Source organism: Folsomia candida, unplaced genomic scaffold (assembly GCF_002217175.1).
Source record: "Folsomia candida strain VU population unplaced genomic scaffold, ASM221717v1 Fcan01_Sc013, whole genome shotgun sequence".
Taxonomy (NCBI): Eukaryota; Metazoa; Arthropoda; class Collembola; order Entomobryomorpha; family Isotomidae; genus Folsomia; species Folsomia candida.
This window is the reverse complement of record NW_019091205.1, coordinates 2,532,721-2,649,430: the sequence shown is the minus strand read 5'-3', so window position 1 is coordinate 2,649,430 and position 116,710 is coordinate 2,532,721. Positions and strand designations below refer to the sequence as shown.

Here is a 116,710-nt window from a genome sequence, read left to right as displayed (position 1 = left end):
GCCATCAGCGATAGATTTTCTACTTACTTATCCAGGGGTTAAATTGCCAGCGAATTACGACGAAAAGCTTGTTGGTTGGAAAGATGTAAACTTACAAAGCTATGAAATTAGCGCGATACGCCAATTTTATGATGTCCCCACATTTGATACTGAAATTGGGGATGTCATGCAAAGATATATACACGACTATCTGAGGTCGTCAGTTTTGATCCTTGCAGATTATTTTTGGTATCTAGACAGGTTTATGATTACTAATTTTGGCATTAGCTGTCTATTTTATCCTTCTCTTGCTTCATATTCTTTCGACTGTGCAATGGCCAGTACGAGAGCATCATTCGAGTACCTTAGATGTCCAGAGATGATTAGTTTTGCAAAAAAAGGTTTACATGGTCCTCTTGAAATGTCAAATCTGAAATTTGCCAGAAGCAATAGCGAAAGGTTTGCCTCCAAAAACGTAACAGATAGGAATAGACGGTATCCGGTAATCGGATCCGTAATCGTATCCGGATCCGACTGCTCTTCTACGACGTCTCCAGTGTAATTGTCAAACCGACAAAAAATACAGATTGGGAAATCTATATCCTCCTGTATCCGGTTATAGATTTTTATTAGAATCAGAAATTCAGGACCTCTCTCTCGTAGATATACCGGATGGGGTTGGTAGGCTGTACGAGGTTTCACTTTTATACCCTGATCACACGCATGATGCACATAATAAATTTGTCCTGGCACCTTATCGTCGTAAAATCGACCAAGCGGAACTTTCAACTAACCAGAGCAATTATTACGACAGGTTAAAATCTGGTAGACTAGAACATGAGCGAATGTGCCTAGATTTTGGTGTCAGAGAAAAATACGTGTGTTCGCACAGGTATTTAATGCACCTCCTTGCAGAAGGGTTACAACTGACAAAGATACATAGATGCTTAGAATTCAAAGAGGAAGCCGTTCTTAAAAAACACGTGGATAAATTGGCACGCTTGAGATTAGAATTCGCAACAAAACAAAATATACCAATGGCTAGCGTAATAAAGAAGTTGGCAGTTTGTTTATATGGTCAAACCTTGAAAAGTAATGAATTTCATACAAATACAACTTTAGTAACAAATAAATTCGATTGCATCAAATTGGCGTCAAGACACAACTTTGTCGACGCAGAGATTATCAACGAAAACCTAACTAGTTTCAAAATTGGCAAGTCGTCTTATAGATTTTCCTCCCCAATTTTGTGGGGTTTAACGATTTTAGAGAACAGCAAGCTTCATGTTTCCATGGGTATCAAAATTTTAGAATCTGCATTTCCAAATTTCGAGTTAATCACAGTTCAAACTGACTCTATTACAGCACTAATTCAACAACAAGACTTGTCTGGTCATCTTTTTTTGTAAAGTCACACAGGAAAAAAAGGGTGTACTTGCAGGAATACCCATAAAAACTAAAAGTGAGCTATCGCATGAGTCCTATCGACAGTCTCTGTTTAGATTTCAAGAAGAAAGCACACAAGAAGACCAGCAAACAATTTTAGACGGGATAGACTTGGGTAGATATATTTGCAGGGATGGAATTCACACCTTGGCCTTTAACCATTATCGGCTAAGAAATGGATCTAGACCCTGATGTTTTTGACGCAACATTAAAGATACCCAATACATGTGTAGTTTTTGGTAGCTCCAATTGTGGAAAAACAGAATTAATAGTTCGAGAAATTTTGCTTAAACAAGAGGAAGTATTTGGGTTTCGGGTGGAAAAAATTTATTTCATTTACACAATCTACCAACCGATCTATGACGTTATAAAGGAAAAAATTCCCCGTGTTCAGTTTATTAAAAATTTTAAAGAAATACCTACAAACAATAAAGAACCAAAAATTGCAATATTTGACGACAAAATCTTAGATTTTCAAAACAATCCAGCAGAAAGAAAAAATATTTTTGATATTTTTTTTCGCCTATTCCATCATTTAAATATTTTTGCAATTATTGTTCTTCAAGTAATTCACGGACATAGTCTAAGGCAGCTCGTAGTTAATGCAGGCTATCGTATTATTTTCCCCCCTCGTAACGACTGTGGGGCTATGAACTACCTGAGTAGATCAATGTTTCCAGATTATAGTTCCAGTTTTCTTAGAGACGCGCTTCAAGACGCAGGCAAAGAAAAGTTTGGATATCTCTTGTTAGATTCCACTCCAACCCAACATCCTTTATTCCAAGTTCGAAATTTCATAACTCTAAAACCAAACGCAAAAATTTATCGCCCGAAAGATGGCTAACGTATCAAAAAACGAAGAGTTTCTCAAAAGACTTTTAAAGTCAACGAAAGTAAAGGCCAAAAAGATTTTAAAATCCAGTACCGAAGATGAGCTTAATACGATTGGTGAAATATTTTTTAATGCCAGGCTACACTTGACCACCGAAGAAATAAAAAAATGTAGAGGTAACAAATTTATTGATTTGATGGACCCTTGGGAGACCAAAAAGTTGGCAAAGATTACAAGGCGAAAACACATTATTACAAATATTCTGAAACACTTTAAATGTTTTGTTTCGTTAGTTACGTGTATATTAATTAAATTATATGAGGCTGGGCTAATTGATATATATATGGCATAATGGCTACGTTTCTGCGTGTGATATCAAACGATACTTGGGAGAGCCTGGTTGAAAAAGAGGCTCCAAAAGAGATTCAATCCAAAAACGAAAAGTTGTTATCCCAAATTCCCATAACACTTCATCCAGCCGTTGATAAACTTTTACCGTTCATTGAATGGAATGACAAACTTGAACTAATTTATTCCGAACAAACTATAAAAAACTCTAACGTTAGGAATTTAGCAACCAAATATGTGCTTAAAAGTAAAAGTTTCCCATATTTAAAAGGAAGTGACCAGTTTGTGAAAAGTGTCGAGCGAAAGCTCTCAAAGATAAACACTAAATTAGAACCAAAACGTGAACCCAAAACAAAAGTGGACGATAAACCTAAAGTGAAGTGGGTGAGCTATCAAGACTTTCAAAAGAGTGATGATGGATCCAAAATACATTAAAAAACGCTACCTTTCGACTAAAGTTGAGGGTGGGTTTGGCGGAGCTTCTGGTTTCATACGAAACAGCAAATATCGTGATGGCAAAAAAGTGTTGAAGACCCTCCAAGAATTGAAGACCTACATACTTCATCGCCCTGTAAGAAAACGGTTTCCCCGACGACCAGTTATTCTTGCTCATTCGGACCTTGTCTGGGCAATGGATATAATCATATACGAAAAATACAAGAGACAAAATAAAGGATTTAGCAATATCCTACTTGTAGTTGACGTGTTTTCAAAGTGGTTAATGACACACCCCTTACATGGACGCACGGCAGATGACGTCCACGACGCCTTATTGGACATTTTTAAACAATCAAAGAGGAAGCCAAAGAAACTATGGGCCGATCGGGACACGGCTTTTACCTCTAGAAAATTTACAGGGATGCTAAAGAAGCAAGGAATACAGCTATACCACAGCACCAGTTATTTAAAAAGTTCACCCTCAGAGAGGAAGATATTACATTTGAAGTTTTGGCAAGAATTATGACCCACAATAATAATCACAATTGGATAGGTGTATTGGCTGACGCAACAAAACAGATTAATCACTCATATAACAGATCTATAGGCATGGCGAGTTCCCAAGTTACAAAAAAGAACGAAAGTGAGGATTGGTTTAATCTTTATTCTAAATACATTAAGCGCAAGCCCAGGCGCCCAAAGTTTAAGATTAACGATTTAGTGAAAATCGCAAAACACAAGTTGTGGACTGACAAAAGTTATGACATTGGCTGGAGCTTAGAAACATTTAAAGTGAAAGGGATTCTCGGTCTAAATTTAGTGCCCTACTATCGCTTGTCTGATCTACACGGAGAAGAAATCGAAGGAACTTATACCGATTTTGATTTACAGCTTGTGCAAAGACCAGAAAATTCTGACGATTAGGATGGAATCAGTCGATCATCGCCAGACAGTTTTTCTGTCACAATCACCTCAGACGAACCGTGCTTCTGGTTCCCAGGCAACACCTCGACAGATTTTAGAAACTTAATAAACGGACTGATAGAATTTAGAACTGGGTTAATTCAATTTCGCCTATCCGAGATATTTTTCGATTGTCCAGCCTACAATCCTAAACCTGTCGAGGCAAAAAAGCCCAAACTTGCCCTCACTACCGGCTTTGGCACCCAGGACATAACAGTTTATCAAATTTTGTGGATCGAGACATTGAATTGTGAAAGTGACAAAATTTTAAATATTATAAAACTGATCGAATTGATAAACGAGCTAAACATACGGCTGGGAATCAAGTTCCTTCTAGAAATGGCATTTACTGATCAAGAAACTTTTCATATAAAAATCAAACAAAACATACCTGATAGACTCCCACAAGAATTCGCAAAATGCATTGGCTTTGATACGACAGATTTCCCAACTGGGACCTATACTGGCAAACCAGTTCGAATGGAGGGATGCTATGTAGACCCAGGGGTTCCTCTGAAGCTGATAATAACCGAAAATCGCTGGGAACAAAATGCTGTTGTAACTGCCCCGACAACAGACAAAGACTTTGACGAGTTGTTATCAGCAATTATAAATGCAATAACTCCCACCAAGGTCAAAATTGGATTTGTACATGAACAAGTGAACGACTCAATATTTCTGGACGTCACGTTCTACGAAGGCGACATAAAATTAAAGTTGTCCGAGGAAATCAATTTGTTATTTGGCCTGGAGAAAGATTTTGTTTTTGTAAAATCCACCAACATTGTAATTCCCATTCAAAACTTTTCACCGGGGACGCCTTCCGCAGATATTATTTGTCCAGATAGAGACGATAACAGTTTTGTATACATATTGTGCGATATTGTTGAACCTCAGCTTGTTGGAGGAAAATTGGTCCCCGCCATAGCCGTGCTCAATCGCGATCCAACAAGACAGCGTGTCTATAGAGTATTCGATCCAGTTACCTATCTGACTCCAAAGAGGCAACAAGTTGAATGGATCCACATACAAATTGTAGACAGAAATCTCGAACCACTCCCGCCTTCTCTAAGACCTTCAATGATTAAACTCCATTTCAAAATAACAATATGAGAAAAGTAAAGTGTACGCAGTCGGGCGACTGCTACTTGGAGAAATCTGCACAGACCGGCCGAGGAGGACTAAATTTTCAACCTGGAGACTATAACGTACCAATTCGAGCAAACACTAAACCCGGAAAACGAAGAAAGATTAGTGGAAGAGGAAAAAAGAAGCATAAATCCAAAAAAATTAAACGAATAGGCGGCAGACGTAAACCAACCTTTGGCAAGAGAAGACATAAGAAACACAAACGCAAAAATGGAAAACGCAAAATCGACAATGAGATCTAGTTTGGATCTCGGCGAAAATTATCCAACCGACATATCTTCTCTCCAATCTGAATATAGCTGCTACTACCCCATCAATCAAATTTCGGACGACACTACCCCAATTTCCTTCGTCGTCCCTAGTTCCTCGATTCACTATGTACAGTTTAACGACTCATTTGTTTATTTAAAGTTAAAAATAGTTAGTTCAACCGGCGCAACGTGGACCGCCACTGATGTTGTCGCCGGAAGCTTTGATTTACTCAGTTCAATTTTTTCTGGCATCGAAATTGACATGAACGGCTGCTTGGTGTCAAAAACCGCGACTCTACTGCCCTACCGTTCGCACATTCTTAAATTATTAACAAGAGACAAGGGCTACAAAGATACTATCGCAACTTCTGAGTTTTGGTATCCCGATACCAAAGCAAACACCTTTGACACTGACAACTCTGGGTTCACGACCAGGGCTGCATTCTCGACTGCGTCGGCTCCCTTTGAAATTCTTGGTCGACTTAGCGAAAGTATCTTTGAAACGCCAAAATATTTCCCACCCCAAATCAATACCAAGATATTACTTCGGAGAAGCGCGTCTGAATTTTGTCTCGACACCTCCGTGACGACCACAAAATATAAGTTGTCCATCTCTGAGTGTGTTCTATATGTCCGTAGACACGTTGTTTATCCCTCAGTGATTGCCTACCATCATAAACTCCTGTCAAGTAACCGTAAATTCCAGTATCCGCTAAAACAATTTGAAATTCGTACTTTCAATCTAGCTGTTGGCACTAGCTCCACACTGTCAGAAGTTCTCTATAGAAACCTACTCCCAGAATATCTACTTGTTTCTTTTGTGAGCACTCAGGCAGCGCTAGGAACTCAAAACAAATCGTGCTTCAATTTTGACCCATTCGGTATTTCTGAACTTCAAGTCAAAGTAGACGGAGACGCCCAAGTTTACCAGAGCTTGAATTTTGACTTTGATAAAAAACTCTACTTGATGGGATTTAATACTTTACAATCAGCTGTCGGAACACTCGGTGCCGACCACGGATTAAGCCGAACAGATTACGCTAATGGGAACTTTTTGGTATGCTTTAGTATTAATCCAAGCCCCACCGCATACGGCTTAGTACCAGAGCGACACGGCAGCGTTCAAATTTCCCTCAAATTTGCAAAAAGCCTCACGGAGGCCGTCACCTGTATAGTTGTTGCTCAATTTCAATCAACCCTTGAAATTGACTCCCATTACAACGTTTCACTTATATAATATGGACTCTGACCAAATTACATGCTGTCTAAGTTATTTACTTCGTTACTCAAAGTTTAAAAAAATTTATGTAATAGCAAGAGACGAGCTTAAATTTGTCAACCTATCTTTACTGCCAGTAGCAATAGTTATAAATACTGATATAAGTACGGGGCCAGGTATTCACTGGTGTGGTTTCAACGTATTCAGGCACAACGGCCAAATCGTGGCTAGATTTTTTGATTCTTATAATAATTTACCTGAAAAATATTTATTCAAACCGACATTTAAAATAATCGAAACCAGTTCTAAAACTTTGCAAAGCTCATCTACTAGGAACTGCGGAATTTGGGTGATAGCCTGGCTACATGCTCAATCCCGTGGCTTAACAACACGACAATTCCAATCGAAATATTCAAACAACCTTGTACAGAACGATATATCAATTCTAAAACACTACAAAAAAATAATTAAACCCAGTTCATTAAATTCTCTGAGCTGCTGTCCAAGATGTATAAACAATCTGTAAAAATGGCTCTTCTACTATTCATACTTTTTGCAACTGCCACTTGCTCAAATCGGTCTCTCGCCGATTATTGTATAGAATGTACAGGAAACTCTTCCATATTTCTAAAACTATTCTATACAAATCTATCAATCAACTATGCCTGCTCAAACTATGAACAAACCGGAATTGTCATCGACCACGCCTGTAAAGGAGAAGAATGTAGCGAACTTCTCAATCGTTCTCTCTTCTACGCGAGATCAGCTAGTGACAACAGTCCTTCATGGTAAGCTCGGCGCTCAACTCTTGTCAAATCAAATACGTACTAACAGCCCCACAGTTCTGTTGTTATAGATTGGTGGTCAATTCCTATCTTCGTCGTTGTTGTTATTCTATCGGCAATGATCTTCCATCTCGAACGCCGTCTCAAACCCAGGATTCGAGATATGACCCGACATCTCTAAGCTAAATGTAAGTTTATTGTTCAGCTTTCTCTCAAAAAAGCTGAGTTTTTTCTTCGAAAAAATTACTAATCTCTTGTTGCTTTACAGCTGAGATGGGCGGCGCGTAACTCCCGTCTGCTTTGCTCAGCCCTCGCCTCCTAGCCACCAACATCAAATCAAAGAGGGCATCTTCATCTTTCAAAGCAAAGCAGACTGTGGCTAGGGGGTCAGTGGAAGACGGCGGGTGGATCGTATAAATTTTTTATCGACCGTCCACCGTCTTCCATCGACCTCCGTTTAACCACAGAAGAATAAACTTCCCAACCCTGGACACGTAAGAACACTTTATGCGTATATCCACACTCAGCTGACCCGGGTTTTCATTCTCACTCGCTCTCACTCTCTCGCTTCCCTTCCACCGCCACCACCAACAACCGGTTTCCACACTCTCTCGCTCCTTCTCTCCCTTCCACCACCACCACCACCAACAACAACTCACGCATCCTCTCATCCCTCCGCTCCGCCACAACTTATCAAACCACTTATCAAACCACCCCCACAGTCGCTGTAACCTTTGACATGTCAAAGGAAAAGCGGCAAATAATTGCAGATAGATACCTACTCTTCTATTCCTGAAGGAATGGAAATTTTCCAAATTTGGGACTTGGAACGGTTCAATGTTGTCGTAGAATCGATGCAACATTCCTGCATGTTGATTTAACTACTGAAGACTGTGTCCTTCTTGAAAGGTATAATATGTAGACTCTAAATAATTTCGGTGTACATAAAGCGGTACTTGTTGGGGTACTATAATGCTATATTTTGGTAATAATTGCGGGTACGTTTTGCCTGCAAGTCGAAATAAGTCAAGAACACGTGTACCAAAGACACGTGGCGTCGTTATTTAAAAGAATTGATATTTTTATGTACAAAAAGTCTTATTCTTGAATAAAAATACTCAACCTTTTGTAAATAACGACGTCACGAGGGTGCGTTACGCGAATTTTGGGCTTATTTAATCTTTGTGACAAAACACCTACGTAATAATTAGCCAAAAATTGTACCTCCTTGGATTTTGATTTGTCACCTAATTCTTTAGCGTGTGATGACCGATAAAACCTCAAAATATGAATGAAAAATGACCGTAAAAATCCCCAAAATATGACCATAAGAATGACTTTATTTTTTAAATTTTTGGCTAAATTTTTTGATGTACATATTTTCCTGTAATGCTCAATTTTTATCAATTAAACAAGTTCTAGGGTGATTTAATTCATTCCCAATGAATTAAATCACTTTAGGCGAAAGTAAACGTAAATTTCTGAAAGTTTCTCACAATGATTCATTGTGAGAAAAAGGAATTTTTTATCGGTTTGGTTGCCAAATCTTAGAATTTAGCCAAAAATGATAAAATGAACGAAAAAAGCCCGAAATATGATCGGGAATATGAATATGTCCCAAAACCAGAAAATATGACAAATATGAGAAAATATGCTTTGACCTACGTGACCTGCTAGGGACCATAAACATTCTCAGAAAGTTTGGCCACTGTAGGTCAATAAATGGAAAAAGTCATTTTTCATTTATATCCGACGTAGGCAGATGACGTCAGCTACTTAGTAAAAAATATTTGCAATTCTACTTCTACTAATTGATTATCTGTATATTAATGAATGCTTTCAGGAGGTAATATTGTCCAGTTTCTCGACGCTGACTTTTCGATGTTAACTTTTCTCCGCTTATTGAAGACCTCATCTTGGAAAGTAGAGGATTTAAACGCGTCGAAATCTCGGGACGTGTGGTCAGTAAAATATCTAACTTTCGTGCATAAATGTGTCCTATTTTCAGTTTTCTAATAATTCAGGTGCCGGAAGTCGTGGAACAAATGCGATCCATTTTCGAAGCGAGTGGTGCACCAATTCATTTTATGGGAGGCGTTGTTGACAAGAAAATCAACTATCAACTTACTTAATAAATACATTTATGAGTGGTTTGGGTTTCAAAATGACAAGTGTTAGTTTTTTTAATTGCAATTTTTTGATCCCATCCTAAATAATTAGGGGACAAATCGTCACCCATGGTTAGATATATATCATATATCTAAGCGTGCACCTACATATTTCATTGTAAATAAGTTTCCAAATTTTCAGTAAAAATTTTCAGCGACATGTGTTTTCGTATACCTGTGCCCAGTGGAGTAGATGGTGTATATATATAGGAATCCTATATCTATCCTATAATAGGATATACCATGTCAAGAAGCATATTAGCGTTTTACAATGATAATACAAAACTCGGTGTAGCAGACGGAAAGGCACAGGCGCCCTTCATTAATTGTGTGACCCGAGAGGGAGGGGGGAGTGGGGTTTAAGGCTCCAATGATATCGTGGCCATGTTGTAGGGAGGTAGTCTAGAAAATGGAGGTTTGGGAGTGACATAATTTATGAACGCCCCCACAGCAAAAATATAAAGGTCAAGGTGTCATTATCACTTTGGCAGTCATACATATACTTATGCTTTTCGGTTATTTTTATTACTAGAGTATTTACAATGTGGTGAAAATTACAAGGCGAATTTCTTAGGGACGGTCCATAAATTATGTCATTCGAGAGTGGGGCCAAAAGCTTCAATGATATCGTGCCTATGTTACACATGTTAAAGGGGGGTCTAGAAAATCGCGATTTTCGCGTTACGGCCCCTTAACGTGAACCTATCTAATTATAGGATCGTTACCGAGCAGCTACCCGGTCACTTTTCCGAATACCCGGTGAGTACCGGGTAATTTTTAGTACCCGGTTTACCCGGCTGAGTACCTTGAAAAAATATTATTACTTATTATTCATTATTATCACAAATTATTTATTACGTCTTTTCAATTATTATTTTTACAAGGTTTATCAACATGCTAATTTTCAAGGTTGGTAACAAAACACGTGTTCAAACAGTACGAAATTATCACAGATCGAATTTTGTAAGAGCTAAATTCCGTTTTTTAACGCTTTCTAGTTAAACGGATGATCTTTTCAGATTGGATCCCCGGGACTTTATCAAGTGCATAAAGTGTATAAGCTGGGCTGGGAATGAGCAACTTTAGCATGGGCATCCTGTTCATCATGCTATCTTTGGAAATAAAGGTAATTTTCGTCCGATGGGGATCTAAATAAGCATGTAAAAATAGTAATTAGTCTTCAACTTCAACAGGGTACATACATAATCTTACAAGGGAAACTTCCAAGGTGCTCGTCGTGCCAGGGATATTTTTTATGTAAAATCAGCTAAGACCCTAGATGAAGGATTCTGTCATATTTTTATGCAAAACTCATATTTAACGCCGTAAATTTAAATTTTAGTGGTTTTAATTTTAAACCCGTCATAAGTCTTGAAATCCAGGCCGGAATTTCATGTCTTGATTATTACAAATTATAAAAAAATTCATCTTCGGTATATGCACTGAAATTTTTCATAAAATTGAGTTTTTTAATTTTTCACAATCGTCTTCGTAATTTTCTTACATTTTGGTTTGTATTTTTTTCTTAAAACTTTGTGATCATTTTAGGCACTAAATGGTGGAAATGCGACATATGTAAACTGCAAAAGTTATAGAGGCATGAAGTTGGTCGAAAATGAATATTTTTAAATTTGGCGCCACGCCACGACGCAAAGTATATGTTTTTCATGGAAATATGAATGTATCTTTCCTTGGGTGTAGTAGATTCTAAAAACACGGTGGGCGTACCGTGGACGCGACCGACACCTCAGAAACTCCCCTACTTACTAGGGAAACTTCTGAGGTGCCGGTTGAATCCAGGGTTCCCACATATACCAAAATGAGCACAATATGACGTAAAGTGAAAGAATTTACGTGCAAAAATTACTATTCGTCAAGTTGTGACGATATTTGTTACGAGCGGTACATGTGGGAACCTGGATTCGACCGGCACCTCAGAAGTTTCCCTCCTTAAGCATACTTTTACTGCGCGGATGATAGTGGTAGCTGGCGTCTTCAGGATTGCTACTAAATCCCAACGACATTCTCAGCTTGTCCAGATAAGATTTTGCCTGCAGGCTGAGGGAGACCACGCGAGGATGAATTTCAAATTGGGTAATGGAATTCATCGGTATGCAACACTTTACAGGCTTCCTTCGTGGATAAGATTAACAGTTTCGACCTGTTATCTTCTAGCATGCTGACATAAATGTGTATAATAAATCGCTATTGAGCATACTCACGTCAACCTTCGCATATCTCGCAAATTGAGCTTAGCAACATAACTTGTTAGAAATTTGCAAAACTTTTGCTGGAATACCTTGGGAGTTTTTTTTGCAAACCTCCGATACCCAATCTCAGATCGGGCTTGTTCTTACTTCACAAAACTCACCAGCAAAAGAAAATTAGTGAAATCGATGGAAACAAGATTAAAATACCTATTTCTAATTATAGATTGGCGATATTTGTCAAAGTCAAATATCGCGAATCATCTCACGACAAAAAGGATTTTTTTTATCTTCGAAAGTTTGCTAAAAAAAGTTGCGATGCGAAACAAGATATTGCCGTGAGTATGCACGTTCATTAAAAATTGTATAATCAAGTGCACTCTCAATAATTTTGTGACAAAATTGTTACCGCGGAGATACTGTACAACCCTACCGCGTGGTAACATCACAATATAGTAACAAATTGTCTTCTGAGTGTAAGAAATTGCCTCCGGAATCGGTAATATTTTTATTACCTGAGCGTTGATATTAGGGGCTGCGCAGGATTTAGCCTCTATATATATGCTACCCTTCGGTGATAAATTATTACCCGAGCTGTAGAATTGCATAGTACCTCCGCCGGTAACAATATTTTCAAAAAATTATTGAGAGTGTAAATAAATGAACCGAATTGAGTGTGCGGCATTGCGAATTTGACCCCCTCCTTGCAAATGGTCACAAGAAGAAATCCATTCAAACCGGCAGCCTGAATTTGATTAGTCCCCACGTTGACGGTGCGACACTGAAGGGTTATTTTTGTGTCAGGTGAAAAATTAGATGGTGGCGGTTTCGCAGGTGCTAATTTTTCGGATGAAAGCTGAATTTCGACTTCACCCGATTGACTCGACCCTGAAAATATTACAAATTGTACAGCTAATTATGAAATAATTACGTAATTATTTTTAATTGGGTTTTAGATGTCAGACATTTATGTGCATGAGCTCTGTCATGACATTTATCAACAAACGTCGGATATGGATGAAATATGAATTTTTTCCTATTGATTACCAGAAAATAACAAAAAATTCAGGTTTATCAAAATGATTCATTTAAAAAAATGTATACAAATTTACATTCACTTTCGTCTGGGATGATGTAATTCACTGGTAATGTGTTAAATCACCCAGAACTTATAGAATTCATAAAAATTTAGTATAATTCAGTCATTTTATAGGCATATTTTGTGGATTTTTATAGTTATTTTTCATTCATAAGGATATTGAGGTTTTATCCATCATTCATATCCGACGTTGGTTTATCAATTATGTCAGTGTCAGACATTTAAGACAAATAAATATGACACGACACATTGTACAATTCTAATAATTACTCTCAAATTTGCTTTGTTCATACCTAGATTTTGACCATCGTTACTGTCCTCGTTTCCACTTCCATCAAGTAACTCGCCCAGTTCAGCTCTTTCCACTTGTTTTCCAACCTGGAATTAATGTTTAAAAGTTAAAAAGTAAAGTCATACACTCTTAATAATCCGGTAAAGTCACGCAGGTAATGATTTCTCGATAATAAATTTAGTAATAATATTTTACGAGGTAGTAAAAATTCGTCACCATGATGGTAAATAATACTTAAGCCATTACCACACGGTACAACTTATCATTACCACTTTGGTAGAGTCATATACTTGTGCTTTTTGGTAATGTTTATTACCAGATTATTTACAGTGTAGTCACTGTAAATAAATGTTTTTAAATTACTACCGTTTATTTTGCAATTCTTTTACCTACCTTGATAATTTTTGTGGCATCCGAGAATCGAATTTTGCAGTACTCGCAGAAATGCAAATCCCTCGATCGCGTTCCACAGTTTGGGCAGACGGCTTCTGAACCTGGGATGAATGGTTTTCCCTAAAAAATGAAATGCATATGTACATTTTGTCCAATTCCGGGAACGTCCATATGTTACGGTATTATTTTAGTGGGTGGCTTAGGTTTTCCTATCTTTCCCGTGTTAAAATTCCCTATCTCTTCCCTATTAGTTTGGTGGGTGGTAAAATCGAGAATTTTTGATTACGTAATATATGGATGGCCCTTTTCTCACCGAAATAAATAAATGTACATGTGGGGTTGGTAGAGGTCGAATAATTGGTGTTAACTCGACCCCCGACGAGTAATCTGAAGGCAAAAAAGCTTCCGTGGTTTCAGCCTCGGTAATAAATTTATTACTGCCGTTATTGTTATCATTGCCGTCGGGAAGGATCATTTCTGCATCGTCACACTGTCGCCACGCAGCCTCATTGTCTGAAAATATGCATAAAGCCCATTTCTGGATATTTTCTTCTTCTTTCTTCCGTTCGATTTTTAAGAAGCTGTCCAAAAAAATTATAATTAGTTTGTAAACAACCTTAACATGTTTTTTTATTAATATTAATTAGAAAAACTTATTTCCACTACCTGGTCATATCTCTGTCCTTTATTTTACTATCATTTTCCTGTTTTCCCTTTCTTTACATTTTCTGGTACAATTTCGTCTCCTTTCCTCTTCCTTGTTTTTCTCCAGGGCCCAGGTTGTTTACGTTTGATTTCTAGGTATGCAAATTGTAATTACCAATTAGTTTAATTAAATACTCTGCGATTTATTCAACCTGGGCGTTCATCTGGTTGCAGTATTATTCCCTCTTCAATAAGTCTTCGCTCTTCATTCAAGCAACTATCAAGCTGGTCATCTTCATAATTCAGAATTACTGGTTTTACGTCGTCGTCACTGGCAAGATTTTCAGAAAGTGTGGACAATAAGCTCATCTTGTCATTCAAGTATGATGGATCTAGTTTTAAAAAACGAACATTTTCACCTTCCCATTTACAAGTTTTCTTAAGTTTAATAAATAAAAACCTGAATCGCTCTTTCTCCTCCTCGCCGTTTTGCGCCCGTCTTGATATTTCATCTTCAACCTGATTAATTTCACCATCTCGTCTATCGTCCCGCTCAATTTCTCCATTTCCTCCTTCAGTTTGCTTAATTGGTCCAAATGTTGCCGACAAGGGGGACAAATCTGCAGGCTTTTCCGAACCGGAGGATTCGTCACGACGAGCTAGCGAAAGGAGCGGTGTTGCGACTTAGTCATGTGGCAATGACCTCGTGACGAGCCACAAATTGAGCACTTTTTAATTTTTATTTCAAACAAGTCGTCAACAATTTCACTGCTTTCGACTTGTTTAAGCAGCACCAGTACCGTACCAACAGTGGTATATGGTGGCAGCAAATACCAGGCCCGGGGCCCGCAGGGGCCCGGGCTCGGTCGCTAGCTTTCCACTAGGTATAATGGACCTTTTGTCTATTGAAGATTAAAAAAAAGTTTTTGTTTATATGTACCTAACATTAAACTGCTAGATATTATTTGTATTTCATGGGTAATTATTTTTGTATGAATTTGAGCAGACATACTGGACAATTTTTAATTTTAATAGCCTGACTTTCGAATCTTAAATTAATATGCAAAATCGTCATCTTAGCTGAACCTTCATGTTTTTTGGCAACTTGAAATGTGCCTTGCTAGGGAGCAAATTTACCATAAGCCAGGGACAAACTTTGGTATAAACTTAGGCCCCTTAATCGGCAATGCGACGACGCCAGAGGTCTCGCTCCGATTTTGACGAAACCACGATAATTATGTAACCTTAGACAAATAATTGAACACGTGTTTCAGGATTTTTCATAATGCTCAGCTTAAATGAAATTATGACGGAATCCGTAAGCGAGAATTTCTATTTTTACCGTGATATTTTCATGCGAGGGAGAAAAATACAGATTCTCGCATACTAAATCCATGCATGATAATTCGTTTAAGGTTAAAATGGGTCGGCATGAAGTGGTTTCCTCAAATTTTGACCCGACCAATTTTAAATTGCTCACGCACCCAAATAACCCGAACGGTAATTTTCATGTTCCTGAATGTTCGTGTTTTCGGTTGTGGAAGAAGTTTTGAATACATTGTCAGCCAAAGCAGGATTTTTCAAAACGTTGTTAATTTTAAAATTTTAACTCTATTTCAACAAGCAAGTAACATGTTTGCTAAAAAATTACCTCAATAAAATTATAAAAACTGTTTTTGGAAAAACTTTTAATGTTTGAAATTTTGATGCTATTTCGAAATTTTGAAAAAATGTTACAGACCAGAAAATTCGAAATTTTTTTTGAATTGTGGAAGTTTCTTAAACTCAATGTAATTCTGTGCAATAAAGTGCTTTCATTTTTTGAAATGGGGTAAAAATTTATTACTCTGAAAAACCCTGATTTGGCTTAAAATGTATTAACAAATTCTGGCACAACCGAAAACACGAACATTCAGGAAAACGAAAATTATGGTTCGAGTTATTTCGGTGTCTGAGCAATTTAAAATTACAATTTAATTGTCACTATTTTCCCGTGGATCTGGGAAAATAGTGTGCTCTAAATAGGTAAAATATTACTTCGTTCCTAAATACTACTAGTATTCTGGAGCGAAAACGATTGCGTAATATCGAATATATTTAACATGAAGGGCCCGGCACTGAAGCTCATACCAGGCCTGAAAATTTCACGGTACGGCTCTGAGCAGCACGATGACGGGAGAGAGAGATTTATCCATCATCATAACGGATAATTGGCAATTATTAATTGGCAAAGTAGTTGTAATGCTTCAGCAATTTTTTGGGAAAAATAGTAAACTCATTTAATTAATTGGTGGAATGTTTATAAATATTTTACTCGAGCAGCAGGTGAGAGCAGACCCGCCGTGTAAACTCTGGGCAATTCTGGCCGGGCTCGGAATGAAATGGAAAAAGGGGCCGTGCATAAAGGACGTGGGGAGTTTCAGGGAGGCTATTTTCACCTGTCAAGTTTCATGAGTTCCTGATATACTGGTAATTTTCCAGTGGAAAACGTGGTTACATTTAAAAAATTAAGTTTTAGGGCAGTCATGCATGGTCCCCAACATATTCATGCAGTATTGTATGTATTTAATAATTGAAGGGACGGTTATTAATAAATATTCAAAAGTTTCTGAGAAAGTATTTGTAGCAACACGGGAAAGCCTGGTAGTATGATTCATCATTTAAAGTGCAAATTCAAAATTAAAAAGCTAAATGTCTTAAGTTCATGATTAAGAAGATATCATCTTAAAGATCATGAAATTTTACATGAAGAATATTCTCATTTAGAGCCATGTCTGCTTCCTGAAATGATGAATAAGTACGTACATTGTTAGAAATCTGGCATAGTCACGGTATTGAGTTCTCGGTATTAATGTTATTACCGTCTGGTATTAAAATTTTACCGGTCCGTAAAAATCTAATACCGATATGGTAAAACTTTAAAACCGAGCTATTACTTATTAATACCACCTTGGTAGAGTCATATATAAAGGATCAAATTTATACACTCAAAACAAAAATTTGTCAAATCAACACCGCCGGTGTCAATATATGGCTTCACCGCCTTGGTTACAATGTTGGTTCCGAGTTATAATGATTTTGATACCGTACATATTTATCTATGAACCTTTTTCTGATGGATACTCAGAATTCTATTCTTAGCCTCGAGTCCAAATTCCGACTTAACAATAAATATAATTTTACGGACCATGCATAAGAAACGTTATCATAAATAATGAGAACCATAATCTTATCTGATAGATGAGGTAATCGTAATCCGAAGAATATTAAATAATATTAAAATTTAGTAGTTAAGCTTTCGATAAGAGAAGAAATCAGACAAGCTGAACAACTCAGACTTAAAACACAGAATGCTTGGACATTGAATAAAAGTTGTTCAAGCTTATGGTTTGCTTAAGTGAATACAAAACTAAGTAACTTAAATAATTAATCAATAGGTTTCAGCATTTAATAATTTCATGCAAGCATTTTTATTAAGAGTGACATGATAATTTATCATTGATAAATAGTTTCATATTTTGTGCTCAGACATATGTACATAATTGGCAATTGGCAATTATTAATTACTAATTTTAGGCACGGGCGACCCACTCACTCCACAATAAATATACCGAACGAGGCGGATTTCAGTGATCAAAATCAGACCAACAATGAAATTGAGGCCAACTTCTTCAGGAGAAGCTAGGAACTTTCCAAATTTAAGTAAATGTTTTATATTTTCATCGAAAAAATTAAAATTTCCTTATTTCGAGAAATTTTAATATTTTCTATGTATATTCACTCCGTTTAATTCCAGACTCGGAAGAAGCTCGGGTCCAAGATAACGACGCAATGTCTAAAGTTTTCAGGAATCCCTTGGTCAGTTAACCTTTTCCAAGCACTTAATTAGGGGCCGTCCATGAATTATTTGACGTCAAAATTGCAATTTTCTGGACCCCCACCTTCCCTCTTTACGCTTTTTCACACACGCTCGATATCATCACAGCCTTAGACCTCTGTGGCGTTTTTATGAACATAATTTCTGAACGTCACCTTATACAAATGAATAGTAAATAATTTATGTAACCTGCTAAATTCTAATTTTCCATCTTGCCCCAGATTCTCGACGCCATCTTCGCCAATCTCAGTCTCCTCGATCTAAAAACTTTTCGTCTCGTCTGCCACGACTGGAACGACGTCGCCTCCACCGAACTAGGAAAACGGGAATATCTCCAGGTCAACCAGCTTTTTTCCTACAATGCCCCCAATTTCGACGAGGTTCCCCCCGTCAACGACGCACTGATCCGACGCCTCTTCATTTCTGGAGAATTCGACCCATCCTTTCCATCCAACAAAGAGAAGACTTTCATTATCACGAAGGCTCTCACCGAATTGCCGGAAGTGTCTCAATTAACTCGAGAAATTAAATTTGTCGCCGGCCAGAAGGAATTTATTCCCGCTTTTCTCGACGAAATAAGGATGTTGGGGTCTACAAAAATCCAGCGCATTAAAATCCGCGGCGCCTGGGGAGACGACAGTGACGGCTACACAATTCCCCCTGATGCGTACCAAAAACTCCCCCTGCAACATGCCTTGATCGCGCTCAAGTTAAGACTTCTTTCAGACTTTGGACCCTTCCAGACCACGAGTTATCTCGAAATTCATCCCCTTATCCAAATATGGATCGATGCTGCCCCAAATTTGACCACTTTGATCATCGCGGCGTCCCTCTGTCCAAATTTGGAGGGGTGCAGAAGTCTAAAACTGTTAAAATTTGAATTCTTAATGCGCGATGTGAAGTTTCCTATGCTCGATTTGGCCAAGGTGACCAAGATGCTGGGACAGGTGAAGGATTCCTTGGTCGAGTTGGAATTATCTCAGTATATGGGACGTGCTGGGTATAAGCAGGAGGTAAGGATTTAATTAATTAATCAGCGTAGTCAGGATAATGGACATATAGTTTTTAGCGTGACAACTCATCTCGTAGATAGTTTTTTAAGGTAAAAAAAATGGGGATATGATTTCTCAAAGCTATACAAACCGGTGTGGTATCATACTTTTAATTCTGGTTTTAATGGCAACGACAAGTTAACCCTGGTACTCTTGACCAGAGCTCTGCGGATATCGGGTGAAATCCTCGAGATATCAGTATATATTTATATCCATGCCAAAATCTCGCCCTCCAACCTTCAACCTCCAATATCTACACTGCAAGAAATATCCTCACCGGATTTACACCGCGCGGAGAGATTATGCGGCTACACCGTTTTGGTGTGAAATCCTCCCCGTTGGTGTAAATAAGATTTAGCACCAACACGGTGAGAATTCATCCCCATTCCATAATATCGTTAACACGGTGATGGTGATGACCATTGACACTGATAAATTATCGATTTTACACTGTTTGGTGAGATTTAGGAAGCAACTCTGGTGAGGCTTAAATAAAAATCGCATTAATTAAAATAATTTGTGCTGCATATTTTTTTTATTGAAAAAACTAAAAAAATATTATAATAAATATTACATATGAGGTTCAATACAAACTAGCTATAAGTGATGTCTACAAATAACATACATACCATCTAATTTACAATTATTTTGAATTTCCATAGCGTCATGAATTACTAAACTACTGATGTTAATTAATTTAAAGCGGTCCTGTACGGGAGATAATTTATAAGCAAACAAATTTCGATAAAAATATTTTACTTCTAGTTCCTTAAGCAGTATTAAACAACAATTATCTTCTAAAACAATAAATTCAGAAATTATGCCGAACTTTGGGAAAACTGGTCCTATCTCATAACATACAACAAAATTATATCTATAATTATACCCTCGAAACCAAACTTGATTGGTCGTAAATATTGAGGTCTTCTCATCAAATTTTTCGCAACCTTTAAATCCTCGAAGTAACTCAATTAAGTCAAAAGAATCCGAAATTTGTGACAACAGCACTGGGAAAATAATATCTATTTTCATATCGTCACTCAAATCGTGTCTAGATATAACGTGAGACATATGTTGTTGATGCCTGTTGGCCAGCGACAAGCAAATATTTTTGTAACTCTTTATTTGGCTAACTAACTGCACGAAATAATTATGCTTGCCCTCGAACCTCATTGCCCAAAGATTAATTAATGGACCAGATTTTCTAATAACATAAGAGTAATGTGTCATGAAATGATGTTTGGGAATTAGTTTACGTTCCGGAAACAATGTTTTAAACAGCTCATGGTGCCTAATAATTGATGAATGCATAGTCTCGATTGTTGACTCAGAAAATTTTCGACAAAAAATTAAGCTCATACATTCCAATAATTGTAAAATCAGCTCCCAATACTTTAACTGATCCTCAGTTACAATTAAGTCGCCTATAATAATTGGAAGAAATCTGACTAAACACCACGCTTGAGCGGCCTTCTGTCCTAATTTATTTCCGGATAAATCTAAACGAAGTGGCCATGGCTTATTCCTTGACTCTAAAAAACCGAAATCATGACACATTATTCTATTATTAATTTCTTCTAAAGTAAAGCTGCCCATACTGATTAGCTTCTGAATAACTAATTTGATCTCGTACGGCACGACTCCTTCCAGTAGGTCGTGCATTATGTCCACAGTTGGACTGTCTAGAAAATTAAAATAATATAAATTATTAAGCTCACACTCTCTAACGACACCAAAATTCGAGTCAATCAGATGTTGAGTATAATTAACCCTATCCCTAAGTACCATATTATTGTGGTCAAGAGTATCTTGGGCCTCATTGCGTGATGTACAGCAAATTCTGCAATAATAATTTGCGTTAAATGACTCCATAAAGCCTAGCAAAGTGTTTCCTCCTAAATTGTCGTGAACAAGACAACAAACTGTACCAAATACTCGTTCATTACGAACTAATAATCCAACAGTTTCTAAAATTTTTATGTCTGGAATTATATATTTTAAAATTGAACTTATTCCATATTTTTTTGCATCTTCTGTATGGAAGAGTGCCAATAAATGGATTTGGTTAAGTTGCGAATTGATATAATCAGGAAAATTTCTAATAATAAAATAAATACCCCCAATTTTATGTACACTACGAACTGGCCCAATTGGGTTAGCAGGTTCAAAATCGTCATAGAAAAGCTGAATTTGAATTGCATTTGGAAAATTTTTAAATAAAATATTGGACTTGAAACTTTGAGAATCACTAAATTTCTCATAGAAAGACACAATTTCTGGCGGATTTAATAGATATTAAGAGTATTGATTTTCGGAAAATATTCTTTCTAATGTCTCTAGAATAGGAACGTACATAAACGTTTCGGGAACTAACACTTGCTCTCTTTTTGTATCTTTAAGTTTTAAATCTACTCTAGTACCTAAAGTTATTTCTACTGGGTTAACAATTTTGTTTGTAGTTTCGTAAAGTTTCTGGCGACTATAACCTGTTTTTAACTTGTCCAATGCAGACAACAGTGATTCTAGTTCCAGAGAAAAATCTGCTAAATTATTAACAATATATTTACTAGCTAATTTAATTATTATTTTGGAAACTTGGGAGAAACAATAGTCTAATTCTTTAACTACATAATCAACTACTGAATTACTTACACCTCGAGACATTAAAGAGGAACAGAAATTTGTTAGTAAATAAATAATTAGCTTGTCTGGGTCGTAACAAACATTCGAGTCTTCGACAATATCTGATATGTCGTCTGGCCCTAAACCTAGCTCGTTATTGCTTTCTTCTTCGTAAATTTCTTCCTCACGCTGTACATTATTATTGTGAAACTTTAAATGTTTCAGTAAACCACACCAAGTAGAAAATTTTCTAGTGCAGCTTATTTCTGGACAAACATGGCCTGGAAAATTAGAGCGGCCATAGTTATGTTTAAATTTTAAGTGTAATTGAATATCCCTACTATTTAGGCAGCACTTTGAACAAACCGGGCAGGTGAACATTTTAGGGTTTAACTAATTAATTAACTATCTACAAATTATCTAATAAGTTAGTTATCTCATAGTTAATTAACTAATAACACTAAAAATTAAATGAGCTGCACAACTGGACGTAGACTTCTTTGGCTTTTGGAGGAATAGTCGTTGACTCTACATCAACCTTATAAACGTACACCTGAAGAAATTTCCATAGCCCGATCAGGCTCTTATCGTATTCCGTGGCGAAGACAAAATGTGACTTGAAGAGGGAGTCAACTGCTGCCAAGGAGGTGGTGGCGTCGAGTGGAACTAGGGTCCTGTCGAGAGTCAAAAAGAAAGACGAAATATTGGCACTGTTTTCGCCAAGGCAAATCAAGTTAGGCTGCGTCTTTTCTGCACTCCAGGTATCCAGAATAGATTGGACTGGCGTTGGTGTCTACCAAAATGCAGAAAAATAAGTTAAATAAATGGATAATAATGGAATAAAATAACTAAAGAGTATGTCAATCGATTTAATGGCTTACTCACCTTATGAAATGTCACAATCCTTTCCACAGCCTGAGAAATATTGCACCGGTTTGCTTTTCCTTTCCCGTGAGCAGTTGGTGGGATGAGATGAAGCAGGATAAATAGTGCTTTCAAAGTTAAGTCCCAATTTTCTAAATGATGGAAAAATTAGGTGATTGTTTTGAAACTACAACCTTATAAATTTTGCAAATTTACCAGCCTCTTCATTGATAAATTTATGTAATGAGGGTGACTTGGTCAAACTCGGCGCCTTCTCAACTATGCATGCAGAGAGCGCAGGCCATGTGTCAAGAAAATTTGTTTCAGCTTCAGGGTGTAGAAGATAAAACTCATAGTTCACCTAAATTCATAAATTAAATTGACATTAAAAATAGGTAATTCATGTAAATTAGACAAGCATGGATATGGGTAACATTTAAATATTCAACGATACCAAAAAATTGCACTCCTTGAATTTGTTATAGATTTTGAGAATGGACAATTCGTTCGTAGAGCGCAGTAAATTCCTATGAGGAAGAGTGGCAGTCATTAAGGCCTTGATCTCTTCAACCGCTGCCTTAGTGGAGATACCGTTAAATATCCCTACAAGTTCTTCATAGCTTTGTTGATCCTGGTCGAGCGACACGAGTTTTGTAGACCGTGGGCCTCCTATCATTGCCGTTGAAGGTCGTTTTCCTCTTGACTTGACCACATTATTTTTTTCCTTCAAATTACGATGCATCCAGCGGAGTCGTGCCTGGATCAGTCCCGAACGATTAACGTCGTCGAAAAGTAAATCCTGTAAGAAATAAAGTTCACCAATTTAAAATTTTCAACTCGTTGATATTATTATTAATGATATTATGATCTACTATAAGATATAATGAAATAAATAAGTTACAATTCCGTCGGTAGTTGTGGGGAATCTCCAACATGGCAATATTTCCACAATTGCTAGGGCAAGAAGTTTCTGGTCCCTCGTGGAAGGTGAATCCCTGGAATAAAAAAATAATAATTTAGACTAATTGGGTGACGTCACCGTCCATCAAAAATAAATAAAAATATTTACCCTTTAAGCTGTGTCAGTTTGGTGACAAATTCCTTAATGATGAAAGAGGATGAGGCTGCGTCCACGAAACCGTGTTTGTTGCAGTCTGCGACGACGCCCGCAAGGTGTTGGTTTGACTCTAGCAAGTTTTCCAGGACCTGACAAAAATACTTTGTTAAATAAAGTATTAAATACACTTAAATATGTAGCGTTTACTACCTGTTTAAATGAATCGCTGACCTGTCCTCTGGTTGGGAATGTACGTGGGGGTAACGCCACATCTTGACGAGGAAGATTAGTAACTTACAATTTATTAGAATTAATTGCGACCAATAATTACCTGGAAATATTTGTGACGAAGATTGAGGAGTCACGACGTTGTGGGATGCAGCGCAATATTCTTCGCCCTTCACAACAAAGATAAGATTGGGGATATCGGCCTTATCGAGAAGGAATGGCAGCACCTCCTCGTCTACTTCTGCTCCTTCTTCGTCTAGAAGTGATATTTCAGTCCCCTCTGGCAAGTTGAATTTTGTTCTCACTAAAAAATAAAAATGAGAAGTCGGAAAGATTTAGACAGAAATTACAAAATATATAAAAGTGGACAATAATTTTGACTTACCTAAATTGATGAAGTCTTCGTATTTTATTTTATCAAACCCCACCACAAATTTTTTACCTCTCGACACGTTAGAAATTCTAACTACCTTCGCCACGGTGGGACTGGACATGGTAGAGCTGGACATGCCTGACAAAATGGCGGAGTGGTGAAGAACAGACGAGAAAAAACGTGGCCAATTCTCACCGGAACAGGGATGAAATTACTCCAAAAGTGTAAATATCGACCCCGCTTGCTGGTGAGGAAAAAAAACAAATGCTGTGTGTGCCGCGAGATGTCGTGCGCGGGGGTGAAATGCCACCGGATTTGGTGAGAATTATTCTCACCAAGTTTTCGGTGTAAATTTATGGGCAGGATTTACACCAGACTTTTTGCAGTGTAGTATATCCGCCGAGGTCTGGACCGGACGGATTGTTCATACGAAAAAGGTTTAGCAAAACCTGGAGAAAGAAATTGATGCATCATTGCAATTAATTTGAATGGGTTAGGGACGAAATGTGGAGAGGACGGAATATCACCTCTGAAATATGGCTGAAAAATATGTGGATGACAGAAATATGGATAGCAATATAATGTGGATGAAAAAAATGTGGAAAATTTAATTCTTTAGACAAATTAAAAATATAGCTTTAGCTGGTGCTACAATTTTACATGGAGCTATCATTAGATTTCTGAGAGCTACCGACTTCAAATCGGACCCAAAATTTCCGATCTCCGTCCTAAAATTCGGTGTAAATGGTAGTCTATAAGTATAGTTTATATAAAAAGTTGCTTCATACTCCACAGCAGATTTTAAATAGGAATTATGGCTCATTCCATGGGTAGGTTACATTTGCAGATTTTATTCATTGATCATTCATTGATAGGAAAAATTTTTAAAAATTCACAAATTCGAAAAAATCAGAAATTTAAAATGTATTGAAAAACTCGATTATCGAGAAGACGGACAAGAATCGCTCATTGAGAGATAAGCCAATCGATGCCTTTGGGCCTGAGGAAACAAAAAAGTTTAAAACCCCACGCGATTTTTGTCCGTCTTGGAGTTTTGGCGATTTTTCGAAAAGGTAAAATTAACATGGGCTGCTTCTGTAGACAGTAGTAAATAATTCTGTGTTCCTACGTGGCCGGCAACATTGCCTATGAATAAGTTGTGTAGTGTTCTCTTGCAAAAGCGAGAAAAATACATGGTCAGGCAGCCACCACCAGCGAGCAGGGTTTAGTACCTGTATTTCCTGGTGCTCGATCAAACGTGTTGCTTACAAATGGAATGAGCCTTATGTAATCTTTATGCGTAATTTTTATACAGAAGACGAGGCTTATTTTTCGGTGTAACACCGAAACTTACAATGCGATGGTGTGAAGTGTAACCCTCCGATTTGGCTGAAATTTTGAAATTAGGTGGTCCATGTCAATACAACTAACGTTTCTTCAGCCAGTTTGTGCGATGGTTGGAGTTTCTCAAAATATTTGAGGTCGAAGTTGAAAAAACGGCCGACTTTTTTCAGGCGCAGTGAGAAAACTCCACTTCCATTCTCTTCCCCTCGCATTGATTTTATTCAGGTTTCTCACTCACACATACGCCTTCATACACAAGCATAAGTAGTGATGCAAAATAACAAAAATAAAACATTATTATTACCGCTTAAATAGGAATTAACAGGCCTTATACTCGCGAAATTTAATTCATAATTGAATAAGTGAGCTTTTTACTTCTTTGTATTAAAAATTCAGACAAACATTAATTTATAAATTCATCAACAGGAAATAAACATGGAAAAACTTACTTTCCATTTCGAAAGCGTTGGTTATTCTGATTTCCAATTCATTTGAAAACAAAGACCAAGAATGCAATGAATAATTAATGTTTTTCTATCATAAATTAAATTAACATTGATGAAATCTATAATTTTTCGGAGTTAAAATCAATGCGAGGGGAAGAGAATGGAAGTGGAGTTTTCTCACTCCGCCTGAAAAAAGTTAGCCGTTTTTTCAACTTTGACCTCAAATATTTTGAGTAACTCCAACCATCGCACAAACTGGCTGAAGAAACGTTAGTTGTATTGACATGGACCACCTAATTTCAAAATTTCAGCCAAATCGGAGGGTTACACTTCACACCATCGCATTGTTAGACATTTTGCGACATTTTTGGACAATGTGTGTCGGTTTGGGTCTCAAATTGTAATGAGAACTTCCAATGTTCTAGAACAGACATGAAACAGTATAGTATAATACCAGGGCACGTCCCAAAAGTCCACGGGGGGTGTAACCTTAACAGTATATGCATATTTATAATTAGGGGGACTCAACAAATACGTTAAAAATTTTTACCGACGACACCCCCTGATTGAGAAGTTAGCCGTCAGGGGGCGTGGTCCTGAAATATTTATAGTTTGCACTGTGCATAGGGACAAATTAAATTACGATTGGAAGGGCGAGTACAAGAATATCACATAATCCCCATAACCAGTCTTCCATATTCAAGGCATCCACGTTTTGCCCTTTCCATATTTATGGTCATCCACATTTTTCCACCCACATTTCGTCCTATCCACATTCATTTTATACTCATTTTGTCCGGATCCCATTTGAATACTCCCATTTTGTACACTTTGTAGTGACATTTAGGCAATTCCTGTGAAGGAGTAATTTAAAATAAAACAACAAACTTGCTGTTTCACGTGAAAAATCCGTCATGAGTACTACATAGTATAGGCTTTATATGTAGGCTGCATAGGCTTTACTAAATATTTTTTTGTTTAAAAAACGAGGACAAAATGATGTCTAAAGCGAAAATCATATTGAAACCTAGTTTTTCCAAGTTTCGCAAGTTATATTCCTCAATTTACTAGATATTAGTGAGTCGGCCAAATACTTGATATCGCTTATCAGTACCACAGCTCGCAATAAATTGGACCATGGACCAGTGCGAACTAACAATGCAGGTCGCCCAACGCATGCTCACAGATTTGGACCAAACTAGCGTCAATCGATCATCACAAATATAATTAGTATGAAATTTGCAAATGGAACTATCTCCCAATGCTCAAGTTTAGCAGAGATATTTGCATAACAAGAGGAGAAAACGCGCAGTAAATTTGAAAAATGTAAAATTTGTTGACCTTTGGGGCGCGTTTTATTAAGGGGTGAAAACCCCTTTATGGAAATGTCTTGTCTGTCTGTCCGTATCCACGATACCTTTAGAACGGGTTCGAATTTCGACATGCGGTTTTCGCCAACGTGTTTCTAATTTTTGAAGTATGGATGAGTTCGAAGATGGGCGCTGTAGGTCATTAGGTCACGGCGCCACGGTAATGACGCCAACGGTCAAAGGTGTCGAATTTTTCTTTTCCACCGTTTTAGACGTAGTTTTTGGCGGGGATTTCAGAAATCGCCATCATTTCGACGTGCGACGACTCCATGACCGTGTGGGAGGTGTCGAATGTCGAAAAAACGACTTTTGTCATGTGGGGTGTCTATTGAAAGGTATTGTCGTGTACGTTTGAAGTACGCGGGTGGGGGTGTCAAAACGGGGCAAAATGAGACGCGGGGTAATGTGAGACAATGACGGGATAGTGTAGAAAGACGTTGTGGGCGTCCCACAAAGACAATTCCCTGTGTTTTCACCCCTTTGCTACATTTCGTTTGCAACGGTTTATTCTCTTGCTATGCAAATATCTCCGCCAAACCTGCGCAATGACAGATAGTTCCATTTGCAAATTTCACACTAATTATATTTGTGATCGATTGACGCTAGTTTGGTCCAAATCTGTGAGTATACGTTGGGAGACCTCCAATGTATGTTTGCTCCGTACCAAGGTTTTTGTCTGCTCCGTAGGTCCACACTATTGCCGAGGTCCCCATCATGTCGAAACTTTCCACGCTCTCCATCCGTGCAACAAACGTGTACCGAATCCGTAACTTTTTTGATGAGGACCACTTCCCAAAGTTAAAAACTCTCTCTGTCCACCACGGGGCAGGGACGTGTTCCTTGGCATCCCATCTAAGTTTGTGGAGGCGACACAGAGGAGTTGAGTCTCTCGCGTTCACCATGAACTTCTGGGGTTCGGACGAGGTCGAATTTGCCGAAAAAATGGTCGAATTATTCCCTGCCGTGAAGAAATTCAATTTTACGTTGAGACACATAAATGCAACCAACATTCCCAAAATCAATCGCACTATACAGACCTTCGAAAAGTGGGGTTCGGAACGATGCACGTATTCATTTGGTGTGAGGCGTGGCATACGCGGAGGTCGACATCAGTAATTACTTTAGAATAACTTAAAAGGGTTTCAAACTATGGCTATTCGATACCCTGGAATGTGGAGAAACTTGTGTGAAAAAAGTGTGTGTATGTAATCTGCATAAATATATTGGACAGTTAATTATCTTACTTGTTATAATAAACTGACAACGGATGACGGAAAATTACTTATTAAAAAACCTACAGTGCAGACTCCATATAGCCCGAGTCAGGAACAGAGTCCTTGGCTCGATAAGTCCGCTTCTTGTCCGAATTGAAATACATACTAAAGCTTGATATAGTCCAGAAGTGGTTTTTAGCCTCCATGTCAAATTTCACCTCGATATGAAGATTTCGAAAAATCAGTATGGGTCACCCCCCAGGGTCAGTCTGGTTGCATTTTGCAAACTTTTAACTTCATATTACTTCATGAGAAGCCATTAAGTATCACCGTGCTGGATTTCATCTTTTTAAAGCAATTTCTAAAAATCGGTATGGGTCACCCCATAGGCTCGCTCCAGATAAAAATTTTACAAATGTCATTTCATATTCTTCCATTAAGACCCACACGTAACCTGTGTACCAAATTTCAGCTCGATATGACGATTTTGAAAAATCGGTATGGGTCACCCTCCAGGGTCCCTCAAGATGAAAATTTTTCCAACTTGAAGTCATTTTTATCTATTAGGAGGCATTAGCAACCTCTGTACCAAATTTCAGCTTTCTACGATAATTTTGAAATTTTGGTGCATAATACCCCACCCACTCCGATGACCCCCACGGGTCAACCACTTGGCCGATTTCGCCCATCTTCGAACTCGTTTCCTAACTTTGTCCAATATACCTTTGGTAAAAATTTCAAGTCGATCGGTTCAGCCGTTTTGGCTCTATCGTGCCGGACAGACAGACAGACAGACGGACGGACGGACATGACGGTTCCATAAGCCCTGACTCGGGCTAAAAATGTACAAAGGTATTTATTCGCAGTAAAAGGACATTTAACATGTACGAGGTTAACTCAAAAAGTTTTCAAAAATATGTTTCGAAGCTAACTCGTAGTGTATTTACATATTTATACTCTCATATTTTTTAAGTTATTAGTGCCGTTACATAAAAAAATTGTGCTGGAATAAATGAATAAAATAAATTTTACAGATATGAACTTGTACATATCTGTATCTTATACATATCCAAATTCCAGCTAAACAATTAGTAAAACGTACTGTTGTGGTAATGAAAATTTACCACTCAGGAACAAATTATTGCCAATCCGGTAGGAAGTTTATTACCAGGTCAATACCAGCACGAAGTATCTATTTGACACTACCAGATTTTTAACAATGTATGTACATGCACACTAACCTGTATGTAATTACCTGTATTTTAAGACCTAAGAAGAATACTATGCATGAACCCTTTCTTCATCGAAACTCAGAATTCTATTCATAACTCTAAAATCCAGTCCAAATTCCAGCGTAAAAATAAGCAAGATGCGGCGGAGCGTGCAAAGCACGCGTTACAGCGGTTTACCCATAAGAAAGGTAATCTTATCTGATTCCCCTTACTTTCCTGGGTAATAAATAATATGTAGTAAAGAAAATTAAAGAAGAAATTAAAGAAACTTATTGTTTAAAGAAAATTAAGGATACCGACAAACAGAAAAAGTGGGACATAAACCACAGAAAAGATGGATGCCCCTCTGGAAAGGGACGCTGACTTGTCCAGTCCTCCTTCCAAAAATATTTAGGTCGTTGCCAGACTCTCGTCATACAAAGACACGCGTTTTTATATATTCAAAATTTAAAAAAAGTCGACGAATATTTACATCATTTGTTTTAATTAGTGCAACCGGAGTATTAATAATTGCTAACTAAAGGTAAGTAAATACCATTTGGCAAGGGTAAGCTCAACAAATATTTATTACTTTATTATTAACTGAGCGATTTCGGTATTAGAATCAATTATAAACTTAAAGGTAAATATATTTATGTACCTAAATGTGTCGTCTTTAAATAACTGATTCGCAAATTAACTTATCTAACTATAACCAAATTTCTCACATCCTTTGATTACCAACCTACATACATATTTATCATCATGTAACATATTAAATTGGTACACGTTTACCATAAAAAATGTTGAACTTTGATCCCAAACTAATGCAATGAAGCTGCATGATTTTTTATCCATAATTTTTTTACGCATAAGAATTTGAGGTGAACCAAAACCTCGAGTAACAATAGATTTGCAAATAAATAATCAATATTTAATGCATATTTTATGTTTTACCTTGCAGCGTAAAATCGATCCAGGTTACTTAATAGGACGCAATCATCTTCAGAAGTGACAGTTTAGCTTACAAAGGTAAATAAATATGTAATTTACTTAGCTGATTAACAAAATACATACATACCTAGTTTACTATTTCATGCATGTACATACTATTGATTGTTAATTTTAGGTGAGTACTACGCATTCAATCAATAAAATGGATAACGTTGCGGATTTCAGTGATAAAAATGGAAACATCATGAACTCAAACAACGTATGTTTCAATGCTGAAAACGCCATGTCGAAAGCTGTCAGGAATCCAGTGGTGAGTTGCCCTTTTCTGTAATGCTTATTTGTCTTATATAACTTATCTCGGACGGGATGCTGATCTCATAAGTACAGATTGCACCTAGTCTACATATGTATGTGCAAATTTTCACGATTTCATTTAAAAGACGAACACATATTTATTTCGATTACATAGTTTCCAGTTTTCAAGTTTGTTGACGAAAAAGCCGAAATATTCACTTTTAACATTGGTCTCGGTTCAAAAATTCTTGACGAAAAAGTAGAAAAGATCAACTTTTTATCGGTAAAATATCAAAGAAATGTAAACCTTTTTTTGACAAGGTTTGGGGTCAGGACAGTATTTTTATATATACACGTACAAACATGTAAATATACGGGAAATCAAATATTTTACAAATTTGTACATTTAGACTTCCATATCAATCATTTACTAAAATCTCCAACAAATAATTGATTGGCTCGCCCATTTAATCAAACAATTCTAAATTCTGCGCCAGATCCTCGACGCCATCTTCGCCAAGCTTGACCTTCCCGATCTGAAGAAATCTCGTCTCGTCTGCCGTGACTGGAACGACGTGGCCTCTATCTTACTAGGAAAACGGGCTTATCTCCACGTCAACAAGGTTTCTATCTCCAGTGATGACGTGGTGCCGCCGCCCCCTGTCCACGACACACTGCTCCGAAGCCTCCTCATCTGCAGCCGGTTCGACCGCTTTTCTCAGTCAAACCAGGAGAAGGCCGACATTATTAGAAAATCTCTCACACAAGTTTCTCAACTTACTAGTGAAATCAAATTTATCGCCATCCAGAAGGAATTTGTCCCCGCTTTCCTTGAAGGGATAAGAAGCTTAGGGTCCACAAAAATCGAAAAGATTGACCTCTTAGGCGAATGGCTTCCCGACCCTGGGTACCCACTTCCGGTCGAAGCGTGCCAAAAACTCCCCCCACAACCCAGCTTGAAATCACTCAAGTTACAACTTTATTCAGAGTTTGGGCACGATGAAAAGACCGGATGTCATGAATTTCAACCTCTTCTCAAAATCTGGACCGATGCTGCCCCCAATTTGACCACGCTGGATGTCGCGGCGTCCCTCTGTCCGAATTTGGAGGGGTGTAAAAGCCTCAAAGTGCTGAAATTTGAATTTGTCACGCGTTATGAGCATTATCCCGAGTTTGATTTGGCCAAGGCGACCAAGATGCTGGGACAGGTGAAGGATTCGTTAATCGAGCTGGAATTGTGTCAGCCGATGGGGGACGATTCCATGAGTGAGGTAAGGTTTTAATTTAAGCATTTTACATAAGCTTTGAATAATAGTCGCGATAAAAAATGTTGAGAGGATGGCAAAGTAATTAGGTGAAATTTTAGCAATGGTAGGATAAATTTTTCACAATAGGTACATAGATTTCTGGCACATTGGTTGGACTAATTTTACGTTTACCGAATTGTTGTGTCATCTTCTCGTCTGCATCACATTGCGCAAATTTAGCCCAACTTTTATTTAGAGTGTGTATATGTAGGACTAAATAAAATAGTAATATGTAGCTCCTCATTTTGCAAAATTGAAAAATATATATATTGAAAACCATGTTGTACGAGTAGCTTTGCCATGTTTAGCAACTTATATACATAAATATGTTTCTATACTAAATTTGCGAAATCTGTATTTGCGACGGGTCTCGGGATTCGGTCAAGTACAAACTTAACGTTTCTAATCAGTTGTACCGTTATTTGTATCCATCGTAGATCCAAGCTATTAACGAGGGTCCCGTCATGTCGAAACTAACCACGCTCTCCATCCATGTCACGAATGTGTACCAAATTCGTAACTTTTTTGACGAAGACCACTTCCCCAAATTGAAAACCCTCTCTTTCAACAATGGATATTTGAAGTCGTCCGTTTTATCCCATCTAAAGCTATGGTGGCGACACAGAGGAGTTGCCTCTCTCTCGTTGACCATAAACTACTGGTCTTCGAAGGAGGAGAAAGAATTCTGGGACCACATGGTCCAAATATTTCCTGCCGTTAAGCAATTCGAATTGAAGATGTACGACGGACATTACATTCCCATGAAGAGGAGTATGGAGTCGTTCAAAACGTGGGATTTAGAAAGGGTCAAGGTTCTCATGGAATGCGTGTCAAAATCCTCCGTCTTGACTCAAGTCCTAAAAGCTGTGTCTACTTTGAAAGGTAAGATTCAAGTTAAATGAGCAGGGCTAGCAAAACCCCTGGTTTTTTTCTAGAAAACACAACCTTTTTCGGGGTTTTTCTGGTTTTTCTTAGTAAGGCAAATACCTAACAACTGAAAAAAATTACTAACAATGCGATGGTGTGAGCGACTAATCTCAGATTTTGATGCGACCACAACTATTTGATAGTATAACTCAATACAACCAATATTTGGATTTGCATTTTCTTGAATGCGCAATATTAAAAAAGATACGAAGGGTCAAAGTTGACAAAGACGCATGATTTTCACCATGCGGGAAGTCAGTAATTTTCACCCACACTCCTCCGCTCCGCTCGCTTTCATTCTGTTGGGGGTCAATTACACTCGCTTCATTTTTCGTTTCATCGGCTTCGCTTTCATTCATTCGAGATTTAAATTGTAGATAAATTCATGAGGCTGGACTAACATAACTTTCTAATAATTTAATTGGCTTAACTTCCGAATGGATTCCATAAATTTATTATCTGTAGCAAAGTCAATGCTCCATATAATACGTAATAAATATGATTATGAAGACAAAGCACCAAATGACGAAGAGGAAATAATTGCAGAGTTGCTTCTCGATAAACTTTGTGAGCTCATCCACGACTACGTTTTTGTTGAAGATGAAGTTCTTGATGAAGGTAACGTTTCCAAATATATAAAATTTATGTAATCAACATGTAACAGGGTTTATGAATTCTTAGATGAAAATGGGCTGCCTAGCAATGAATTATATGTCGACGATGATGGATCAAATATTGTTGATGACAAAGTAACACTAAATTACAAACAGAGAGCGATGGCTGAATTCGAACAACACCCGAAATGGAAATTTCGAACTTTTAAGAAACGGTTCTCAAAAGTAAAGTATCCATCCTACATTAAAAACTGGAAGAGGCAAATTGCAATGGGTAGGTCAAACGTAGTCGCATGTCAATAAAATTCATTTAGCCAAAGTACATTAATCAATTTTTCAGGAGGATCAAGATTCACAATTTTAAAGGAAATTGAAGAGTTTGTGATTTCCCAATTTCGTGATGCAAGAGATAAATTTTTATCCGTTCACACCATTGACATAAGGCGATGGGCTCTTATAAAAGCTAGGGAATATCCTGGCTTGAAGTTTAAAGCGTGTGATTCGTGGATCGGCGTATTAAAAAGAAGAAACCGGATATCATCTCGAAAGATTCAGAAGTTTGTGAAGCGCTCATCCGTAAAAGATATGGATAAAATCCTTGAAGATGCTGCAAAATTCCGACAGGAAGTAAATGCAATGATCCCACTTTATGAACCAGGCAATATCTGGAATACCGACCAGACGGGATTTAAGTATGAAATTGTCTCCAATCGAACTCTAACTTCTAAAGGTGAAAGAAAAACTCTTGGAACGTCGTATTCGCCGAAAAATAAAGCCACCCACTCTTATACCGTACAGTATGTTGTTTCGTACGATGGATCCATAATTCCTCAAGTCTATGTCTGTTTACAGGTACGTATGCAATGACCAGCTCATTAGAAGTTGAATGTGAAAATCAGAAAATTAATTAAAGTTTCATTCACGTAGGAAATTGGTGGAATTTTAGGTCCAGTTGTGGAAAAAAACCTCTTTACGGCACCGAACCTTATTGTCTCCGCAAGCAGGTCTGGTAAATTAAGTACAGTTTTGGTTGAGGATTTCCTAGATAAAATTGTTGTTCCTCATGCTCAATATAACCAAATCCTGTATCTACTCGACAACTGGACGGCCCAAACTAACGAAGACCTTTACGAGAGCCGATTTGGACGTAGTCCGACTTATGATTTTTGGGTAATGTTTGTTCCAGAAAGTTGCACTGACCTGTGTCAACCCCTTGACACATATTTTCATCGCCAACTTAAGTATATAGTTAAGCAGTTTTATTTTTACGAATCGTTACATGAACCTGGCGAATCCTCATACTTATGTACTCGCAACGGAGTTTTGAAATTGCATTCGCTTGTTCACTTCGTTTTAAGCGCTCCTGTTTTTGTCCCGATGATTCGTTATTGTTGGTATTCTAGTGGGTTATGGGCGGATGGAGGAAAGCCATTATTCAAAAATGTTAGTGAAGTATGTTTCAAACCACGTGCAACTGATTGCAGTTTAATGATATGCGACAATGACGCATTTATAAAATGCAGCTGGTGTGATTTGTCTTTCTGTTTTAATGACTTCTATCACAAAAATCATATGCTAACTTGTGTAAAAAATCCGTTTGAAAATTAAATGCAATAAATGTTTGTCCACTTATTCATAATACTTGACTATTTACTAAACACAAAGCGAAGTTATGTTAGTAATGAAAAGTGCAAGCGAGAAAGCGGCATTGTGACGAAACGAGTCAGCGTGGAAACGAGTGGAGCGGAGGAGTGACGGTGAAAATTTCTGACCAGCCGCACGGTGAAAATCATGCGTTTTTATCAACTTTGACCCTTCGTATATTTTTTAATATTGCGCATTCAAGAAAATGCAAAACCAAATGTTGGTTGTATTGACTAACACTATCAAATAGTGGTGGTCGGATTGAAATCTGAGATTAGTCGCTGACACCTTCGCATTGTAAGTACGCATTTACCCCACCCCAAAAAAGTGACCCCTTGCGATATCTCAGTCATGTCTCAACCGATTTTGATGAAATTTTGCACAGATCATTGTTACAGAATTTAGAAACGATCTGCGAATCGATTTGGTGAATTTGTAATTTTTACTCGACTTATGAGCAAAAATGTGCTCTTGAAACCACCTTTTGATTTTTAGTTAATTACCGGAGCATAATATGTCCAATATCAATTGCAAACATTTTAGATCTAGTTATTACGCAAATTTTGATATAAATATGACCAAAATTGGTTAGAAAACGACATAGTTAATCAAGTTTGAAATCTAAAAACTGGATAGAAATTGTGGTAAAAAATTAAATGCCGTTGACAACCATCCATGCTTAAAAATTAACAATTGGTAGGATAACAGTTATAGTTGCACCGAAGCCTCGCTAAGATTTCCCTTTTTAGGGACCTTTACTTGTTATAAATTATAGGGCAGGTTGAAACAAATCCCGAAAATTACATAGGTATGTAACTTGATTAAACTAATTTAATATTCGAATTCAGAATAAATTTTCTGTATTTCCATTGACTCTGATTTTAAAGTTAAAGTCCATGCATAACAAGTAAACCAGAAATAAAACCAGAAATGCATATTTATATATGCAATAATCAAGTCGCACACAAAATGCTTAAAATACGGTATCATATCTCCCACCTCTTGCGTGCCATAATTTATGGACGGCCCCATACGACTATTATGTATGAAGCTAGACCCCTTAATTTTTGTTTTTATTCTCGACCCATTTTGGGATAAGGGTACGGAGAAATAATGAATATCCTCAATATTAATAAACCCTTCTAATAATACTTTTAGGAGTTAAAAGTGTCATCTTCCTGGACGTTGAGGTCACGAAGAATAAATTTTCTCCCCACATTCAACACCTAATTTTGCACAGTAGAGGCTTTAAAAGCGTAGTAATCTCGGGGACTGAGGTAAGCCAAATAAAATAATTTTTCAAAGATGAATTTGTGCTCTATTCACATTTCAAATATTTCAGATACCCAAAGTTGTGAACCTAATTCGACCCATGTTTGAAGCCAGTGGTGCACCCATTCATTTCATGGGAGGCGTATTTCTAAGTAGGGAATAATCATTAATTACTTTAAAATTACTCAAAAAAGCTTCCTATCTCAAACTATGTCGATTGGACACCTTGGTTTGAGTGATGATGAGAACAAACTTATAAGTGTGTAATCAAATGCCTAATATAAATAAACTGGACTATTTATTTATTAGCGTACTAAAACTAAGTGGCAATGGGAAACAGGAAATTAATTACAATAATTTAACTTATTTACTGGAAATATATAAACTTTAAGAGATTTATTAGCAATCAACTGGCAATTTTTCTTAGAAACGTGTTACGATGCTAACCAGTAATTTTTGTCCTTCAAAAGTCACCCATCTCGATTTCTGACTGATGATTTTCATGCATATCCAGTCATTCTCTTTCAAATTCATTTCCATTAAATTCATGAAAATTCGTTAAGAAACTACACGCTAAGAAACCCGGTAACTAAGTTTATTACCAGGCGGAGTATCTACGTGACTCCAGCGCATGGTAATTAATTTATTATTGAGTGGTAGAAAATTAGTTACCAACAGATAATATTTTCAAATTTCGCGACCGGGGTTATTACCGGTTTGGTAACAAAATGTCTACCACCCAATAATCAATTAATTACCATGCGCTAGAATCACATAGATACTCCTCCTGGTAATAACTTACAATGGAACCTTTTTTCAAGCTACACGAGATAAGCTTAGTGACTTATGCTAAAAAATCAAGCTAAAAATTAGAAATGACGTGGTACTTATCTTTCCGTTGAATGGGCACTTGGAGGTCAAATATTTGACGACAAAGTTCACAGTAGCGGCCTGTTTTTTCTCAAGCGGGCGAGCGGAAGAGTGAAAATTTTCTCCTTCGAGGTCACTCTCGCACGCTCGCACTTCATTCAATGCATATTATTTTTGACAAAATTTCACAATCTCGTAAATTGGTGCATACATTCGGATTCGTTATTACGGATCGGTGAACAGTAGGATTTTAAAAACCAAATATAAAATTATACGAATGTATATACCAATTTACGAGATTGTGAAATTTTGTCAAAAATAATATGCATTGAATGAAGTGCGAGTGTGCGAGAAGGGAGCGGAGTGACCTCGAAGGAGAAAATTTTCACTAAGCTTATCTCGTGTAGCTTGAAAAGAGGTTCCATTGTTAGTTACCGGGTTTCTTAGAGCATAGTAAAAAAAGGCGCAAGTTGTTTGCGTGTCCATTACTATCTTAACTTCTCCAAAGTATGAACTCTACTACACTCTTAGCAACTTGGTAACAAAACCCAGAATTTCGCTAACACCAACCGTCGGCGTCAACCTCAATTCCATTAAATGGTGTCAAAATGTTGTGAAAAAATGACACTGTGAAAGAAAAATGCGTTGACACCCTACCGGTATCAGCGATATATTCCTGCGGTGGTGTCGAATTTACACGGTACGATGTTACCGCAGTAAGCAAGACTTGGGCTTAACACAAAATTGTGTCAGTCTCTCCGTTGTGCACGGGTATGCTGGCCGGCCATTTTCCCTCCTCCTCTACGAAATAGTCAACAAAACAGATAAATTAATTGGTGTGTTTAATTGATTTTGAGGGGAAAAAATAGGTTTTTAATAAGTTTAACGACTACTAAGTACTTCCAATTTCTTGACTCAGGTGCGTGAATGTAAGTATCTAACACATTAATTTGCCCTCATTTACTTATATTATTTTATTTTGTGTATTTTTATTTTTGAAAACGTATTGTTTCCAGTGCAGCTAAAATTACACGCTGGACCCTACGAGGGAGCCAAAATTGACGAATAAGGATTTGTCCACCCAACAATCTACTTAATTATTATTTAATCTCTTGTTGTAAAGTTAATTTAACTTAAAGATTTACTCATATTTTAGGTCATCACCGTGTTAAATACATAAAAGCTTTCTCTGTAAAAGTGCATAAGGTATGAAGAAAAAATATTATTTAATTTATATGTGAGTGTAATAATTTATTACTTGTGAATATGTTTGAAATACTTGTTTAATTTTGAAGTGCTTAATATTATTGAATTTAAAATAAAATATTTGTTACTAAAAGTTGTGGTTCAGTTGTCACAATCCGGGGACGATTTCTCACCAGGTGGTGACATGCATATATTAAAATGAACATATATTGTTACCCAGCAGTGTCGAATCAACATAGCTGAGCACCACCTCTTTTCCATTCGCGGTGTTGCCATTGTCACAACGGGATGTTGGGTTGACACAGCAGCGGTGTGCAATATAATTGACACCGCGCTGTGTCAATTTGACACCAAACCGGTAGAGTCATATATAGACACCGGCATGGTGTCAATTCGGTGTCGATTTTTCTGTGAGTGCATGGTTAATCAACTCGTAAAACTACGGAATTTCTTGTCACAGAAATTACACTCGTGCTTCGCTGGACCGTGGCGAATTTCGTGACCGGCTAAATTTCCCTTGGAATAGCTTTTGTACTCGTACTTATCGCAGGAATGGATCCGCTCCTTATTCGCGACATGTTTCGCCTCCACGTGACGCCTCAAATCTGTCGGAGTGGCGAATCTTTCGTCGCAAAATGTGCAGACACAATTTCTCTGATTTTCATGCACAGTTCGGCCATTGCGACGAAGACCATTCCGGGTTACGAAGGTCTGCGGACAGAGGTTACACTTTGACCTGTTTTGGGTAGATTGTTCCAAATGGGTTTTCTGCAAAATTAGTTTGCAAAATTAATTTGCAAGCTTCCACCTAATTTTTCATACCTACCTCGTGACATTTCATGCTTCCCGGTTGGGCGAAACTTTTCCCACAAGTGGCGCAAGTGTACGGCTTCTCCGTCGTGTGGGTGGAAATGTGACTGTCAAGCTCACCTCTCGAGTTGAAGTCATCGCTGCAAAGTATGCACCGAAATCGGACCGGGTTCTCGGCATGTTTGGTATTCAGATGCCGCGAGAGGTGTCCCTTGTTCAGGTAGGTTTTCCCACAGCCTGAAAACCCGCATGGGAAACGAGGTCGTTCTTCCGTGCTGTGAACGGTTTTAAATCGAGATGTAAAGTGGTTAAGGTGGCAAACGCCACGTGACACGTGGCACAACTCGGTCGCTTCCGGTTGGAGTGAACGTGCCAAATGTGGCGAGATAAGGTGCCTTGGTTTTTCGAAATTTTGCCACAAATCTAGACAAGGCATGAATTGCACAGTTTGGATTGTAACTGGATTGATTGGACTGCCAGTGAGTCGTAAATGAGTTGGCCTTTAATTTACTATAGCTTTTAAAATTCTTTAGCAAAATTGAAATTTGAAGCGTTTTTGAACTCCCACATAAATTACTTAGGAATGAAATGGAATAAATATAAAATTTCAACTTTCTTATTTTTAAAGCAAACTGTACATGGGTCGTTAGTTATTTGATCCAAAAGTTATCAACTTGCAATTTGTTATTTCATATTGACAGTCCCGACATGCAAACGTATATTTCAGTTTTCGAATTTTCGCCGCGGTGGCGATTTTAGGCCTTCAACCTGTCCTTGGCGAAAAATTCCTGTGGGCGTAAAAAAAATCGTACACGGTCCGACCAAAGCTCATTTTTCTTCAAAACGCATGTCGTATCCGATAAAAAATATTAGAAGGTTCAAAAAAAATTATCCACGAAGTTTTTTTCGACGCCTCAAATTTGTTCACAAAAATAATGGTGACCTTTGACATTTGTGCGATATTAAAAATCGGCGACGAGGAAATTGTCCGTATATACTTTTGAGATTTTTGTGCGGAGTTTGAAATTTTAAAATTTACGCGATCATGTCGATATAAAAATTATGTCATCATAGCATTAAATTTGTTACATACTGTATGTATGTGGGTTCGTGTGGAGGAGAGGGAGGGGTTGCATTTTTCAACGTTTCTTGCAAGGGGTGAAAACTTGGCAAATTCCTAAATTGAAATAACCAACCATCCCTTGGGAACCATATCTACTTAAATCATGTCATAAATTTTGACCTTTTGTCATGAAATTCGCCCACAGAACATTTCAGTCATGACGAGAATACATAAATAATTATGCTGCCTGATTTATGACGCATTTGAACGATTTATTTATATGTAGTTGTGCGTTATTTGATATCAGACATTTTATTAAAAAATTACAAATTTTCACAACATATTTACATAGGTAATATATATTTAGTCAGACAACTTGGTTTTATTTTTATGTTATTTTATTTTATATTTTATGTCCATTAGATACAAATTGTGTTCAACTTTTCTAAACTGTGAACTCGAAAATGGAGGACCAAAATGGGAAAAGTGATGAACTTCTTGGCGCAGAAGTAACATTTATGATTCGCAGGGTTCTGCCGTTTTGCGTGAATGGCCAAATTGGATTTTGAGTGGGTCTTGAACTCGCACCTGTCGCAGAAATGGATCCGCTTTATTTATGGCATGTCTCCCTTCCACGTGACGCTTCAATATTGATGATTTGGAGAATCTCTTTCCACAAAATGGGCACGGATAATTCCTCTGATTTTCCTACTAATCTAATCAAATTGTCGATATTGGAAGGGAAATTTCCTACTAATTTGTTAATACCACGCCCATTAAAATTTCTCCTCGCTGAATTGACAAGAAGATCAAATTCATATCTGTCTTCTCTAGCTGACATATGTTTCGAATCTATAAAAACTGGTCCCCCTAAAATCAAGCAAGATTGTTGAGTTGTTTGTACATTAATGAAGACCTTATTAGTCTAATATTAACTCAACAATCTTGGTTGACCCATTGGGGGCTAGTTTTCATAGTCTCGAAATGACCACAAAGGTGATGCTAAAACCAGACTCCCAAAGATCACTGCAGGTCGTGGAGTTGTTTTTAGACTAATTAGGTCCCAATTAATCTATATTGAACTCATTGGCCCTGGAAATTTACAGGGGAATTAATTTATCCGCATCAAAATTTATATACATGAGACACTGACTATTTTATATCAGTGGAGCTATATTTAGCCATGTACAATCGCTCAAGCTTTTCAACTTATCATGAACCAACGAGAATGGACAGAGCATCCGGCGTGGCTTCCCCGTCCCTCGATCCTATTGGTATAGCGAGCGAAGGAGAGATACGGCAAATATTGTAAGCTAAATTTGGCTCGCGTTATTGCTCGCGGAGTTGAATCAACCAATCAGAGCGAGCGAGCCAACCAAGCCGCGTCACGCCGGCTTTGCTAAATTCCGAGATAAGGCTAAATGGACCAATCAGAGCGAGCGTCTCTAGAGCGTCTCTCTCCAAAAGCGACTTTTTGCCAAAACCTTCACTCTGCAAATTCAACTCCTCTCAGCAAGTCGCCTTTAAAAAAAAATCACGTCAAGTTTTTGTGTGAGTTTTTTTCTTAGAACCAAATAAATCTTTAAAATAAAATTTATTAGTTTGTTTTATGAAATAATACTAAAATAATATTAATTCTGTGTCCCCACAGTATCTTCGTCATCGTCCACTTCAAATTCCATTTCTTTCCGTCAGTCTTATCGTCGTTTTCTTTTACAAATATTCCATCATGGAGGTGGAACAATTAGTGCTACTCTCCTCGTTTGTGCACCATATGAAGGCGGCGTGCAGGAACGAGACGGAGCCTTTCTGGAAGTTCGAGTGTGTACAAGAACTTTGCGCCTTCGTCGAGGTGATCGCCCAGTTTGTCGCCCAAAACAGTGTCGAGTTGGTCCCGGGTATGTTTCGTGAGGGGAGGCAGGGCAAGTTGGATGTCACGCCCAATCACAAAAACTTGTACAACACGTTGGCCTCCACAAAAATCCCCTACTTTGAGACCAAGTGGAAAGGTCTGACCCCTAATGCCAAGCAGTCCCTCGTCAAACGTTTTGTTCGTCTCTGCTGTGGGGGTGCCAACACCCGGTTCTACGAGCAAGGGTGCAATGTGGCGTTGCTCGTGGTTCTTCTCTACAGGGCCAAAGGAGACTTGTGCGACGACGACTTCATCTTCAGAAGAGCCGCGTATTACGCAGATAAGTGGTACGGATACAAGTTGCCCCTGTGTGTCCTCGTCTTTGACGACGCCAAGCTGTCATACCTTCACGACTTTTTACCCCGCCTGCGACTCCCAACTGATCTCGGAGTCCAGAATGTCGTCCTTCCGCCCCCTAGCATCCAGAACCTCGTCCTGGAGAAGGCATATGTCCAGTCCAAATTCGAACTCAACAAATGCCAGACCGCCTTGGACGTCGAGTAGGCCAAGATCGAGAAGCTGCAGAGTGAGCGGGACAAGTTGGCCAACGTTTCGTCTGACCTGGGGAGCCAACTACGCGCGGTTCGGGATCGGGAGTTTGGAGCCAGTAGAATGCAACAATTTCACCAACAAATGATGGAGGCTCGTGTCGAGTTGAATGGCGTTCGTTTTTCCACCTTCGTAGCTACAGTTTTGGCTTCGGTCGACGAGCAGAAGTTGGCGAAATTTGTCGTTGAACATCCCGAGGAGTCGGAAATGGATCTGAGCAAGGAAGAAGACAACAAGATGAGTTGAGGAGGAGGAAGAGAAGCAGGAAGAAGAGAAGGAGGTCCAATCTGATCCCCATCAATCAGCTCGTCCTCCGTCAGCTAAAGTAGGGGCTCGTCAGTTTCCCAGCCGTCGCTGATTGCACAAATTTTAGATAAGAATTTTTCAGTCCAAGTCGACTTTTGTTTAGGATATAATTAATTAAATCAATTTTTATTTGGGGCGGTGTTGGACACACCGGGTGGTATGGAGGGTCCCCATCAATTATTAAATTCAATTTTTCTTTTCAATGCTTCGTATTTTAAATTATTAGTCTAAATCTTTGATTTTGGAACTCAATTATTATATTAGGGGCGGTGTAGGAGACACCGGGTGGTATGGAGGGTCCCCATCAAAAATTAAATTCAATCTGTTTCCCAAACATTCACATTATATTTGGTCATCATTCGACTGAGGAGGAGAGCGTCACCACCTGCCCTTCACAGATCTTGATGCCCTTTGGATATGTGGTAGGGTCCTATGAGTGTACTAAAACCCTGAAGTGGTTTGACTCCATGGCCACATTTGCGCCCGCCACACCCACTCAAAGGGATGAAAACCACAAAAGTTACCAACTTCAAAAATCCACCAAAAATCCAATTTTGCACGGATTTTGATAAAATTTGCATTTTTGTGATCCCAGATACTTGCCTGATAATATTCAATAGCAATCTCAACTTTTTTGAAATTTTCGAAATTTTCGAGCTGATGAACTATTCGAAAAAATTCAAAATTTCAAAAAAGTTGGGATATCTACTGGATATGATCACACAAGTACCTGGGATCACAAAAATGTATATTTTATCAAAATCCGAGCAAAATTGGATTTTTGGTGACATTTAAAGTACATGAAAACAGGGCTTTTTTCGTGTTTTTGGCGCCTTTGAGTGGGTGTGGCGGGCGCAAATGTGGCCATGGAGTCAAACCACTTCAGGGTTTTAGTACACTCATGGGACCCTACCACATATCCAAAGGGCATCGAGATCTGTGAAGGGCAGGTGGTGAAGCTCCCCTCCTGAGAAGGGTTACATATATTATTTTTTTAAAGAATAATTTATTTTAATACTGCCTGCACTACATGCCCAACTCTTTTCAGTAACAGGTTGAAATTTTTCGTTAGATCCCAGTAGTACCTCATAATCATGAACCCAGGCAAAAACTAGCTTAAGATTCATGCAATGGGGTTGTTGATTTCAATGTAGGTTACTTAGGAGCAAAATAGCTTATAAAAAACTGGAGAACGAGAAATTGCTTTTGGGGGACGTATTTTGCTGCTGGAATAATTTTAAATTTAAACGCTTCAAAAACTCAATTTCTGGTCACCCAGTTTTTAGGCCTTTTAAGATGGCCGTATAGATTTGTCACGATGTCTGTCTGTCCGTCCGTCTGTCCGTCTGTAGGCACGATAACTCTCTTTAAACAAAAGCTCTCGAGTTGAAATTTTGCATGCTTCAACTTCTGGCAAAAAGTAAGGATGAGTTCGGAGATGGGCATGATCGGTCAAGTGGTTGGCCGGTGGGGGTCATTTTCACCCAAATGTGTTGCCATTAACTACCAAGACGTTATTAATGCTATCTTAAAAGGCCCCGCAAAGTTGCTTGGAGTAGGTTTTTATAAGCTACTCTAAATGACCTACATTGAACTCAACATCCCCGTTGGATGTACCCCGAGCTAGTTTTTTGGGTTGGTTAACAACCTTTTGACCAACAATGTACACTGTTTTCCCCAGTCTCAGCTTTCCTCCCACTCACCACAATCTCCAAAATTTGGTGCTCCGTCTCAACTGACCTCCTGCACCTCACAATCCCCAAAATTAGGCCCTTCCACACAACACAATGACCAGAAGTCTCGTGTCAATTGAGCTATTACACACCACAATTCCCAAAATTGTGGACTGTCACCGAGTCTCAATTTCCTTACACACCCCACAATGACCAATATTGTGGTAAGTTTCTCGTCTCACTTTCGTCACAAAACCTACACTGACCAATATTATGGTCTGTTTTCCGTCTCACTTTCCTCTCACTCACCACAACCTCCAAAATTGGGTCCTGTTACCCATCTCAATTTCCTCAACAAACCAAAAGAACCTAAATTGTGGACTGTCACCGGGTCCCACTTTCCTCAACAACCCACAATCCCCAAAATTGTGGACTGTCACCGAGTCTCAATTGAGCCATTAGCAATAACCAAAATTATGTACTCTCACCCGTGTTAGTTCACCTCCCACACCTCACAATAAACAAAATTGTGAACTTTCATTAAGTCTCACTTTCCTCAACACCCCACAATGACACATATTTGATTCTGTTTCTCGTCTAATTGATCTCCTACAATGACCAGTATTTGGCCCAGTTTAGACTAGACTGACCTCCCACACCCCCCAATCCCTAGAATTGGGACCTGTCACACGTCATACTTTCCTCAACACACCCAAATCGATTTGGGTGTGTGCAATCCCCAGACTTGTGAACTGTCTCGCACCTCTATTTCCTCACACACCCCCACAATCCCCAAAATTGTGGACTCTCACCGATTGTCACTTTTCTATACACACCACAATGACCAAAATTATGTACTCTTTCCCGTCTCAATTGACATTCCACACATCACAATCCCAAGAATTTGGCCCTATTATGTCTCAATTTCCTCACACACACACCACAATCCCCAAAATTGTGGACTGCTTCCCGTCTCGACTGACCTCCAACACACTACAATCCCCAAATATGTGGACTCTCACTCCTCCTCCGCGTCCCACTTTACCTCCCACACACCGCAGTAAACAAAATTGTGGATGTAATGAAGTTTCACTTTCCTCAGCACCCCACAATGACCACCATTGGGTACTGTCACCCATCTCACTGCACGTCACGCACTTGTACATCAGCATATCAGTCCGATTTTGGAAAATTTCGACTTGCGATGGTGTATCTACGCCTATTGTCATCAATTTCAGCCGTCGACATCAGCGATGGGAGGAACTCCGGTAAAAATTCCAGTTACTATTCACGAATTTTGATTGTATTGTAACATGAAACGGGTCGAGATGAGTTGCTGTTGCTTAAAACTATGTAATCTACTTCATACGTATCAATGATACGTATGATACGGTATCATAAGTAAAGATGCCATTGATTATGAACCACATTGAAAATTTTCCACACCACAACAGAGAAGAACATAGATTGTAGATTAGCTTTATCAGACTTAACGTTGGATTAGGTGACTCATCGCCTGTGACGTGACAGGTCTAAAAATCTGAACATTTTTACGCATTTCTCCGTTCTGGGAATTTAACACAATCGTTCAGATATCTCTCCGAGGTAATGGAGGCTGTGGTCACGAACAGCTTTGTTACGTCCCCCAATGAGTCCAATGCTTGCCCGATTATGTGCTTTGTAGGGAATTTTGACTTCGGCGTGTATTTGAAGGAATCTTTAAACGTTTTTCTATTTTTTCCACCATAAGCTCAAATGTCGGGGCAACCTGAGACATTTGGCGCTATATGTGGAACATATAGTATGTTGTCAGGCACTCTTATGGGAAATGTCGGGGGCTCGTACAAAAAAACGGTTGGGCGTAAAGAGATGCCGTAAAGTGCATTAGATGCCTCTCGAAAAGTTTTAAAATGACTTTTTTCTAATTCATGGTATCTTGAACCATTTTCAAGAAATTCAATAAAAACCGATTTTTCGGTTTCGAAATCATAAATGTTTCGCTGAATGAATTGGGTGCATAACACAAAGTTGTATGTAATAGCAAATATGTTCATAACCGCATTATCTATAATATTTACTCGAAAATTTTTTCGAAATAATGCTAGGTACAGGCGGTAAGTTCAAATTTCCGAAAAATTTTGCAATTTCGGCTACCAATTTCTCCACTGAGCTACAGCCTAGACGATACATTTTGGTAACCTAAACTAAACGGGATCGTATTGGGGAAGGTCCCGGCTAGTGCCCTCGACTGATTGACTTTTTCGAAATAAGCCTTGGTTTTTAAGATATGGCGCGATTTCTAAAATTAAAATCCATAACTCATATTTGGTATGAAAAAATAGAAATTTTCAGCGGTTTTGCCGCATAGCTTGTCTTATAAGTACATGAGTAGTACTTCTTCCCAGGGACTTCATCTGGATCAGTCAAGCACTTGGTCTCATCATCCATGACCAGAATCAGGCGCATGTTTTGCTTGACTCGTTTTTCAGCAATCCGCCGAGAGTTGGGCTTTGCTCTTTTTTGCTGACCTTGGTTGTACTTTGGTGCAGGTGTCGCCTTATAGGATTTGACCCCCAACTTCGTGGCTTTAATGTCATGTAAACTTAATTTGACTCGTATCATATCTTTGTTTTGATTATTGATGAATTTTGTTTAATGGGATCTGATTACTGTCTGACTTGTCGCTAGTTATGTACACGTTTGTATATTTGTAGTTATGTATGATATGTGCCCTTGTTACTATGACGGTTAACTTGTGTCTCCTATTACGACTTTACTGAGGGTAGTCCACATCCGTGAAAACAATTTTGACCTTTAATATCTTTGGCGCTAGTAGAAATTTTGAATTGAATTTTTTACAATTTGTTCACCTTATAGTCAGCATTATGGGTGCAAAATTTCAATTCGCTAGTCTAAATGGCGCCAGAGATATATCCATACGAATAAATAGTTCTGTTCCAAAACTTTCCAAAACTGCATCAATTTTAAGTTTCAGAATATTTTTAAAACCTCTAGAATTGTGAATTGTTTATGGAATTTTATGTGGGTGGTATGAAATTTTTTTTAATTCATTGCATACCAGGTGGATTTGAAAAAAAAGCGTGAATAAAGTTTGTTTTCGTATTAAATGGAATTTTATAAATCACAATAGCTGAGATGTTTTCATGTTTATTATTTTAGTAGCTAGAGGAGACATTACTGAGCTGAAATGACGGATATGTTCAATAGCTTTTCGCGTCGATTTCATCGAATTAAATAAAAAAATTGCAAGTGATATTGTGGATACAAGGATAAATGTAACATACAATTTTTTTAATTATGTGCAACCACGCCCCTTATAATATTTGAAGAAAATTTGGAAAAATAAGAAAGTCAATATACATTATGTAGAACAAGAGTTAGACCTATACTTGCATTTGACATTTGACTTCCCCCTTGAATACGAACATTTTGATGCATCACGAGTTTCAAAATTCGAAAATTGGCGGTTTTTTGACCTACACATAAATCTTTAAATTACTCAAGGTACCAGCGTTTCCCTTCGGGCAACCAAAGGCCAGAGTTTTCTACTTGGGAAGAGCTATATTTTTAGCTTTTGTTGCCCGAAGGGAAACGCTGGTACCTTGAGTAATTTGGGGTCAAAGTTTCTGAGGGAGTGGCTTATACGGCAAGTACCGTAACAAACGAGGGCCAATGATATACCAACATTTAAGTTTTTTTGTAATTTGATAAGCCAACATTTAAGTAACCCAGTATAGTTAATTAAATATGACGCATGATTGAGTGAGCGAAAAAAGCGACACGGATACGACACTGACGCGCGATTGTGGTTGATACCCACCAGAACCCGAGTTTAACACTTTCTCTCGCGAAATATGGAAAAGGCTTTTGTGGAACATTTGGTCTGGTTTTCCTCTACTGATGGTAATGCAAACAGATTGTGTACTATAAATGTTTAATTTCGTGTAATGGAGGTACTTGGGAAAAATTAGCGAAATTTTGAAAAATTGGGGGCTGTTATATCTTTTACTCTGAAAATCTACCCAGCAATTTTTTTATCAAAATTTAAACTGCATTGTGTACTACAGACATGGGCTCACATAATTTGCTATTTCCTGACATTTCTAGCCTATCAGGAACTGCTCAATGTCCTTTCATCGGGTAATTTATGTCTGGAACAAAAAAATTCATCATTGTTTTACTTTGGGGTTAGTTGAAGGTCTGCTTTTTACACTAGAAAATTGAAATTTTGCATCTACAATACCAACGCTAGTGCCTATTAATTCACAAAATTTCAAGTTGAAATTACCACCAGTGTCAAAGATATTAAAGGTCGAAATCGTTTTCACGGATGCGGACAACCCTCAGTTGAAGCCTTACATGAACGTTTTCTTGATCCACACTTCTATTCTGGGAATTTTATTCCCAAATTTATACCTGAACCCAAACTCGGGCTTCAAAATATGTAAAAATATGTGACACACTGTGCAAAGCACACTTTATCGTTCTTTACAGGTAGTCTTACCGGATAATCGTAATTTTCTAGGGTAGAAAATACGTGTCATACATATATAATTAACTAGTCGAGAAAAGAGAGATGCGAACGAAGAGAAAAAAAACTGAGGCATACAATGTTTGCGTGTCCTTTTAGAAAGGGTCCCTTTCAAAGGGACACTGACTTGTTCTGACTTCCTTGCATAAATTAGTTCTGTCGTTACTTAACCCTCCTCGTGTAAAGACGTGTCTGTTCAGGTGTCTCTAAAATAAGTAAAAAGTTACTAAATTGCATAAATTTGCATTTGTAATATCAACCAATTAAACGATTTAACGTGTTCGATCAACTAAATAACTACAAATTTAGGTATGTGTTTACAAAATATAATAAATATTTAATGTGTATTTTAAATGTTGCGGTACAGCATAAAATTGACACAAGGTATCTAAAAGGACACGGTCATATTTAAAAATTGTGCAATTTTTCTTCAGGTAAATATGTATGTACATAAATGGTAACGTATACAATTTACCAATATTTTCAGTTTTTGTCATTTTATGCACATAGATATGCATTTTTCCTAAGATTAGGGTGCAAATTTCATACTTTGTGTTGATCTATGTTGCTATTTATCGGTGGAAACGATACTCAGAATTGTCGGCAGGGTTTTAGTGACACAAATCTGCACAACATGAAATTGACAAATTTTTATAGAGAAGAGAGAAGCTTTCCAAATTTTAGTAAATGCTGTTGCTATCTTAATTTTTATCGTAAAAATTAAAATTTTTCTTTTTCGAGAGATTTTATTTTATTATATTCGTTTAATTTCAGTCTCGAAAATGGCACGCGACAACGCTAACGACACCATGGCGAAAGCTTTCGGGAATCCGTTGGTCGGTAAATCTCTAATTTATTTTTGAATTAAATTTCTTCTCGTCTACGATAAAGGCATTATAAAATTACACCCGATAGCAATTCATTAAAATTATTACGATTTCCTGCAAAAGACGAATATTTATGTCCCCAATTTTTTAATTTTTCATGAGAAGCACGAAAAATTCAGTCTTTGATACCTAATGATTGGATGTCGGGGAAGATTCTAAAATTTTACAAGAAAAATTGCAAAAGTAGCAAAAAAAATCAATATTTTATCATACAGTTTTCCATAAGAAGTGCTCTTAATTTTCAGAAATTTTGAAATCAGGGCAATTAAATAATCTATGTATACATCTATAGGGTGGTTTAAATGTCAGATTACAATGGAAAATTTTTCCATGGGAAAAATTCGCAAATCACCATTAGTTACCGAAATTTTGCCTCTTAAATTCAATATTTTAAGAATTTTGTCCTCAGTGTTCCATAAGTTTTGATAAAAATTAATAAAAAATCTCAATCCTAATTCCGTAACTCATAGAAATTTACGAATTTTTACCATTGAAAAATCTTCCATTGTAACCTGACATTTAAACCACCCTGTATGTAAAAATTTCAATATTTCCTATCTTGATCAACCTCTTGCAAACATTAAAATCAGTTACAAATAATTCATTCGTTCGACCCATTAACCCCCAAAAAATTAAATTTCCACCAGATTCTCGACTCCACCTTCACCAAACTCGACCTCCCCGACCTGAAAACGTCTCGCCTCGTCTGCCGCGACTGGAACGACGTCGGCGTCACTGTCCTAGCAAAACGAGCTTTTCTCCAGGTCAACAAGCTTTTTTCCTGCAATTTTGACGAGGTGCCTCCCGTCGCCGACGCACTGATGCGATGTCTCCTCATCTCGGACAAATTTGACCCATCCATCCGCTCAAAGAAGGAGGAGATTCAAGTTATTACCAAATCTCTAACTCAAGTATCCGAATTAACCCGAGAAATTAAATTGGTCGCCGCTCAGAAGGAATTTATCCCGGCTTTCCTCGAAGGAATAAGGACCCTGGGGTCCACCAAAGTCCAACGCGTTGACATCATCAGCGACAAGCTGTACAAAATCCCGGCCGAAGCGTGTCGAAAACTCCCCCCGCAACCCAGCCTTACCTCCCTCGGGGTAAACCTTCTTCCAAAAGGGCTGCCCCCCAGAACCTCCAGCTACCAGCAGGAGTTTCTTGTCAAAATTTTGCTCGAGGCTGCCCCCAACCTGACCACGCTGGACGTCGCGGCGTCCCTCTATCCGAATTTGGAGGGGTGTAAAAGCCTCAAAGTGCTAAAATTTGAATGCATGGCGCACCTGATGGATTACCGTCGTAACCGTAATTTGGCCAAGCTGACGGACATGCTGGCACACGTGAAGGATTCCTTGATCGAGCTGGAATTGAATATTTGGGAATCCACGGAGAAGGTAAGGTTTTAATTTTACTCAACTTAATTTTCATCGCACTTGCCAAGTGTAAAAAAATTTGGGGAATCATGCAAAAAATGAAAAGATAGATTACTCGAAAGATTTCTCAAAATTTCCTTTAAAGCCGGTCTAGCCAAATTGTGCAGGTTTTTGGTCTCGTTTTTTTAACATAAGGCACGAATTTAATCCGATATTAATAGTCTTAATTCCTCGGAAATTTTTTTGAGCGATTATTTCGTTTTTTGAAAAATTATGTAGCTAAACATCTGCCAAGAAACCGTTCAGATTTTTTTTACTATTAATATTGGCTGAACAGAATTTTTTAGAAATATATATTTAACTATTTTTTTGTATTCAACAGATGAAATCCGTTACTGGAGGTCCCGTCATGTCGAAACTTACCACGCTCTCAATCCATCCCACAGATGCGAACGAAATTCTTGACTTTTTTGATGAAGACCACTTTCCAAAATTAAAAACCCTCCGAGTCCACGACATCGGTGGAGATTCATCTTTTTTGTCCTTCTTAAACTTATGGAGGAGACACAGCGGAGTTCAATCTCTCGCGTTGACCATGAATTCATTTGAAGGCTGGGAAGATATGGAATTCGGGGAAAAAATTGTGGATTTGTTTCCCACCGTGAAGGAATTCAAGTTGGCCTTGGAGGACATACATTTTACTGCGATTCCCGCCGTCAGCAATATCATCGAACCTTTCAAAACGTGGGATTTGGAAGGAGTCAGCGTGCACGTGGATGGGGTGACCCAAACCTCCGTGCTGGTGGACGTCCTTAAAGCGATGTCCGGTTTGAAAGGTAGATTTTCAGCCATTATAAAATTATTAAGTAGTGTCAGCTAAATACTTAATGTGATCGTTTTGTCCGTCCGTAAGCAGGACGGACGGACGGACAAATTCAAATGAATGATGACAAACCTTATCAAACGCCATTTTGGACATTGTATTTTTAATGTTTAGTGCTCGGTCGAGTTCGAAAACGGGGTCAAAATTAAATTTAACCTTAATTTTTATACGGGGTGTCATTTTAAAGGACATTTAGCCCTGAAGTCAACCATGTGAAAATTTTGCCCTTCTCACCGTGACCAAGAGGTCACAGAAAATGCATAAAGATCAGATGGGGTGTCATTAATTTCACCCGCAATTCAATATTTTTGACCTCATTACCATGAAGAAGAAGTCAAATATTTAGAACTCTACTACTTTTACTTATCTGGAGGGTTTGTTTAATTGATTATAATATTAATGAAAGGCCGTAATTATTTCAGGAGTTAAAAGTGCCCGGTTCTCAGATACCTACGTCAACGAGAGCAACTTTTCTCCCCACGTTCAAGACCTCATCTTACGCAGTAGAGAATATCAACGCGTAGAAATCTCGGGACGTGTGGTAAGCCCAGCACTTGTGATCATTCAAAATTTTATGTATAAATTTTTACAACATTCGACTTTCTAATAATTTATGTAGGTACCGGAAATTGTGAAACGATTTCAACTCATTTTTGAAGCCAGTGGTGCACCCATTCATTTCACGGGAGGTGTGGCTAACGGATTTGGAGCCCAACAGATAAACTATCGTGCTTTGTGTAATCTTTTGAATGGATTTTGACTTGATTTTTACAGTATGGCAAACTATTTTGCCGGAATTTTTTAATAAATAATTTTGAATGCCGAAATAAATTTAGTAATCATTAATTCAGCCATAAGTCGTTGATTAATTCAACAACCTGTCCCATTTTTACGGCTAATTTAATGTTTCCTATTGTTGAGACAAGAATTAATTTTCTGTAATCCTTTATTATAGGGTGAAACCCTATTATGGATGTGCCTTGTCCGTCCGTCTGTCTGTCTGTCTGTCCGTTCGTGCTCTAACTATTGAACGGATTCGAATTTCGATATGCGGTTTTCGCCATCGTGTTTCTAATTTTAAAAGTACGGACAAGTTCGAAGATGGGCATTGTAGGTCGTAAGGTCACGTCGCCACGGCGACGACGCCAACGTTCAAAGATGTCGAATTTTTTGTTTCGACCGTTTTAGACGTATTTTGGGGCGGGGATTTCAAAAATCGACATGGTTTTGACGTGCGATGACCGTGTGACCGTGTAGACGACAAAAAATGTCTAAAATGTCGAAATTTGTCGTTTCGACCGTTTTAGACGTATTTTGGGGCGGGGATTTCAAAAATCGACATGGTTTTGAAGTGCGATGACCGTGTGACCGTGTAGACGACAAAAAATGTCGAAAATGTCGAAATTTGTCGTTTCGACCGTTTTAGACGTATTTTTGGGCGGGGATTTCAAAAATCGACATGGTTTTGACGTGCGATGACCGTGTGACCGTGTAGACGGACAAAAAATGTCGAATTTTGTCTTTTCAAACGTTCTAGACGTATTTTGGGGCGGGGATTTCAAAAATCGACATGGTTTTGACGTACGATGACCGTGGGGATGGTATTTACGTAAAATATTTCTCTTATAAAAAGTTATCTCATGTGGTTTCACCCTATTGCTACATTTCGTTTGCAACGGTTTATTCTTATTCTAAGTATACGTTTAATTTTAATTTTGCATACAATTATTGGTTATGATATTTACAAACTTTTTAAAATTTGCACAAACCGATTTCAGAAACCAGTTTTTCATTGAATAGCAAACCGGTTTCCTAAATTTTTTCAAACTCCGATTAATCGAATACCGATTTTTAAAAAAATTAAAAAATCGGAAAAATCGAAAAACCGGTGTTTTAAAATCTTCCGATTTTGCACTCCCTAATGAACACGTTCCATCTCTTACGGCTATCACGGAGAAGCAAAAAAGTAATTATCCGGAAACATGTAGGGAATTTATCAAAATTATGTAATTCAGAAACACTGGTGAAAATCGCAATCCCAAATTCATACGCGTTCACGTTAATATGTAGCAAAGCCATCAATGAGTTTCACCCCTCAATAAGTGCATAAATGAGCAATCAAAGTTTACTTGTGCGCTTCACCACATTTACATAAATTTCACTATGTCCATTTTCAGTGATATGGCATTTCCATACTGAATAAACTCATCTCTGGCGAAAGCTTCAAAACATGCAAATGAGGTGACCATCACATATAATTCCAACATATATACATTTATCTACATACTTATCTGTATGTATGTATGTACATGTTTATGTAAATACACTTTAATAATCCCGTAAAGTCAGGCAGGTAATGATTTCTCAATAATAAATTTGGTAACAATATTTCACCAGGTAGTAAAAATTCGTTACCATGATAGTGCTTTACTATGTACCAAGTCATTACCACACGGTACAACTTATCATTAACACTTTGATAGAGTCATATACATACTTGTGCTTTTCGGTAATCTTTAAATCCAGATTATATACAACCTATTTACCATGACGGTTAGCTTGTGCTACCAATTATGTAGGACTCCAGGAGCCTTTTCTTGATCGATTCTCAGAATTCTATTCTCGTCTTTGTACCTGAGCCCAGCTTAAAAATAAGTAAAATGTGTCACACCATGCAAAGCATACGTTATCATTTTTTTACCGGTAATCTTACCTGATCGTAACTTTACAGGATGATAAATTTACCGATATGTAGTGAAGTATTGTATAAAAGAAAGGTAAGATACTGATAAGCAGAAAAATTATGTAAACCTCGCAATGGTTGAATGTCCCTTCCAAAAGGGACGCTTACTTGTCCAGACTTCTTTGCATAAAGTTGTACACATTCCAGTGGTTGCTTAACTCTGCTCGTGTAAGTAAAGACGTGTTTTTTTCAGGTATCCCTTAAATAAATGACAATTTACTAAATTGTTTCATTTCACTTGCACTAGCACCAACAAGTTTGAATATTTATAAAAAAAAAATAGAACTTTAATGTGTATTTTAAATTTTACGTTCCAGCTAAAAATCGACACAAATTAAAGCCACACGGTTATCGTTACATAAAAGTTGTACAATCTTCCTACAGGTAAATACATATCTTTGATTATCTAAGAAACCAACCAATATTTTTAGTTTTTAGTGTTTCATGTAGATAATAATTGTCATTAAAAATCATGTGCTAACTTCATATTTTGTGTTTATCAACGTCGTTAATTCTAGGACGAACCCGCAACTGTAGCATAATTTTCGTAACAAAAATCCACACAACATGCAGCTGCGTAAAACTTCTGCACGAGAAGAGAGGAACTTTGCAAACTTTGGTAAATCTTAATTTTTCTCGTAAAAATTATTAGTTTCCATGTTTCGAGAGATTTTAATATTTCCTATGCTTATTCACTCCGTTTAATTGCAGAATCGGAAAAAGCACGTGCCCACGCGAACGAAGTCATGTCAAAAGTTGTCAGGAATCCGCTGGTCAGTTAATCTCTTTCATAGCATTAATTTGTATAAGGAAATTTTGATTCGAAATGAAATCATGCAATTAATATCGTGTACGATACCAATTTCATGATTTACACGTGATATCGATCGATTAAAATTGTTCCAATTTCCTGTAAAAGGCGACGATTTATCTAAGCCATTTACCTATTTTTGATAAATAGACACGAAAAATCCACTCCTTAATACTGATAAGATATAGAAAAAAGTTAAAAATTTGGAAAGAAAAATAGAAATCAAATCTACCTTTCACCATCAAGTCACCACCTCGTATACATATATTTTTTCGAAATTTTGATGTCAGGACGATTTATTAATTTATGTATTTATACAGGGTGGTTAAAATTTCACGCTCCAATGGAAAATTTTTCAATGGGAAAAATCCCTAAATTTCCATTAGTTACAAGATTTTTGGTTGAGATTTGTATACAATTTGTATAAAACCGATGGAACACAGATGACCAAATTCTTGAAATGTTTAATTTTAGAGACAAAATTTCCGTAACTAATGGAAATTTAAGAATTTTTCCCATCGAAAAATTTCCCATTGTAGCGACATTTTAACCACCCTGTGCATTTATACTAATGTTCATATACAAATGGGAAGAAGCTCTTAGCAAAACGGTATTGAATCATCACCAAACGGGGAGCCCACATGATTTAACCAAATTGTGATAATATTTACCCCACATTGTGATAAATCTTCCCCCCAATGTGTAAACGTAACACTGGATAGTGAGGATTTAACACATTTTGGGGAAGATTTATCACAATATGGAGAACATATTATCACAACTTGGTTAAGTCATGTGGGCTCCCCGTTTGGTGATGATTCAATACCGTTTTGCTAAGAGTGTATATTGTCCCATACGAGAAGTAAAATACAGCACATGTGTATGTCTTTTCTAAGTTCAAAAGTTCACTCGATCAAATCAGTAATAAATAATCGATTCGTTTAACAAAAAAATGAATTTTGGTCCAGATTCTCGACGCCATCTTCGCCAAGCTTGACCTTCCCGATCTGAAGAAATCTCGTCTCGTCTGCCATGACTGGAACGACGTGGCCTCCACCTTACTAGGAAAACGGGCTTATCTCCGAGTCAACCCGCTTATCTCGTACAAACCCTCCCAGTTTGACGAAGTTCCCCCCGTCCCCGACAAACTGATGCGACGCATCCTCATCTCCGACAAATACCACTGGTCCATCCGGTCGAACAAGAAGAAGACTCAAGTTATCACGAAAGCCCTCACCGAACTGCCAAAGGTGTCCGAATTAACCCGGGAAATTAAATTTGTCGCCGCCCGGAAGGAATTTGTCCCCGCTTTCTGCGAAGGAATGACGGCCTTGGGGTCCACCAAGGTCCAACGCGTGGAATTCCTGAGCGCCTGGAAACGCGACAAGGTGTACAGATTTCCAGCCGAGGCTTATCAAAAACTCCCTCCACAACCGTACCTAACGTCGCTCAGGTTAAGACTTATTTCCGATTTTGGAAATTCCCGGATTCAAACCGAATTTCATGAATTTCAACACCTGATCCAAATCTGGCTCGAGGCTGCCCCCAATTTGACCACGCTGGACGTCACGGCGTCCCTCTATCCGAATTTGGAGGGGTGTAAAAGTCTCAAAGTGCTGAAATTTGAGTACCCAACGCGGCCCTTGAGTTGTCCTCAGCACCTCTGTTTGCACAATTTAACCGACATGCTGGGACAGGTGAAGGATTCCTTGATCGAGCTGGAATTGGATGTAGAGTCTTCCGGCCGACAGGTAAGGGTCTACACTCTTAGAAACTTGGTATTGAAAAAAACCTAACGGTATTGATACGTGACTCTACCGCCTTGGTATTAAACGGTTATACCTTATTGGTATAGAACCGGTATTGAAATTATACCTCATGGTAATAATTTTAATACTAATGACTAATTGGTATTCAAGTTTTTACCACGTAGTATTAATTCAATACCGGATCAATACCACGCGGTAGAGTCACATATCAATACCAACGGTTATTGATTTTTTTAAGAGTGTAACAATGCGGTGGTGGAAAGTGTAAGTCTCCGATTTGCTTGAAATTTTAAAATTATGTGGTCCAAGTCAATACAACCAACGTTTTTTGACGCAGTTTGTGCGGAACTTGTGAAAATATTAGAGCTCAAAGTTGAAAAAAATGACAATTTTTACCAAGCGGAGGAAGCAATAGGGGAAAAAACACCCTTTGTTCAACTAACTTTGTCCTCCAATATTTTGACAAAATTTCGACAGACTTCCTCAAGAAGCATGGGTTGTGTTGACTTGGACAACATAATTTTAAAATTTCAACCAAATCCAAAGCAAACCAAACCAAAGCAAAGGTTACACTTTCCACCATCGCATTGTAAGTGTAGCGTAAAAACGCAAGGGTATAAAAAATGGCGAAAAAATTTTCATCTCACGAAAAACAAATTTCATGCATTTCGTAGTACTTTAGACGAAATGTTTTTAAAGTACCTTTTTGGCAAAAATAAGGTGGCATTTGGCGAAAATAAGAATAATCTGAAAATGGTAAAAAAAATTTAATTTGCTTATCTTATATTAAGGTCAGATTATGTCATGTGTAAATTAACTCTTGAAATAAATAATTTCTCAAATTATAATTTCACCATTTTTCCGCTTTAGCCAAACCTGCCAATAATTTCGCGTTTGGACTTTCATGATACTTTTTTACCACGTGGCGAATTTTGTTTTCGTCAAACCGGTTTTAGCGAACTGACCGTCAATCAAACAAATTTGGGAATCATGCTAAAAATGAAAAATCCAATTACTAGAAAGTTTAAATTACCTAAAAATTTCTTTAAAACTATAGTTTTGCAGGCTACAATTTTAGTCTCAATTTTAAAGGCTTTCCCTCTCTGTATTGTTATCTAATCAGTTTTTTTTCATATTACTTAAACAGATCCACCCTGTTTTGGGAGGTCCAGTCATGTCGAGAGTTACCACCCTCTCAATCCATGTCACAAGTGCTTCATCAAATGCATCGTCCCGCATCCTTGACTTCTTTGACGAGGACCACTTTCCCAAACTAAAAATCCTCCGTGTCCGCCAAACATGCGGAGATTCCATGTTGCCCAATCTAAACACGTGGCGGCGACACGTGGGAGTTCAATCGCTCGCGTTGAGCATGGATTTCTCTGGGGAGGAATTTGAGAGAAAACTGGTCAATTTATTTCCTGCCGTGAAGAAATTCGAGCTGAATGTGAAGCACATGCATCGTACTTCCATTTCTGCACTGAATCGGAGTATTGAACCTTTCAAAACGTGGGATTTGGAACGGGTCAGCGTTGTCGTGGAGGGGGTTAGACAATCCTCCGTGTTGTTGAAAATTCTTAAAGTTATGTCCATTTTAAAAGGTACGATTTGAGTTAAAATCCGTTCATTAAGAAAAGTTTTAAATGAGTATAAGATTAATGAAGGGTCGTGATTATGTACTTCAGGAGTAAAAAGTGTCCGGTTCCCGGAAACTTACGTCAAGGAGGACCACTTTTCTCGTTATATTCAAGATCTCATCTTGCAGAGTGGAGGATTTAACGATGTAGAAATCTCGGGGCTTGTGGTACGTCGTTTTTCTCTCACAATGGTTATTTCACAATAGTTATTTCCAAAAATGAAGCTAAAAATTAGGAGTAACATAACGCTTATCTTCTCGTTGAATGGCCACTGAAGAAAAATATTGGCTGTTAAGTTCATTTTTGAGCAAATTTTCTCTTGCTTTTCCTCCACGGAGCGAAAACCAAGGCACTCGTGTGAATTTTGGGCTCCAATATTTTCCTTCAAAAGGGCCATTCAACTGAATGTGACTTCTAATTTTTAGCTTGATTTTTTGACATAACTCGCTAGTCGATCCCGGCTTGAAAAAACGTTCCATTCTCAGTAAAACAACCTTTTTCATGCCCAAATTCATGTGTTCTAAATAATTCAGGTATCCGAAATCGTGGAACGAATACGACCCATCTTCGACGCTAATGGTGGACTCATTCATTTCACTGGAGGTGTGTACTCCAGCCGAGAAAGAATCCCGCGGAGAATTGTTGCCGACGGAAAAACACTGCAAAACCATCAAGGGTCTTAACCCCTAAAAAATGAACAATTAAATTAGGTACACACTAAATGATACAATTTAAGGAGACATATATATTTATCTGTGAACCTTTTCCATACATATCTCAGAATTCTATTCTTAACTCGAGTCCAACTTCCGGCTTAAAAACCAGTCAAATGTGATGGATGAACGATCATTCATCGTACATACATGCATAATGAATATTGCATTTTACAAAACATCCACCGGATCTTATTCATCATAACAAGTATCAAGTACTAAATACCAGTGCATGATTATCTGTATGATGCATAAGACATTTTGTACATTACTAAAAATGACCTATTTTTCAATAACAATTGAACTAATACATAATTTGTAAATCAAACAAAATCAATGTTTAGTCATCCTGACAAATTGTTAAGTTGCCATCATATCGGGATGAATTTGCTATGGATTTAAACTATCTATGCATGTAAAATTAATAATCAAGCTCGGAGATGCACGCAAAGCCTGCAGAAGAATGAGCAGTAAATATTATGGTGATGACTACCATTTCAACATTTTTTGAATTAGTTTATAAGTAAGATCTAACAGAATTTGAATTATATGTACAAATAGCTGTGATTTTTTAAAAATTACCCGTATGGAAGTAACAAATTTAAAAAAATCCGGGTAGTGGCCCCACTTCGTGAGGCACCTAGGATGTGGTAAAATTGAATTACGTTATTTATTTATTTATATTGCTTTATTAAATCGTTCTATCTATAAGCTAAATATTCATAAATAAATATGTATACATATGTAAATGAATTTAAAATTCGGTTGTATTACGAATGTATTATTTGCATATATTAAAAATTTATATTTATAAATTTAGTTAAAACATGCATATATGTACATATGTGTGTACACGTCATTTTACTAATGAATAAAAATATTTGTAAGATTTAAATTAATTAAGCTTTTGATACGGCCCGTATCATATACGGGACAGGACGTCAATTAGCTTAATTTCTTGGGTCATTTGTCCTTTTTCTTTTCGTCATTTTTATACTGACAGTTTACATAATGAAGAATTTAAATTTAATTTTTATAAACACAATGGTGAAAATTGCATGCCGAAATTCATACCCGTTCTCGAGATATCATGACGCAGGTGGTCACAGCAAAATCTTCACCCCTCAATAAATGAACAATTCACATACATACATACATACACTCTAATAAATAATGCTATCCTATTGAGAAGTACGTAAATACAATCTCAATTTTATATTAACTAAGCTATCCAGTGGAAATGCAGTGGAAACTTTGCTCAAGTTAATACTGCTCTGGAATAAGGATATATATGTACATACTTACTATTAATTGACTTCATTTATAATTAAGAGTGCTATTAACTTTTCAAAAGGGTTGCCTTATTTGTAAGGGTGTACACATCTGTATGCACTTTTTGACGGTTAACTTATGAATCACAGGTTGTGATATGTATGTATGTAACTGATAAGATGGATGGAGAGAATGTACATAAATAAATATGTATGAACCTTTCCTTGCTCGGTACTCAGACTTGTGTCCTGAACTTTATACTCGGGTCCAGACTTGGGCTTAAAAATTAGTAAAAAGTGACAGAATATGCAAAGCTTACGTTATCATTTTTTTAAATAAGAAACGTAGTCTTGTCTGAAAATTGCAATTTCCTAGAATAATAAATAATACATATAGGATTTAAGTACTTATTTGAGAAAAATAATGATACTGATAAGGATAGAAACCTAGGCATAAATTATAGAATGCGTGAATGTCCCTTTCAAGATATGCTGACTTCTGCCTTCCTTTCATACATAAATATTTCTGTCGTTGTTTAACCTCCGTCACAGTTGGTCGACACATTTTTGTGTCTCCAGAATTTTAATAAGTAAATACATTTCCTCGTTGAAATAATATTTAATTCGTGCTTTGATCCAATACTTAGTAATGGAGGATGAGTGCTTGATAATTAAAGATAAGCAAGATGTGGCCTCTTAAAATCGGTGAGGTAAATAAGTAAGTATTCATTATTCTCTCACAGAAAGGCAGATTTTAGCTATGAGTCCAACATAATTTCAAAACTTTAAATGTTTCGACCTGATTTAAAATACTTACTTGATTGCCAAATTAAATTCAATAGCCACATTTTTCAGAGACTTTGATGAATTTACCACTAGGAACAAAAGTAATATTTTTAAAGTTAGATTTGTAGCACACTATAAATAAAAGCTGTGCTAAATTTTCCCATGTTTGTATAAAAAAAAGAGAACGACACAATAATTGCGTAAAATTTGTCCAATTTAACCCACTGTTGCGTAAATATTACTAGGTTTGTGTGTTATTCAACCATGGGTAAATTGAGCGAAACTTTTTTTTACAGTGTGCTGGGATTAATAACCTGATTTACATACCTAAACTTGCATTGATTGATTGATTGATGCTTTATTCGAATGTCTAACAAGTTCACAGTTACAAACCATGCTCTTCCACAAGTGACATTATAAAATAAACAACTTTAGAAAAAAAGAAAAAAACGAGTAAATATATATAAGCAAGTGATCATAATCATAAACAAAATACAATTCCAAGTTAAAAGGTCCACATTGTATACATACAGATAGGATCTACTCGTGTTCTTATCCAACTCCATATTGCTTAAAGTTACGGATACATAAATCATAATTATGGCTAAAACAATTAATTGTGTAAACTATTTCCCTATATTGACTGCATAAAGGATTCAGAATTTTCACTAATTTGCGCATTAATTTTCCATAATTAACAAAATTATTATCATTGCTATGAGTTACAACTGTCAATTTGCTCTTGAAATCAGGAACACAGTTAGGACATGACCAGGTTTTTGATACAAAGATGTTGCAAAAAGATTTGTCAGAAAGATTAAAACTGCAATTATTTCTGTGAAAGAAATTTAAACAGTATACACATTGCAATACTCCACTATTCGCACAAGATTCAGCAAGGTCATCTTGAAAAAGTACAGTGTAGTTTGTTCCTTTGTGTATAAAGGGAGATGAGACGTCGATGATTTCCTGTCCGCAGAGGTGACAGTCTGGTCCCAAAGCTTGGTCGTCGTCCCAATATACGAAATCAAGTAGGTTGTAGATTTCGCTGTTTTCCTCATCAGCCATCCCGCCTATCAGGACTATTGCGTTGGTTGAGGGATGCGCGAGTATTACAGCTTCATCGATGGTCATCAGTTTTGTTATATTGTGACAGGGCCCGACAAAAAAAACGTACAATAATCAGAGAAAAGGTGAACCATAAATGAACAGATATCTAAAATAAAGGATCGGATCTCGCCTTAAGAAGGCACTTTACGTGCAACAGAGCGGCCAGCCCGCAGACAACCGCACGGTCTCAAACTCCGACCGAGCACTTGGGGGCGTAGAGGACGCTCCGTATATAAGCTGGAATCCCCTCAGAAGAAGTACGAGTGGAATGGAGTGAGCAGAATTTTGCTTCTGCAACAGTCCACTTCAGCAGGAACGGGGAGGCCGGTTGTTATAAAATTTAAAAGTTGCACAGAACGGTCAGACACGGTCGTGGTAAAAAAATTCATCTACCACTATCTTGTTGGGGTCACTAGGGAGGTGGTGACACTGATTACGGAGTTGGGGGTGTCGAAAAAACTTCAAATTTTTAAAAACAAAAAATAATATAGAGAGCAGAGAGAAGAGAAATTGTTGCTCTAGTGTTGGTCTTGATCGTACGTATTAACTAACTACATGTATTAATTTTATATGTAAATACAAAAAAACACATATTTATGTTATATATAGGTTCGACATCAACTGACGCCAAATTCCACCGTCAAAAATAAGACTCAATATCCTGCATATCTTCACCTTCGGCCATTTATCTGATTTATATTACACATGTCTGTTGTCTTATAACGGTAACACATTTGTAAACATTAACATAATTTTAATATAAATAATTCAAGCCAAAATTTGAATATTTTTCATTAGCCTTCTCCGTCGCCGTGGAATAGATATAGATGACATCGAGCCGAATGGAATTCCAGCACCCGACTCGCGTCTTTCATCTCACCTCAGTAATCTATTATCTCAACAGCCAGGGCGAGACGAGAAGCAATAATTCTTCCCTCTCAAAACGCCTTGAAATGAGTTACAGCAAACTCATCTCATAGATATGCAAACATAGAGACAAGTATTAATTGTAAGACCTTTTGCATGTATGCTTCATTCTGAAAAGGTATCAACTAAGAATTTGAAAAAAATGTTTGGTCTTTCTATTTGGCCAATTTTCGACAGGGAATATGATAATATGATAATCAATTAAACGCACGATAACCTATCTTCGTCCCTCACCTCGCAAAGGTGTAAGACTCTTTCAACACGTGATAAGTCAGATCGTCAAGCATGATTTGTGCTCTTAGGTCTATTTTGTTTCGTAGACCCGCAATTGATGACTTAGCCTCTTAAATGGGATAGTAGCAAGCGACGATAGGTTTTTAATACCTGTTTAAAAAATTTTTCCTGCCGCATATCCTGTGTTCTGCAAATACTCGAACTGTATTCCAGTCTCTTTAATAGATCTGAAAGAACATAATGATTTTAAAGACATCTTTCTTCACTGGTACAATTGACGATTTCAAACTGCATTAGAAACGTTCAACACTAAGAATTATATTTGTGCCCTAGAAGCTTGAAACGTTTTGCTAGTATATGTTTTGCTCCAAAAGTTATGAAGCTTTAGTTCGGTTTTGGCTAATTTCCGAAACTCTGTTCGTGTGGTAGTCTTTTTCGTGATTTTCTTACACACTCTAGATGATCTTTACAAACAATAGATAATTAAGTAATGTAAATCTTAAACCATTTAAGAAGGATATTTTTTATTTGTGGAAAACAGTTTTGTTGAAATATTGTAGCGAGTTTTGACAAAATGTTGAAGGAGATAACCCAATGAAATTATCATCTCGAGTCAGCGAAAGTCTTGAATTGTCAACTTGCAAGGAACTGCCCAGTTTGTTTTAAAGCTATAAAGTGCCTTTATTACGGAAGACTTAATATCCTATTTATTGAAAATGTGTATAGTTCCGTTATGTGAAGTTAAGTAGGCAAGAGCTCCACATATATACAAAATATTCTTGGCAACCTGAGTAAAGTATTTTGACCAGATACGGTGCTGAAATGATTCGTTTTCAGGTGTCGTGATTCATATTGTATAAAATATTATGGTACTGAATTAGCTTAAATGTCACATACTCTATTCCATTCCAATGAACATCGTAGATATTATAATAATCTATTGACCACAATTCGACATGTACGATCTATCTTAGACACCACCTTTTTGATAAATCTTCTTCCATAACTCCGAATTCTAACTCCTTGTAATTAAAAGGAACTTCTTCCAGAATCGATGAGTTTACATCTGGTATTTTTGAGCCTCTTAGATGAGAACGAGTGCCGCCAGTTTGTTGTCTTCTCCATCTAATCGACTTCGTGTCGTCTGTTCACCTTCTAAATCTACAGCTTGAATCTCAAGAAATACATTATTTAATATTTCTTCCAATGCTCGAAGTATAAATCTCTTTGGTGGAGGCCAAGGTCTGCCTGGATGCAACTTCTGCCATACATTGTATCGTATGGCAAATTGTAACAAATTTATTCTTGTGTTTGCGATGATTTTGTGTTCCTCACAATGAAGATATTTCTGTCCTTATCCTTTTTGTGTGTGACAGAGTGTTTCACCAACCTCATATGTGAACAGTGTATAATATAATACGGTAACCTCCATGGAGGAATGCGAGTGCGGTGCAGGCTATTGCATATGCAGAGCAAGTATGCATGGCCCTATATACGTAACACAATTAGGATACACGTATCATGTACCTAAATCCAATGTGTAGCAACGAAGTTGAATGCGTCCACATTCGTCTGCACTATTCAAAGTCATTTTACCTATAACATTAAACGCTCTATTTTCATTTCATTACTTCTTATTAGTTACAATTTTATAAATATGAACTGCTGATCTCGATCTTTAATTAATATTTTTCCAATTTTTCACGTCTGGTGAAAAAGTTCCTGTCGCAAGTGAAGTAAATTTGCCTAAGGAATATCTACTACGTATATAAAATTTTACGTAAAATATTTGAGATTACATATTCTTTGATTTTGCTGAAGTATACACTGGAAAATTTTGAATTTTCATGTTCATTACTGGGATAAGGTTGGCTAAAGCTTACGCGTGGAAACCTTAGTGGAGCTACGTCTCTTAATAATTTTTATACTCTTTAGTATCACCTTCGAATTAGAAATTAAAAGTTGACTTTCATTAACACCTTTTCTACAATTTTACACATATAGCATTGATACACGCCTTATCCTTGTAGTCTCTCCCTAGCTTGGAGCAATAATCCCAGTGCTTGTAAGCCTCGCCCCACAGTGGGCCAGATTTAATAAATTTTGGCCAAAAATTTGAAAATCGATCATCAATTTGAAAAGTAATCCGAATTTCAATTGCTAATGTTGTTAATCATTACAAGATCGGCCATTAAGCCTTTCAGCAAAAAATGTTTAATTTAAATTCCTCTACTATAGAGGGTGTGGTTTTTAAAGCCAAGATACTTTCCTGCTACCACCTCAGTTTTCTGAGAAATCACAATGATGGAGTATACTTAAAGCATATTTGAGTAAAAATAATTCAACTTAAATTTGACTTTTTTAACTTTAATGACTAAAAGTGGGTGTGGTTGGAACAAAGCTTGATGGTCGCAGCTGGTCACAGCAGTGTAGCATCCCACTACTATTACCTAATTAATGGCGCCAGTAGTTAGTCATACGTGCACGGGAATGGGTGGGAATGTAAGAAGATGTAAAATCCCTATCTCCGTAATGTATTTGGCATACTTTAACCGCTTCGTTTATCCGATTGGCTTGAACCTGTGCCTTAATATTTTACACCAAGTTCAAGTTGGTTACAAAAGGTAAGATGGCACACGAGTTAAGCCAAACAGCGGCACTGCCTTAACGGCCACTTTTTTAAATTCCTGGCCCACGGACGCGTCCGTGTGACACGTCTACATACAAGAAATCAAAGTTGCTCTAGTTCAAGTAATTATTCAACTTGGATATTCACGCATTTGCGTATCAGATATTATTATTATTTGAAATGACCTTACCACAACTAATTTGTATCACTATACATGTAACAACTTTCTGAACAGAGGTCCTCATAAGCTATGAAATCAGACTGCCATTTAGTACTTTGCAAATTTAATATTAAATATGACATACACACAATTTCACATTTTTCGATTTTGCTGAAACATGCATTGGAAAATTTGGAGTCTTCATGTTTATTATTGGGACTTTGTGTAGGTTGGCGAGACACTACGGGTAGAAACCTACGTAGTGCCACCTCTCTTAATAATACTTATGTATACTGGTTAATATCGCCTTTGAATAAGAAATTAATAGCTGACTTTCATTAGCAACTTTTCTAGAATTTTACACATTTTGCATGTAATTGATTATGAATGTAAAGGATTGGAAATATTGCAAATTTTGAATCCGTTTATGAATAATTTTGGATACTTTTTCATATATGTATATATGCAAACTTATGTACCCACTTATTTACATATTTGTATCACCTCCATTTCCACAAATACATTGATATATACATATGTGCATATGCCAGACAATGGTAGTCGCAGCAAGTATGTACTAGGTTTGTTTTCATGTTAAGTGTCATAGTGAAGATATCATGTACAAATTTATTTAAAAAAAGCATCTACGAGTCAAAATTATTAATTAATACTTGAAGCTTACATATGTACATTCGTGTCGTTTACTAAATAGTCTGTAAAAATATGTATGTATATAAAAGTCATAGAATTATTGTATGCCAAGAAAATTGCTAATTGTCGAAATTTATTCGGTTATTTGCACATTTTCTTTGATTATTTTTATCCCGACAGTTTAAACAATAAAATTTTATTTCTTCATTCATGTTTCTTATCACATATGTATACTCAATACAATACTCAAAAAAATTAAAAATATGTTGGATATTATTAAGAAAATATATGAGACTATAATCCGATCACGAATATGCAAAAAGTGATGCAGACATTTGCCAATTTCTTGCAAATTGAAATAACCTATCAGTACAGCTTTGCTTAGCTCGAACCAGGAATGATTAGTAAACCCATGTTTGTCAGTAGTTTTCTATGAAATTATGTGCTACTATTTTCCACTAATTCTTCCATCAATCCTTCGTATTACTAGGCTCCAAATTCTAAAAATATTTACTATCCCTTGGTCCAAATTTCAGCTTTCTATGTTAATTTCTGAAAATCGGTGGGGGTCACCCCTTAGGGTCCTTCTGGATGAAAATTTTACCAATTTCACTTCATATTCTTCCATTACGGGCCATTAGCGGCCTCTATACCAAATTTCAGCTCGATTGGATCATTTTGAAAAAATCGGTATGGGTCACCTCCTCGGGTACCTCCGGTTGACAAATTTTCCAATTTCACTTCATATTCTTTCATTAGGAGCCATTAGCAACCTTTGTACCAAATTTGAGCTTTCTATGACGATTTTGAAATTTTGGTGAATAATACCCCACCCACTCCGATGACCCCCACCGGTCAACCACTGGACCAATGTCACCCATCTTCGAACTCGTTTCCTAACTTTGTCCAATATGCATATGGTAAAAATTTCAAGTCAATCGGTCAACTTGTTCGAGAGTTATCGAAAGACAGACGGACAGACAGACAGACAGACAGACAGACGGACATGACAATTACATAAGCCCTGGTTCGGGCTAAAAATACGCAAAATTTCGCAAATTTGAATTCTTCGTTCCTTTAAATTCAACAAAATCTTGGCTAATGTAAAATACAATTTTCTTATTGCAAAAAATTTGCAAAAGTTGAAGTTCGCAATTTTTCATTATCGTTTCATTATACAAACTAAAAAATTATCATTTACATACAAATGTATGTACGAATGAAGGAAAAGCTAATTTGTTTAGCAACTAGAAAATCACGCCTCACATTGCAAGGTTTTGCAACTTGCAAAAATAAATGTCACAGATAATTTCGAAAAATACGTAAAAATAAACTAGCCTTGGTTATTTTAACTAATTTTCATGAAAAATAGCGAACTTCAATTTTTTCATATTTTTGGAAATTTTTTGCAATAAGAAAATTGTATTTTACATTAGCTAAAATTTTGTGGAATTTAAAGGAACTAAGAATTCAAATTTGCGAAATTTTTCCTATTTTTGCAAGTTGCAAAAAATTGGCAAATGTCTGCATCCCTTTGTGCATATTCGTGATCGGGCTGAAATTACGCGGACGGGTACACAAATAATTTTTTTAAATTCAATAAAGTTCATTTCATCATTCGAAAGGCTGGTGGCTATGTTAAAAGCATGGGGAAAATGACAGATATTGGTACAGCTCTCGCCAAATATTTCGCGGAAACGTGATTTTGCACCGCATGTTCTATGACAAAGTTTTAGTCTCATTAAATTATCTGTCGATTAAGGCTATTCCGAAATGAGATGGGACAGTAGTTGTGGTTCCCTTGTGAGAAGTAGAAAAACAAAGTAGCATTATGTAAACTTGCTGTTTTCATAATTCGACATTATTCAAAATGCCATTAGACAATAATGGTGTTACGCAAAAAAATATGTAATTTCACCGGGGACGAGATAGATAAGTCATATGGTTAATGTTGGATTGACAAAATTATTTATTTAAATTTAGCCAACTGCTTTCCCAAGATATAAAAAAATTGAGCCTTTTTCAAAAGAAGGTGCTCCAACCTTCAAAGCTGGTTGGACTCGGACATGAATGGCAAAAAATCAGCCAGGACATTACACAATAGGGTTGAAAATCGCAAATTTCAGGGTTGGTGCAGAAATTCGGATTGGTGGCAAAGAATGGATTTACAGTTATCATGTAAAACCCGCTTTTTATTTTTCAACGGATTTATAAACCTGGATTAATTTAAAATTTATAGGCATTTGTCTATTAATTAGATTGAATTTACAAATTTAAGGTTTATTAAGTAGCTTCAGCTACTTTATGCGAAGACTTTGTCCGTCTGTCTGTCTGTCTGTCTGTCCGTCAGCAGGATAACGAGAGAACGGATCAAGATAATCGAAATCGGTTTGCGGCATCATACATATGACCCTAGGGGGATGATCCTATCAACTTTTGGGGACAATCGGACCACACCCCTTGGCGCCAGGGGGTGTGGTTGGGGCAAAATGAGATTTTACCCTAAATCGAGTCTATGGATGAAATAGAGTCAAATTTTGTGATTCCCTGTTGTGCCACACCCCCTGGCGCCCATGGGGTGTGGTTGGGCAAAATGAGATTTTACTAAAAAATGAATCTATGGATGAAATACAGTGAAATTAAGTGTTCCCGCGATGTCGTGGGAGTGGTTGGGGTGAAGTGAGTCTGAAGCTACTTCCTTATGTGCGTTTACGACGGTTTATTTTAATTTGATATAAATTTTTTTAATTAGATCTCAATTCAATCTGGACTGTTATGTCTGTATTCAATATTTTTTTAACTTAAATCATATGAATAAACAAGCAAATTTTCATAAAATTGGTAAAAAACGACAAAATTAGAAACCTAATTATACATATATTTACATAATATACACGCGTCTCACACCTGGCGTGCATGACCCCTCGTCTAACCTGTCGCAAAGCATTGTAATACATACAATACACTTGACGTGTTATTGCATCATGCTATCATGCAATTTGCATGGGGGTTTTAAATACTAATTTTGTTGTAAATTTCATTTTTGAGTTAATTTTTGAATTGAACCAAAACGTTTTTGAATTTATCTACACTCTTAAAAATCCAGTATTACCACGCGGCATTCATAGTTGACTCTACCCACATGGTATTGATAAATAATACCGTGTAGTAATACATAACCCGGTATTAAAGTTTTAGAATATTGGTACACATCAAATTTTTACGGACCGGCATACATGCATAGATAATTTTAATACCAAGCGGTGGCAACCTTAATACCGAGAAATCAATGCCTGCGTGAACGGGTTTAACAATGTACCTATTTATGTATCAATGAACCTTTTCCTAATCGATACTCAGAATTCTATTCTTATATAGTTTGCAGTCCATATTCCGACCTAACAATAAGTATTTAAAAAATGACACAACTTGCACAAGACACGTTATCATTTTTGAACACTGAGAAATATGAATAATCGAACCTTAAAATCGGAAGTTTTAAAGAACATAATATTTAATAAAGGATAATAAATATGAGCAAAATTTAATATGACAAGAATACAGATTCAGACAAGTAGAAAGACTAAAACTTAATTTAAGCACGGAATGCCTGGATGCCCCTTTAGAAAGGGTGCTTGTGCAGTCCTCTTTTCATAAAAATTTCTCTCTTTGTCTAACTCTCGTCAAGCTAAGACACGTTTTTACATCTCCAAAATTTTTTAAAAAAGAACTTGAGCTCGCTGAAATAGATAATACATATTTAAATCGCATTTAAATCAAGATAACGCCCCTTAAGATTGGTAAGCTCAATACATATTGTCATATTACTTTATTAAATTACAGCATGATTAATTTTCATTTATGTATGAATTCCTCATAAATTTCAACGTTAAAAGTTTAAAATTCAGTATTAAAAACTAATTGGGACAATTGAGTAACAAATTAAATTTTTCACTGGCAATAACTTCAAAATGCTTAACATCCAAATGTAAATGTGTAGATTATAAAACGTTTTAAGCCTCGGAATCGATATCATATTCACAATTTGTCCAGCTGAAGTAATTAAAATCTTAAAATTTTTACATTTTCGAAATTTCTTGTGAATATGTATGTTTTAAGAATGACATGCTAATTTCCCATTTTGCAAATATTATTGTTAATTTTAGGTACACACGACTTACTTACGTACTCAAAAATATACCGAACGAAGCGAATTTTAGTGATAAAAATCTGCACAATATGAAATTGCAGTCAACTTCGTCAGGGGAAGGGAGGAACTTTCCAAATTTTGGTAACTGCCGCAATCTAGATTTTTGTAGTAAAAATTACATTTTTCGTTATTATGACTCATAAGGGAAGCTCCATTAATTATGTCCCGCTGGCTTACATGGGAGGGATAGGGAAAAATCCCTATCTTGCATATACTAGCCAGCGTGACATAATTAATGGAGCTTCCCTAATTTATGAGACATTTTTATTCTGTTATTTTTAATTATTTTTAATTCCTGACTTGAAAGAAGCACGTGTCAACGCTAACAACGCCATCTCGAAAGCTATAAGAAATCCATTGGTGAGCTATTCTCTTTCGTAGTGCTGATTTTTGTAAAATTTGCCACCTGCACGTTATTGATTTTATCACATAATAGCAACAAATATTTTTCATGATTTCCTACAAAGGACAAGTTTGAAATATTTCAATCAATTTCAGTTTTCGAGTTTATTAACAAAAAGTATAAAAAAATCAATTTTTAGCATTTGTCTGTATAGCGACAATCCCAAAATTTGAGAAGGAACTGACAAAAAAATTCGAAAATAACGAAGAAATGTTCATTTTTTTTTACACATTGATTGATTAAAGTTTTTATTAATGGGGTCGTACCAGCGTCGGCACAAGTACTGGTTTTCATCCAAGCGACAATATTTGAATATAATTTGAATCCCTACCAAAAAAAAAAATATTAGCTATCCACTCCGCTTAATCCAACAATTTTAAATTTGGCTCCAGATCCTCGACGCCGTCTTCGCCAACCTTGACCTCCCCGACTTGAAGACGTCCCGTCTCGTCTGCTATGACTGGGCCGACGTCGCGTCCACCTTACTAGGAAAATGCGCTTATCTCCACGTCAACAAGCTTTTTTCCTACAAGCCGTCCAAGTTCGACGAGGTGCCCCCCGTTTCCGACAAATTGATGCGACGCCTCCTCATCTCCGACAAGTTCGACCGATCAATCCGATCGAAGAAGAAAAAGAGCGAGGTTATCACAAAAGCGATCACCGAACTTCCGAAATTGTTCGAATTGATCCGCGAAATCAAACTTGTCACCCCCAAGAAGGAATTTGTCTTCGTCTTCCTGAGAGGAATGATTTCGTTGGGGACCACCAAGGTCCAACGGGTAGATATCCTCAGCGCCTGGAAAGGCGATAAGGTATACACGATTCCAGCCTATGGAAAACTCTCCCCGCAACCCAACCTTACTTCCCTGAGGTTCCACGTGGTTTGTGAGTTTCGATTTATTGGTATCACCGGGTACGAGGAATTTCAACCCGTTATCCAAATCTGGACCGATTCAGCCCCCAATTTGACCACCTTGGACATAGCGGCGCCCCTATATCCAAATTTGGAGGGTTGCAAAAGCCTCAAAGTTCTGAAACTTAGGTGCCTAACGCGTTTTATGCATTGTCCTCCTAGCCTTAGTTTGGGCAAGCTGACGGACATGCTGGGACAGGTGAAGGATTCTTTGATCGAGCTGGAATTGTACGTCCGGGCTTCTACGCTAGAGGTAAGGTTTTATGCATAGTTGAGTCAATTTTCCGACTTTGGATGAAGTATTCATCCGGACCAGATCCGAATCGTTCGTTTCGGATTTGTTACAACTTCATTTCAAATAAAAAAACGTCAAATTTGTCCCATCCAGCAAAGATTATGCATTTTTCAAGCAGAGGTCACGGGTTAACTTAGCCTCCGATTGGGTCGGGTTTTCAAGATGTTTAATCCGACCCACCTCTAGTTTTCAATACTTAAACGTAGGGTTGAACTATCCGATCCGTTGATCGGGTCAGATTTTTATTCTCCGAAAATTTGCTATAACATGGATCGAATCGGATATTATCGATCCGATGTCCGGATCGGATAATCAACCCGGCTTAAACATCTTGCTCCATTCTTGTCACACCCAGCATGGGACCTGGAGTGGAACTCATCGATCAGTATTAACTACATATTTTTTTTGTGTGGAGCAGATGGAACCCGTCAAGGGAGGACCTGTCATGTCGAAACTTACCACGCTCTCAATCCATGCCACTAATTCGTACCGAATTCTGAACTTTTTTGGCGAAGACCACTTTCCAAAGCTAAAAACTCTCCGGGTCCACAGCTGTTATGGAGATTTGTCTTTCTTTTCCTTCTTAAATTTATGGAGGCGGCATAGAGGAGTTAAGTCTCTCTCATTGACCCTGGATTTCATCGAGTCGGGGGAGGAATTCGGGGGACAAGTGGTTAACTTATTTCCTGCCGTGAAGGAATTCAGGTTGAATATGAATATGAAGAACGTACAACTTAATTCCAATCTTACCATCAACCGAATTTTCGAACCGTTCCAAACGTTAGATTTAGAACGGGTTAACATTCTCGTGGATGGGCTGAATCAATCCACCGTGGTGATTAATGTCCTTAAAGCGATGTCCGCTTTGAAAGGTAAGAGTATTTGGGTCAATGGGAAACGTCCATATATTACGGGATTTTTAAACCACCCTGTACTTATCCTCCACATGTTACATAAGCTTAAGGGTCAGATAGACGACCAATGTAAAACCATCCACACATCTTTTTGGATACGTAATATATGCATTGTATTGTACCTTTATGGCATATATAGCCACTAGCTTTTGCAAGTCACAATCATATAGTTACTAAATAGTTACTAAGATATTTAGGATAGCAAAATTTTTATGTTACAATAATAGTGATAGTAGACAGGGGAGTACGGGGAAAACCAGAATATGGTGGCCGGTCTGGAAAACTTCTGCTTGAACTGGGAAGGATGCCTAGATCACCATTCGCCCCTGAACACTTGAGAACTCAGGCTCGACTAAGGAATGACATAGATTACTTAGAGGCGATCTGTATACTGGGGAAAAATGGTTCCATCCAATTGAGTAGGCGCCGTGCCGGTGGGGGCACGACGGGTTTTAGGCTGGAGCGGAGCATCCATGGACCACAAACTAACCAATGACCCATTCAGGGTTCGGCCTAAGTGACCCCATAAAGGGACCATGAAACACCCCAAAAACTAACCCTCCCATCGCAGGGTATGAACAAGTCATGGGAACCCGGTAGACCTACCCCAGCCGCTCCCACCAGCACAGCGCGCACTCAATTTTTCGTCAGCCACCCCTACATGCTAACCACCCCAATATATCACTCAGAAGCCTTGCCTGGGTAAGTCCTCCAGGGCGTTGATCCTACTGTGCACTGGGCGAAATTGACTGATGGCTCAGCTTGTCATTGCTAAGACGGGTGCGGCATGAGGTGAGCGAAACACACTTTATTTGCCCTGGCACACCCGCGACCCAGATGGAAGAGGATCCAGTTGCAGAGCGAGAGAGAAATACGTGGTGCACAGGAGGGAGCCAAAGAGAAGCTCTACGTAATATATGTAACGTACCCCAATTTAAAATCAACCTATAAATAACTAGATACTTATTATCGCAGTATTAGGGATTTGGTATAGTTAGGGAGATATTGATTTATCGGTATTAAGCTTGGTATTAAAATTTTACCGGTCCGTAAGCATTTATTACACATATGGTAAAACTGTAAAACCGAGATATTATTGCGCAATGTCAGTTATCAATCAATATCTGATCATGTTAAAATAATCACTTTTTTCACAAAAATTTTTTTAATACAAAAATCACCTTTCATTACATAGTTAATCAGTTAAAATCAGTGCATAATTATTTAACTGATTGTAATATCTATTAATTATTCCAGGAATTAAAAGTGTTCGGTTCTTGAACACTAACATCGTGGAGAGTGAGTTTTCTCCCCGGATTCACGGTCTCATCTTGCTCAGTAGAGGATTTAAGAGGGTAGAAATCTCGGGGCACGAGGTAAGCGGGTAGTAGACAACTTGACATGCATATGTAAATACTAGGCATGTCCAGGGTAGTAGCAATACCCGGTAACCCGGACCTGGTCTCAAAATCCCTACCGGGTACCCGGCCCGGAAATGCATGCATAATTCAAACTTCCCAAAAGATATGCAAATATACATTTTTCAAATATTGATTTTTCTCATGATGCAGGACCCGGAAATCTTGGAACGAATGCGACCCATCTTTGAAGCTAGTGGTGCACCCATTAATTTTACGGGAGGAGTGTTCATTGGTTACTTTGGGATAACGGAATCTAAGCGAGGAAGAGTCTTGTGGGAAATTCCATTTGTTAGGCCAGCAAATAGATGAATAAGTGGTTTTGGGTCGCCTAAATCTCTTATTCAACTGCAGTACTGTACACAGTAAATAAATGAAAGAGATTTTGAGAATATGAACTCATCCATGTATTACTTTATTTGGTGTCATTGCGAAGAATCTAATAAGTAATTTTCGGGAAATGTGTAGATAATTTAACAAAATTATGAAATTCATGAAACTACTGCAATTATTTGGAAACACTGATGAAAATTGCAAGGCGTAATTCACACGATAGCATGCTGCGAACGAGAATATCTACTAAAGGACGTATTAACAGCAAAACCATTAACGAGTTTCACCCTTCAAATTGAAGGCTTCAATATGTAAAGATATGCATAAATGATCAGTTAAAGTATAATATAATTATTCGTGATGGAGGGTAATTTTACCCCACTTTTTTTTAGTCTGGGTGGAACACAAACTCATATCCGTCTCAGATTTGACCTGAAGACTAAAAGACGCAGTGATGCCTTACAGGGGTTTCATTCATTATCCTCAACAAATGAAGGATTAAGGTCCAAATTTATTTACATATAGACATGTATGCATATACATATGTATCATACATATGTATATGCATGCATACATAGCTGCACGCACTTTTTACCACGACGCTTAACTTTCGAGACTCAATGAGATCTAAAAAAAAATATATGACCCTTTTCTTGGTCGATGTATACTAAGAATTCTATTGTCAACTTTAAACACGGGTAAAAATTCCGGGTTAAAAATATCTAAAATGTGACAGAACGTGCAAACAACACGTTATAATTTTTTTACCTTGTATGTAATCTTATCCAACAATATTTTCCAGATAACAAATACTACGAATAGCAATTAAGTAGTCGAGACAGATACAGATGCTGACAATTAGCAAATCTCAGGCATAAACCACACAATGGGTGGATGCCCCTTTAATGATTTGTTCAGGCTTGCTTCCTTGCATAAATATTTCTTTCGTTGCTTTACCCTCGTCATGTAACGACGCGTTTTTACATTCTTCGAATTTTTTTTTGTCCCTGTTGAAATATTTTAATTGTGTTTTTACTAGTGCTATTTACAAGGATAATACATAGAAGTAATCTTACCAGAATAGTTTACACTTTTTCATTCTGTACCTTTCCATCATTGAAAATTAAAGGTAAGCTCAATAAGGTCAATACATATGTTACTTTTTTTTAAATTACACTTTTTTGCACCGATCCATCGTAAGTTTTGAGGAGCATACATTTGTCTTTGTTAAACAATAATTGGGTTACTTGATTAACAAAGTACATACATAAATTCATAGACTTAATTTTAATTCATAGACTCATAATCATAACTTAATTAATTCATAAATATTTTACACATCATTTTACGCATGTACTTTTTCTTGGGAATGACGTTTTATCTAATATCTTGTGTGTGTTATTGCTAATTCTATTTAGGTACAGACGACGCACTCAATCGACAATATGGCTAACGAAGCTAGTTTAAGTTGCAAAAATGGGAACGACATGAACTTACCGTTAACTTCTTCACGAGAGGAGAGGAGTTCTCTAAATTTTGGTAAGTGCAGCAATCTAAATTCGTGCCCAAGAAATTATAAATGTAGAATTTTCCTGATTCATTCTTCACTCCGTTTAATTCCAGACTCAAAGAAAGTGCGTTTCGCCCCCAACAAAGCTATGAGGAATCCGCTGGTAAGTTAAACTCCTTCGTAGTTAGGAACGTCCATAAATTATGACACGCAGAAAATCAAATTATTCAGACCCAGGGCACGCGTTGCATCCCCTCTGAACCCTCGAATCCCCCACAGCCGTGACATAATTTGTGGACATCCCCGTACTGATTTTTTTAAATTTAATACCCCTCGTATTCGATAGGATTTCGTAATTGTACAAACATCTCATAGCAATTAACAACCAATTAAAATGTTCATGGTATCCTAAAAAAATACGAATATTTGTTTCAACTAATTTCCAAATTTCGAGTTTAATAACTTGAAACATGAAAAATCTACTTTTTAACTTTGGCATACGGAAGACTACAAACCTTGAGTAACAAAATATTCTTTTAAAAGCAAAACTTGCCATCGAGTTTTCAAAAAAAATACTGAATGAATATTTGTACGTATTTTTTATAAACTCAGGATAATCAGGGTAATAATATCAAGGCTACAATTAGCGTCAAGACAGTTTCTTTAAACCCAAATGTGCGTCTTGCACTCGTACAACGAGGTTAATTTCGTCGATACAATTTTTTAAAATCTCTGATTAGTAAGTCGCTTAATCGAACAATTTTAAATTTTCTGCCAGATTCTCGACGCTGTCTTCACCCACCTCCACCTCCGCGACTTGAAGACGTCGCGTCTCGTTTGCCACGACTGGAACGACGTCGGCGTCACTTTACTAGGAAAACGGGCTTATCTCCATGCCAACAAACTTTTTACACTCACGGCGACCAAGTTGTTTGGCGTTCATGTGACCCCTGTCAACTCCCAACTGTTCCGGCACCTCCGCATCTCGGACAACTTTAACCTATCCATTTGGTCAAACAAGATGAAAACTGGCATTATTACACAAGTTCTCACCGAAGTTCCGGAAGTGGTTCAATTAACTCGTGAAATTAAATTTGACGTCACTCACAAGGAATTTGTCCCCCCTTTTCTCCAAGGAATTAGAATGTTGAGGTCCACAAAAATCCGACACGTGGACATCTCCACCCACGTGCAATCCTTCCGTGACTACATAATTCCTGCCGAAACATATCAAAAACTCCCCCCACAACCTAGCCTGACCTCTGTTAAGTTCAAAACTCTTTCAGACTCTCAATCTGGTCGGAAGCTCGAATTTCAACCCTTAATCAAAGTCTGGCTTGATGCTGCCCCCAATCTGACCACTTTGGACATCGCAGCGTCCTTCTATCCAAATCTGGAGGGGTGCACGAATCTCAAAGTGCTGAGATTTGAATTCTTGGATTGGGCAGACATCAAATTGGACAAAGTGACTAAGATGTTGGGACAGGTTAAGGATTCCTTAATGGAGCTGAAATTGAGTAAACGTTATTCCAGGGAGCAGGCAAGACTTTAATTTAAACATTTTACAATTGGTGTATTCACAATATCTTGTAATTTTTAGATAGCAACTCATTTTGCAAATTTATACCGGGAAAAAATTTGTATCTGTTTTTCATCGAGACGATAAATAATTAGTCCATAATTCAAATCAGGGCCAAATACTGAATACATTTTCGGAAGACATCTTAATCTTTAAACGTGTATGCATAGCTCAGTGATCAAACCAACCGTGATGAAAGTAGAACGTTACGGGTTCAAATCCCGCTGCCGAAACCACTTAGCGAATTTAAAAACCTAGACGTCAATACTTTAGTATTTCTGTCTTTAAAATTAGTATTGTGGAATTTAGCGGAACACATTTTTGCAAAAGTGGGTCGGCCAAATACTTGATGAGTACTATTAATAAACCGTAGTAACGTTAGAAGTAGCTCACCCTGTAATAATGATTTGGTTATAACTTGCCCCAAGGGTGCAGAAAAATGCAACAAAATAGATACATAATTTTTTGCAATTATGGACCAATGGTGCAGAAAAATCCAACAAAGTGGATCAATAATTTTTATGCAATATTTCACCAATGGTGCAGAAAAATTAAAAAAAAAATAGATCAATAATTATTATGCATCCAGAAGAGTCCAAAAATTGTGCATCACTGGTGCAGAATTACCTACCAACGATCACCGATAATTTTTAAAAATTTATGTCAAAATTGTCTAATACAATCCGCCGTCTAGTATGCATTACTGATGCTTTATGAATCAGATCCCCCGATTCTTTCGCATCACTTGGTGTTTCCGATTGTCAGATACCAACGGTGCTATTAATTTATGAAAAAATGGACCAGGGACATTTTAATTAGCATCAATTGATGCAAAAAGGTCGTTAACATACAGACGGACGGACGGACGGACAAGAGGAATTCAATAGCTCCCGTTCTACGCAGAGTGAGCTAATAATATATATTTTCTGTATTCAACAGATCCAAACTGTTGATGAAGTTCCCGTCATGTCGCAACTTACCAGTCTTTCAATCCATTCCTTACATGCGTACGGAATTCTTGGCTTTTTTGATGAGGACCACTTCCCAAAATTGAAAACCCTCTCTCTCCACCACGCATCAGGGGAGGGAACCCTGACATCCCATCTAAACTTGTGGAGGCGACACGAAGGAGTTCAATCTCTTGGGTTGACCGTGGATTTCTTGTCTTCGAAGAATGGGGAGGAGGAGGACTTCGGGGAAGAAATTGTGGAAATGTTTCCCTCTGTTAAGGAGTTGGATTTGACGATGAAACACATAAGTTTAAGTTTCATTCCCGCCATCAACCGTATTATGGAATCGTTCAAGACGTGGGATTTGGAACGCGTCAACGTTGCCGTCACTTTGGGGAGACAAATCTCCGTGTTGATTGAAGTGCTCAAAACTATGTCCATTTTGCAAGGTATTTAAATATGTATCTAAATATGACTAACGAGTTATTTCAAAAAATCAAGCTAAAAATTAATATTCACATGACACTTATCTTTCCGTTGAATGGCCCCATTGAAGAAAAATATTGGGGGTCAAAGTTCGCACTCCTCCCAGGTTTTTGCCCCGTGGAAAAGTAAGAGAAAATTTTCTCAAACATTGAACTTAACCGTCAATATTTTTCTTCAAATGTGCCATTCAACGGAAAGATAAATGTCACGTGACTAATTTTTGGCTTGATTTTTTGACATGTAACTCGCTACTCGATCCCGGTGTAGCTTGAAAAAAGGTTCCATTCTAACTTAGAATTTCTTAAGGTTAAATAATTATTTCAAATTTTATTACCAATTGTTCAAGAGGGCATTCAAAGTTGCCTTAGCATCATAACATTGTTTAAGAAGAAACAAAGTTGTCAAGTTAATTATTTTACAATACGAACAATGCGAAGAAATACTGAATACCCTTAAATATTCAGTAGGTAAGACAGGTTGTACATCATTTCAGGAGTTAAAAGTTTCCAGCTTCTGGACATTACGTCGTCGAGGGTCCACTTTTCCCCCTACATTGAAGACATCATTTTGCACAGTAGAGGATTTAAAAGTTTTGAAATCTCGGGATATGAGGTTAGTAAAATAATTTTACTGATGAAGCTTACATTTTTCCTATATGTGTATAAATAAATACTCAATATGTTCCCTCATAATTCAGCCACCGGAAGTAGTGGAGCGAATGAGATCCATTTTTCAAGCCAGCAGGGCCCCCGTTCAATTCCGGGTGGGGCGGCATACATAGAAGTCATCAAACCGAGCATCGTTTAAAGGTGTAAGTACCAAGTTGTAAATAATGTAGCATTATTTGTGCATGTCACATCACTTGCATGTTTTGACGCATTAATTAGAGTCTGTTCAACATGGGAAGGCTGTATCGCGGAAAATGGGTAGAGTGAGATTTATGCAAATGAGGTGACAAGCCTAAGTAAACATGTACGAGCACGGTAAATACAGTGGTGGAAACCCATTGAGGGAATTGGGAGACATATTTTCTCATCTAAATCACACAATGAAAACTCAAAGGGTAGAATTCTTTGACCCGATACAAAATCAATCACATTCTTTACGCAGGGTCCGTTCGATTTTACACAACTGGATAGAATTTTTGGACACTCGGGATGATAAAGCCTATTAAAAATATTCAGTAACTTTATCTAGATAACCTTTAGACGTTTAGAATTTACCAATAACCAATTTAAGTTTGATTTTAATATGAAATAGATTTTTTAATGGTATTGAATCGTTATTAAATCCAGATTGTTATATTAGTTTGGTTTAATGTTTTTTGCGTAAATCGTATAAACAAATAAACAAACAGATGTTAAGAAATTGGTCGAAAATGACGAAATTGCAAAGCTAATTTATCATGAGTTTCTCACACCTGTCATGCATAAACCTTATATGCATATAAAGGGTCACAATGTTTTGTGGCCATTTCACCTAAGTATTTGTTGGAAGCATTTGCAGAACTTGCAGAAAAAAGTGTGAAACTAAATAGGCTGGCTGAATTATATACTTAGTAGCATGTTTGTGAAAACTTCGGATTAATGCAGAAATTCATACCAGTTCTTGAGATATCATGGTGCAGAGGGTAAGATGGAAAGGCGCAGCAAAATCATAAAGTTTTTTCACCCCTGAATAAATGAATATGGACTGTCCGGTGAAGTTAAGTGTCAAGCTATTTTGACCTGCAGCAAATGAATGCATGAATCAAATCTAACGAAACTTTGGTGGAATACGAACGATGAACATACCAAAGTTTTTCAACCCTTCAGTGGTTCAGACACCCCTTCCGTACCAGTGGAGAGAAGATTTTGTCGAGGGACCCTCACGAGCACTTTGCCACTCGTTTTACTGACGCATATGACGAATTTCTCCATACCCCGCCGAAAGTTTTTGAAATTTTTTGGTGTCCTTTTTTATGAGATTTATGAGATTCAATTTATGTCCAAAATCTTTCAATGGGTCGACATTGAGGTACTTTTGGGGTGCTGTCTTTCTTATCGACGAAATCAACTTTCTTTCTTCGAAAATACTCTGTCACTATTTTGTTTCCATGGCACGTAACCATGTCCGGCCAAAACAAAACGCATTTGTTTTTGATAGAGGGGGTCAATCTCTTGATGATACACTCTTTGAAATAATGTTCAAAGTTCATGTTCTTGGTGGAAGCGAATGGATTTGAGACGTTCCCATTTTTGTCGATCTCCGGCCATCTTATGTACTTCATTGGAAATTTTGCTTGGTTTGAATTTATATTTCAAACAAACGTCATTTTTACTTCTACATGAGTAGAACTTTACAGGATTGATGATTCGGGGTCGACGAAGTAGTAGTTTTCATCATCCATGACAAGAAACTTCTGGGAGTTTATTTTAACATTTTCTCAACAAGTTTTCCAAAAATTGTTTTAGATACGTCTTTTTTATCTTCGTTGTATTTTGGCGCGGTTTTAGTGTTGCAAGTTATGAAGCCCAACTTATTGGCTATGATCTTGCCTAGATAGGTTTTTGAAATTTTTAGTTGTCTGGGTGCAACCATCACTGATCTGTTGAGATTTTTTCAGAAAAACTTTTTCCCGTTTCTTGTCAGTATTTGGGTTCTCTGGCGGACAGGTCGACAAGGCCAAATTTTATATTTTGCATTTTCACGATCCTTAGATATTTCTAGTGTGCGATGAATTTTGTCAGATGCATCCCTTGACGGATAAAGTGGCCACGTGCCTCTTTCCGATCCGAAAAAATCCCTTTTTCGCACGAGTGGCAAACTAATTTTTCCACTTCCGATACATTTTATGCCGTAATTTTTTAACCAAAAGAGATAATCAAATTCTGTTTTCAGTTTTAGAAAGCTTATCAAATTTGCTAATTTTGGTACTCTTTTACTTATCCGAAATTAGTTTTTAAGTGATTGAAAAAATAAGGGAAACCTTGACACTATCTTTCACCGGACAATTCATAAATATGTAATTAAAGTATATACATTATAATGATACATATTTTTCTACATATGACCACTTGATGCATTACAATGGCGATTATTTAACTTAACTTAAGGGACTACATACTTACGCATGGAACTTTTACTCAGAATCCTATTTTAAACTTTAAACTCATGTCCGAATTCCGGGTTAAAAATACATACGCAAATGTAGACACAAATCTGACAGAATCTTGCATAACATGAGTTATCATTTTTTACCCGTAAGGCCGATTATGTATCTTGTCTGATAATCGTGGTTGTACAGGATAATAAATAATTAGTTCCAATATGTAATTAAGTATTTAAGAAAGATAAAGCATGCTGAGGCAGAATGCTTGGATGCCCCTTCACGAAGGCAAGCTCACTTCTCCAGTCCCCCTCGGATAAATATTAGAAAGGGTTTTTACTGACTTGTCCAGTCATTCAAATATTTCTGTCGTTGGCTAACCCTCCTCCTGCAAAGACACATTTTGATATCTCCAAAATATCAAAAAACTTGACCCCGCTGAAATAATATTTTACTTACTCGGATTTCAATTACTACGTAAGTACAAGTAACGGAGCACGGATCATTGATATTAAAAGTAAGTAAGCTACACAATTTTGATGAAATTTAAAAATTCAAATTAAAAATTATTTTATAAATAAGCTGCATGTAGCCTCTTAAGAACAGTAACCTCGATCAGATTTACTAATTTATTACCACAGTAGCGATTTTTGTTTACATGTAAATTTGGAGGTTTCAATGGTTCGACTTTTTTAAAAAATGAATTGGTGCACAAATTGAATTAAGTAAATAAAGTTTTCGCAGATTTTCACGTCATTAGAGAAATATTTTTTTTTGAGTAAAATTACATTTTCATTAGAGGATAAAATAAAATAAGCCCAAAATTAGTACATTAAAGGAATTTTAAACTTTGATTCCTAACCCATAAAGCTGCCAAATCCACGTCTAATATAGATTATTACAAAAATCACCTAATTTCGAATTTTTCACCTGACCCGAGCAATTTATTTTTCGGATTGGATAAGGTTGCACTTATCTTACCAATAAACGAGCTGTCACGTGAACTTATTCTTATAAACTGCAAGTACCTATGTATTTAATGCTGATTTTAATTTTAATTTACAGCATACTTAAAATCCATACAAATTCTAAAGCCACAGAGTCATTCACATCGTTTTCAAACGTTGTGAAAGGTAAATAAGCACTTGATTTCATATTTATTTTAAATTTAATCTGACTAATTACCCCATAGATATTTTAAGCTTTTACCATTTGATCATTTCACGTTATTTATATATGCATTAAGAATGATCTGTTATTTTTGTTTATGTATTTTGTGTCATTATTCTAGGCACCCACTCTACAAAATGCCGAACGTTGGGGACTTTAGTGTTAAAAAGCGGTGCATGAAGTTGCAGTCAACTTTTGCACATGTGGAGAGGAGTTCTGCAAATTTTAGTAAGTGCATGCTGGAATCTATGTATACATTTATTTTTTTATCATAAAAATTATACAATTCTTTACTGTTATATATTGATATTAATATTTCCTAAATTTACATATTTGCAGACTCTGAAAAAGACCGTGTTAACGATAACGATGTCATGTCGAAAGTTGTCAGGAATCCGTTGGTAAGTTAGGCTGTTTCGCAGTACTGATTTTTTTTTGCAAAATTGCTACAAATTAAATATAATATTTATTTGTTTCATACATAATCACCCTGACCGAAATTTCCATGATTTCATATACAGAGGGTGTACCACTTATTTTGAGAATACTTCAACTATTTTTCGTATCTACATATGATTTTTTTGGGTGACTAACTTGCTCTATGTGATGCCCCTTATTCCGGGCTACAAGTCTGCAGCGCTCATTGATTGATGAAAACACTTCAAGACACTTTTGAAGGCTTATTTTTAACCACTCGTCCAAAAAACTTTTCCAAAGTCCATATAAAGTCGTACCTAAGTTGTACATTTTCTCCACGACGCGCAGCAAATTGACCTTCTCCCGTTACGGTCATCTACCCTGGACAAAGCTTCGTCTATTGTGACCACCTATTCGTCCCTACCTCCAACAGGGTAGTTCTCTTAGCGCTTTTTAGCGTTGAAACTTGCGATTAGCGATGTGACGCTGGTTCAACGCATGCAGTTTTGTCTTCGTCCGTTTGATTTTGTCCTAATCTCTTTTCATGACTGTTTGAATAGTTGCGGGATTCGGTTTTAGTAGTTTCGCCATACTGTCAATGCTCATTGGGATTTCCTGGTCGATTAAATGGTTGAGCTTCGTTTTTAGCTTTTTCGACCGATTTACTAGGGGGTGGTTTATAGCTGGAGGAGGCAGTCCCTGATTAACGGCTCGTCTTCTAACGCCTCCTATATTTATTATTCTATAAATTGAGGCCACAGAAATTTCATGCCCACGTGAATTCAGCCTTTTTTATCACATTTCCGGTGAAATTCTGACTGGAAAACTTTTTCAGTGTGCCTCAAATTAAAATGGTCATGGTGGAGCCGTTTTTCAGAATTTCGAATAGAAAAAAATCAGAGTCTTATCTAATTGGTTTGCCTATCAAACAGTTTAGGCCGGGTTTGAGTAAGTTGTGCCAGTTTTTTTCGCGCGAGCGCTTGAAACTTTCTCATATTAAGTGGTACATGCTTAGTAAAAGGCTAATATTTATTTAACCAGTCTCCATTTTTTTATTTTAATTTACATAAACTCAAATCAAAAATTTTTAGTGTTTCTTGTCGGCGTATCTAGATAAAATTCTTTAAAAAATTTGAATAAAAATGTAAAAAAAAAACTATCGAGTTTTCCACAAAATAATAAAGAAATATTTTATTTTGGAAAAATTCATGGTAATAAAATCATACGTAGAAATTTATGTACTTAGGTATGTATTTATACACAAACGTATACCTTTCGTATGAGGTTACATAATCTTATTCAAATCTTTAATTGATAATTCGCTTAATCCAACAATTTTCCACTAGATTCTCGACGCCATTTTCTCCCATCTCGACCTCCCCGATCTGAAGACGTCTCGCCTCGTGTGCCACGACTGGAACGATGTGGCCTCCCCCTTCCTAGGAAAGCGTGCTTGTCTCCAGGCCAACAAGCTTTTTTCCTACAAGCCTTCCAAGTTTAATGAGGTGCCCCCCGTCTCCGACAAACTGATGCGACGCCTCCTCATCTCCGACAAGTTTCACCGCTCCATCCGTTCAAACAAGAAGAAGACCGAAGTTGTCATTAAAGCGATCACCGAACTTCCGAAATTGTCCGAATTAACCCGCGAAATCAAAGTTGTCACCCCCTAGAATGAATTTGTCATCGTTTTCCTCAGAGGAATGGTAACGTTAGGGACCACTAAAGTCCAAACGGTTAACATCCTTACCGCCTGGCATGGTGATAAGGTCTACTCAATTCCAGACAATGCAAAACTCCCCCCGCAACCGAACCTTACCTTCCTCAGGTTCCACGTGCTTTGCGAGTTTCGATTTAATCGTGCCACCGGGTACGAGGAATTTCAACCCATTATCCAATTTTGGACCGATTCAGCCCCCAATTTGAGCACGCTGGATATCGCGGCGCCTCTCTACCCAAATTTGGAGGGGTGTAAAAGTCTCAAAGTGCTGAAACTTAGGTGCATTACGCAGTTTCCGCATTGTCCTTGTAGCCTTACTTTGGAAAGGCTGACCAATATGCTGGGACAGGTGAAGGATTCCTTAATCGCGCTGGAATTGGATATAAGGTCTTCCACGCAAGAGGTAAGGTTTTATGCAGAGTTGAGTCGGTTTTCCATGTATTCATCAGAACCAAATCCGAATCATTCGGTTCGGTTGGGGATTGTTACAAGTTTATTTCAAATAAAAAACGTCAAATTTGTCCCATCCAGCTAAGATACTGCAACGTACATAATATATTCAATCATTTTAGTGGATGGGTGGTTTAGGTCTTCTTACCTTTCCCATGATAAAATTCCGTATTCCTTAATTTATACGTTGGCTGGTGCGTGGGTGCTAAAATAGAAAATTTTTAATGACGGTCATAACATATGGATGGTCCCTAAATACTAACTATTTTTTATGTTAAACAGATTCAACCCGTCAATGGAGGACCCGTCATGTCCAAACTTACCAAGCTCTCAATCCATGCGACAAATGTGTACCAAATTCTTGGCTTCTTTGATGAGGACCACTTCCCAAAATTAAACACTCTCCGGGTCCACACCAGTCATAACGATTTGTCGTTTTTTTCCTTCCTAAATTTCTGGAGGCGACACAGGGGAGTTGACTCACTCGCGATGAACGTGGACTTCATCGAGTCGGGGAAGGAATTCGGGGGACAAGTGGTTAACTTATTTCCTGCCGTGAAGGAATTAGGGTTGAATATGAATATGAGCAACGCACAACTTAATCCCAATCTCACCATTGACCGGATTTTCGAACCGTTCCAAACCTTAAATTTGGAACGGGTTATCATTCTCGTGGCTGGGCTGAATCAATCCATCGTGTTGATTGATGTCCTTAAAGCTATGTCCGCTTTGAAAGGTATGAGTTATGGGGAACGTTAATACAAAGAAACGGTGATTTTTAATAGAACTCATCTTTAATCACATAGTTAAAATCAGTGCATAATTATTTAATGGATTACGATATTAATTAATTATTTCAGGAACTAAAAGTGTTCGGTTCTGCAACACTCGCATCGCAGAGAGTGAGTTTTCACCCCAGATTCAAAATCTCATTTTGCTCAGTAGGGGATTTAAGAGAGTAGAAATCTCGGGTCTTGAGGTAAAAAATTGTAATCTTCATGCATAAATTTGTCAAATATCTAATCATTTTTTTAACGATTTAGGAACCGGAAATCGTGGCACAAATGCGACCCATGTTTGAAGCTAGTGGTGCCCCCATTAATTTTACGGGAGGAGTGTTATGGAATAACCAAATCTAGCCGGGAAACGATCTTGTGGGAAATTCCATTTGTTAGGCCATAAAAAGTATGAGTGGGTTGTCGACTATCTGCTGTTCAACTGCTGTACTGCAATGAATAAATAAATGAAAGAGATTTTGCAAACATAAGTTCATACATGTACATACACACATATTACTAAATTTATGGCTATCACGGAGAAGCAAGTAAGTAATTTTCGGGAAACCTGTAGGGAATTTAATAACGTTATGCATTGCAAATTGTGTAGAAACACTGGTGAAAATCGCAAGGCCAAATTCATACCGTTCAGGTTCACGACATAGCATGCGGCCAACGGGTAGACCGAAGGAAGTAAAAGTAGCAAAATAATAAACGAGTTTCACCCTTCAATTGCATACATATGCACATGCATATAAATGAGCAGTTATTAAAGTATAATTGAATTATTTGGGCATGTCACCTCATTTGCATAAATCTCAGTATGCCCATTTTGGAGATACGGGATGTCCATGTTGAATAAAATCTATACAATTATGTTCCTCGCAAATGTGTCAAAATATGCAAATGATGTGACTGATTTAACAAATAATTCCATTGGAAACATATACTTGGGTATACATTTATGTATAAATATATTACATACGCACTTATTATATAGAATGACGGCTAACTTGTGTTACTAACCTAAAGAGCCTGGACTGACCCTTTACTTGGTCGATACTCAGAATTCTGTTCTAACTTTAAACTCGGGTTAAAATTCCGGGTTAAAAATATCTAACATGTGGCAGAACTTGCAAAGAACACGTTATCATTTTTTAACCATAAGAAAGCAATCTAATGCAACAATCCTTTCAACATAATAAATATTTACTATGAATATCAATTAAGTAAACCAGAGAACGGGTGAACGTCCCCTTAAAACTTGTGCTGATTTATCTAGGCTTTCTTCCTTGCACAAATATTCCAGTCGTTGCCTAACCCTCGTCAAATAACGACATGTTTTTATATTCCTCGAGATTTAGAAAATTTTTTTCCCTGCTGAAATAATATTTTTATTGCGTTTTATTTAACTAGTACGATTTGCAAGGTACATACACAGGGTTAATCTTACCCGAAAATTGTGCACTTTTTCATTGTGTACATACGTTTCAATCATTAATAACTAAAGGTAAGTAAGATGTGCCATCCTAAGATGGGTAAGCTCTCAATAAGTATTTGCTACTTTATAAAAAAATGGCGATTTTTTGCATGAATCCATCGTAAATTCGAAGGTACATATTTGTATTTACTTCAATGTTGGATCTTTATTATAAAACAAATTTGGTTGTTTGATTGCCAAAGCAAATTCAGTTGTCAAATTTTTGACAGATTTTGATGTATTCATCTACATATTTACGGTCATTTCACCGATTAAATTTGTCCATTTGTACAGTAGAAAATTTTAAATTTCGATGCGTAAGCTATCGAGCTGTTTTTAATGATAATAATTTGAGATGAACCAAAAACATTCTTGTCCTAGAAATTATGTAGAATTTTCTTAATTCATAATTCACCCTGTTGAATTCCAGACTCAAAGGATGTACGTTTCACCCCCAACAACCCCTGTCAACTCCCAACTGACCCGACGCCTCCGCATCTCGGACAACTTCCACCGATCCATTTGGTCAAACAAGATGAAAATTGGAATTATTACAAAAGTTCTCACCGAAGTTCCGGAAGTGTCTCAATTAACTCGTGAAATTAAATTTGACGTCACTCACAAGGAATTTGTCCCCCCTTTTCTCCAAGGAATTAGGACGTTGGGGTCCACAAAAATCCGACATGTGGACATCTTCATCCACGCGCAACACGATACTGACAACATAATTCCAGCCGAGACATATCAAAACCTCCCCCCGCAACCTAGCCTGTCCTCCGTCAAGTTCGAAACTCGCTCAAACTGTGTATTTCGCGGGGAGCTCGAATTTCAACCCCTAATCCAAATTTTGATCGATGCTTCCCCTAATCTGACCGTTTTGGACGTCGCGGCGTCTTTCTATCCAAATCTGGAGGGGTGCAGGAATCTCAAAGTTCTGAGATTTGAATTCTTAAAATGCTATGCGTATTGGCCAGACATCAATTTGGAAAGTGTGACCAAGATGCTGGGACAGGTTAAGGATTGCTTAATGGAGCTGGAATTGAGGGAATGTTATTCCAGGAAGCAGGTAATGTAAACATTTTACAATTGGGGTACTCGCGACGATAGCTTGTATGTAATTGCTAGGATAACTACTCATTTTGCAAATTTGCAAAAAAATTGTGATATCTGATTTGGATTTAATTTCTACAGATTTATGTATTTTTATCTCTTGTTGATCGAGATGATAAGTTTAGTACGTATAATCAAACTCAGATCCAAATGTTGAATGAAATTATATACAAAAGACATCTTAAGTTAAAAAATTGCCGATATGTAGGTGTATAGCTCAGTGATCAAACCGACTTTGATGAAAATAGGACGTATATATTCATATTGTTGATCAGTATCAGTGTTCCTTTTGAGCGCGCGAAATTATTTTTATGCATGCATGGTGCATAAAAATGCATAAAAACGCATAAAAATGTACAAAAATGCACGAAAATGTGTAAAAATGCATAATAATAAATTAAATGCAATTTATGCAGGGAATTTCACATTTTTAAGAAATAATGTATTTTGCTGCCCTATAAAATGGGGGTAAGATTTAGTTATCCACCTGGTTTGAAACTTTACCTCACTGTCTACATAGTACTGCCATAAGTTTTGACCACAAATGTAGCGGACTCAGTTTATTGAATTTAAAAAAAATAACGATATCACGAGAAAGCCCATTAAATTCTCTACAAAACATACCAAGCAGATTTCAAAATTTCCTCCTTTCGAAGCTACGAGAGCCCGAAGTCTTTGTATCCACATCTCACTCGTGGTAAGCACTCATTCCAAGGAATATTAGTCTCATTTCTAAGCGATAGATTTTTTCTCGGATCTCAAACTTGTATGTGGTTTAGCACATGTATCTAGCTTCAGTTTGGACCACATGTCATATTCCAGAAGGTTGAGGTTCGACGACAATGAATTTTATCCTTGATCCGAAATGGAGTCAGAAATTTTGGGATTTTACCCCATTTTTAATATTTTGGCCTTATGGGAAGGACCTGTGCCCTGCTCGAACATCTAGCAGCTATTTTTTAATAGAGTGTGGTCCAGTGGTTGTTCCATTCGCTCGATAACTTCAAAAAATATTTTTTGACAAGCAATTTCACCCCCAGAGGAAGAAAATTCACTTTTTTGACCAAATCCAATCTACGCCGAATAAAAAAATCACAGAATCTGGATGGTGGGTTTGATTACTATTTTTAAAATTTTTATGAATAATATGGACTGGTGGGGTGTGGAAAAAGTGCTTTTGCTGATTTTATATAGCCTCAATTGTGAAAGTTTACTAATTTTTCAAAAATATTTATTTCCATTTTTCAAGCGCGTACCGCATGATCAGTGCCCGGCTTTTGAGGGTCCTATTTTAACTTGGCGTGAAGTTAGCAAGTACTTCTTTTCACATCTTAAAAACATAAGTCCAAGGTCGAGTTTAGGGGCCTAGGACGTAGTTTCACTTGGCCCGTTCTTTTGTAGGGGAATTTTTCTTAGGGTCCGGCATGAATTCGGCCGAATTCAGGTTTTGCGCGCCTTCGTAATTTTTTGTGACCTTTTTGACCGTTCCCTTCAACTCGGTTTTCAGCTATAAATATCACCAATATTAGTGTATCATTTTATGGTACGGTCGACCACCTTGCGTTTAGTTCCGATTTTTAATGAGCCATTGAAAAATGCCGGATTTTTATGTTTACCAAAATGTTTCACAAAAATTGCAACACATCGGTTTGGCCGATCTGTCATTTTAGCACCATGTATCACAAAAAATTTCGGAACATGGTTTCTGATGGACAATTGCATGGGGAATTCAATAAAAAATAGTACAACTGGCTAACGTAACTTCTACCGATTTTTTTGGAGCGCGGAATGCTTGAGACATAATATATGGCAGTAGTAGGTAGCATGATTCAGGGCTTACCCATGTATTGAAAAATGGAAAATAGTTTTACACTAAAATACTAAAACGATAAGGAAAATATCGTACAGTAGCACAAATACTTCTCAATTAATCGGATATTTCGAAAAATTGAAGTATTCTAATATTATTTGCACATAAATGATTTTCGTGCATTTTCGTGCATTTTCATGCACTTTTCCGGATTTTTAGTGGGTGTTATTAAACGTTTAAAAACATTTTCGTGCACTAATTTCGTGCAGGTGTTATTTAACAGCAGAAACACTGATCAGTACACTATTAACCATCTGGCAGAGTCACATACTTCGTGTTTGTATTGATTTGGTACTAATTTCTTGCCGGATTGGTACTAAATTCTTCCTCAGTGGGTACCACAACATTACTGACCGGTAATTCCCGTTAATTCCAGTGCTGCATGCTAGTAGAGTCACATATGTACTCCGCGCGGTCATGATTTAACACCAGTTTTATACGAGTGTACTAACTATTTTCTGTATTCAACAGATCCAAACTGTTCATGAAGTTCCCGTCATGTCGAAACTTACCAGCCTTTCAATCCATTCTTTACATGCGTACGGAATTCTTGGCTCTTTTGATGAGAACCACTTCCTAAATTAAAAACCCTCTCTCTCTACCACGCATCTGGGAAGGGATCCTTCAAAACGTGGGATTTGGAACGGGTCAACGTTTCCGGCGTTCGTTTGCCGAGACAATCCTCCTTGTTGACTGAAGTCCTTAAGGCTATGTCCGTTTTGAAAGGTAAGTTAAATAGTACCAAGATAAATACATGTCAGGCTATAAATAATTATTTCCTTTCAAGAGCGTGTTCACAGTTGTCTTGGCATCGTGATATTGTTTAAGAAGGAAAAAACTGGTCAAGTTTTGGAAAAATTGTGGTGGCCAAAAAATAATCAGGGTTGAATATGGTTTGCGATCACAATTGTTAGTACATTGAATTCTCATGAGAAAATGTTACGGCGTTACAAAATCTCGTAACCGTCGTGAATTATTTTGCGACTACGGAATACTGAATGCCCTTAATATTAAGTATTAGATAATGACAGTATGTATGTAATTTCAGGAGTTAAAAGTGTCCAGGTTCTGGACACTCTGCTCACGGAGGTCCACTTTTCTCCCTTCATTGAAGACGTGATCTTGCACAGTGGAGGATTTAAAAGTGTCGAAATCTCGGGATATGGGGTTAGTAAAGTACATAAGTTTATCCACTGACAAACCATACATATTTATATTCAGATCTTTAATAATTAAGGATCCGGAAATGATGGACCGAATACGACCCATTTTTGAAGCCAGCAGGGCCCCCATGCATTTCAGGATCGTGAATTACACTACAAAGAAGTTATCTCATCAAAATTTCAGACCAGAGCGGAGGAAGTGTCCTGTTTAAAGTGGTATGTACCAAATGGTAAATAAATAGTGTAGAATTATTTATGCGTGTCACCTCATTTGCATATTTCGACGCATTAGCGAACGATGGAAAGCATGTATCGCCGAAAATGGGCGGAGTGATGCAAATGAGGTGAGAAGCCTAGAAGTAAGAGCCCGGTATGTAATACGTATATATAGAGTGTGTCCTAAAAGTTTCTCCCGATGACTTGTCCGCCCGGTTTTTGGCTCTAGCTTTTGCATCTGTGAGTTCTGTTGTGCAATTTTTTTGCCATACGATACCAAAGGTAAAGTCTTCTCACAGGCATACGGACTTGCGTATATTGGCATTATCCAATGCAGGATGTGGTTTTAAGTGAAAATACGCAAATCTGAAAGAAGCTAGGATTGCGGAGCAACAAAAAATATTTCAAATCCAAACGCAGTTGAAATAGTTCCAGGACAATCTCCCCATCAAAAAATGCTAATCTGTGTATAAAATTGCAAGGAAATTGGTTAGTTCTGCAATAAAAACTGGAGGAGCCTAAACCTTGCATCACGGCATTTTAGGAAGAATTTAAATACTTTGAGAACTACTTCGAGCACTATCTCATAATAACAATGGAGGGTAGCCAGACATACAGGGCTCAGCATAAAATGCTTTTGAACCCACGAGATATCGGTTAAACTGCGCAAAACCGGTTAAAAACATAGATTTTCAGCTATTTTGACTCCTGCGGAAGGTGACGATAAGCGCATATTCACCGATAAGAGCAAGGTTTAATAACATTAACAATTCAATCCACAACATTTGAGATGTAGGAAAGCAAATATAAAGGATGTCACGTTCATGGCAATGCCGTAACACGACTTCTAAATCCCGGTTCATGGTTGGTTTCGTAAAGCCCACACATTTTACACCACAGTTTTAAGGCATGAATGCAAGAAATGGTGAATAAGGCCGGATTCCACACACCATATTACGGTACTTTAAAAAATATAGCAGTTTGAATACTTTTATCTCCCTGCATCTGTCAGATAATAAAATCCATTAGTGGTTGATAGGGAGAAACTTTTAGGACACACTCTATGTATGTACATACCTATATGTACAGTGGTGGAAACCCATTAAGGGAATTATGAGACATATTTTCTAATCTAAACCACACAAGGTGTAAGTAAAACTCAAATGATAGAATTCTTTGACCTGATAAAAAATCAATCACATTCTTTACGCAGGGTCCCTTCAACTATTAAATACCTGATGGACGCCCAAAATTTTTTTCACACACGAGATGATAAAGCCTATTAAAGAATATTCAATAGCTTTAGATAACCAATTTAAATAAGTTTGATTTTAATATGAAATACATATATATCTTTCATCTAAAAAATCTATAGATTTTTAAAATGCTATCGAATCTATGTATGCTAAATCTAGATTGTTATATTAGTTGGGGTTTAACGTTTTTTTTGCGTAAATCGTAAAAACAAATAAACAAACAGATGTTAAGAAATTGTTCGAAAATGACGAAATTGGAAAGCTAATTTATCTTATTGAGTCTTTCACACCTGTCATGCATAAACCTCATCTGCGTAGGAATGGTCACAATGTTTTGTGGCCATTCCATGTAAATATTTATTGGAAGCATTTGCAGAAGAAATTAAAAAAAATGTGCAACTAAACAGGCTGGCTGAATTATATAGAAACATATTTGCGGAAACTTGGGCTTAATGCAAAAATTCATGCCCGTTCTTGAGATATCATGTTGCAAGATGGAAAGACACATTAATACCATAAAGGAGTTTCACCCACTTCACCCCTCAGTAAATGAATAAATATGTAATTAAAGTACATACATTACAATGATACATATTTTTCTACATATGACCACTTGATGCATTACAATTGCGATTAACTTGACTCAAGGGACTACAATCATACTTACGCATGGAACTTTTACTCAGAATCCTATTTTCAACTTTAAACTCGAGTCCGAATTCCGGGTTAAAAATACATAAGCACAAATGTGACAGAATCGTGCAAAACATGCGTTATCATTTTTTTACAAGTAAGGCAGATTATCTTGTCTGATAATCGTAGTTTTACAGGATAATAAATAATTAGTTCCAATATGCAATTAAGTATTTAAGAAAGATAAAACAATGCTGAGGCATAATGTTTGGATGCCCCTTCACGAAGGCAAGCTCACTTCTCCAGTCCCCCTCGGGTAAATATAGAAAGGGTTCTTGATGACTTGTCCAGTCATGCAAATATTTCTGTCGTTGGCTAACCCTCTTCCTGCAAACACACACAATTTGATACCTCCAAAACTTAAAAAAACTTGACCTCGCTGAAATAATACTTTACCTACTCGAATTTTAATTACTACATACAAGTAACGCAGCAAGGATCATTGATATTAAAGGTAAGCAAGCTGATAAAATTTTGATTGAATTTAAAAATTTGAATTTGAGATTATTTTATAAATAAGCTTCATGTGGTGTCTTAAGATCAATAAGCTCGATCAGAATTTGCTATATTATTCCAACAGTAGTAATTTTTTGTTTCCATGCAAATTTAGAGGTTTAAATGGTTCGTCTTTATTAAAACTAAATTGGTACACAAATTGAATTAAGTAAATAAATTTTTCAAACACTTTCACGAACATGCAGATATGTATCTACACCCAAAATGGATTAATTTGATTCACCTTCCACTATATGCACATAAGTATTTAGTAGAAGTACAATGTTAGGACAATTACGATATTAGACATGTTAAGGTACACAAATTACCTTGGGCATTTCATTATTGGAGAAATTTTTTTTTTGTAAAATTCTATTTTCATTAGTGGATAAAATAAAATAAGACCCAAATTAGTACATTAAAGAAATTTTAAATTTTGATTCCTAACCCATAAAGCTGCCGGCATTTATAACTCCACCCCCACCAAAATCCACCTCTAATTCAGATTTTTACTAAAATTACCAAAATGTCGAATTTATGTATTACCTGACACGAGTAAATTATTTCTCGAATTGGATAAGGTTAGACTTATCCTACAAACATATGAGCTGTCACGTGAACTTGTTCTTATCAACTGAAAATATTTAATGCTGATTTTAATTTTAATTTAAAGCATAAAATCCACACAAATCTAAAGCCACAGCCAATTTGATTGTTTCATGCGTACATTATTTATGCATAAAGAAGGACGTGCTAATTTTTTACGTATTTTGTGTTATTATTCTAGGCACTCATTCTACAAAATGCCGAACGCGGGGGACCTTAGTGTTAAAAATGGCTACAAGAAGTTGCAGTCAAGTTTTCCACAGATTGGGCGGAGTTCTGGAAATTTTAGTAAATGCGGTAATGAATTTATATTTTTATCCGAAAAATAAGATATTTTTTACAGCGATTGATATTCATATGTATGTACATTTGTTCTAAATTTGCTGTTTATTTGCAAACTCTGAAAAAGTACGTGTTAACAATGTCATGTCAAAAGTTGTCATTAATCCGTTGGTAAGTTAGTCTGTTTCGCAGTAATTATTTTGTTATTTTCTTATTTTTCGCAAAAAATCACTCTCGAACACGATATTTTAAATATCGTACTCGATAAGTTTCATGCCACGTATTAAATATCATATTTATTCCATAATTACCCTGACAGAAATTTCTATGATTTCATATAAAAGACAAATATCTATTTTCACCATGCAGGCCCCAATTGTTGATTTGAGCTTATGACAAGGAACACTAAAAATCTATTGTTTAACATTTATCGATATACATACATATCTAGAAAAAAAGTTGTAAAAAAATTGAACACAAATATTTTTAAAAAAACTCATTTTTTTACCATTGAGTTATCCACAAAATAATACAGAAATGTTTTATTTTGGAGAACTTTAGGGTAATAGTTAATATCAGGGAAATTTATGCACTTATTTACACACAAAAGTATAAATAAATTTCGATTAATTTCACTCAAATCTCTAATACATAAATAACTGATTGATAATCCCCTTAATCAAACAATTTTGTACTAGATTCTCGACGCCATTTTCTCCCATCTCGACCTCCCCGATCTGAAAACGTCACGCCTCGTCTGCCACGACTGGAACTATGTGGCTTCCCCCTTACTAGGAAAGCATGCTTGTCTCCAGGCCAACAAGCTTTTTTCCTACAAGCCTTCCAAGTTTAATGAGGTGCCCCCCGTCTCCGACAAACTGATGCGACACCTCCTCATCTCCGACAAGTTTCACCGTTCCATTCGATCGAACAAGAAGAAAACCGAAGTTGTCATTAAAGCGATCACCGAACTTCCGAAATTGTCCGAATTAACCCGCGAAATTAAAGTTATCACCCCCTGGAAGGAATTTGTCATCGTTTTCCTCAGAGGACTGATGACCTTGGGGACCACTAAAGTCCAAATGATTGACATCCTGACCGCCTGGCATGGGAAAAAAGTCTACACAATTCCAGCCGATAAAAAACTCCAACCACAACCCTGCCTTACCTTCCTCAGGTTCCGCGTGGTTTGCGAGTTTCTGTTTAATCGTACCACCGGATACGAGGAATTTCAACCCGTTATCCAACTCTGGACCGATGCTGCCCCCAATTTGACCATTTTGGACGTCGCGGTGCCCCTTTATCCAAATTTGGAGGGGTGTAAAAATCTCAAAGTTTTGAAACTTAGGTGCCTAACGCGTTTTACGCATTGTCCTTCTAGCCTTACTTTGGACAAGCTGAAGGACATGTTGGGACAGGTGAAGGATTATTTAATCAAGCTGGAATTGCACATACGGGTTTGCTCGCAAGAGGTAAGGTTGAGCTGAGTGGAGTTAGGTTATTCGACTTTCAATTGATTCATCAGAACCAGATCCAAATCATTCGGTTCGGATTTGTTATTATTTAGTTCAAATTGAAAACCTCAAATTTTTCCCATCCAGCTATGATTATGCATTGCGAACCTCCCCCCCTGCCCGATTGGGTAGGGGGGGGGGAGGTTCGGGTTTTTTCAAATGTTGAATCTGACTCACCTCTAGTTATCAATACTTAAACGTATAGCCGAAAAAATCCGATCCGATCCGATCAGTCGGATCGGATCGGATCGGAATATTTTATCCAACCATTTCCTATGACATGGGTCGAATTGGATATTAGAGATCCGATGTTCGGATCGGATCGGATCCATCTTATAGTAAACGGTCGGATTATCGCGGATAATCCGATCGGATCGGATACCCTACTTACATATGTATACATATAACATCATAATTTTAGCGCATGAGTAGTTTAGGTCTTCCTATCTTTTCCATGTTAAAATACCCTTAATGCACGCCGGTGATAAAATCGAAAATCTTTGCCAACGTACATAATATATGGATGGCCCCTGCTAACTATGTTTTATCTTTAACAGATCCAACCCGTCAAGGGAGGACCCGTCATGTCGAAACTTACCAGCCTCTCAATTTATGCGACTAATTCGTACCGAATTCTTGGCTTCTTTGATGAAGACCACTTCCCAAAATTAAAAACGCTCTATGTCCACACCGGTTATAAAGATTTTCCCTTTTTTCCCATCTTAAATTTATGGAGGCGACACAGGGGAGTTCAATCACTCGCGTTGACCCTGGATTTCATCGAATCGTTGGAGGAGTTAGGGGGACAAGTGGTTGATTTATTTCCTGCCGTGAAACGATTAAGTTTGAATATGAATATGAGGAACGTACAAATTACTTCCAATCCCACAATCAACCGGATTTTAGAACCGTTCCAAAAGTTAGATTTGGAACGGGTCACCCTTCTCGTGGATGGGCTGAGCCAATCCGTCGTGTTGATTGATGTCCTTAAAGCTATGTCCGTCTTGAAAGGTATGTAAGAGTTATTATGGAAAATGTAAATCATCCTTAACCTCTTTCGCACTGTTAATCTTTTTTTCATTCACTTGAGCACGATATTGATTTTATAACGACGTTTGATAGCAATCAATTAAATTTCTATCATTTCATATTAAAGACCAATACTTATTTCAACCACTTAGTTTCCAGTTTTGACTTTTTCGCTGACGAAAAACACGAAAAATCTACTTTTTAACATTGGTCGGAATATGGAAAATCCCCAAATTTGTGAAGAAAAATATCCCAAAGGGATCAACTCTTCACCATAGCGTTTTCTATAAAATATATATGTACCAAATTTTTTTAATCAAGATTTCTCAAAATACGAGTGTTTCACTCGTATCTTGGGAAATCTGGATTTTAAAAAATACGTGATATCACCCATTGGTCCTCGTGGGACAGTCGTAATGCTGCGTCATTTGGTATGCAAGAAATTGTTTTTGATACATCAGATGACGTTTTTAGTCTCCTGGGGACATGTTTTAAAATACGTCATGTCGTATATTTAAGGCAAAGAAGTTAACTAGTTAATCGTTAAAATTAGGGAATAAAGAATGCGAATTATTTAACTGATTGTAAAATTAATTATTCCAGGAATTAAAATTGCTCGGTTCTTGAACACTAACATTGCGGAGAGTGAGTTATCTCCCCACATTCAGGATATCATCATTCTAACTAGAGGATTTAAAAGAGTAGAAATCTCGTGTCGTGACGTAAGGGAGCAAACAATTTTTCATGCATAAATTTGTCAAAAAATCATTGTTCTGCTGCTTTAGGAGCCGGAAATCGTGGAACGAATGCGACCAATCTTTGAAGCCATTGGTGCACCCATTACTTTTACGGGAGGGCGGAGTGGCCACTAATTACTTTGGAATTACTGAATCTAGCCGAGGAACAATTTCATGGGAAATTCCCTTTGTTAGGCCACAAAAAAGATGGGTGGTCGGTTTTGGGTCAACTGCAATGAATGAAAGAGATTTTGCAAATATGAACTCAAACATGTAAATATTACTTCATTTGTGGTCATGACGGAGAAGCACATAAATAAATGAGTAATTTTCGGGAAACCTGTAGGGAATTTAACACAGTTACGTAAGTATGCAATTCATCCATACAAATTATAGGTAAACACTGGTGAAAATCGCAATTCAAGGCATGGCAACGGGCATACCGATGGAAGTAAAAATAGCAAAACCATAAATGAGTTTCACCCTTCAGTGTTATACATACATACATATTTACGTATTCACATGCATAAATGAGCAGTCAAAGTATAAAATCTTCTTTCACCTCATTTGCATCAATCTCATTATACCCAGTTTCAGTGAAACGAGATTTCCATGTTGAAAAAACTCTAAACATTTATACAATTTCCTATCGAACGTGTCAAAATATGCAATTGAAGTTACTGGTTGTACAAATAATTCCATCGGAAATATATGTATGTATGCATGATGTAGCCCAGATAACAGGTCGCTATGAATTCGCTTAGAGAATTCGCGTTAAAACAGAGAACTCGAATTCTCTCAGATTTCGTTATTATTCTCGTATCGAATTCGCATCGAATTCGGTAATTATTCGTACCTAAATTCGATATTACGCTCATTTCAGAATTCGTAACGAATTAGACTCGAATTCTCAGAGAATTCTTCTATCGAATTCGAAACGACTTCACTATGAATTCTTAAACGAATTCGCTGTTATTGTAGTTAGGAATTCTCCCCGATTTCGATAGGAATTCTTCTTACAGGAATAGGAGACTATATACTGTTCGCCTTAAATCTCGAATTCGTAAATAATCCTTAGAGAATTCACTGTGATTTCTCTCTTTCACGCTGTTATTATATTTTTAAGTAATTTTAGCTGCCACATTCAAATCTTTCCTCATGGGAAGGAGACGACTTTTTCAGTTGAGTGCTCGCCAAAAAAGAAGACTTGTAAAAAGACGAAGTGAAATTTTTGAGGAAAATTTAAATAGTGACCTAGTCCAGGCCGAAGGGGAAAACATTTATTTAGAACAAGTGTTCGAAGAAGATCTGGAAGAAATTGAAGTCGGAAGTAACACGAGTGAAGGAAGTTCAACTGAAACAATTAGCTCAGAAAGCGAAGGTGAAATTGATACTTTCGATATTACATATAGTATGCAAAATTGGTCCCTTGAATTTAAAATTCTTCATAATGCAATCTCATTATGCAACACTCTAAAACATTTTAAAAATATGTTAATCTCAGATGCGGTAGCAGCTCACCCTAGGACTCCAAATTTTCCAGACGAGGGCACAGTTGACGAAGAAATACACAAATCTCTTAAGAACGTCGCAGATAGAGTTGGGAAGCGTATGAGGTACAAATATATACAATCGATAATAACTGTTGGAAAAGATTTTAGAAATAACATTAGTATATTTTCAATAGGAAGTGACTTAACATCGCGGCCAATTTCACTACCAGGGTCATCTGATTATTCAACTTATGTTTATTTTAATGTAAACAGTTATGTATATTACATGATATTTAGAATAAATAAAATAAACTATAAGCTGGATTAACTCGAAATATAGGAGAAATCGTATCGATTTATTACTTAATTCGCAGTGAATTCGTATAGAAGTCGCATTAAATTCGTGGAGAAGTCGCATTGAATTCGTTTAGAAATCGTTATGAACTCCTACATATTCATCGAATTCAAGACGAAATCACGAAGACTTACCGGCGAAATCGATATACGATTCTCCATCGATTCTCTGTCGAATCGGCGGACATTTCCCTTCGATATCTCCTCGAATTTATCTCGAAAGTTGGAAATTCGAGGCGAATTCGATATCGATATCAAAGCGAATGTAATATCGAAACATAAGAGAATTCAGAGCGAATTGTTATCTGGGAAATATGCACATACATTACGCACTTACATATTACCCTGAACACTACTTGTTATACCAACTTAAGCAGCCTTGACTGACCCTTCTGTTGGTCGATACTCAGAATTCTATTCTCAATTTTGGGTTAAACTCGGGTGAAAATTCCGGGTTAAAAATATCTAAAATGTGACAGACGTGCAAAGAAGACGTTATCATGTTTTGACCGTAAGACATGTAATTTTATCCAACAATCTTTTCCAGATAATAAATACTACGAATAGCAATTTAGTACTCGAGAGATATGTATGAAGATGCTGACAAGGAGTAAAACTCCGGCCAGAACTACAGAGTAAGTGGATGCCCCTTCAAAGCCATACTGATTTGTCCAAGATTTCTTCCTTGCACAAGGATTTCTGTCGTTGCTTTGCTTAACCCCCGTCATATAACGACACGTTTTTATACTTTTTCAAAATTAAAAAAAAATTGTCCGTTTTGAAATAATATTTTATTCGCGTTTTAACTAGTGCGATTTGTAAAGTACATACATTCATAGGGTTAATCCTACCAGAAAATTTTACACTTTTTCATTGTGTGAAATTATTGATAGATAATTAAAGGTAAGCAATCATACGATGAGTAAGCTCAATAAGTATTTATTAAAAAATTGGCGACTTTTTGCCTGCATCCATTCCCAGTCTTCCTTAAAATCATTGCTTCATTAAAATTTAAGGTCTTCTTTAAAAGCTATGCAAGTTTAAATAGTTGATGTCAATATACATATACCTGTTTAATTAACAAATTTTTCACGATTTCATCATTTCATGTGTGTATGTATATATTTTTGCTTATGATGACCTGCCAATATTATATTTTGTGTCCTTGTTATGTACAGACGACGCACTGATTCGACAATAAATACATATGGATCACGAGGCTAATTTGAGTAATAAGGATGGGAACAAGATGATCACACGGCCAACTTCTTCACGAGAAGAGACTGAGAGGAGTCGTGCAAATTTTGGTAAATGCCGCAATCTACATTTTGTCCTAAAAATCATGCAGAAGTTTCTTAATTCGTTATGTAATTTCAGACTCGGAAAAAGTACAGTTCACCGCAAACAACGCCATGTCGAAAGCTATAAGTAATCCACTGGTGAGTTAACCTCTTTCGTATTATTAATTTTTTAACGGAATTTCCTTTCAGAACGATGTTGATCGCATAATTACACCCAATTAAAATTTCAACAAGTTTCCAATTATTGAGTTTTTTGACAAAAACACGAAAAATCCTCTTTTTAACATTGGTCGGTATGGGGAAAATTCCAAAATTACATAAGGAAAATATGGAAAAAATAGGCTTTTCACCGTCCAGTTTTCCACGAAATACCAAAGAAGTATTTTTTTAGAAATTTTGATGTCAAGGTAATTTATGCAGTATACACATTTGTGTATATCGTCGTCAACGGAAAATAAAATACTATACAAATGTGTGTACTTCGTGCTTAAGAGGTTAACATTTCCTAGGGAACGTCCATAAATTATGTCATGCAGAAATGCTAATTATTCAGACCCTGGCTGGCTCCCTCTAGGCACGTGTTACACCCCCTCTTAACTTAAATCGGTCTGTAAACCCAAACTTTTAGGGGTTAACCCTCAAGGGATAATTTGTGGATAATTTGTGGAAATCCTCATACTCATTTTTTAAATTCAATATCCCTCGTCTATGATATGATTTCGTAATTACATACATACATACACATGTCACATACAAATCAATTATAATTTTCATGATTTTCTTAAAAAAAGACGAATATTTGTTCAAACGAATTTTCAAATTTCGAGTTTTATAATTTGAAACACGTAAAGTCAACTTTGTAACCAGTGTAAGGAAAACCCCGGGGTTTTGTTATTGAAAACCCAGACCCCGGGGTTTTACCTGGGTTTTGCGGGTAGTCGGGGTAGTCGGGGTAGTCGGGGTTTTGGGGTCAAACTGAGTCAGTGTCTCAAATTTGCTACCCCAAAACCCACCAAAACCCGCAGTACCCCAATAATACCCCAAAAACCCGGGGTAGCATACCCTGTTTATAACTTTGGTACACGGAAGATTCCAAACCTTGAGATACAAAATATTTTTTTTATCAATATTAACCGTCCAGTTTTCTAAAAAATACTACCGATGAATATTTGTATTTTTAAATGTCACGATATTTAGGGTAAAAATCAAGGTTAGTGCCAGGATAATTTATTTAAACGCAAATGTGCGTATTGGGCTCTTATGTACGAGATCAATGAAATTTCTTAAAATCACTTCGTAATTGGCTCAATCAAACAATTTTAAATTTTCTCCCAGATTCTCTCCGCCATCTTCGCCCAACTCGACCTCCCCGATCTGAAAACCTGTCGTCTCGTCTGCCTCGAGTGGAGCCACGTGGGCACCACGTCCTTAGGAAAACGTGCTTATCTCCACGCTAACAAGCTAGTTCTCCGCAACGAGTCCAACCTTCGGATTGATGTGGCTCATGCCCACTCCCAACTGATCCGACGCCTCCTCATCTCAGGCAAATTTAACCGATGCTATCTGTCAAACGAGATGAAGGTTGACGCAATTACAAAAGTTCTCACCGAGGTGCCGGGAGTGTCCCAATTTACCCACGAAATTAAATTTGTCGTCACTCAGAAGGAATTTATCCCCGCTTTCCTCCAAGGAATGAGGATATTGGGGTCCACAAAAATCCGACACGTGGGCATCTACATCCAAGCGCAACCCGACACTGGCTACATAATTCCGGCCGAGACGTATCAAAACCTCCCCCCGCAACATAGTTTGGCCTGTTTCAAGTTCCAAACTCTTTCAACCTTTCGAGTCGGTGGGTGTTTCGAATTTCAACCCTTAGTTCAAATTTGGATCGATTCAGCCCCAAATTTGACCACTTTGGACGTCGCGGTGTCCTTCTATCCAAACTTGGAGGGGTGCAAGAGCCTCAAAGTGCTGAGATTTAAATTCATACAGCGCTTTAAGTATTGGCCCCACCTCAATTTGAACAGTGCGATCAAGATGCTGGGACAGGTGAAGGATTCCTTGATCGAGCTGGAATTGAGGAAATGTTGTTCCAGGAAGGAGGCAAGATTTTACATAATATTTATAAGCATTTCACAATTGGCGGAGTCACGATTTGACGTGTCATTTTTAGGGTATCTATGTACACGCTAAATAATGATGTATACAACCACTTGAGGAAAACGAAATTGTGGAAAATTTGCTCAACCTTGATGATATATTGCTATAATGAAGTATAAAAAATAGTCAATTAGCTTGTACAAAATTTATTTTACACAGTCTTGGACAAATTTTATTCAAAAGTTTAGTTATCATGATTTTACTCAATGTTGTAAAAACTTTGCATAAATTCCTGAGTAATTGTTGTACAACATTGGGGAAGTATTGACCAACTCAGTTGGCTGTTTAACGCTCATTCAATCTGGGGAGAATTTACTCATTAAGAGAGCAAAATCATACCACACATTGAGCAAAATTCAGTCAAATGTTGTGGTGGTTCAGCCCGTGCGGCGGTCTTTGTCAGTTGGAAGCACGAGACCAACAGAACCAGTCAAAAAGAATTAATTTTGCCATTTTGAGTTGCAAAATTAAATTTACGCCAAAATGGGTGATTTTGTTGAAAAAGTTCTCGAGATTGCAGGGCTGGTGGAACTCATCGCAACATTCAAAGGTAAAACTTAATTGTAAATCAGTATTAATTAATTTAATAATATTTTTTTTTCAATCTTACAGATCAAGACGTGGACGAAAATGTGCTTCGCAAACTGCCAGATTGCCAAGTCGGATCGCTTGAAGAGCGTCTTTTAGCTGATATCGTTCCATCAATTGGACGGAGGCTAAAAATTATTAATGCAATCAGGGAAGTCGCCGCCGTAAGTACCCTTCAAAATAAACGACTGTTTAATTGTAGCATTTGCAAATCAAATTTCCAAGAATTCAATACATATTGGAATCATTTAATAAGTTTTCACGAAATTAGTAAAGGAACGGCTAGAATTAATTGTCCTTTGTGTTCTACAATTTTTACTAGCACCGAGACACTTAAAAATCATGTAAAACTCTTTTGTCCAAAGAATAGAAGTAGATCAGTAAATTCAAATCTAGCTATACGTCAGGATATTTCTCAAATTACTGAAGAGGAAATTGGACCTAATTTGTTGGCAGATATTACTACAGACTATAAATTAGCTTTTGTCAAAACACTACAAATGTCGGGTTCAATTTCATTAGTAAAGTCAGCTGAAATTTTATCATCTGCAAATTCTCTAGTAAATAGCATTGTCGATATTGCTAAAAATTTTGTTAATAATACCACTGAGAAAGATGATTTGCTAATTAAGCTGAGTACACTAAAAGATCCTTTTCATAACTCAAACTGCTCTCAATATTTAATTGAGAAGAGTTTGAAAGATCAAAAAATTTATAGTGAGGCAACCGAAATTAAACTTGGGTCACATTTTAAATTCGATGTGGCAGCTGGGTCGGTAATAGAAAAGTTTGATTTCATGTATTATTTTGATTTGCGGAAAAGCTTGCCAATAATATTGTCTCATTATAAACTTGTATGTAATTTTGTGTTAGACGACAGTAATAATTTCAATCTTTTCTTAAATTTTAAATCTGGAAAATACTTTAGAAAATTGGACGGAAATCCCCTTTGCTTGCAAATTTACTACGACGATATAGAAATTTGCAATCCACTTGGTGCCAAGGCTAAAATACATAAGTTGGCAATGTTTTATTTTATAATTGCAAACTTTCCACCTCACTTCAAATCTCAGTTGTCAACCATTTTTCCTCTTTTAATTGTAAAGTCAAAATTATTGAAGGAATATGGTATCAACAACATATTGAAACCAATGGTCGATGAATTTAAAAAATTGTCTGTAATTAATCCACAAGATATTTTGTTAGAGTTGCCATTCACACACGTAGTTTTGCTCCAAGTTTGTGGCGACAATTTAGGCCTACATTCCCTACTGGGATACACGGAAGGGTTTAATGCTAATTACAGGTGTAGATTTTGTAAAGGTAACAAGCATTTTACCCAAACCGCTGTGGAGGAAGAGATATCACTACGTCGGAATATTGCTAATTATAGCTCGGATTTGGTGCTTGGCGACATTTCTTTAACCGGGATACGAGAGGGGTCAATTTTAAATGAAATTTCCTATTTTCATGTCACTGAAAATTATGCCCCAGATATTATGCATGATTTTTTTGAAGGAATATGCATAATTGAGTTAAAATTAGCATTGGACTATCGGATAAAGACCAAGAAAATTACTCTGCAACAAATTAATCATCAGATTTCTACCTGTTTCAAAAAGAATAGTCATAAAGTAAACAAATTTCCTGAAATAAGTCAACAATTTATTTGTGATGAAAAGAAATCTTGTTTCTCTGCATCAGAAATGAACAACTTTTTTCTTGTATTTCCGGCAATTTTTTTGGCTTATTTTGACGATGACAAAATGCTAAATTTAATTTTGAAATTAAGAAGAATTATACGAATTATTATGGCACCGTTAATTTCCCGTGAAGGTGTATCACTTTTGCGATATTTAATTTCTGATCACCACCAGCTCTATATTAATTTGACTGGTAATAATCTAACTCCAAAATTTCACCACATTTTACACTACCCTCACGCAATTGAGCAGCTGGGTCCGTTAAAAAATTTTTGGTGCATGAGATTGGAAGCAAAGCATCGCTTCAGCAAAATTGTGGGGAAAAATTCTTACAACTTCAAAAATATAGCAAAATCTGTGGCAAAACGGTTATCTTTGAATATGGCATTTTCCATTAATTCTTCGAAAGGTGACGGAATTATGCAAATTAAGTTTGGTGGAGGAGTTAGAATAAGGTTGGATGAATTAAAAGGAAATTTTGACTTTTCATTACTAAATATAGGTAGCGAGGAAATAATTTTATCAATCGAGTTTGTAAGTGCGAAAGGTACAATAATTTCTCGTCATAAATATTTCATTCTAGGGAATAATGAGAATCAGCTTCAATTCTGCCAAGTTGAACTTTGTTTTGTGCACGATGATCAAGTTTATATTTGTGTTTCTCCAATTACTTGCGTGGAATTGCTTCACAATTCTTATCTCTTTAAAGTAACTGGTAAAAAAACGGCAATAATAATTAAACCTGAATTATTAGATTTGGAGCACCCGTTGATTGTGGCAAATACGAGCTCGGAGTATGACGTAATATGTTGCCCGATAGAATTAGTTTAGATTAATTTTAGCATAAATTAATTTTAATTTAATTTTAGGATTAAATTAATTTTGTTGTTTAGCTTTTTTTGTACAATAATAGAAATCCAGTGAACAGCAGCTGGCATCGAGAGACGAGGAAAATATGTACAAATTAGTGCTGGTAAGAAAGGCATCTTATATGTTTCATATATTGTAATTTTGTAATATAGTATGGTGATATTGGTTGTTTCTATTTTTAGATTAATAATGAAGAAACATGCTCACAATCCAATAACAATTTTGAGCAAGAATCTATTTGCTCCGTAAACATTTCTGAGGGCGATAAATGTTTGTCACTGTCAGATCAGTTATTTGTGAGTAACGAAGTAACAATTTGGATGGTCACATAATTTTAATTAGTTAATTAATTTCGTGTATTTTCAGAATGTTAAAGAAATTATAGTCCAATCAGATCGTGAAAAAGGTACGGCCAAAGGACAGGAAATGTTGCAACTAATTATTAGCCAAGGGATGGCGTCGTTCCAAGTCAAAAGTTTAATTAAGAGGCGCACAGTGAATTATCTCATCAGAAACTATTCCAACTAGTAAGTGTCTACATACATTTATGTTAAAATTGATTCTTTAGTAGGTATAGTAATTTATTTTATTTATAGTCCACCTCGCCATGTTAAGAAAAATCTAGCTGAGTGCATCTCCTCACAATTGTTTGGGCACCTCGCCGAACAGCAGCAGATTGATATTAAAGTAAAACCAAATTATATTTATCTATAACATAATTTGTATGAATATTAAAATATATTTTTTGCAGAGCTTATTCTACAGTGACGCCAAGTCAATTGACACAGAGGAAATGGACCAGAAAGGGCGAATCATTTACAAAAATATTCCAGCGACAGGATTGATCGAGGACCGATTAAAATACTTGCGAAATAAAAACTGTATTTCAATTCGGAAGAAGCCAAGAGTCCTCGACTCTATTACTAATGGTAAATTTAACAAACTAAACTTGTTGTATACCTTTTTGTTATAAATAATAATCCAAATATTTGACAGATCCTACTGTTGAGGAATACGAAATGAAATCCTGGCTGTCTAACTCAAAATCACCTGCATCTCAGGTGCTGCAATACATGAAGGACACCTTTAATTTGCGAAGTCTAGAATTAAAAAATACAACCGATTTGAGTAACACTTTACAAGAGTGGCCACATCTTCTTGAGACATCTGGTGTGGTAAGTATAATATGGATAATAGAAATAAAATAATAAATGGTTAGCTTTGAAAGTTAGCATTGATATTGCTCCTTTAAAATTCCTTAGATTGACCAGGACTTTGAAAGATTGAATCCCGGGAAATCGGAAATTATGCTAAGGAAGTGGCCTAGCATCGCCAAACAAATTTGCGAATTCGCCGAGAGGTCTCAAACCAAAGCAATAGCTGAGTCAGGAATTAAAAAAATGTTTTCAACATTATCATTGGGTAAGTGTCAGAGCTGTTAGATAATTAATATTTGCAATAATATATATTTATATAGTTAATCAATTAATTATTTAGATGAGATTACAATTGCTGCATTTGTGATGTTGCCGTATCTGACCTCGACATCAGCTTATAAGAAGAGAGGAGCAAAGAAAGTCAAAATATCAGCTGCGGCGGCTGCTGACTTTTTTATTCAATTTGTATCTGTACGTGCAATATTGTTTAATATGTATAACATGAAGCAAAATTTGTATCATTTTCTTAAATACGCGTTTGTTTGACTCAATTCAGAAAACTTTTGATTTGGAGTCGTTCAAAGCCAATGAATCGGAGCGACGTCAACCGTTTGTTGTTTGTGTTGGAGATTTGGCAAACCTTATAATTAAGGATGTTTACGTTATGCTTGAGCGAAAATTAATTAAGTCGCCGACGATAATTTCTGCCGTAGATTTATGTTTTAAGTTGTTCCATGTTTTAAAACTTAAGTTCCCCGATGAATGTTACCCGGTCTGGTCTTTCTTTGATCACACGGTCTACCAGATAAACGAAATTGTATCTCCACCTGCATCAGTATTAGCTTTAGGATCTCATATTATTGTTTAATTAATTTTGCATGTATGTGTAATAATTAGTTACAATTTAAATTGTGTTCATGTATTTAAATTTATCAGTATTCGTTTTTGTATAAGATTGAATATTTAATTCGGAATAAAAACACTAAAAAAATAATTAATCAGACGTTGTTGAAGTTTAATTCAATATTATGCTAAAATTCATCCAATTAATTGCATAAATAATTTGCAAGTGAGTTGAGCATAATTCATTCAAGCATTTGAGTAAACTTTTGTCAGCAAGTTGATTAAAATTTGCCCAATTCAATAGTAGAGAACGCTCATTATAGTTGATCAAATTTTACTCAACATTGGTCAAAATGAATCACTCAAGTGGCTTGAGGAAAATTTAACCAAGACTTGTTTCCATCACTTTTTTCCTCAGGGTTGATCAAAATATTACTCAAGGTTGGGCAAAATTTGTACATATTTTCTTAGTGTGTAGCAACTCGTTCGGTGAGCTCAAAAAATTTGGGGAAGTGGGGGCTTTTGTTAGTATCAAAACTGCGTATTATCTGATTTGAATTAGTCAAAATTAGTCTGGAATTTGTCCAACCCTTTTGGACAAATTCATTTTACCCAATTGTTGTCTCGTCCTCTTTTTTTGCTCAACCTAAATCCAATCGTGGGTAAATTTGGCACAACTGTTATTTAGACTGTACATACATACGAACAAATAGCTCGGTAGTTAAACCAACCATGACGAACGTGGGATCTCGTAGGTTCGAATCTCACAACTTAAACCACTTTTCCGCGTTCCTTATTGAATGTAAAGCACTACAAGTCCATACTTTAATACTCCTATTTTTACTACTACTTTTGGAAAATTGTTCTGTTCTTATCATCAATTTGCGAAGGTTCTCGAGATTCAGTCAGATACTTGATAAGTATTGCTGATCTGTACTAACAATGTTTTCTTTATTCGACAGATTCAACCTGTTAAGAAGGTTCCCGTCATGTCGAAACTTACCACGCTGTTCATCCATGATATAAATGCGTACCAAATTTTTGACTTTTTTGATGATGACCACCTCCCAAAATTAAAATCACTCTCGGTCCACCACGGAGAAGGGAAGGCGCCCCTGTCATCCCATCTAAATCTGTGGAGACGACACAAAGGAGTTCAATCTCTCGCATTGACCTTGAATTTCTTGGCTTCGGAGGAGGAAGATTTCGCGGGCAAAATGGTTGACGTATTTCCCGCCGTTAAGGAATTTGAGCTGGTGATGTCACACACACTTAAATTGCATTCCCGCCATCACCCGCATTGTGGAATCGTTCAAAACGTGGGATTTGGAACGGGTCAATGTTCTAGTGCACTGGGTGAAACAATCCTCCGTGTTGACGGAAGTCCTGAAAGCTGTGTCCGATTTGAAAGGCAAGTTACTAAAGATATGAAAGAATACTGAATATCTTTAATATTAACAATGCGGTCTTGCTCCGATTTTGACGAAACCACGATAATTATGTAACCTAATATAAATGATTAAACACGTGTTTCAGGATTTTGCATAATGCTCAGTTTAAACGAAGTTGTTACGGAATCCGTAAGCGAGAATTTCCATTTTGACCGTGAAAGTTTTATCGTAAGGGAGAAAAATACAAATTCTTGCTCATAACTTGGTTTAAGCTGAGCATTAAAAAATCCTGAAACACGTGTTTAATTATTTATCTAAGGCTACATAATTATCGTTGTTGCGTCAAAATCGGAGCGCGACTGATGGCGTCATCGTTTTCTCAGTAATAAATAAATAAGTCGTAAAAATTTCAGGAGTTAAAAGTGCCCAGTTTCCAGACACTGAGGTCACGGAGGATGACTTCTCTCCCCGCATTGAAGATCTCGTCTTGCACAGTGGAGGATTTAAATTCGTGGAAATTTCGGGGACTATAGTACCTCGGTGGTCGGTAAGATCTAATATGCAAGCATAACTGTTTCCTATATTAAATTCTGTGACAATTCAGGAACCGGAAGTCGTGGAACGAATACGGTCCATCTTTGTAGATAGTGGGGCACCCATTAATTTTAGGGGAGGCGTCCACAAAGAACTCGGTAAAAATTATTCATTTTACCGACCAAAGATTATCTAGCCACACGAATAATGAACATAAGCCGAAATTCAAATGTTCCGTTCTCGAGAAATCATGGTGCTGATGGGTAGATCGAAAAACAACCAAATCACAAAGGAGTTTCACCCCCCTTAATAAATAAACAATTAAAGTACATACGAGGTGCAGGGACCATAATTAAATAAGTGACCTGGCCTTGATGGAGGGTCATTTTGCCCAACTTTTTTAGTCGGGGTGCAACACATACTCATAAATATGTGGGTTAGATTTGACCAGCAACATCATGCAAGGGTGTGCGGAAGACTCCCACCCATGGACTCTTACCCCTTGACTACTACCCATTACCCCCTACCCGTGATGATTCCCTACCCATGAACCCCTATCCATTATCTCCTACCCGTGATTAACTACTACCCTGATTATGTCCTACCCCACCCGCAATAAGTGGATGCTGTTTGAATGCTCAACTTTTTTTAAATGATGTGTTGTATGCAGTTTAAGTGACCGACTTGCATTAAACGTCCAAATTATTCCAAAAATGAATATGGTAGCTTTGAAAAGATCTAAAACTTCAACAATAGATAATATTCCTGAATTCTTGCCTAATTTATGAATTACATGACATGTGTGACGTAAATTGATTGCAAAGCTTATCTTCATTCTCATTTGAATTTCCTATTTAATTATTTCACTGCACTATTTTAATTAACCCAATTTTAACTATGCGCTACTTTAAGTGACTTGAATATACGTTAAAACCCAATTAAAAATAATTTATTGGTCACAAAGTGGCTGACAATAACCTTAAGTGAGTTCAATTTCAACAAATGTCTTACAATGAGGAGGTGTCAGGTGGTTATCGCCAATGCGAACCGGACTAATTTTAAATTGTTCAGGCCCAGAAATAAACCCACCCGTATTTTTTCGTTTTCCTGAATGGGCATATTTACGCCCGTGGCGGAATTTTCAAAAATAATTTCAGCCAAAATCCTGATTTTTAAAAACGGTGTAACTTTTTGAATTTCAGCCCGATTTCAAAAATTGAATACAATTTGTGTTCAGAATTACTTCCCTAAAAATATAAAAATTCATTTTCAAAAATTTTTTTAATTTAATATTTTCATGCCATTTCTGAGTTTTTAGAAATGAAAAAAACGATAATTTTTTGAAAATTAAAAGTTTTTTAAAAATGAATTTTTATATTTTCAGAGATGTAATTCTGAATACAAATTGGGTTTATTTTTTGAAATCGGGTTAAAATTCGAAAAGTTACAGCGTTTTTAAAAATCCGAATTTTGGCTGAAATTTTTTTTGAAAATTCCGCCACGGGCGTAAATATGCCCATTCAGGAAAACGAAAAAATACGGGTGGGCTTATTTCTGGGCCTGAACAATTTAAAATTAGTCCGGTCCACATTGGCGATAACCACCTGACACCTCTCCATTGTTAGTTCAGAAATAAGTAAGTCCAGGAGACTTATTTTCCGACCACTTATAAGTGAAATACATAGCAACTGCGGCTGCGTGAGCAGTGTCACTTATAAGTGGAAATGTCCTATAACTGGTCAGTACACTTATAAGTGATCACTTTGTAAGCACCTATCATCATGCACATATTTGATATTTTTATCTTACAAAATGAAGGTCTTATTAGATAAATTGTGACTGATGCGCCTAATTTTTCATATAATATTCTCTTCTTACAATTAGTATTAAGTACGAATTTTCATTCATCTATGTAATTTTATAATGATAATGATACTGATTTTAAGAGAATGTGTATAAACATATGTATAGGTACAAGAAACAACTACTAAAATAATTGCGGGTGGGGGTAGGAGTTAATCAGGGTAGGAGATAATCACTCGTAGGAGCTAATGGATAGGGGTTCATGGGTAGGGAATCATCACGGGTAGGGGATAATGGGTAGTAGATCAGGGGTAGCCCTGGTTGAAATTTTTGGCGATTTTATGCAGGAAATGTTAAGCCGAATCCTGCAGAAAAAATGTGCCTAAAATTGGCCCAATTTTGTGCAGAACTGTTTATGCATATCTATTTTATGCAGAATATATTATGCATAATTTATGTTGAAAGGTTTATGCACAATTTATTGTGACGGGTTTATGCAGAAAATTAATGCATTTTAAATCATGTCCTAATTGATGCATAAATTACAATTCATCAAGTACAATTAAAATTCATATTTATTTTTACTTGTAATAAATATAAGTATATAATTGTTTTAAATAATATTAACACCAGTCCCACGGCGTGACTTGTGATACTTCTCGGATAGTGTCTTCTTGCTTCACAATTTAGCATCGGCTCTGGTGAAGTTATCTGGAGGATTTTCAACTCGTCCCTTTTTAACACGCAATCTACATACAAGTTCCAAAAATGTAGATTTTGTTGATTAGTGGCTTACAGAAAATATTAAATGTGGGACTTATCTTGGTAATCACTGTATCTGCGGCGCAGACTGCGAGTTATGCTGCTGCCTTCCAATGAGGTTTTTTCTCTTGGATCTTATCTTAATGTCCCGTCAACCCAGTTCTCGCACCGTATTAAGTTTATTAACCCACTCGACTAAGAAATAACTGATCCTTTTTTTAAATTTGCTATGAAAATATCGAAAAGTTTGGATAAAAGA

The 116,710-nt window shown here is 37.0% G+C and overlaps 8 protein-coding genes and 2 long non-coding RNA genes across 24 annotated transcripts; 9 read left to right on the top strand and 1 right to left on the bottom strand.

The window, feature by feature from the left end:
* Nucleotides 1-10,447: 10,447 nt before the first annotated feature.
* LOC118437299 lies at nt 10,448-15,441 on the bottom strand. The gene is made up of 8 exons (XM_035856235.1): nt 14,675-15,441; nt 14,427-14,606; nt 14,236-14,366; nt 13,883-14,150; nt 13,570-13,689; nt 13,178-13,262; nt 11,539-12,673; nt 10,448-10,726 (listed from the first exon to the last, which is right to left on the bottom strand). The coding sequence occupies exons 3-7, from the start codon at nt 14,241-14,243 to the stop codon at nt 12,339-12,341; spliced, it is 816 nt and encodes a 271-aa protein (XP_035712128.1). The 5' UTR covers nt 14,244-14,366; nt 14,427-14,606; nt 14,675-15,441; the 3' UTR covers nt 10,448-10,726; nt 11,539-12,338.
* Nucleotides 15,442-49,995: 34,554 nt separating this feature from the next.
* LOC118437343 lies at nt 49,996-53,787 on the top strand. Of its 2 annotated transcripts, none has more exons than XM_035856291.1 (6): nt 49,996-50,134; nt 50,600-50,661; nt 51,360-52,106; nt 52,468-52,921; nt 53,391-53,509; nt 53,588-53,787. In XM_035856291.1, the coding sequence occupies exons 2-6, from the start codon at nt 50,608-50,610 to the stop codon at nt 53,726-53,728; spliced, it is 1,515 nt and encodes a 504-aa protein (XP_035712184.1). In that variant the 5' UTR covers nt 49,996-50,134; nt 50,600-50,607; the 3' UTR covers nt 53,729-53,787. The 2 variants fall into 2 exon arrangements, with proteins under 2 accessions (XP_035712184.1, XP_035712185.1); XM_035856292.1 differs by having other exon boundaries at nt 50,004-50,134; nt 50,600-50,665.
* A 2,077-nt stretch (nt 53,788-55,864) lies between these two features.
* On the top strand, nt 55,865-61,402 carry LOC118437520. 2 transcript variants are annotated; one of them, XM_035856571.1, is made up of 8 exons: nt 55,865-55,904; nt 56,029-56,095; nt 56,230-56,330; nt 56,423-56,484; nt 57,491-58,273; nt 59,439-59,892; nt 59,977-60,095; nt 60,462-61,402. In XM_035856571.1, exons 3-8 carry the CDS (start codon nt 56,279-56,281, stop codon nt 60,609-60,611), a joined length of 1,620 nt encoding a protein of 539 aa, XP_035712464.1. In that variant the 5' UTR covers nt 55,865-55,904; nt 56,029-56,095; nt 56,230-56,278; the 3' UTR covers nt 60,612-61,402. The 2 variants fall into 2 exon arrangements, with proteins under 2 accessions (XP_035712464.1, XP_035712465.1); XM_035856572.1 differs by lacking the exon at nt 55,865-55,904 and having other exon boundaries at nt 55,963-56,095.
* Nucleotides 61,403-62,408: 1,006 nt separating this feature from the next.
* Nucleotides 62,409-68,618, top strand: LOC110855699. 2 transcript variants are annotated; one of them, XR_004836086.1, is made up of 3 exons: nt 62,409-62,622; nt 64,418-64,533; nt 64,607-68,618. It is a non-coding gene; the product is annotated as an uncharacterized LOC110855699 (long non-coding RNA). The 2 variants fall into 2 exon arrangements; XR_002548495.2 differs by having other exon boundaries at nt 62,411-62,630.
* A 3,168-nt stretch (nt 68,619-71,786) lies between these two features.
* On the top strand, nt 71,787-76,960 carry LOC110855752. 9 transcript variants are annotated; one of them, XM_035856440.1, is made up of 7 exons: nt 71,787-72,209; nt 72,576-72,700; nt 72,927-72,979; nt 73,415-74,188; nt 74,649-75,102; nt 76,402-76,520; nt 76,716-76,960. In XM_035856440.1, exons 2-7 carry the CDS (start codon nt 72,649-72,651, stop codon nt 76,872-76,874), a joined length of 1,611 nt encoding a protein of 536 aa, XP_035712333.1. In that variant the 5' UTR covers nt 71,787-72,209; nt 72,576-72,648; the 3' UTR covers nt 76,875-76,960. The 9 variants fall into 9 exon arrangements, 5 of the variants coding, with proteins under 5 accessions (XP_035712333.1, XP_035712334.1, XP_035712332.1 ...); XM_035856441.1 differs by having other exon boundaries at nt 71,788-72,209; nt 72,930-72,979; XR_004836107.1 differs by lacking the exon at nt 71,787-72,209 and having other exon boundaries at nt 72,254-72,700; nt 74,649-76,063; nt 76,716-76,736.
* Nucleotides 76,961-77,836: 876 nt separating this feature from the next.
* On the top strand, nt 77,837-82,799 carry LOC118437507. Of its 2 annotated transcripts, none has more exons than XM_035856550.1 (8): nt 77,837-78,024; nt 78,314-78,434; nt 78,519-78,568; nt 79,184-79,945; nt 80,924-81,383; nt 81,914-82,032; nt 82,118-82,231; nt 82,531-82,799. In XM_035856550.1, the coding sequence occupies exons 2-7, from the start codon at nt 78,341-78,343 to the stop codon at nt 82,199-82,201; spliced, it is 1,569 nt and encodes a 522-aa protein (XP_035712443.1). In that variant the 5' UTR covers nt 77,837-78,024; nt 78,314-78,340; the 3' UTR covers nt 82,202-82,231; nt 82,531-82,799. The 2 variants fall into 2 exon arrangements, with proteins under 2 accessions (XP_035712443.1, XP_035712444.1); XM_035856551.1 differs by having other exon boundaries at nt 82,308-82,799.
* Nucleotides 82,800-88,736: 5,937 nt separating this feature from the next.
* Nucleotides 88,737-89,455, top strand: LOC118437465. The gene is made up of 3 exons (XM_035856483.1): nt 88,737-88,998; nt 89,123-89,241; nt 89,306-89,455. Exons 1-3 carry the CDS (start codon nt 88,752-88,754, stop codon nt 89,399-89,401), a joined length of 462 nt encoding a protein of 153 aa, XP_035712376.1. The 5' UTR covers nt 88,737-88,751; the 3' UTR covers nt 89,402-89,455.
* A 702-nt stretch (nt 89,456-90,157) lies between these two features.
* Nucleotides 90,158-96,305, top strand: LOC118437344. Of its 2 annotated transcripts, XR_004836038.1 has the most exons (7): nt 90,158-90,548; nt 90,949-91,584; nt 93,708-93,854; nt 93,970-94,224; nt 94,547-94,665; nt 94,736-94,877; nt 96,091-96,305. It is a non-coding gene; the product is annotated as an uncharacterized LOC118437344 (long non-coding RNA). The 2 variants fall into 2 exon arrangements; XR_004836039.1 differs by lacking the exon at nt 93,708-93,854.
* A 5,962-nt stretch (nt 96,306-102,267) lies between these two features.
* Nucleotides 102,268-103,317, top strand: LOC118437300. Of its 2 annotated transcripts, none has more exons than XM_035856236.1 (3): nt 102,268-102,870; nt 102,994-103,098; nt 103,177-103,317. In XM_035856236.1, exons 1-3 carry the CDS (start codon nt 102,648-102,650, stop codon nt 103,308-103,310), a joined length of 462 nt encoding a protein of 153 aa, XP_035712129.1. In that variant the 5' UTR covers nt 102,268-102,647; the 3' UTR covers nt 103,311-103,317. The 2 variants fall into 2 exon arrangements, with proteins under 2 accessions (XP_035712129.1, XP_035712130.1); XM_035856237.1 differs by having other exon boundaries at nt 102,994-103,105.
* Nucleotides 103,318-106,988: 3,671 nt separating this feature from the next.
* On the top strand, nt 106,989-112,377 carry LOC118437511. Its single transcript, XM_035856559.1, has 11 exons — nt 106,989-107,350; nt 107,413-107,552; nt 110,005-110,064; nt 110,144-110,257; nt 110,328-110,488; nt 110,558-110,648; nt 110,713-110,890; nt 110,958-111,136; nt 111,224-111,383; nt 111,459-111,589; nt 111,675-112,377. The coding sequence occupies exons 1-11, from the start codon at nt 107,284-107,286 to the stop codon at nt 111,984-111,986; spliced, it is 1,593 nt and encodes a 530-aa protein (XP_035712452.1). The 5' UTR covers nt 106,989-107,283; the 3' UTR covers nt 111,987-112,377.
* The last annotated feature ends 4,333 nt before the right edge of the window (nt 112,378-116,710 follow it).

What these genes read in the sequence shown, in the direction of transcription:
- LOC110855752 (XM_035856438.1), top strand. Translation starts at nt 72,535, where the DNA reads ATGCTAATTTCCCATTTTGCAAATATTATTGTTAATTTTAGGTACACA. An exon ending in GAGGAACTTTCCAAATTTTG is followed by an intron (nt 72,701 to 72,926) that starts GTAACTGCCGCA and finishes CTGACTTGAAAG; the next exon opens with AAGCACGTGTCAACGCTAAC. An exon ending in AAGCTATAAGAAATCCATTG is followed by an intron (nt 72,980 to 73,414) that starts GTGAGCTATTCT and finishes ATTTGGCTCCAG; the next exon opens with ATCCTCGACGCCGTCTTCGC.
- LOC118437300 (XM_035856236.1), top strand. Translation starts at nt 102,648, where the DNA reads ATGGGAAGGAGACGACTTTTTCAGTTGAGTGCTCGCCAAAAAAGAAGA. An exon ending in AATTAGCTCAGAAAGCGAAG is followed by an intron (nt 102,871 to 102,993) that starts GTGAAATTGATA and finishes TGTTAATCTCAG; the next exon opens with ATGCGGTAGCAGCTCACCCT. An exon ending in CGCAGATAGAGTTGGGAAGC is followed by an intron (nt 103,099 to 103,176) that starts GTATGAGGTACA and finishes TATTTTCAATAG; the next exon opens with GAAGTGACTTAACATCGCGG.
- LOC118437465 (XM_035856483.1), top strand. Translation starts at nt 88,752, where the DNA reads ATGAACGTGGACTTCATCGAGTCGGGGAAGGAATTCGGGGGACAAGTG. An exon ending in AGCTATGTCCGCTTTGAAAG is followed by an intron (nt 88,999 to 89,122) that starts GTATGAGTTATG and finishes TAATTATTTCAG; the next exon opens with GAACTAAAAGTGTTCGGTTC. An exon ending in TAGAAATCTCGGGTCTTGAG is followed by an intron (nt 89,242 to 89,305) that starts GTAAAAAATTGT and finishes TTAACGATTTAG; the next exon opens with GAACCGGAAATCGTGGCACA.
- LOC118437299 (XM_035856235.1), bottom strand. An exon ending in ATGTACATTTATTTATTTCG is followed by an intron (nt 13,690 to 13,882) that starts GTGAGAAAAGGG and finishes TTCATTTTTTAG; the next exon opens with GGAAAACCATTCATCCCAGG. An exon ending in ATGCCACAAAAATTATCAAG is followed by an intron (nt 13,263 to 13,569) that starts GTAGGTAAAAGA and finishes CATTAATTCCAG; the next exon opens with GTTGGAAAACAAGTGGAAAG.
- LOC118437507 (XM_035856550.1), top strand. Translation starts at nt 78,341, where the DNA reads ATGGCTAACGAAGCTAGTTTAAGTTGCAAAAATGGGAACGACATGAAC. An exon ending in GAGGAGTTCTCTAAATTTTG is followed by an intron (nt 78,435 to 78,518) that starts GTAAGTGCAGCA and finishes GTTTAATTCCAG; the next exon opens with ACTCAAAGAAAGTGCGTTTC. An exon ending in AACTATGTCCATTTTGCAAG is followed by an intron (nt 81,384 to 81,913) that starts GTATTTAAATAT and finishes ACATCATTTCAG; the next exon opens with GAGTTAAAAGTTTCCAGCTT.
- LOC118437520 (XM_035856571.1), top strand. Translation starts at nt 56,279, where the DNA reads ATGCAGCTGCGTAAAACTTCTGCACGAGAAGAGAGGAACTTTGCAAAC. An exon ending in AAGTTGTCAGGAATCCGCTG is followed by an intron (nt 56,485 to 57,490) that starts GTCAGTTAATCT and finishes ATTTTGGTCCAG; the next exon opens with ATTCTCGACGCCATCTTCGC. An exon ending in TAGAAATCTCGGGGCTTGTG is followed by an intron (nt 60,096 to 60,461) that starts GTACGTCGTTTT and finishes TAAATAATTCAG; the next exon opens with GTATCCGAAATCGTGGAACG.
- LOC118437343 (XM_035856291.1), top strand. Translation starts at nt 50,608, where the DNA reads ATGGCACGCGACAACGCTAACGACACCATGGCGAAAGCTTTCGGGAAT. An exon ending in AAGCTTTCGGGAATCCGTTG is followed by an intron (nt 50,662 to 51,359) that starts GTCGGTAAATCT and finishes AATTTCCACCAG; the next exon opens with ATTCTCGACTCCACCTTCAC. An exon ending in TTTGGGAATCCACGGAGAAG is followed by an intron (nt 52,107 to 52,467) that starts GTAAGGTTTTAA and finishes TGTATTCAACAG; the next exon opens with ATGAAATCCGTTACTGGAGG.
- LOC118437511 (XM_035856559.1), top strand. Translation starts at nt 107,284, where the DNA reads ATGGGTGATTTTGTTGAAAAAGTTCTCGAGATTGCAGGGCTGGTGGAA. An exon ending in ATCAGAAACTATTCCAACTA is followed by an intron (nt 110,489 to 110,557) that starts GTAAGTGTCTAC and finishes TTTTATTTATAG; the next exon opens with TCCACCTCGCCATGTTAAGA. An exon ending in TTTTTATTCAATTTGTATCT is followed by an intron (nt 111,590 to 111,674) that starts GTACGTGCAATA and finishes GACTCAATTCAG; the next exon opens with AAAACTTTTGATTTGGAGTC.